This window comes from Arachis ipaensis, chromosome B5, assembly GCF_059453495.1.
Source record: "Arachis ipaensis isolate K30076 ecotype BB chromosome B5, ASM5945349v1, whole genome shotgun sequence".
NCBI lineage: Eukaryota > Viridiplantae > Streptophyta > Magnoliopsida > Fabales > Fabaceae > Arachis > Arachis ipaensis.
In genome coordinates, this window is record NC_142440.1 from 31,822,658 (window position 1) to 31,966,836 (window position 144,179).

The 144,179-nt window shown below is 32.2% G+C and overlaps 8 protein-coding genes, 1 non-coding gene and 2 pseudogenes across 10 annotated transcripts; 6 read left to right on the top strand and 5 right to left on the bottom strand.

Annotated features, from left to right (window-relative positions):
- The first annotated feature begins 9,500 nt into the window (after positions 1–9,500).
- On the top strand, positions 9,501–11,714 carry LOC107640467 (uncharacterized; annotated as a pseudogene).
- A 25,571-nt stretch (positions 11,715–37,285) lies between these two features.
- LOC148563765 (uncharacterized) lies at positions 37,286–40,196 on the top strand. Its single transcript, XM_088486935.1, has 6 exons — positions 37,286–37,446; positions 37,489–37,682; positions 37,776–37,949; positions 38,139–38,322; positions 38,398–38,651; positions 39,355–40,196. The coding sequence occupies exons 1-6, from the start codon at positions 37,286–37,288 to the stop codon at positions 40,194–40,196; spliced, it is 1,809 nt and encodes a 602-aa protein (XP_088343061.1).
- Positions 40,197–40,232: 36 nt separating this feature from the next.
- Positions 40,233–41,021, top strand: LOC107640466 (uncharacterized). Its single transcript, XM_016343986.2, has one exon. It carries the CDS (start codon positions 40,233–40,235, stop codon positions 41,019–41,021), a length of 789 nt encoding a protein of 262 aa, XP_016199472.2.
- A 2,547-nt stretch (positions 41,022–43,568) lies between these two features.
- On the top strand, positions 43,569–47,899 carry LOC107643450 (5-formyltetrahydrofolate cyclo-ligase, mitochondrial). 2 transcript variants are annotated; one of them, XM_016347102.3, is made up of 7 exons: positions 43,569–43,911; positions 44,429–44,569; positions 45,129–45,299; positions 46,147–46,188; positions 46,276–46,321; positions 47,126–47,196; positions 47,311–47,899. In XM_016347102.3, the coding sequence occupies exons 1-7, from the start codon at positions 43,650–43,652 to the stop codon at positions 47,445–47,447; spliced, it is 870 nt and encodes a 289-aa protein (XP_016202588.1). In that variant the 5' UTR covers positions 43,569–43,649; the 3' UTR covers positions 47,448–47,899. The 2 variants fall into 2 exon arrangements, with proteins under 2 accessions (XP_016202588.1, XP_088344820.1); XM_088488694.1 differs by having other exon boundaries at positions 45,102–45,299; positions 47,311–47,608.
- A 25,380-nt stretch (positions 47,900–73,279) lies between these two features.
- On the bottom strand, positions 73,280–74,391 carry LOC107640465 (uncharacterized). Its single transcript, XM_088486936.1, has 5 exons — positions 74,276–74,391; positions 74,056–74,176; positions 73,774–73,953; positions 73,580–73,660; positions 73,280–73,444 (listed from the first exon to the last, which is right to left on the bottom strand). The coding sequence occupies exons 1-5, from the start codon at positions 74,389–74,391 to the stop codon at positions 73,280–73,282; spliced, it is 663 nt and encodes a 220-aa protein (XP_088343062.1).
- Positions 74,392–75,876: 1,485 nt separating this feature from the next.
- On the bottom strand, positions 75,877–76,973 carry LOC107640464 (uncharacterized; annotated as a pseudogene).
- A 33-nt stretch (positions 76,974–77,006) lies between these two features.
- LOC148563766 (uncharacterized) lies at positions 77,007–77,531 on the bottom strand. Its single transcript, XM_088486937.1, has one exon. It carries the CDS (start codon positions 77,529–77,531, stop codon positions 77,007–77,009), a length of 525 nt encoding a protein of 174 aa, XP_088343063.1.
- An 11,028-nt stretch (positions 77,532–88,559) lies between these two features.
- LOC148563767 (uncharacterized) lies at positions 88,560–91,165 on the bottom strand. Its single transcript, XM_088486938.1, has 5 exons — positions 90,985–91,165; positions 89,315–89,382; positions 89,033–89,212; positions 88,858–88,930; positions 88,560–88,696 (listed from the first exon to the last, which is right to left on the bottom strand). Exons 1-5 carry the CDS (start codon positions 91,163–91,165, stop codon positions 88,560–88,562), a joined length of 639 nt encoding a protein of 212 aa, XP_088343064.1.
- A 177-nt stretch (positions 91,166–91,342) lies between these two features.
- LOC110262798 (putative ribose-5-phosphate isomerase 4, chloroplastic) lies at positions 91,343–94,172 on the top strand. Its single transcript, XM_088486939.1, has 6 exons — positions 91,343–91,402; positions 91,786–91,899; positions 92,123–92,191; positions 92,394–92,490; positions 93,260–93,312; positions 94,074–94,172. Exons 1-6 carry the CDS (start codon positions 91,343–91,345, stop codon positions 94,170–94,172), a joined length of 492 nt encoding a protein of 163 aa, XP_088343065.1.
- A 5,781-nt stretch (positions 94,173–99,953) lies between these two features.
- LOC148563768 (small nucleolar RNA R71) lies at positions 99,954–100,061 on the top strand. Its single transcript, XR_015884154.1, has one exon. It is a non-coding gene; the product is annotated as a small nucleolar RNA R71 (small nucleolar RNA).
- Positions 100,062–108,738: 8,677 nt separating this feature from the next.
- LOC107643449 (UPF0481 protein At3g47200-like) lies at positions 108,739–115,581 on the bottom strand. Its single transcript, XM_016347100.3, has 2 exons — positions 115,449–115,581; positions 108,739–110,276 (listed from the first exon to the last, which is right to left on the bottom strand). The coding sequence occupies exon 2, from the start codon at positions 110,220–110,222 to the stop codon at positions 108,876–108,878; it is 1,347 nt and encodes a 448-aa protein (XP_016202586.1). The 5' UTR covers positions 110,223–110,276; positions 115,449–115,581; the 3' UTR covers positions 108,739–108,875.
- Positions 115,582–144,179: the final 28,598 nt, after the last annotated feature.

Here is a 144,179-nt window from a genome sequence, read left to right on the forward strand (position 1 = left end):
CTTTTAAATTTCTATATTGTAAATTCTAATAATATTTTCACATATTTCAGGCATCTTAATTTCAATTAACAAAATTTTAATTAATTAGTTTATTTAATCTAATTTCTTTGGATTTTATAATAGATATATTATAAATAGGAATCATTGCTTATGTTATTTATATGCTATGTTTTGTTCGGTTTGAGTAAATGAAAATTAAAAAAATAGTAGTAAAATTTTTTATATGTTGTAATTTTTTATAAGTGTTATTTTTATAATATATAAGAGAATATTATAATTTTTTTATATATTTTAAAAGATTATAATTTTACGACTTAATTAGTTATATTATTATTTTTATTATTCTATAAATTCTTATTCAATTTATTTATTTTTCGTCCATAAATTTTAGTTACATTATCCTATGCTATTAACTCGGGTAGTTAACAACTTAACATATATCACTGCCATTATCGTGCAAAGATCATCAAACATATGCCCGATAATGTTCTGCAATTTAACCATGGTAAAGCTCTACTTTTGCAAGAGAATCTATCTAGAAGACATATTAACGGCAAATATAACAGTTGGCAAACACATTTAAGCAGTGGATTGGAAGGTAATGAAAGCCAAAAAGATCATCTCTATTTACTAGCTAGATTTTCCGTATCTTTAGATTGGCCACACAAAAAGTTAATATATTTACATGCATATAATCAAATGACTGATATGGTACTGTATGTGATTAACCCTTGCTTTCTCATTTGAAAGAAGGTTAGATTCGAAGTCTGGAACAAGGTATCCACCTATCTATCCAGCTGCGTGCTTTCATTTTGTTATGGAATCTTAATATTGGACATATGTATAGCACGCACGGACATGGACATGACCACATAAAATATGCTGACACATCAATTTAAAATTTTTATAAGACACCGCAGGAATATAACATATATATAAAATATAAAATATTTTTTAAATAAATTATAATAATTATAATAATATTTTAATAAATATTAAGAATAAGATTGGATACGTTAATATACATGTAATAGTATTTAAGTGTGTCTAAACATGTTTAAAAAATATTTTTTATTTTTTATTACGACTCAATTAAATATAAAAAGTACACATATCAAATAAATATCGTATTTAAAATGTGTCGGACACAATAAATTAAAAACGAGAAAATTTCACTTTCCTCCCATGTGAGATGTTAAAATGACACTCCACTCCCCTCTATTTATAAAATGTATATTCCCCTCTCTTATAACTTTTAAAGAACCTCCTCTTTAATCCATTTTAAATTTTTTGTATTAACTAATGTTAACTTTATCCATTTTTCAAGAAAAATAAATTATTTTTTATAAAAATATCCTTTAACAAAAATTTTATTTTTTTGTCATTAAATTTTGCTTATCAAAATATTTTTTAATAAATTATTTTTTATTGATTAAATTATATTTTTAACAAAATATTTTTAAAAAAATTAATAATTAAATTATTTTTTTAAGAGACCCTTCAATAATTTTTTTAACTATTAAATTATTATTTTACCAAAATTTTTGTTAACAATTTTTTTATATTTTACTATTAATTTTTCGATATCAATGTATATTATTTAAATATTAAATAAAAAAATCTTACCATTATTAATATGTATAACAATTAATATATATTGATATTGAAAAATAATTTTACTAAGATTTTTTTAATATTAAAATAATACATATTGATATCGAAAAATTAATAGTAAAATATAAAAAAATTGTTAACAAAAATTTTGGTAAAATCAGAATTTAATAATTAAAAGATTATTGAAGGGTATCTTAAAAAAAAATAATTTAATTATTAAATTTTTTTAAAAATATTTTGGTAAAAATATAATTTAATCAATAAAAAAATAATTTATTAAAAGATATTTTGGTAAACAAAATTTAATAAAAAAATAAAATTTTTGCTAAAAGATTTTTTTGTAAAATATTTATTTTTCTTGAAAAATGGATAAAATTAACATTAGTTAATACAAAAAATTTAAAATAAATTAAAGAAGAAATTTTTTAAAAGTTATAAGAGAGGAATGTACATTTTATAAATATATAGAAGGGAGAGAGTGGAATTTTCTTATTAAAAAAATGTTCGGTGCTTCATATATATATATATATATCATGCATATGGTGCTGTGCGTTGTTAACCATTGCTTTCACTCACACTTTAGTTTATTTACTACTAGCTAGCAGGATTTTATTGGACATAACTTATTAGCTTGCTGGTCGCGTCCAAACATATTTTAATATTTTTTAGAAGTACTTAAATATATATTTTTCATGTGATGTAAAAATACAAATTAATCGTTGTTTAGTGATTAAGGATTATATGTAAAATTCATAATACTACGTTCGATTCTTAATTTAGTTTGATTAAAGTTAACCTAATCATATATACATATATATACACGTAATAATTTTTAATTTTTATTATTTAATATTATAGTTCTAATAATCGAACCAAATCAATGTGATGCATGACAAAAACCGTTTACTATTGATTCGGTCAAAAATTAAAAAAAAAAAAAGTTGATATATTAATTAAGTTGGATTTGGAGGAATCGTAACAATGATGTTTTTAATCCAGTTAATTTATAGAGAATGGGTAAGGTTATAGTTCTTATTCATGCTTCTCAATTTGAACTTCATAAGTTTCTATTTATACATCATGTGTCTATTACTAGGGCTGTTCATGGATCGGATCCGATCCGCATATCCGCAGTGTTTATCCGAATCTGATCCAAAAATTGCGGATATGGATCCGATCCGCAAGACTTTTGGATCGGATCGGATCGGATCCGCACACTAATCGGATCGGATTGCGGATTTTGTGTTGGTATCCGCATATCTGATCCGCATATCCGCGTATCCGCAAAATTAAAGAAATAAATAAGTAAATATTCTTTTTATGTTTTATTTCAATTAATAATTATTATATATGTTATATTATTTTAATTTATTATTTAAGAAAAGTATGTTTACTATTATTTTAAGAGTAAACATATTTAAAAGAATAGAAAAAATAAATTTTATTGATATTTTTTTAATAAAAATAAGCTTTTAAAAATATTTTTGTGTTTTGCGGATATATCCGATATCCGATCCGATCCGATCCGCAAATGTGCGGATCGGATCAGATCGGATCGGATCCAACCTTAAAAGCTGCAGATATTGGATCCGATCCGATCCGATGATTTTAATGCGGATCGGATCGAATTTTTGGCCATATCCGATCCGATCCGATCCGCGGACACCCCTATCTATTACTTCTTATTTGCTGCTTTCTTGGTCTCCTCCTACCTAATTTTCGGTTAAAGTAAAATGTGATGCTAGCATATTTGGTGAATCTGTTAGTTTTGGGTGTGTATTGCGTGATTATAATGGCTCTTGGTTGCGTGGTTGTGCTGGTTCTTTACCACATGCTACTATTCTTCAAAGCGAGTTTTTTGCAATTTGGAGAGGGCTAATTCTAGTATGGGAAGCTGGGTTTAGAGAGGTCACTTGCGAGACAGATTGTTTGGATGCTTTTATCCTTGTTAATGATAGAAACAACCAAGTGCAAAGTTCTGATAATGATTTGGTGACTAAAATCAAAGAGGTCTTAAGCTGGAATTGGAGAGCAGAAGTCAATCTAATTTAAAGAGATGCCAACCAAATTGCTGATGCTTTGGCTAAATATGCAGCATCTAATTGCATACAGCAATTAGAATGGAATGAGCTTTGGAAAGATTTAACAATGTTGTCGCAACGGGACTACGTCCCTAGTATTTAGTGTATTTTCTTTGTTTCTTCTTATCCTTAGACACCGAAAAAAAAAGTTGGTCTAATTTTTCATAGTTAACCAATTTAAAAAATAAAATGCTAATATTTTTAAAAAATATATATTTTATACTTAAATACATTATTTTATTATATTTGATTTAATCTCAATTAAATTGACACCTTAGTTTTCAGAGTATACTCAATTTGCTAATAATGATTATTGTTGACTGACTAAAAAAAATTCGGTTGAAATGATCAAGATAACTAGTTGTGCACCCATGGATATGACAGCTTCATATTTGAGAAAAATGTAAGTTCTTAATCTGACTCAATCTCAACAATACTCTTCTTACGATAGAGTTTAGGTTTGATTGTTAGCTTAATCAAATATTTGCCACTGCTATCAGCATGAGCTAGATATTGTTGTTTACTGTACACAGGATTGTCCTAAGGCCAAAGAGATCTAGAATATGTTAGGCCTATACTTTGATTGCCTGAATTTGAGGCACTAGATCTACAATGGGCGTAGAATTGGAAATGTTTTTTTTTTCTTCTCTGTAATTTGGTGGATTTAGAAAAATAGAAATAATGATTTATTCAACCCGAATGATCCGTAAAGTGCTAGTAAAGTGGTGTGTATGATTTGGAGCTCTACAAAAAATTCCATACTATTTTCTCTATACATCGATCACTTACTTCTCAATCTATCCCTCTATTTGCATTGGATTCCTCCCCCTGTTGCTTTCATGAAGTTAAATTGTGATGTTATCTTTATTACTTCTGATGTTTGTTTCGGCTTTGGATGTATTCTTCGCGACTCATATGGCTGTTGGGTTAGAGGTTGCACTAGAAGAGTTGAGACAAATAGTGTGTTTGTTGCTAAACTATATGCCATTTGGAGGGTTTTATTTTTAGCATGAGATATTGGATTTCAAAAGGTGCTTTGCAAAACAGATTGTCCAAATGCACTTTATTTAGTAAATAAATAAAACCTAGATAATGATATACCAAAATGACATTTGGCTAAGCATATTCAGGAGGTGATGAATTAGAACTGAAAAATTACTGTGGTGTTAATTCAAAAAATATAAATAATACAGTAGACTGCATGGCTAAAGTAGTAATTTTTAGCGAATCACCATACACAAAGTAGTTAAATCCCGTAAAATAAACTTTAACATCATATGAGTCTTGATATTGTCTCAGACAATTGATTTGACTTATTTTTTCTCCTTTTATTCTAATTTTTTCTTTTTATGTCAATTACCAAAAAAAAGAAATAAATTTTTATTGAATCTTTAAACCCTTAAATATGTAAGTTCAAAAGTTTGGTATTGGTTTCGTTTTGTTTTGGGTTATGTATGATTTTAGTCTTTAAGGTAGACTGAAAATTTTTTTCGTCTCCAACCTTTTTTGCATACAAAATTGTCCCTAAAATTTAACTTAGTTTTAAAATCATCCTTACCTTAGAGAGTAAAACCGTACAAAAGTGGCAGCAAAAGCAAAGACAGAGGTGGATCGTGGACAGCTTCTTCTTCTTTCTCTTCCTTTTTTTTTCCTTCTCCCTTTGCAGAAGTAAAAACACTCTTTTTCTCTTATTTTTTATTTATTTTTTTATTATGAATAATTTTATCCAAAATTTTAATATTTAAATAAAAAACAATTTTAAAATTTGATTTTAAATTTTAAAAATAATTTTATATTAAAAAAATCTAAAAATAAAAAAAAATTAGCCTATACCTTAAAAGATTAAAATTACACTTGACCTATAAATCGAACCTTGATGCATATATCATATGTAGATGGATTGCGGCTAATATAATAGTTAGTCATATATACTTGTTTAAGTAAATAATTGCGATATAACCGAATATTTTTCTTTTATTTTTCTCATTATTTACAATAGGCACTACCAAAGACAAATAAAGACGACAGATCTTCCTCCAGCATAAGTCCCCTCTTCTTTGATGGATACGTACACTACAACAACTTTAATTTGGTAATTAAATATAATGCTGCCTATACTTAAGATTAAGATTTGATTAAGAATTTGGTTCTGGGACTGGCGATCATTTTAAGTGACACGTGTCCAACACAAGATGATCATGAGGAATTACAATTAATAAAATGATTCTATACATGTTACATGAACGAACCAATAGACTAGATTTTTGGCAGCAAAAGAATGCACTTGGGTCCATAATCTATAATTTATTTGCCCCCTACCGAAATATGCTTACAGTATTAAGCACTTAGAAACATCATTCTCTTGCAAGCTTCTTTGATAAATTTATATTTGCGAGAAGGTGACTCCTTTCAACTCCAATATTTGTAAGGGGATTCATATCTCATTTACATGGGGTCATGGACTAATATAATTTAGGAAGAGTTTCTAGTATGAAAAGTCCTTTAATTTATTGGAACTAGTAAATTGTTCCGTGCGATGCATAATTTAATGAAAATTATTTATTAAAAAAAGTTTTTATATTAATAACATATGTATGAGTGTTCTATAATAAATTGAATTATTCAGTGAGATTGACCACAATTTTAAGATTCTGATTTTTATTTTGTAATTTTGACTTTTGTTGATAGTTTTAATATCTTTTAGCAAGTTAAATGATGAAGTTATTGTTTAAAATAAAAAAAAAAAGACAATAAAAAAAATTTAATCAAGCTAATTTGATGATGGTATTAAAAAAATTGTTTTAGTGTAGTAAAACAAATTGAAGGAAGGCAATATTTATAATGTGAACAACCATAATGACTTTCACAAAAAAATCAATAATAACGAAGAAGAATGTAAAGATAATCATGGTGTACAATTAAGATGATTGGTTGAAAGAAAATCAAGATAGATAATTAGAATTATAAATAATGATATTGTATAAAAAAAATCAAGTAGAATATACGAATTAAGTGACACATGTAACCAAATATGAAAACAAAGAAATAATGATGTGAATAGTAAAGTAGATAAAGAATTGAGTACTATGTACTGTTATAGAATAGTGAAAAAAGAATAAAAATGTATGATTCAGAGAAAGGTTAAACTATCGAGTGGAGCACAAATTCATTAAAATAAATTAGTATAAAATAAGTGTTAAAACATTGATTGAACTGTTTTATGTGTAAAATGAATGAAAAGTCACTGAAACTAATCCAATACTTTGAAGTAACAACTAAATATATAATTGTGATTAATACTACAAAAATTATATACGACATGAAAGTATTAAATTGTGTTTAAGAATAAAAATTTGAGTTATCATAGCAAGTTCAATATTAATGGATATATGATTTGGGTGCATTGAGTTATAATAATTCGCTTTATATTTAGGTATACAAGATGATACATGTATACAAATAGTTATGTATTTATTGAAGAAATCTAGTAAAAACATATTATGAGGATTATATGATTTTTCAATAGTATATAAATTACCGTTACATATGATATAAGAGAAATTTTAAAGCTGGTGGTGATTAAGCTGACTTGATTACATGAGTATGATTTAATTCAAAATTTTATCGGTTAAAAAATTATTATATCACTGCATAGAGTCATCTAATAATTAGAATGCACCAATTTTGTAGTAGGAATTTGGATACCAGGTAAGAATACAATAAAAACTATGTATAAAGCATTTGAGAAAAAAAAATTAATAAAGAAGAAAATAATGAGCATGATAATTAGACTAATGTATTCAAATAAATATATTCATTACATATATAAATAGAAAAAATAATGAGAAATAAAAACAAATTAACTGCATAATGAATAACCAAAAAGGTCTATAGTGTTTGATCGAAGAGAAAATCCTAATAAATACTAAATACTTAAAACTTCTAAATTCATTGAACTTTTATTATTAATAGGGACGTCAAATTTGACCTTGCTCCTTTTGACTATGTCATGTTAAAGATAAAATCTGCGCCTTCTCTTGATAAGAAAAACTTCTGATGATGTAGAACCCTCCAACGAAGTTCCATTGTGAAAGAAGGTCCAACCTTTTGACATACATTGACATAAGAAATCTCATTTGATTTTGTATATTATAAGCCAATTGAATATAAGAGGGAAAGATATTAAGACCTTTTGGTGAATTGAAAATAGATTCCCGACAACAACAATAAGATTCTGTCTTTTTTGCATGAACAACTACATACCAAACAAAGACGCATATGCATAATAACAATAATATTTCAAATATTACCAAAATTAGAAGATATACATTAGATCAAATAATAAGAAACATACATAACTCGTCATCGCAAATCATTACGAATCTGTGATTGAAGCAGATCTCCTACAAAACTTTGTGCCGCCGCCTGATAGTGGGGTGTGTCTCAAAAAAGTGAACAGAGAAGACCAATAAGAACTAAAGAAGAAGAGAATAAGTGAACGGAAGACGGAAAAATAATGGAGAGAATCCTGTTTTAATTTTGAGGAGGAAGAGAAAAAATTGGAAACAGAGAATGGAGAGATCTCCTTTTTTAATTTTGAATTTGAATTCAAAATTAAAAAAGCTAAAATTTCAGGGAAGTATGTACATGTGAAGTAAGCTTAAAAATAGAAAAGAAAAATTTGACACGGTCATGAAATGTGAAGTGTAATGAAAATGATTTCATATAGAAGTGGTATGGTAATAAATGTTATGATGTGAAGTGTAATGAAAATAGTTTCATGTAGGAGTGGTATGGTAATAAAGGTCATAATGAGTGAAAAGTAAAAACATTGATATTTTGATAGAAACTCAGAATGAATATAAGGGATGACACATTGGAATTCCACTACAAGAATAACCTTCTTTTCAATGTATGTTATAGGATTTCAATCTTCTATGTACGGACTGGTGACAGATTTATGTTTTGTTTTTAGTGAGCAGTAAAATTACCAAAATGTATGTCTACTAGGATTTAGAAAGACAAAAAAGGCTGCCAATATCACACGTGTTGGTTGCTGGCAGGGGCGTAGGTACATATAAGTAAAGGGGGTAATGGCCCCCCAAAATTTTAGTTTTTATTAAAAAAAAATAGTCTAGTCCCCCCTTTCTTTATTTTTCAGCCCCCCTCTCTTTTTGTTCCATAACTTTTTCAGCCCCTCTTTTAATTCCTACAAAAAACCTAGCCCAATAGCCCATTTTCTATCCCCTTTTTTTATTTCCCAGCGTACAACCAGTCTCCCCCTCTCCCCCTTCCCACCTTCACTTTCTAAAATTTTAGGTAACAACTTTTCCTATTCTTCTTCTTCTTTATCTCTTTAATCTTCTTATCTTTTACGGTTTTACCTCTTTGACTCTTATTTTTTTTGTTTTTGTTGTAGATTAAAAAAAAGATAGTAATTCAACAAGTGATTCTTCACTCCTCTTTCTCAAAAAGGTTATATTTTTATTCTTTTTTATATATTTAGTTATTTACTTAATTAGTTAATTTATTATTATTTGTTAATTAAGTTTATGTTATTATATGTTAATTTGTATATTTAATTTTTTTATTAGTTAACTATTTAATTATAATTTTATATTATTTATACTAGGATGTTAGTATTATTGTTCTGAATTTTAATATTTTATTATAAATTGAAATATAATTTTTATATTTTATAAAGATTTAGACCGTAATTTATACTTTTTGCTAAATATATTTTTAATTATAGGAACTTATTTGGCCATTTGAATTATGAGTAAGTTCAGTCACCAAAAAAGAATTATGAGTAAGTTCAAAATCATTGATACATTTTTTAAAAGAAAAGATCAAGAGAATGAAGATGCTTCTACTATTACTACTCCAATACTTGAGGGGTCATCAAATTTCATTACTTCAAGTTCTCCATTGAATAGCTCAAAGCGTCCACGACTTCTTCCAAATCAACTGGATGTTTTTCGTTTGGAAAGAGATCCTAGAATGCGACCAATGATTTGGAAGTTTTCTCCAAATAAAAGAGATGAAATCCGTCGGGCTTATATTAAAGTTGGGCCAAATCAACAAATTCTTGATAATTATCCATTTTCTGGTGATAAAAGTCATTGTCTCTTTCAAGCTTCATGATTTAAATTGTTCCCATCTTGGTTAGAATATTCTATAGAAGATGATGCTATATATTGTTTTTCGTGTTTTCTTTTTGCTAAGGAACCTTCAATCAATACAGGTTCAAATGCTTTTATTGAGAATGGTTTCAGAAATTGGAAGAAAGTAAATAGTGGAAAAGAATGTGCTCTTTTGAATCACATTGGCAAAGGTCCCAACTCATTCCATCATAAGGCGCTGAAATCATGTGATGATTTAATAAAACAATCACAACATATTGACAGACTTCTTCATAAGCAAACATCATAAGAGATTGAAAAGAATCAAATTCGACTAGGAGCATCTATAGATTGCATTAGATGGTTGACATTTTAAGGTTGTGCATACAGAGGATATGATGAAAGCCAAAGTTCAAGCAACAGAGGTAACTTTTTGGAAATGTTGAAATTTTTTGGATCTTACAATGAAAGAGTGAAAAAGAATGTTTTGGAAAATGCTCCAAAAAATGCTAAGTATACTTCAAATGATGTTTAAAACGAAATTCTACATATTCTTGCTACTAAGGTGAGAAATTCAATTAGAGAAGAGATTGGAGATGCCAAATTTTGTATTATTGTTGATGAAGCTAGAGATGAATCTAAAAAGAAGCAAATGGCCATTGTTTTGAGGTTTGTTACTCTAGATGGTTTTGTTAAAGAGAGATTCTTTGATCTTGTGCATGTCACTGATACTTGTGCAACAACTTTAAAGAAAGAATTGATTTCTGTCCTTTCTCATTATAATCTCCAAGTTGAAAATATTAGGGGTCAAGGGTATGATGGTGCTAGCAACATGTGGGGTGAGTGGAATGGTTTGCAAGCTTTGTTTCTTAAAGATTCTCCACAAGCATACTATGTACATTGTTTTGCTCATAGGTTACAATTAGCATTGGTAGCAGCTTCAAGAGAGGTACTTCAAATTCATGAATTTTTTACTCAATTAAACTCTATTGTCACTATTGTTAGTACTCCTTCAAAAAGACATGATCAATTACAAGAAGCTCAAGCAATTCAAAATGCAAACTTGGTTGCTCAAAATGAATTAGAAACAGGCAAATGTGTCAATCAAATAAGCACTTTACAAAGAGCTGGGGATACTCGATGGAGCTCTCACTTTAATTCTATTTGCAGTTTGGTAAAAATATATACTGCTACCAACATTGTTCTCAATAATATCATTAAAGACGGGATAACTTATGCACAAAGAGGTGAGACTTATGGTGTTAGTAAAATATTATTGTCATTTGAATTTGTTTTCACTTTGCACTTGATGAAAGAGATTATGGGAATCACTAATGTTCTTTGCCAAGCACTGCAACAACAATCTCAAGATATTCTTAATGCAATGCATATTGTTTCTACATCAAAGTTACTTCTTCAACAATTAAGAGATGGTGGATGGTACCATTTTTTTGCAAATGTTAAATATTTTTGTGAAAAACATGAAATTGAAGTCCCTAATATGAGTGCACAATATGTTTTTGAAAGAGGTCGATCTCGTCAACCAAGTGTGACAGTTGAGCATCATTATCGAATAGATGTATTCTTGGCAATAATTGACTCTCAAATACCAGAGTTGAATAGTAGATTTAATGAGCAAACAATAGAGCTTTTGACTTTGAGTTGTGCTTTGGATCCTAAGGATAATTTCAAATCATTTAATATTGAAGAAATTAGCAAGTTAGCAAAGAGGTTTTATCCTCTTGACTTTCCTTCTAATGAGCTAAATATTTTGAAATCTCAGTTGCAACATTATCAACATGATATACCAAATCATTTGAAAGGCATTGGTACACTTTCTGAATTGTGCAACAAGTTGCAAGAAACGGAAAAAATCAAGAACTTATCACATGGTTGATAGATTAATATGTCTTGTTTTGACTCTACCAGTATCTACAGCAACAACAGAAAGAGCTTTTTCAACAATGAAAATTATTAAGACAAGACTCCGAAGTAAGATGGCTGATGAATTTCTTGCAGACAATTTGGTCATCTATATAGAAAAAGAATTAGCAGCTATTTTCGACACAAATTCAATTATAGATGATTTTGAAAATAGAAAAAAACGTCGAATAGCCTTTTCATGATACAAAACTGTAAGTGGTCATTTTTATATATTATTGTCTTACTTTGATTGAGATTATATATTTATTTTTTTAATTTTATCAATAGAAATAGTAATATAAAATATTTGTAGAAAATTATTAAACACCGCCCCCCTAAATAGCTAGCCTAGCTCCGCCCCTGGTTGCTGGCTTTAGTTGCAACATGAGTAGATTAAATTAGGGGTGTACATGGGCCGGGTCACACCGGATTTGGCTTAACCCAGACTCGGTCTGAAATATAGACCGGACCTAATTTTTAGACCCTAACCCGCTTCTAGACCCGATGAAACCTATGCACCTTCGGGTCGGGTAAAAATCGGGTGAAAATCGGATCTTTAGCATGTAAAAATTACCTAATCTCCAACCATTATTTCACAATTCACATAGTAAAATTCACTTAAAAAAATATAACAGGAACTAACTATTCTCTAAAATTAAAGTATAACCATAATCAATACTAATATTGTCTAATAATACCAAAATTTAAATCAATACAAATAACACAATATTATGCATTAGTCTAAAGTCTTATGCATTTTAAACATAAAACATTAACTTATAATCTTATAATGACTAATAACACAAAATATTAAGGTTTATAATATTTAAATTTCACATAAGAATAGCCATCATCCATCACTAATAACACAAAATATTAATTGTGTATGATGACCGGGCCACCGGACCGAGTTCGGGTGACCCGAACTATGGCCCGGACCCGACCCGAAATAATGACCGGATCTATTTTTGAGACCCTTACCTGACCCTAAACTTGATGAAATCATACTAAATTAGCCCCTAAAGTATTTAGGGTCGGACCAGATCTTCGGATCGAGCCGGACCATGTACACCCCTAGATTGAATCATAAAATGGTTTGAATGGCTTCATAGGTAGCCGTGGTAGGAATAGTGAATGGCCTTATAATTTTGACTTTTGACTTTATAATGTTTGGGAGTAGAAATGAGGTCATATTATAGGTTGATTTGTTTATTGCAAGAGTTTAATCATGATAAAATCCAATAACAAAAAAAAGCCCATGGTAAAAGCCAAAAAAAAAATAAAAAAAACAGAAATGATGATAATTAGTAAGAATTTATAACACAGACAAAATAATAAATTACTCCATAATTCATTTATTTTGTATTTAAGATGTTATTTAAACAATATAGATCATATATAATATCTGAGTACAAAAATTTTTTTTGATGGTATAAAGTTGTTATGTATATTCACAACTAAACTAAAATATATTTTTTAATTTTTAAAAATAGTTTATAAAAATTATTCTTTTTAAAATTATAATATTTATATTTGATAAATTAAATTAAAAATAATTTTTAATAAGTACAAATAATATTAATTATGTTTGGTAAAATAGTTGTTAAAATTTAAAAATATTATAATAGATATAAATTTAAAAGTTAAATTTTAAAATTAATTAATGTATAATTTTATATTAAATTTTTTAATTTTGATAAGTATAAATCAATTTTAAAAAATTTTACCATATATATTTTCAAAAGTATTCTTATTTTTTAAAAGTTGTAAGTATAAAAATATAATATTTTTTATTTATTAAATATAAAATTAAGAGCTTGTGATTTTGAAGAGTAAAAATACCTTTTTAAAAATATTTATCGAAACAAACCGAAGTCTCATGTAAATTGAAAAATCTTTTTACAATTCCTTGCACTAAAAAATTATTTTTTAAATAAAGGAATAAAGTTGTGTGACAGTTTTCTTTACTAGTATCATATAATATATATTTTATCTTTATTTTTTATGATTTTAAATTTTATTTTATTTTAAATTTAAAATTTAAAACAGTAAAATAACTAATTATTTTTAATAGTCGTTTAATATTTTAAATTATTATAAAATTATTATATAATTAGTTTTAGCAAAAATAATAATATTCTATTCGAATTAAGATAATTATTTATTTTATTAAATTAAAATACTAAGCGAGTAGTATATTATTAAATTTACTAATAAAATCTGGCGTCTAGTAATATTTTTCGAGATCTAACATCGATGACATGTCATCATGTCATGTTTTTCTATGCTTTTTTATATAAGAAATTGATAATTAGTGCTTAAATATTGCATTCTTTTATGCTTAAATGGTATATTTCCTTGATCTTTTAATTTTATAAATTTGGTAGGAAATAAGAAGAAAAAGAAGCACAAAATAAGCTAAAAAGGAGAAAAAAAAGAACTTTGGAGCACACTTTGAAGTTGGAACACACTTTGGAGCCTTAGGCCACGCTTTTAAAAGCGTGGCCCATGACCAAATCAAGGAAGTATGAACAATCAGCACACAAAGCTCAGTTCACTAAGTGAACTTAGCTTTGCCGTACAAGAAAAATGTGCTTGGAGGCAAGAAATTTCGCTAAGTTAAAATCTGGGCGTTTACAGCATGACCATGCCTTCTTCAAAGAGCAATAACCTGAGCTACAGACGTCCAATTGATGTGCTTTCAGTTGCGTTGGAAAGCTGACATTTACAGCTTTCCAACGATGTATCATAGTCCATATTTGGCACGAAATTGAGGCACAAGTGAACTGCATCTTTAAGGGCAAAAAATAAGCAAAAAAATCAGCCAATGCTTCCACCAAGGCTCGAAGGGGGAGACACAAGGAAAACAAGGAAAGCAAGAAAAGAGTGCTCAGATCACTTTTCCAACTTAGCTTTTTCGGGCTCCTCCCCAAAGAAAATCAAAGTGCAACATTTGAAAAAGGCCTCCACCAAAGTTCGAACCCAAGACCCCACACTCAAGCAAGGCGCTACACATTCCAACTGAGCACTACTTCCCCCATCTCCCCACATTTTGGCACGCCCAAAGGCACCAAGGAGCAAGCATGATGCGCAACAATTTGGCACACCAAGGGGCTGGGACGCACAAGTTGACACGGACAGCAACATTGGGGTGCTCAGTTTGGTTTTCCAACTGAGCCGTCCCTGGGAGGTGCAATATTGGGCCAAAATTCAACCAAAATTTCAATTAAATTCAATTCTTCACCAAATTGAATCAAGGCCAACAAACCTATTTCTCTTCAAATCTAAAGCAAGCAAAGCCCACATCATCACTCAAAGGCACAAGAACAAGCTAGAATTAGGATTTTCATTTAATTTGTTTTTCATTTCAATTTCATTTTATTTTGTAAAGCCTATATAAGGCATCATTTTCATCTTTGTAAAGGAGCTCAATGGTATGGAGGCTGGCTCCAATAGGGAGTTTGGCACTCTTTAGTTTTCATTTTGCTCTCTCTCTCTTTAGTTTTCCATTCTGTTTTGAATTTTGGATCAAGAATTGAAGGAATTCTGTTTCACTTGATCTGAAATCTCTTATTCCTCTTCTGCATAAAATCTGAGTTTCTTTGATTGCTTTCATCTTTCTTTTCTTCTGCAATTTACTTTTATATTTTCATTTTGCAATTGTTCTTGTTGGATCAAGGAAGGATTTGAGATCTAGACTTGTTTTCTAGTCTCTTCCACTCCTGAGATCTTGAACCACTTTTAAATTGCTGCAAATTAAGCACTGCTTTTCTGTTTTGAATTCTTCAAGCAATTTTCCTTTTCTGTTTAGATCTGTTGCATGATTTTGCACCTTTTACTTCTCTGTTTGATTGCTATTTACACTTTCCTGTTAAATTTTAATTTCCAGCACCCACTCCCCTTTATATTTCATGCAATTTACATTTCTTGTCATTTAAGATTCTTGCAATTTACATTTCTTGCTCTTTAAGTTTCTGTCCAATTTACTTTCTGCACTTTAATTCCTCTTGTCATTTACTTTCTGTTGTTTCAACTGTCACTCAAATCACTCAATGTTAGCTTGACTAAACTAATAACCCACTAAAGTTGCTTGATCCATCAATCCCTGTGGGATCGACCTCACTCTAAGTGAGTTTTACTACTTGATACGACCCGGTACACTTGCCGGTTAGTTTTTGTTGTTTTGGAAATTCATTTTTCCACAAAAATACCATCAAACATTGTGAAGTAATATCTTTTTACTAATTAGAATAAGAGAAGAATAAAGTATAATTCCTTCCATAATTTTTGACTCTTTGTTAATCTTTAGAGTATGGTTTAATTATCAAACTCTAATTTATTACCATAATCCTAATGAACTAATAAATGACTCCAATAACTCATTTCTTTATTCATTCAATTTGTTTGGATAAGATTTTATTTAATTCAATCATTATAATCATATAAGTATATAACTCAAAATTTATCAAAAATGGACGGATTTGTTATTGACTAATAATTAATTTTACAAGTATTTAAATCATATCCAATATGTATTCAATTAGTACCCTAAAGTATTATATGTCTGAAATCAAAGTATAATAAATACTTTGTTAATTGTCATGATAGTCTCAGATTAAAAAAAAATTTATATACTATGTTTATCATGAGAATATTCTATTGATAAATATGTGATAAACAAAAATTCTCAAAATGAATTAATTTAATATATATATATATATGTAACACCCTAACTACCAAAGCTCACACTTCCGGCTGCGCGACTCTGATAGTTCGGACATTACGACGACTTTATATTATTTAATACTAAAATATGAGCCTGTTTAAAACTTTAAATCGCAATACCGATCCAAAAATACTTTCATCCGATATCATACATCCATAAATACCATACAACTTACAAAACTCATAAAGAGTACATCCATATATATACATACATATATATAAGTAATATTACAACCATAATCCAATACAATTCCTATCCCTCTTACAGATTATATCAAGATAAAGGCGAGGGTACAATAAACCATAGCTAAAACAATACAGAGCATCACAACAATTAAATAAGCTCTTCGTAACTTCTGCGCCCATATCCTGAAAGGGGAAAAATGTAGGGGGGTGAGAACATCATCCTCGAAAGGGTTCTCAGTAGAGGGTTTTTGGGAATTACTGTAATAGGATACGTGAAGATAACCGCACCAGTGATTCATAACCGTCTTATGCCTCTTTTCAAAAACAACGGTTTACAATAGAAGTAAAGTCGGAAATATTTTCTGAAAGAGGAACCATTCAATTCTCAAAAACTCAAAAGCCTTTCAAAACGGTTTATTTATACTGAAACAAAATAGGCTTTCATATTTTATTCCAAATCAGAAACATAAAACCGAAATCAACCATCGGTTCATCTCATTCCAACCACGGCCCTAGGCCCAAACAATCCAACAATCAACCAATCACCACAGTCCAACAGAATCCCAGTAGCAAACACAAATAGGAAGTTCAAGCACAAACAAACAGTTATTACAAGTAGAACAGTTAGCAATTAATCACATAGGCAAACCAAGTATAATATGCACACCCAACCAATGTCACACAAATGCATATGATGCATGCCTGTCCCTAGTGGCTGATGATATCATCTGTCGGTTACCAAGCCAACCCGACGTGTCCGGTAGCTAACCCGGACACAGTCTCCCTGTTGCGCTTTATTATCATTAGAGGGTATCTGCGCCCTGTCGCCATTAGAGGGTATCTGCGCCCTGTCGCCATTAGAGGGTATCTGCGCCCTGTCGCCATTAGAGGGTATCGGTGCCCTGTCACCCTTACAACCAGAGAGAAAACACAAGCATACTCGCATACAACATTCATCTCAGCCATCCGACTTAAGTTCACAATTCATTCAATTGCATACATGCATTTATACTCAACCATGGATCACCATCCATCTCAGCCATCCGGTTCACGGTTCAATTCAGAACCAGCCAATTTATCAATAAATATAGCCCTTCGGCTTAAGTTCATAATTCATAATCAGTCATACGGCTCACAACTCATTCGGCAATCAGCCATAGTTCAATAGCATACACGGCCATTCCGGCTCACAACAAAACAACACTTCCACCATTCAACATCATCAAATTCATAAAACCGGCATTTAAGCCATAAATCACTTTTCTCAAGCCATTTCACTTTGAAATCAAATTTCAACTCTTTTTAGCCTTGGCCTTAAAGATCTCATTTCTCAAATCATCTCAGGCTCATAAGCCAAATTTACTCAAAGTGAGTTCCCTTTTTAAAACAAAGCCACTCTCGGCATTCTCTTTCCAAAACTTCCAAAACCATGGCAAGTTAAGGATTTATTTCCAAGTATTCAAAACCACCCATCCAATAATGGGATTTTATAACAAAATCTTCTCGGCAGAGTCCCAAGCCTTTAGGGAAGGTCAACCTATATCAATTCATTTAAATTCATTGAAACTCTTAAAATTATGGATTATCGGTTCAAGTAAATAAAACTGAATTTATTATGAAACCGACCATACAAAATCACAAGTTCCAACCTGGTCCAAAAATCAACTCATTTGAAAAGGAACCGGTTCATTTGAATCAAACCACTTTCAGGTTTCTTTTTGGAACCCATTTTTCTAACTCCCAAAATGCCTCAAACTTGATTACTCAATCAAAAGTCTAAATTCCTTTAAAATCACTAAAAGCTCCTTTTTATATTGAAATCAATATTAGAGCATCATTCTTTCCTTCAGTGATTCAAACTGTACAAATAGTTCGTTTCTAAATAAGCCGCACTCAACGCGTAAGGTTCATTAAATAAATTAAGCTTGAAAATATAAATATTCTCTTTATAAATCACATAATACAATTTCTCAAATCCAGCCCTTTTTAAATAACTTTTCAAACACGACTAGGATTTTGCAGAAATTTCGGCAACACCTCCCCTAAAACTTGGACTTTTGCCACCCGGTTCGGGTCCCAACTAAACCGTTTCTCATTCCTTTTCAACAGCTCAAAACCAGAAATCAATTCAAAAGCAAGCTAAATCCAATAGTCGCCTCAGTGGCATATCTCAAGAAAACCATTTCAAAATCAGATCAATATCAACCGATTTAACTCATTTCCAAAACTTTAAGGAAACAGTTCAGTAACAAATCATTTGTCCAAGATCAAGTCAATTAAAGTAAACCAGGCTGAATTCAAAAGTGCATTCGACTTTTCACATCATCAAATAATTGACTCAAATCAAATCAATCCTCAACGGATTAAACTCAGAATTCAAATCTTTAAAGAATCACTTCAAAATATTACATTTCACAAAGTCGCACGACAATTCAGCCAAACCAACATCCATAATCATTCGAGTCAATCAAATAATACATAAGGCAGATACAATCACCAAATACACATTTTCTCACATCAGTATCCATATGTAATAATTCCAATAATAAACTATAGTTTTCGGAAAGCGCCCCTACCTCAAAACGCAATTCCATAATCCAAACGTCTCATAGAGTCCTTTCCGCCTCATCCCGAACTGACGGCAACCAAAACCTCGGCTCCCAGTCACGTTCGCAATGACCATAGCAACACTAATCGCAACATACAATAATCAGGACTCGACCCCACGTTATCAAAACTCGTATTCATTAACCATACACAACAAAATACTAACGCGAGGCTCTTCGAAATATACTTACTTACTGAGACTAAGAAAGGACGGCTGAACCGAAACAGCGGCGGTCTCCGGGCCGGCTCGGCAGCAGCCCGGCAGCCACCTCAAGCGGCTGCGGCGACAAATTTCGATCACGACATCTGAAACCAACACGCAGCGACTATAGTATTCCCGGAATTCAAAAAGGACAGAAACCACAATTAAAACCCTTACCGGCAACCTTTTCCGGCAACGGCAGCAGTAGCCAGAAGCTTCGGCGGTGGTCCCTAACATCACAAAACCACTCCTGGCGGTTAGAATCACAGAGATGCAGCTCCCTTCTCCGGCAGCGACACCTGCGACGGCCTGAACCCCTTTTGCCGGCGGCGGTTTGGGATTACCATCATCAGCAGCAGCGAGCTCGGATGGTGGCAGCGGCGTCCGGGTCAGATTCCAGAACCTAGAAGTGCGAGCAGATTTGGCGGCGAAAGGAGGCACGAACGACGGCAGTGCTCAAGATCTCCGGCGAGGACGCGTTCTGCCTCATCGCTCCTCTTCCTCTCGCGTGCAGTGGAAGCATCTTCGGCCAGGGTTTGATGGTGGCGACACCCTCAGCTGCGGTGACACACGTCGTCAATGGCAGCTCGACAGCGGTGGGAAGGAGCGGTGAATCCCTCTCCACGCGACGCCGACTCCAAGCTTCCTCTCTCCCTCTCGGTCTCGCGCTACCCTCTGTTCGCGATGAGGATGAGCAGCAACTGACGGCGAGGCACGGCAGTTGGACAGCGGCGCGAAGCTTCAGTGACAGCGACGACGCGACGGCGGCGGTGGAGCCCAGCACGCCGGCGCGAATCTCCTTCCTCTCCTCCTCCCTTCTCCCGCGGCCCTTTTTTTTTTCTATTTCCCTATCTTTGATTTGGCGCTGCTATGGGTTTCAGTTGTGTCTGCGTTATGTTTGCTTGTGGGTGAGTGATGATGAGGGTAAAGGAGAAAGGCAGCAGCTGCGGCTGCATGGGTTGAGGGGCTAGGGTTTTCTTTTTTAAAAAATTAGGGTTAGGGGCATTTTAGTAATTTTACATAAAATTGGGAATAATATAGTAATTGAAACCCCAAATTAAATCCAACACTATTTGTACATAGAAAATACTATTTGCTGATCAATTTCACAAATTATTTTCAATAAAATGCCTAAATCTAAAAATTAGAAATAGTATACTTAATTTTTTCATTTTCCAAAATAGCAGTAATAATATTTAAAATATTATTTATCTAATCCAAATCATATAAAAATCCTTATTATTTCATAACTATCAACCTTATACTTTAAATATAGAAAATAATCCAATAATTATAAAATTGGATAATAATCATAACTTATCTCAAATCCAATAAATCAAAACTTGCCTTAATTATCTTTAATAAAATAATCTCTGAAATTAAGGCTATAAATAACTGTATGATTTGAGACTTGATCATAATAAGACTTTTCAAAAGTTCTGGGTCTTACATCCTACCCACCTTATAAAAATTTTCGCCCTCGAAAATTGATACAGAATGAAAGAAATTCCATAACAGTTTACCCTTGAACACATTTACAGAAGAAGCAAAAATATCTCAAAATATAATCATAAATACGATTTTCAAATACTTTGATTGTCATAAGCATAAGGATGTAAAGGTAGGAGTGATTGCAAAGCAAACGTTACAAGGTAGGCTCAATGCAAAAGATAACATGGGTCAATCATGTGATAGAAAGGCAAGGCATCAAAGGCTATCAAATAGGATGGAGTTAAAACGACATGCTCAACATCCGCACACTAATCTCACATCAACCTCAAAGCTTCAACTTTCCAACTCCATCAAGCACTTTACAATCTTCATACTCGATCACAAGCCTGGCAACCGCAAACCCATTCGCAAAGAACAAAACACCCACAACTCATACGTTGCACACCTACCGCTTCAACTTCTGTATACACATATCACGCCTTAAGGAACTAACGCATCGCGCTACTACGTCTACAAGTCGCACGTGATATCAAAATAATTCTCGAGTCTACTCAGAAGGATACAAGACTTTAGAAAGGAGAGTCAAATGTCAAGGATAATACTCAAAGATTTGGGAGAATGTATCTAGGTCCAGATAAACAAGGACTCTCAAGCAATGAAGTTTGCTAGACTAAACTCAATTGGCAACTTCAAAGATGACCCTTGGATCGAAGAAGTTCAATAGGATCAATAAGAAGAAAATCATTGCATCAGTTTGAACAAATTCAAGCTGAGTCGAAGAAGTATGAGGTTCACAAAAGAGAATATCTCAAACCCAAGGCAAAGCTCACAAAACTCAAGAGCATAATTAAAAGTACTTCTGAATACATTGTTCTTAAAAGAATCGAAAACTTGCAGGAAAATCACTTCGCAGTTTAAAAGAAAAGTTAAGCAACAAGCCTCCTTCAAGAGAAAAATAAAAGCATAAACGTGGTTTTGCTTTTAATACGTTTTCATGTTGAAGTAGATCATGTAGATTTTTAAGAACAAAATGCACACAGGTTTGGCTAAGAGCAAAAATATTTCCTCAACTATTTTAGAAAGATAGTTAGGTGCACAATCTTAACCAAAAGTAGTTCAAAAGACTCGGAAGAAAATCAAATGCTTGTTCAAAAATTCACAAAGTCCATATTCAAACAAGCGTGTATAACATTTATAGCAAGGACGAAAGGGGAAGTTAAACTCTTTTTAAAAAAGAAATTCCGAGGTAAAAATTTACTTACAATCTGGTAAGGAAATAAGTGGTGCGTTACAAACAAACCGGTTTCCACTAAACAAGGAAGCTTTCCAAAACCTCATTTAAAATAGCGTATGCCAACTTTAAATTAACTTCGTCAAAATTGAACAATGGTTTCAATCTCAATCAAACAACAGAAAATAAATTTCGTTAATATCCTTCCAAAGAGAATTCAAACTTCTTTAAAAGATTCAAAGCAAGACTCCAAAAGTGTTCTTAAAATCACCATCTCAGAAGAACATTCAAGAAGTTTAAGATGTACTAAAAAGGAGTCAAGCCATACTAGAAAGGATCTTAAATTAAAATAGTCCAAACAAGATCCACTAGACATGAAACATCAAACAAGTTTTAAATTGATCCAAAAGAATACAAAAGTCATAGAAAAAGACAACTCAATCATTAGTAATTTCTTAAGGATAATTCTTTGACTAAAAACTCTTGTAGAGATAATGAGAGAATAAGCGATGCACTAATTTGAAACGAATCAAACTGACCCACATAAGGATGAGATCCACAAGAGAGGACAAACCAAGATCAATGGTAATGTTCACAAGATGTAAAAGATTAGTTAAAAACAGGGTCACGTATGACATTCATAGAGGTGAAAAGCTTAAGAAGGAACGAGTCCGTTCATAAGAAAAAAGCTATGAGTCCAACATTTTCAAAAGAACAACAATGGCATAAACCATGTAGTATGCTAAATGAGGGTCAAATCAAAATAAATTAAGTAAGGTTTATCAAATGAAACTCAACTGGGATAAAAGCGAGAAATCCCCTTTCTTTCCAGAATTTTGAAAAATACCCCAAATACACAATCAAATGAAGATGTGCGTTGGCACTATAGTAAAATTACTAGAAAGTCAAATTGTATTTGAAGTAAATGCAGTTCCGCAAACCAGTAAAAGTACAGGTGATGTATTAGAAATAAATAGTTGTTAAACTGTATAAGAAATCTCCAAAGTTCCACCTATAGATAAGTGTATATCTAGTCAACAGCAATTTTTATAAAAATCTCAAAATTAGCTGTAATCACTGTCAAATAAGAGGAAAACTGAATCAACAAGTTCTCTAAGAATGAACTCGAAACCCAGAGTTAAAAGTCACAGCACATTAAGACAAGTTCAAGACTATATCAAAGAATACTTGAATCAAGAAGAACTCAAACAGAGGAAGATAGATGCAACAAGGATCTTAAACCAGCATATGCACTTAAGGTCAAACAAGAATGCATATGGATAGAGGAATAGAGTTGAAAAATCAAACTACTTTTCAAAAAGGACTAGCAAACAAGAACTTCAAGTTAGGATATAAAAGAATAGGTCGACTCGAACAAAATTCAGGACACACAACTGAATAGCCTCGAGAAATAGTTTCCAACTTTTCCAAAACCCGCGATTTGCTTTACTCAAAACTCGGATTTCATCTATGATAAGCCATCAGTGCTTTCATATACATAATTCACTAGTATTAAGCCGGCCAAACTTAATACCAAGAATTATGCAATGCAAGACTAACAGCGTTAATCAATAGACTGTCATGTGCATAAAGCTCTAATTCTCGTCATTCGACAAGACCTAATACATGACAAACACTCAGAGTATGCAACTAAAGCATAGTCGGTCCATTCCTCAGGCTCTACAGGAAGGACTGCTCTGATACCATAATGTAACACCCTAACTACCAAAGCTCACACTTCCGGCTGCGCGACTCTGATAGTTCGGACATTACGACGACTTTATATTATTTAATACTAAAATATGAGCCTGTTTAAAACTTTAAATCGCAATACCGATCCAAAAATACTTTCATCCGATATCATACATCCATAAATACCATACAACTTACAAAACTCATAAAGCGTACATCCATATATATACATACATATATATAAGTAATATTACAACCATAATCCAATACAATTCCTATCCCTCTTATAGATTATATCAAGATAAAGGCGAGGGTACAATAAACCATAGCTAAAACAATACAGAGCATCACAACAATTAAATAAGCTCTTCGTAACTTCTGCGCCCATATCCTGAAAGGGGAAAAATGTAGGGGGGTGAGAACATCATCCTCGAAAGGGTTCTCAGTAGAGGGTTTTTGGGAATTACTGTAATAGGATACGTGAAGATAACCGCACCAGTGATTCATAACCGCCTTATGCCTCTTTTCAAAAACAACGGTTTATAATAGAAGTAAAGTCGGAAATCTTTACTGAAGAGGAACCATTCAATTCTCAAAAACTCAAAAGCCTTTCAAAACGGTTTATTTATACTGAAACAAAATAGGCTTTCATATTTCATTCCAAATCAGAAACATAAAACCGAAATCAACCATCAGTTCATCTCATTCCAACCACGGCCCTAGGCCCAAACAATCCAACAATCAACCAATCACCACAGTCCAACAGAATCCCAGTAGCAAACACAAATAGGAAGTTCAAGCACAAACAAACAGTTATTACAAGTAGAACAGTTAGCAATTAATCACATAGACAAACCAAGTATAATATGCACACCCAACCAATGTCACACAAATGCATATGATGCATGCCTGTCCCTAGTGGCTGATGATATCATCTGTCGGTTACCAAGCCAACCCGACGTGTCCGGTAGCTAACCCGGACACAGTCTCCCTGTTGCGCTTTATTATCATTAGAGGGTATCTGCGCCCTGTCGCCATTAGAGGGTATCTGCGCCCTGTCGCCATTAGAGGGTATCGGTGCCCTGTCACCCTTACAACCAGAGAGAAAACACAAGCATACTCGCATACAACATTCATCTCAGCCATCCGGCTTAAGTTCACAATTCATTCAATTGCATACATGCATTTATACTCAACCATGGATCACCATCCATCTCAGCCATCCGGTTCACGGTTCAATTCAGAACCAGCCAATTTATCAATAAATACAGCCCTTCGGCTTAAGTTCATAATTCATAATCAGTCATACGGCTCACAACTCATTCGGCAATCAGCCATAGTTCAATAGCATACACGGCCATTCCGGCTCACAACAAAACAACACTTCCACTATTCAACATCATCAAATTCATAAAACCGGCATTTAAGCCATAAATCACTTTTCTCAAGCCATTTCACTTTGAAATCAAATTTCAACTCTTTTTAGCCTTGGCCTTAAAGATCTCATTTCTCAAATCATCTCAGGCTCATAAGCCAAATTTACTCAAAGTGAGTTCCCTTTTTAAAACAAAGCCACTCTCGGCATTCTCTTTCCAAAACTTCCAAAACCATGGCAAGTTAAGGATTTATTTCCAAGTATTCAAAACCACCCATCCAATAATGGGATTTTATAACAAAAGCTTCTCGGCAGAGTCCCAAGCCTTTAGGGAAGGTCAACCTATATCAATTCATTTAAATTCATTGAAACTTTTAAAATTATGGATTCTCGGTTCAAGTAAATAAAACTGAATTTATTATGAAACCGACCATACAAAATCACAAGTTCCAACCTGGTCCAAAAATCAACTCATTTGAAAAGGAACCGGTTCATTTGAATCAAACCACTTTCAGGTTTCGTTTTAGAACCCATTTTTCTAACTCCCAAAATGCCTCAAACTTGATTACTCAATCAAAAGTCTAAATTCCTTTAAAATCACTAAAAGCTCCTTTTTATATTGAAATCAATATTAGAGCATCATTCTTTCCTTCAGTGATTCAAACTGTACAAATAGTTCGTTTCTAAATAAGCCGCACTCAACGCGTAAGGTTCATTAAATAAATTAAGCTTGAAAACATAAATATTCTCTTTATAAATCACATAATACAATTTCTCAAATCCAGCCCTTTTTAAATAACTTTTCAAACACGACTAGGATTTTGCAGAAATTTCGGCAGCACCTCCCCTAAAACTTGGACTTTTGCCACCCGGTTCGGGTCCCAACTAAACCGTTTCTCATTCCTTTTCAACAGCTCAAAACCAGAAATCAATTCAAAAGCAAGCTAAATCCAATAGTCGCCTCAGTGGCATATCTCAAGAAAACCATTTCAAAATCAGATCAATATCAACCGATTTAACTCATTTCCAAAACTTTAAGGAAACAGTTCAGTAACAAATCATTTGTCCAAGATCAAGTCAATTAAAGTAAACCAGGCTGAATTCAAAAGTGCATTCGACTTTTCACATCATCAAATAATTGACTCAAATCAAATCAATCCTCAACGGATTAAACTCAGAATTCAAATCTTTAAAGAATCACTTCAAAATATTACATTTCACAAAGTCGCACGACAATTCAGCCAAACCAACATCCATAATCATTCGAGTCAATCAAATATTACATAAGGCAGATACAATCACCAAATACACATTTTCTCACATCAGTATCCATATGTAATAATTCCAATAATAAACTATAGTTTTCGGAAAGCGCCCCTACCTCAAAACGCAATTCCATAATCTAAACGTCTCATAGAGTCCTTTCCGCCTCATCCCGAACTGACGGCAACCAAAACCTCAGCTCCCAGTCACGTTCGCAATGACCATAGCAACACTAATCGCAACATACAATAATCAGGACTCGACCCCACGTTATCAAAACTCGTATTCATTAACCATACACAACAAAATACTAACGCGAGGCTCTTCGAAATATACTTACTTACTGAGACTAAGAAAGGACGGCTGAACCGAAACAGCGGCGGTCTCTGGGCCGGCTCGGCAGCAGCCCGGCAGCCACCTCAAGCGGCTGCGGCGACAAATTCCGATCACGACATCTGAAACCAACACGCAGCGACTATAGTATTTCCGGAATTCAAAAAGGACAGAAACCACAATTAAAACCCTTACCGGCAACCTTTTCCGGCAACGGCAGCAGTAGCCAGAAGCTCCGGCGGTGGTCCCTAACGTCACAAAAGCACTCCTGGCGGTCAGAATCACAGAGATGCAGCTCCCTTCTCCGGCAGCGACACCTGCGACGGCCTGAACCTCTTTTGCCGGCGGCGGTTTGGGATTACCATCATCAGCAGCAGCGAGCTCGGATGGTGGCAGCGGCGTCCGGGTCAGATTCCAGAACCTAGAAGTGGGAGCAGATTTGGCGGCGGCAGGAGGCACGAACGACGGCAGTGCTCAAGATCTCCGGCGAGGACGCGTTCTGCCTCATCGCTCCTCTTCCCCTCGCGTGCAGTGGAAGCATCTTCGGCCAGGGTTTGATGGTGGCGACACCCTCAGCCGCGGTGACACACGTCGTCAATGGCAGCTCGACGGCGGTGGGAAGGAGCGGTGAATCCCTCTCCGCGCGACGCCGACTCCAAGCTTCCTCTCTCCCTCTCGGTCTCGCGCTACCCTCTGTTCGCGATGAGGATGAGCAGCAACTGACGGCGAGGCACGGCGGTTGGACAGCGGCGCGAAGCTTCAGTGACAGCGACGACGCGACGGCGGCGGTGGAGCCCAGCACACCGGCGCGAATCTCCTTCCTCTCCTCCTCCCTTCTCCCGTGGCCCTTTTTTTTTTCCTATTTCCCTATCTTTGATTTGGCGCTGCTATGGGTTTCAGTTGTGTCTGCGTTATGTTTGCTTGTGGGTGAGTGATGATGAGGGTAAAGGAGAAAGGCAGCAGCTGCGGCTGCATGGGTTGAGGGGCTAGGGTTTTCTTTTTTAAAAAATTAGGGTTAGGGGCATTTTAGTAATTTTACATAAAATTGGGAATAATATAGTAATTGAAACCCCAAATTAAATCCAACACTATTTGTACATAGAAAATACTATTTGCTGATCAATTTCACAAATTATTTTCAATAAAATGCCCAAATCTAAAAATTAGAAATAGTATACTTAATTTCTTCATTTTTCAAAATAGCAGTAATAATATTTAAAATATTATTTATCTAATCCAAATCATATAAAAATCCTTATTATTTCATAACTATCAACCTTATACTTTAAATATAGAAAATAATCCAATAATTATAAAATTGGATAATAATCATAACTTATCTCAAATCCAATAAATCAAAACTTGCCTTAATTATCTTTAATAAAATAATCTCTGAAATTAAGGCTATAAATAACTATATGATTTGAGACTTGATCATAATAAGACTTTTCAAAAGTTCTGGTCTTACAATATATATATATATATATATATAAATTATTAATATCATTTTAATAATCATACAACGAAAAACAATTTAAAATAAATTATAAAAAATATATGTCTTAATGTTATAATTTTTATCACAATACCAAGTCTCTAGATTTAATTGAAAATCTTATTATATTAATTATTTAGTTTAATAATACATATAATAATTATATTAATTAAATAATACATATAATAATAACACATTATCTTATATATAATAGATTGAATTGTATTCATGCTATTTATTCTCAATAATACCGTCTTCTAAGATGTATACATATCACCACATCTTTATTTTCATCCTTCAAAAGTTTTTTCTCTTACACAATCTTATTCACTCACAAATTATACATAAGGAGAGACCTTATAAACTTTTATCTTTATAGGCTACTGCCATGTAAAAGTATTTACAACTTTTTTTTGTTAAAAATTTATAATTCAATTTTTTATCTACAATTTTTTTTTTCACCAACTTATCTACAATATGGAATCATTAATCAACATTACCCAATATCACTTCCTTTACTTTAATGTCTATAAGACCCCAAAAAAAAAAATGCTAATTTTCATATATTAGAACGGCTCCCCACATTAGTTGGCTAGCCTGATTGAGCTCCAGCTGCGACAAGCTACACATTGCCTGTAATTAATAAACCATTATGTTAGTTAAGGGTGTTCGTAGTGCGGTTTAGATCGGTTTGAGTCAAAAATTTATTCGATTCGAATACTAATTTTATTTGTGGTGTAGTTTGAATTAGATGCTTTTAAAAAAAATCTGATTCGATCCGATCCAATTTCAAACGGTTTGGATTGGATTGGATTTACGGTTTTATAAATTAAAAAAAATAAATACATATAACAAGTCTCAACATCAAATTTTAAATAATCAAAAATGACATAATAAGTCTCAATAATATATTAGAAAGCCAATGATAACATAACAATAGAAATAAAATTATAGGTTAGTTAGAATAAATAAATAAATAATATTTTGAACATAAAATATTTATTAAATAATACTAATACATGAATAATATAAAAATATATAAACAATTGAACATGTTATAAGTATAATTGTAAATATAATAATAAAATAATAATATTATAACACATTGTGCGGTTTGAACTGGATTGGATCGATTATGAAAAGTAGATCCGAAATCCGATCCAATTCAACGGTTTGTAAAAAATAGAATCCAATCAAATCTAAATTAGTGCAGTTTTAATCGATTTTTGATTTAAATTGAATTGGATAAACGGTTTAATTTGGATCGATTTAAATTTAAACACCATAATGTTAGTATAACGGCACTAAAGGGTAAGGCTTTTGCAAAACTACAAAATTGAAGACTCCAGCACAATTTCACTCAAAACAATCAGAGCCATTAACATTTTTTTATTTTATATCTTAATGGACATAACAATCGGAATTTCAATTTTTGGCATACCTGAAACTTTTCCTATATTATATAGATATTTGGTACTATTAATTTCAATCAGCTAATAATTAAACAATTCATAAAAATTAAAATTTAACATATTTTAAAAGCATATACATTAAATTTTTTAAAGTTTTTTTATATATCATTATCAATGACTAATCTATTATCTATTATTTATTATATTTTACTAATTTTATAACAAAAACATATCACATGTCATTCTCTAATTGCAATTAAAATAAAAATTTTTCCTTTAAAATTAAAAAACTTTCTTCTCTTCTATCTCTCATTCCTTCAACCACTTAATCTCTCTTATATATCATTATCAATGACTAATCTATTATCTATTACTAATTTTATAACAAAAATGTGCTACATGTCACTTTCTCATTACAATCAAAATCAAATCTTTTTTTACAAAATTAAAGAGTTCTATTCTCCTTTCTCTCTTTCTTTATCTATCTCTCTTATTTTTCTATCCATTCTATCTTTCTTATATATCATTATCAATGACTAATTACAAATTTGACAATCAAAATATGCAATATGACATCCTGTAATTATAATTAAAATTAAAATATAGCTATATCTATCTATTCTATTATATAAAAATCGGATGTTTGCACTTAATGATGAAGCTAACGTGGCATGCTTCGGAGAGTGTTTCCCGATTTAATTGTTTTAACTCATTCAATACAATTTATTGCACTGATTTAATTATATCAACTAATTGATTTAATTAGATATTTAAATATTAATATAATTAATATAATTTATTATAATTTATATTACTTAATTAATTATATTACATTAATTATAATTCGTTATATTAGTGAATTAGTCTTTTCATTTATAAAGTCTAAAATAAAATAAATAAATTGTTATTTATTCTAATTAAAGTTATTTATATACTATATATGAATTAACGTTAATTTATAAAACATAGAACTTGTGAATTGTGATAAAAACGCAAATCAGAAAAAAAATGCATACAATTATAGAAGAATTAAATCTATCCTCTTTATTTATTTTTAACCATTGTTTTAGACTTTAATTTTTTTAAAACTAGTGATAGTGGAATTTTATTGATGCTAGATAAAATTATAGAAGAATCAAATCATAATTTGCATTTATTGATACTAGATAAAATTATAAATTGTTGTTCTTTCAATCAAATCATACCACATACGAAAATAAATTAAATTAAATAAATCGAGTTTGCATTTCTATATAAATCGAATTGAATAAATTCGATTTAGGCAAATACGTAGTAAATTGAATTCATAAGGTTCGAATTATATGCAACTTCTGAATAATTATAATGTTATGGATATTTTATATAAAAATTAATACAAAAATAATTTAAATTCCGTGCAATATTATTTTGTATTTATGAGCTATTAAAAATGAACGAAAAAATATTGTATGAAATTTGAATTTTTTTGTATGGGTTGTTGTATAAAATACTAATATCATTATAATTATTTATTTTGAAACAGAGTACAACTAAGATTTTACTAACAATTTTAAATAAAATATTTTTATAAAATTTTAAAATTTTTTATTATGAGTACTTTTTGTAATTATTATAAATAATTTTATAAAATTTAAAAATGGCTTAACAGATGTTATGAGTAAACCGTCTGACAAAAAAACTGATTATAAAACCGGTCGTATATGTGATTAATCGGTGAACCGTTAGAACCTGTCGATTTTTTTAAAGGGTTTCCGGTTTGTTAATAACTCCTCCAAACGGTGCCGTTTTGACTTAAAAAAAAAACTGAATCCCCAACGGCTTAAGCCCGTAACCCATTCCCACTCCCACACTCCTCTCCTCTCCTCTATGAAATTGACGTGAAATTTTAAAATTGAAAGAAGAACCCTAGCTCCCCAAATTGCAAGCTCGTAGCCGCCGCAGCGTCAGACTGAGAGAGAGCGTGCTGAGATAGAAGAAGAAACTATTATAGTTAAAGCAATAGCAGAGGCTGAAGATCAAGCGCATGAAGCAATTGACTGAGGATCATAAAAGGAGAATGCTTATAGAATGGATGCATGGTGAAAGAGATAAATGGCTTGTTGTGATCAACACATCCTTTGGTCATATTGAAGGTATGCAACTGTTAACAAACCTTTTGGGAGTTATATCAGATTAAGAAATAAAAAATTAGTGCTATATATCAAATCTTATTTTCATACCCTTTTATTCTATACGTCTTGAAATGCCAGTATTTATGATACAGAATGATTTGCCAACATACAAAAATAAAATAATTTCATGCCTTTTCAAAACTTATTGTGATTTACAGTACCTAATTATTGCATGTAAATACGGTAATTTCCTCTTCAGCATATATTGCTTCTTATTTTGATTTTTCAAAATTAAACCTGATTTTACCATGTAAATGAAACACAATAAATGTTGGCCGTTAATTTCTATCCTAATTTTGATAATTATTTTATTTTATTGATATGATTCAGATTCTTTAATCCTGAATAGTCCAAAAATTTTTCGTCTTTTTTCTTAGTTGGATTTTGATAGAAATGTCAAGATTTTTGCAATCTTTACCAATACTGGGGCTGAATAGTGCTGTGACTCTCTATAAATATAGTATGGATGATCACCATACTTACTGTTTATCTGTACTGAAATTCATAATATTTGAGTAATTTTGTTGTGGCAGGTAGCAATGGCCGTTAATTTCTATCATAATTTTGATAATTATTTTATTTTATTGATATGATTCAGATTCTTTAATACTGAATAGTCCAAAAACTTTCCGTCTTTTTTCTTAGTTGGATTTTGATAGAAACGTCAAGATTTTTGCAATTCTTACCAATACTGGGGCTGAACAGTGTTGTAACTCTCTATAATATAGCATGGATGATCACCATACTTACTGTTTATCTGTACTAAAATTCATAATATTTGAGTAATTTTGTTGTGGCAGGTAGCAATGGCAGCTAGGTGAGTTCATGTGTCATGTGGTGAATTTCACAATATTTTTTTTTATCTTTCACTAAATATGAGGACTTTGATTTTTAGGTATGATCTTATCAAGTGTATCAATGCTGGTCCAGAGCATAAGGTGTGGAAGCTCAAAGTACGTGTCATTAGACTTTGGACCGTTTCTCACTTTGCAAATTCTGGGGTAAAAGCACCTATTGAAATGGTTGTCCTTGATGAAGAGGTAAAATCTTCTCTTTGCATTTGAGATTTATTTTCGTAATGACTGAGCAATAAACCTCATTTATCTATGACTCTATAAAACTGATGCATTCAGGGGGATACAATTCAATGCTCTATTAAAGGCATATTTGTTCCTATCTTCGAGGGCCTACTTGCTGAGGACAACGTGTACGTGGTCACTAATTTTGCAATTGCTTTGAATACCATCAAGTTCAAGCCTACTAGATACGAATTTAGAATCAACTTCAAGAGGGACACGATTGTGCGTCCGGTACAAGACTCTTCAGTTTCATTGAACGGATTCAATTTTGTTCCATTCAAAAAAATTCATGCAGAGTCTAAAGAAGATGGTTATTTAGTTGGTAAGTACTTTGTTAGAGTAATCCATCACGCATGTGTTATTTAATTCTTTGAGGTTTATATTTAACGCAAAATAATTTATCGTAATTTTTGTATTACATAATATGTCTATATTTAATGTACGTCATTTGAATTGGCTGATGCGTCATTTTTTGTTATAGGTATAGTACTAAAAAAATTGTATTATTTAGTAAAATTATTCTTCAATTTGTTATTAGCTTTGTTTTCTATTATTTTGCATTTTATTTTAACGCATCTAAACACAGATTTCATATATATAACAACTAAAGAATTAGTATCTTTAAAGGAATCGTTGGTAACAAGTACTAACCTATTTATTTTTTGTTTCTTCACGAACTTCGATTTCTAGGCTCTAACTATTTATTAATAGTCTTTTATATTTTTATTTTTAAGAAAATTAAAAAAATTCGATTTCAACATGATGAAACTTTGGAAAAGATATGTCATTTTTTGACAAAAATTTGAACAGATAGAGTTTTGTTAATGGAAAGATTTGTGCCTTTATTTTGTAGATGTGATAGGTCAGCTTGCCTCTAAGGGTAACTTGGTCGAGTTCACACGGGACGGGAAGCCGTCAAGTTATATCACGATAGAACTTGATGATCTTGAGTAATGCTTAATATCTTTTTGATAGTGGCTTTTGTTTTAAAATCTTATTTTGCAATTTTGTGCCTCTCTTTACTTTACAAGCATTGCTATTTCTTATAGGGGTGGACAGAAATTAAGGGTAATGTTGTGGCAGACTTTGGCTTTTAACTTGATCAAATATTAGGAGGAACACCCATGTCTTACCTATGTGGTTATTCTCCAAATGGGCAAGATAAAATTTTATAGTGGTTTGTTTATTTTACTGGTATTTGAATGCATATTTTGTGTCATCATATGCTTCTGGTATTTTCTTTAATTTGTTATGTCTTTTTGTAGGGATCATGAGTGTTTTCAACATAAACTACAATTCGAAACTGTTTATCAATGTTGAGTTTTCAGCTGCCAGGAATTTCTTTGCAAGGTACAGTGTATAGATCAGTAGTGTGGCCAGCAGAATATTTATACAAGGCTTTTGATTATTTAACTATTAGCAAATTTCATAAATTCTGATTTAAAAATGCAAGGGTGAACAAATTGAATCCTGTTGACGGACAAGGCATAATGCCGCTGGTCTGTGATCAACCTGTTTCAATTGAGGAAGATTTTTTGCGTCTGTCAGTCTACAAAATAATTGCCGAGATAAAGGAGCATAATCAGGTAAAATTCTTTCTTTATTAGTCTTCTTTTTTTTCAATTATTATGTCTAATGTTTGTTGGATCATAATCTCAATTGTTGTGTTGTACCCTTACATCCATTGATTTTAGGATGCTGTATTTGTTACTGTTGGGACAATTAAGGAAGTTGAGACCGAGTTTGGTTGGTGGTATAAAGGATGTAAGAAGTGTCGTCGTGGATTAAGGGAACTTGAGAAAAGATATTTCTGTCCCAATTGCGTTGAAGACTACGAGTTTTATGTGCCAAGGTATGACTCGCGATACTTCTTTAACATTGACACACTACATACTCTGTCTAAGAAAATAATGGTATAAACTAATTATTTGTATTATTTCTTGATAAATTTTGTTGTTGAATTCTATCATGCGTGATTCAGTTAGCCTAATAGGTTAAAGATAATTGATTTTAAATAAGGCTAACCATCTCTTTCAAAGCATAACATATAGCAAGAGTTAAACATAATTAACCAAATGAAAGGATTTCATTGACTTAACAGTGTCGAAGAACAATAATAATACAAATTTTGACGTACATAAAAATGTGCATCAGATTACTACAAGTCAAAGAATAGTGTGTCGAGAAACTGGTACCTCATCTAATATTCTCAGTTTACAATCCAGTGAAGATAAAGGTGACATTTTTCTCACTGTAATTGACTCATATTTATCTAAATTTAATTTATATTAGTTTAATGACGAAAATTTTCTATATATTTCTCATTACTCATTCATAAGGAAGCAACTATCTATGTATGGTGTACACTGTGCCTCGCATGGAATTGGACAGGAAAATACTCCTCCTAATTATGTAAGACCTTCTACATCAGAGATAAGATCTAAATCTTTAACTCTACGGACGGATCCCTCATTGACAAGAACTCCACTATCCGTGTTAAGAAATAGTACGTATAATTAATGATTGCCAAATGATTCATACACTAATATTTAACAAAAGGTATACTTCATCGGAAATCATTTATATAACATAGATTTATTACAATTCTAGCATACTCCAGTGTACAAGGACCCACCAATAATCTAACGAAAGTCGTTCCGCAAAATCAGCTTCCATCACACTTGCGGTTCCCACAGATCGTGCCTAACAGAAAGGTAATTTAGAAAAGATGATCATCATTATTATATTCTTTTCTTTCCTATAGTGTAACATTTAATTGAATAAAATTAAACTTTTTGTAAAGAAGTTATACTATAGTTGGGGTGCAAAAAAGACAATCTTCCTCTGTTGTTGCTTCGGTGGCTATTAATTTGGCACAACTTTATGAAGATGTAAATTTATCGACTGTTAAGACGCACCTACCAAGCAGTGACACACAAAGTGGCCAAAATATTGACCCTTTTGTTGATGATGAAGGTAATTTCTCATTATATCAAGAATTTAAGTTTGTAGTTTGCAAGAGATATGAATTATTAGTAATACATCAACATATATGTTTGTATTTTTTATAATTTTTATTTATTGTAGTTTTGAATGGTTATGATGATTCAATGTTGGATGTGGATATGGAAGATAATTTTATACCATCCTCAGAAACCTTAGACGGTATGTAAAAATTTTATATGTATGTTTATTTGCATCTTTGTGTACATCATGGACTGAATTACATCGGTATGACAACTGAGTATCTAAAGAGAGTTCATTCGGCAGATGTCTGGGATATAGAAAATCCTATTTATCAATGTCAACATTGTAAAGTATGGATGTGGTCTGGAGAAAGGCTTGCTAAATCTAAACAGTCGCCCCAACTAAAGTTTTCATTATGTTGTATGGAAGGAAAGATTGAGCTTCCTCTGCTTTCTGTGCCGGATGAGCTCATTCAGCTTCATACTGGAGAAGATCAAAGAAGTATTCATTTTCTAAAAAATATAAGGACATTTAATTCAATGTTTTGTTTTACATCAATGGCCGGAAAAATTGACCGAGGGGTGAACAATGGGACTGCTCCTCCAATTTTTAAGCTTGGGGGTCAAAACTACCATAGCATTGGTAGCTTACTTCCTCCTGATAGTTTGCGACCAACATTTGCCTAGCTATATATCTATGACACAGAAAATGAGATTGATAATTGAATAGGTACACTTCGGTAATTTTCATGCAACCAATCAAATTTTTTAGTTATTTCTTATCCGTGAGAGAAAATAACATAAATTTTATTGTTTTTTTTTCGTAGCTCCAATAAAGCTATAAATGAGTGGGATAGAGAAATTGTTGCAATATTAAGAAACATGCTAGACAAATATAATAGTTTGGCAAAGAGTTTTCGCTATGCAAGAGATAGGTACCAACAGGAAAATTGCACAAACATAAAGTTTAAGTTGATTAGTAAAAGGACTAAAGATGGCAGGACATACAACTTGCCATCTGCATCTGAAGTGGCTGCATTGATTGTTGGCGATGTCGAACAACTTAGCAAAGATAGAGATATTATAGAGAGTCAATCTAGAAAGCTCCAGCGGATTGATATTTTTCATCCATCTTATTTAGCCTTGCAATATCCATTGTTGTTTCCGTATGGGGAGGATGGATTTCGTTTGGATATTGCAACATCAGATTCTATCTCCGCTAGGCCTACAAAGAAAAATAAAACAATCACTTTGTGACAATTCTTTGCTTTTCGACTACAGAAAAGGACAGGTGAATCTCCGTTAATTCTGAGATCAAAGAGATTATTCCAACAGTTTCTGGTAGATACCTACACAATGGTGGAATCAGAGAGGTTAAAATTCTTTAGGTGTAAACAACCACAGTTGAGGGTTGATAAATACAAATGTCTGCATGAAAGTCTTATAAACGGGGATGTAGATGCTGCAAGGCTTGGCAAAAGAATCATTCTTCCCAGTACTTTTATCGGTGGACCTAGGTATATGATGAATAATTGTAAAGATGCATTTGCAATTTACAGATATGCAGGATATCCTAGCTATTTTATCACCATGACCTGTAACCCTGAATGGGATGAGATAAAAAGAGAAATGACTTCCATTGGATTGAAGGCAGAAGACCGTCCTGATATATTGTGTCGAGTTTTCAAGATCAAGCTTGATGGTTTGATTGATGACCTAAAAGAGGGAAAAATCTTTGGCAAAATTTTGGGATGTAAGTCTGTGTTTATGCAACGCTTTATTAAAATCTTATGTTGTAATGCTTTGCTCATTTGTCTTTTTTAATTTCCAGACGTTTTCACTGTAGGGTTTCAAAAGAGAGGGCTTCTGCATGCACATATCCTTTTATTCATGAGTAACGAGTTCAAGCCACAAACACCAGATGACATAGACAAACATATAACAGCTGATATTTCTGATGAAAATGAAAGGCCAAATCTACATGGAGCTGTTCAAAATTACATGGTACATGGTCCATGTGGTCCGTACAACAAGAATTCACCTTGCATGAAGAATGGATCCTGTTCAAAGTTCTATCCTAAAGAGTTTAGACAGCGAACACTCATTGATGAGGCCAGATTTCCCAAATAAAGGCGTACTGATAACGGTCGAACAGTGAAGAAAAGGAAATGTGTATTAGACAATAAGTTCATTGTTCCGTATAATCCAGAATTGTTGCTCAAGTTCGGGTGCCACATAAATGTGGAATACACGTGTCAAACAAGTTCTCTTAAGTATCTGTTTAAGTATGTACACAAGGGTAATGACCGCATAACAGCTACTCTATACAATGTTGGTGATCTGTCAGAAGCCATACAAGTTGTTGATGAAATTAGGAATTACTACAATTGTAGGTACATTTCGGCATGTGAGGCAGTCTGGCGTCTATTTGGATATGAAATCTAAGAGAAAGAACCATTTGTGATTAGACTTCCATTCCATTTGGAGGATGAGCAACCTTTGGTTTATGGTGAAACTTCTAATGTGAATGATATCGTCGAAAGAGTAATATCTCACAAGTCCATGTTTTTGGGATGGATGGCGGCGAACATGTCATATCCCTATGCTCGAAGTCTGACTTATCCTGAGTTTTCAACCAAGTTTGTTTGGAAGGACGATTCTTCAAAGTGGTTTCCTCGAAAGAAAGTATTCGCAATTGGAAGGTTGACTCATGTACCTGCAGGTAATGACGAGTTTATATTCAATTTTGATTTTACTTATTTAATGATTTAAATTTAAAATCTTAATAGCCTGTACCCCACGTCCATTTTATTTGATTTATCTACACTAGAAAATAAATATTCAAATAACTTTCAATCGTTATAATCTGTAGATTATACAATTTTTTATTTTTCTATATTTTTTAGAAAAATTATTCTTATGCGGATGTGTAGCTACATAATAATTAAAATAGTGTAGCTTAATCCATTTAACAACTTAAAAGTGGGATTTTAACCAAGTTTTTTGCAGCAAATACTGAAGAATATTACCAGCGACTTCTCTTGAATACTCAAAGAGGATGTATGAGTTTTTGAGATATAAGAACAGTAGGAGGAACAATTTATGCTATGTATAGAGATGCATGCTTCGTCCTTGAACTCTTGCAAGATGACAAAGAATTCATTGATGCAATTAAGGAAGCAAGCTCATGGGCCTTAGGATCATATGTTAGGAGGTTATTTGTCATTCTATTAACATCCAACAATATCTCAAGACCAGAGCATGTCTGGGATAGATGTTGGCATGAAATCTCAGATGATATTTTGTATCGACAGAGAGCCGTAATGAACATGAGGGGTGAGTTTTTACTAATTACAATGATAAAAGTTCTTCCTTATTGATCATTTTAGTTTGATTGAATTTTTACAGTATTGTATAATATGCAGAGTTAACAATGTCAGACGATGAGATTAAGCAGTTGTGCTTAATGGATATAGACAAGATCTTACATTCCTATGGTAAAACCTTGAAAGACTATCCTCCTATGCCTTTAGCAACTGAAGTTGATAGTTCTTTGTTAACCGAAAGGGTTATTAGGGAAGAGCTAAACTTTAACAAGAATGATTTAAAGAAAAATGCCTCAGACATGTTAGCCATCGCAACACCTGAGCAGAGATATGCATTCGATAAAATTGTTACAGCTGTGTATTGTGATGAAGGGGGTTTTTTCTTTGTGTATGGTCATGGGGATACTGGAAAAATATTTCTCTGGAACCTTATGTCTGCTGAGATTCGCTCAAGGGGTGATATAGTGTTATACGTTGCTTCGAGTGGTATTGCATCTTTACTTCTTCCCAATAGAAGAACAGCACACTCAAGGTTCAAAATACTGCTGAATATAACTGAGGATTCTGTATGTAACATCAAACCTGATTCCCTTCAAGCAATGTTGCCATTGAAAGCCAAACTTATAATTTGGGATGAGACTCCAATGGTTAGTAGGTACTGCTATGAAGCGCTTGATAAATGCTTAGGTGATATCATGAGGTGTTCTCCAACATATAGCAAAGATTTGCCCATTGGAGGAAAAGTGGTTGTACTAGGTGGAGACTTTAGACAAATTCTTTATGTTATTCCACGAGGATCGAGACAAGACATCGTTCATTCAACCCTGAATTCGTCTTACCTTTGGAAGTTTTGTCAGGTGCTCAAACTAACAAAAAACATGAGGCTTTCTGTAGGGACGACTGCTTCAGATCAAGATGAGACAGAGCAATTTGGTGAGTGATTATTGAAAGTTGGTGATGGTCTAATAGGTGACAATATGGATGGTGAATCTGAGATATGTCTTTTAGGAGATATTGTTATTCCTTCTTCGGACCAGGCATTTGATGAGTTGGTTCATTTTTCTTATCCAAATATTTTGGAAAACATGTCCTCAAAGAATTTTTTCAAAGCAAGAACTATACTGGCTCCCACACTAGACATCGTTGAAGAGGTCAACAACCATCTGATGGCTATCATTCCTGGAGGGAAAAAATTATATCTTAGTTCGGATTCCATTTGTATGGATGAAGAGAATATGGAGAGTCAACTAGATCTCTATAGTCCTGAATTACTGAATAGCATAAATTGCTCTGGTTTGCCTCCACATAAATTAATACTCAAGGTTGGTGTTCCGGTGATGTTACAGAGGAATATTAACAAATTCAGTGGTCTTTGTAATGGTACAAGGCTACAAGTTAGGAAGCTTAGAAATCATGTCATAGAATATGAAGTCTTAACGGGTAACAATGTTGGTCATATTGCTTTGATTCCAAGAATGAATATGGTACCAACAAATGAAACCGTCTCAGTTAGATTCCAACAAAGACAGTTTCCCATAATAGTATCGTTTGCCATGACAATTAATAAGTCTCAGGGACAAACTTTATCTCATGTTGGATTGTATTTGCTCAAACCAGTTTTTACACATGGCCAACTATATGTGGCACTTTCAAGAGTTAAGAGTAAGAGAGGTTTAAAAGTTTTACTTATGAATCACGTAGGAATGTATGCAAATTCAACCATCAATGTTGTTTATAGAGAAGTCTTTGAAAAAATAGTATTCTAATGTAAATATTTTAATTTTATTTTAAATTCTGTATCAGTGTATAATTATTTTACTTTAAAAAATATAAAATAATTATTACTCACTTTTGTTTAAGTTAAACTTTGATTTTGATAATAATTTTATAAATTTTTTAAAATAATAATTATTTTGTACTTTTGTTTTAAATATCGAAGCATATAATTTTTTTTTAATTTTATAAATTTTTTCGTGCTGAGCACGGGATCATACACTAGTTATATTCCTAATTTAACAACCAAAATATGTCACATGACACATTTCTCATTAAAATTGGAATAAAATATTTTTCTCTAAAATTAATAAACTCATTTCCTCTATCCTCTTATCTGGGTCTCTTCCCTTGTCTAATTTTCTCTACCTTTCCTATTATATATATATATATAACTTATAATTTATATTTTATTATTAATTTGACAAATCAAAATGCATCACGAGATATTCTTTTATTACAATTAAAATAGAATCTTTTCCTATAAAATTAATAAATTCTCTCTCTCCATCTTCTTCTTCTTCTTTATCTTTTTCTTTCTTTTCTCTCTCATTCTTTTTCTTTCTCTACCTTTCTATTCTATAAAACATAAAATTAATAAAATAATATAATTCAAATAAATTTATAAAATTATAAAAAATACATTAAATTTATAATTGAATATAATTAAAAATGATACTATAATATTATTCACATAAAAAAAGTATATTATTATTATATACATATTTTTTTAGTTTTTTTATTTAGTTTCTAATTTTCACTAGTTATCTTTTTAATATATATTTTTATTTACTTCAAATATTTATTACATATAAATATTTTGTAAGAGTTGTTTGGTTCTATAAATATTTTGTTTTATAATCTATAATATTAAAATGAATTATTCTCCACATACAAGCGTTTTTTCCATACCAGTCTTTACAAGTCATTTATATTCATGCGTTTTGTGCCGTTACTGCACGTTCTTCTTCTTCGTTATCGTCGTCATCAACACCACCTCTTCCTCCTCCTCCTCTTTCTCCTTCTTTTTTCATTGAAATTTCTTCTCCTCCTTTTATTGCTTTGAATCCAATCAAGTGGCTGAGGTGTGATTCAATTCAGAAGAAAAAAATGTAGCATTAGAGAAAATATTTTTTTGTATTTGCAGCAAATTTTGGTGTAACACGAAGATATTTGGGTGTAACACAAAGATATTTGGGTGTATTTTAAGAATTTTTGGTGTATTTTTATTCTGATAAGTTCTGCGTAATTCAAAACTCTTCCTCTTCCTCCTCCTCATCTTCTATTGCTTCTTTTTTTTTTTATCATCATCACTATCTTCTTCTTTTTTTCTTGTTCATCTTTTTCTTTTTGTTTTACCTTCTTAAGTTTCTTCTTATTTTACTCTCTTAACAAGAATAAAAATAAAAAAATCAAACAAAAAAGAAGAAGAAACACATAATGTTACAAAATTACTTGGAAGAGGATGAACTTACATTCATTTAACTAAAAAAAAGAAAGAAATAAGGAAAAAAAGAAGAAGAAAAAAATGCAGCATTAGAGAAAATATTTTTCTGTATTTGCAGCAAATTTGGGTGTAACACGAAGATATTTGAGTGCATTTTTATTTTGATAAGTTCTGCATAATTCAAAACTCTACCTGAGTTCCTCTTCCTCCTCCTCATCTTCTACTGCTTCTTTTTTTATCATCATCATTATTACCATCTTTTTTTTCTTTTGTTCTTATTCATCTTTTCCTTTTTATTTTACCTTCTCAAGTTTTTTCTTGTTTTACTCTCTTAACAAGAATAAAAACAAAAAAAATCAAACAAAGAAGAAGAAAAAATACATAATGGTGCAAAATTACTTGGAAGATGATGAACTTACATTCATTTAACTAAAAGAAAGAAAGAAATAAGGAAAAGAAGAAGAAAAAATACAGCATTAGAGAAAACATTTTTCTGTATTTGCAGCAAATTTGGGTGTAACACAAAAATATTTGGGTGTAACACGAAGATATTTGGGTGTATTTTTATTCTGATAAGTTTTGCATAATTCAAAACTCTTCCTTTTCCTCATCTTATTTCGTTTTCTTATAATTCTTTTTGGGAGAAAAAAATATATAATATTGCAAAATTAATATAAAGAGGAGGAGGAAAAAATGCAGCAACAATAACAACAATAAAAAGAACCACGATAAGGATGAAAACACTAAGAAGAAGAAGAATGAGGAATGCGAAGAAAAATGAGGAGGAATGCAAAGAAGAATGAGAAGAAGAAGAAGGAAAAAGAGCAGGAAGAAGAACGTGGAATACAAACCTTGAAAAAGAAACATTTCTCATTTCGCACTATTCAAAGTTGAGGAAGCGCGTGTTACATGCTCTTTAAAGTGAGAGTTGTTTTTGTTGAGTTTAAATTGATTTATATAGACTTGTATGCTAAAAGGCAAAAAAACTTGTATATATAACAAGTCTCACTTAAAGCCAATATAACTTTAAAATATTTATATTAAAAATATTAGTTAATAATATATAATAGAAAAGAGATATAATAGATTTTTTAAAAGTGGCAGTTAGAATTGTGACTTGTGAGGGAGCGCAGAGGGGAAGAAAGAAAAGAAGAGGAGAGAGCCAGAGACACATATGCTCCGATTCCGAACAAGTGGCAACGTAGATATCATGGTGCACGCCGCCAAGCTTGTTTTCATCAACCACCTGCGCACCGTAGCATCACCTTCCTCTTGCTCTGCTAATCTGCGCCCTCCCTCTACCTCTACCTCTACCCGCTCCATGAACACCAGCTTCGATCCTCAGCTCCATCACCTTTTCCAGCAGAAGCATTCTCTTCGATCCAAAGTACGCACAAGCCTCAAAAACATGGATCCCATTCTCAAGTCCCAACAAGGTCCATTTTCCTTTTTCGTTTTTTATATTTATTTTTCAATATGCTTGGGAAATTAAATGGTTCAAGTCTTGAAGGATGTCCTCTGCCAATTCTGTATATAATTATGAGCTCATAATGTTTATTAGGGTAATTGAGAGACCTACTTGTCCTATTACTCTATATATAAATTGTGTTATAAATAGGGTAATGTACTTAACCTTAGGGAGGTAACCATAATTTAGACAGTATTATTAATCCATGAATGGGCAGACATGACAATCACATGCTTTTTAATTATTTCATTCTGATTTTGCATCTTGAATAAAAGAAACAAATGTTCTCTATATGGTAAAGAATTTAGTTGCTTTACAATGGCTGTATCTATTGGGTAATTGTATAGGGTAGAGAGTATTGTAAACATGACAATCTTGATGATTATCTTTGAAGCACATTGGTTTCTGACAACTCTATTCTTTGTGAATACATGTTGCTTCTGGTATGAATGCATGGCTGTAAATTGTCTTTCTTTTTTCCTCAGATGATGCCATTCAGAGGGTTGTTTTAGAAGCTCCATGGTTCAAGAATAGTAGCAATATATGTGCTTATATAAGTTGTGATGCTTTACGAGAAGTGGATACGTCAAGAATTGTGTCAAATATCTTATCTAACTATAAAACAGGTGTGCTTTGTGTTATATTTTTCTGTTTGTGATTCTGATGTTATGTATTTTATATAATCTATTTCCTCAACCTTATATTTATGCTTCTGAAAGAGGTTTTTCTTCATTTTATGGCCAATCAGGTGGATTGGGTTATTAACTAGTTGCAGAGGTACAACCGTAAAAGTACAGTACTAACCTATATATGAGAGTGAGATACAAAATTTTTGTAAATCGTACTTTGAATAATATGAAATCATTATCTCTTAGCCTTTCCTTTTTTCTCTTGTTCTTTTGCTATTGTGGTTTAGCATCTTTTTTTATCAGATATGTAAATTTCGATCAGATAGTGAATAAAACTAAATGATTAATAGACCTTTAACATCAATAAGTATTGTGTAAAAACTTGCTTACTCGTGAAATATATGCGTGCAAATAATTTACATAACAGATGTTTACATAAAATTCCAACTGACATCCTGCTGCTGCTCAAGCTTTTTCTGTTCTCATTCTTGGCTGCCACTTGCCATGTATGCACTGTAAAATATTGTAGATTCTTACATCTCATTTTCAACTGAAGAGGATCAGGGTCATGTACAGATGAAGAAAAGGCTTTATTTACCACGTGTAGAGGACAAAAATAGCAACATGAAGATGCTTAAGGTATCAAGTTATGATGATCTGGTTCTGAGCTCAATGAACATTTTGGAGCCAACTTTGGTCGATTCCAGTGGGAATCCACGTGAAGATGGTATGGCCTTTTAATATTTTCTTTTTTGTTTCCTTTAATGTATTTTTCTATCTTTATCAAATCTCTATTAGTTTGAAAGGACATAGTCTTGTTGTAATCTAATCAGAAGATGTTGACCTTGGCAATATCATTTTTTTAATGAAGTGTTTATATTGATAAAGTCCCTTGACCAATATCTACATCCTCAGTCCTCACAAGGAGGATATAGGTCACTTGATATAGGACACTGATAAGATTGTACCCATGTCTTTCTTTTTTTTTCACTGTAATAATGCCTCTCTCTCTCTCTCTCTCTCCCCCCCCCCCCCCTCCCCCCTTATTTTTTTAATGAAATTTCACCTTGAATAATACTGTCAAATTTTATTTTAGGATGTTGGTAAGACAAATTTTTTAATAGTGTTTCTAGTAATTTTTTTGGGCTTCAATAAGGGTGACAATGCATTACGTGAGTATTGATATTCTTTCCTGGCAAGCAATTTAGCTTATTTTTGCCTGAGAATCAGAGACACAAACATGAATATTGCTTTTGTGGTGGCCATTTCAATTGTTTATGGCAAAAGCAAACTAAGATATGTTGGGAAAACCAGAACTCGTGAATGTAGTAACCTTAGTTATGTTGGACAATAGCTTTTTATTTTTGAAGTCATCTCTTTCTATTTTTCCTCTTCCTCTATTTGACTATAACTTTGTATATTGATCTTTCGTACATGTAAATACATGCTTTCATCAGCTTTTCCCCGTGTCTTATAATTTTCAGTTTCCTTCATGTTTTTCTTTCTAATTTGCTTCTCTTAATTCTCTTTAGTAGAAAGTAACGTGTTATCTCCATGAATATTACTTGTGGCAGTTATGCAAGCAACTGATCCAGTTGATTTGTTCATCGTACCAGGTATTTCTCTGGACACTTTCTGATACCAGCTAATTACCTGCGGTATGATCCAGATTTAGCATTGCACTATATTTCTCATCTTGGCAGGCCTTGCATTTGACAAATTTGGAGGACGTCTGGGCCGCAGTGGTGGGTAAGTTCTGAGATTGCTATCAATTGTTTCTTGTGTTTACATGTTTTGTTAAATGATGTTCCATTTCAGAATGAACAGCTTGGGACTGTGTATCTTCTGGATTTCTTCCATACATAATGAGAGACCATACTAGAAAACAAACTTGACAAGATTAAAATGATCAAGGAAATGAACATAATCAAGATGATGGGGGAGAGAATGAAGCAAACTTTGAAGAAGACATCCTTATTCTTTTCATCAGATTACTATCTTGCAGCGTTAACAGTGCATAATATTCCAAATGAGACCTACTTTCACCATTCCTTGCACCTATACAAAGGCATTCCTAAATGAGTAAAAGACAAAAATGTTTGTTCTTCCTATTTCAGAGATTTTCATCATCTTTGTATCCATAGCAGCATGTTCCCCCCTCATACAACTACGTTTGGACAATGCTATTTGCTCATACAAGTAGTCGGGGTTAGGGATGGCAATAGGACAGGACGGGACGGGTATTTAAGTAGCCATATCTGTCCTGAATACCCAGGCATTGCTCCATTTCCTTCCCCATTAGTTTTGCCCCATACCCAAACCCGTGGGTATATATACCTGCCCTGCACACTTCCCGCCCCACCTCGGAACTTAATTGATTTATAGTTTTTCTCTTTTAAAAAAAAATCTATACCATGAAGATAAACAAATTGAACTGAACTGAGCGCTCCTTATATATCGGGAAATTGTATACAATATGCTTCTGTAGTTCTCACCGTTGGTTTGTGTCTATTTTTACTAATGGCTTTCAGGATTGTTTAATTTTTTTTGCAGTTACTATGATATGTTCCTCAAAAATTACCAAGAGCTCATTAAGAAGAAGAATTGGAAGCAGCCTCTACTTGGTAAAAGTTACTTTGAAAGCCTTCCTGTCTAAAGGAAATGTACCAACTTCAGAACCTTGTCGTATTATTTTCGCTTGATTTACCTCATTTTCATTGTTTTTCAATCTATTGCAGTTGCGCTGTCATACTCTCTACAAATAATAGAGAATGAGCGAATACCTACCACTCCCTACGATGTTCCTGTTGATGCTCTTGTAACAGCTTCTGGCTTCATACCCATCAGCTCAGTAGCATTCAAATATTGTCACTGATGAGCAGTTTCTTTTTTTTAATTCTTTTTTTATCTTGTGAATCAGTTGGCTAGCAGTTAAAATGATTTAATAGGCAGGAGAATACATTCTTACTCGTTTGCCTGGAATCCTGATTGTGGTCCAAAATGAACATGCTATCAGAAGCTTCATTGAATCTTTACAGTCTCGGGCTATTTTGAAGCAATAATTACTGCCAATGGGAACACATCTTGCATCTTCTTTAGACGTTTTGAAGATTTGACAAAGTTTTATAATGCAATATAGTTTGATTTGGATGGCAAATTCGATTCTGTAAACCAGATAACTTGAATGCATTTTATCCACACTTGAGCTGCTTCTTTTCTAATGCTGGAGCCTCAAGCTTAGCCTTGACTAAGCCTTAAACTATATTAGATTTGTGAAGGCATCGAAATTGCAATTAAGTGATTTATTTTAAAATGAATTATAATGCAGCATATTAAAAGTTTAGACCATGACAAATTGACAATAGATATATTGTCATATTGGTGTCAAAGAAAGTGCTGCGTTTTTAACAGACAGCAGTTTTAATCAAGGGAAACTTTCAGAGCTTCAAAACTCAGTTGTGCAGCGGGGGATCTTCAAGTCTCTATCTTTAGTGAAGGATTACTTCTTGGTTTAATAGTCAAATTAGTCTCTGAAAGATAAGACATTCTTCAATTTCAGAACAATTTCGTTTCTGAAAGATTTTTTCAATCAAATTGGTCATTCAAAGATTACGAATTAATCATATTTGTTCTTCAGTTACTTCAATTACAATTTTTGTCAACGATTGGTGATGTGAAATGTTAACTAATAGCATACATGACACATAATACGTTGAATTGGACATTGATTAAATATGTTTATGAAAATTTATCAATTTAGTCACTAGGTCATATTAGGAATAGGATTTTTGCAATTGGGAAAATGACTAAATTAATAAATTTTCATAAATATATTTGGTCAATATCCAATTAGACATATCGGATATTATATATGTTATCAATTAAAGTTTTACATCATCAATCTTTGAAGAAAATTGTTAATGGAGTGACTAGAGAATAAATATGATTAATTCGTAATTTTTGAAGCACCAATTTGATTGAAAAAATTTTTTAGAAATGAATTTAAAGAATGTCTTATCTTTGAGGGACTAATTTGACTATTAACCCATTATTTCTTGGTAGATCTTACACGGTCAAATCAAAGTTTACCGCAAATCCTTTTCTCATAATATGTGGAGGAATAAAATACATTTTCTACAAAGAACTTCTTATCCTTCAACCTTCACGTACCACATTGAAGAAGTTTATGCAGCAGTGATAAAGAAGAAAGTGAAGGAGAGAAGAATGGAAGAAGAGTAAATTGAATCTTGAGTATTGTCACTTAATGATTGGAATGGGAAACAGAATTCTGTTTCTAAAATTACAAAGCTTAGTTATCACAATATGCTAACAGCTATATATAGACACAAAACAACACCTAACTTAACTAACACACTAAACATGGAAAGTGAAAACTATTAGCTAACTGAGTCTGTTATTGGAATAGAATCTCAATTTTCTTTAACTTTATCATCCTCCCTCAAACTCAATGACACTTTTGGTGTTGCTTTGAGCATGCTTTTAAATTTATCAAAGGCTGCTAGAGATAAAGGTTTAGTATAGATGTCAGCAATCTGATCCATTCCTAGAATGTGAATTATGTGAAGCTTGTTCTGAAAGGCTAAGTCTCTCACAAAGTGAATGTTGAGCCCAAAATGCTTCTGTCCTGCTATGATGAATTGGATTTGCTGACAATTGCAGAATACTTGCATTGTCACAATAATTGTTGGAGTTCTAGAATGCTTGAGACCTAGCTCAAAAGATTCTGCAGCCAAATGAGATTAGAAGTAGCCGCCGTCAGACTTCAAAATTCTAATTCTGCACTAGACCTACTTATAACATGTTGTGTTTTGCTTGACCATGCAACCAGATTGCTTCCAAGGAAGACATAGTAGCCTGATGATGATCTTCTATCATCAATGTCAGATACCCAATTTGCATTACAAAAATGAGTGGAAGGATGAAACAATAAGTCCTTCTTAGTGGAACCAACAAGATACCTTATTAATATTATTTTGACTGATTTCCAATGAGAGAGCAATAAACTTTGCATAAACTGACTTACCTTATTAACAGAAAAAGATAGTCCTGGCATTGTTAAAGTACAATATAGTAAGGCACCAACAATTGATCTATATTATGTTAGATCCGGATAGCTCTCAGAGCCATCTTTAGAGAGTTTTTTTTTTGGATGAAAGCATGGGGGATGGGGGCAGGTTTGGCATCACTCATGTCTGCCCTAAATAACAATTCTTTGATGTATTTAATTTGAGATTGGTGATAGGGCTGAACATGATTTAGTTAATCTAAAAATTAAATCTATTTTTTGGTTAATAAAAAATTTAATCTTGGCTAATTAATCAAATTGGTTTTATATGATAAAATTGGTTATTAACTGGTTATAAAATTTAAAAACTAATTAAAAAAAATTGGTTTTGAAAAAATAACTGGTTTTTAATAGAAAAATTGGTTTATAGAAAATTAAAACCGGTTTTTGGATATAAAAAAAGATTTTTGGATCAAAAAACCGGTTTTCTAAAAAAATCATTTTTTTAAATTGAATTTTTAATCTAAAAAATTAAATTAAAATATTTTAAAATTTAATTTTAGTTTTGGTTAACTGGTTAAAAATTGATATTTTTGAATTTGGTTAACTAATTTTAAAATATATAGATATAATTTTAAAATTATTTTGTTAAATTAGTTAACTAAAATATGATTATGATTTTTTAATCAATTAACCACATTTTGATTTTTTAATGTACACCCCTAGTAGGTGATATGCACTAGAAGCCATTTTCGTGGCCTCAATTCCTAAGTAGTTAAAGGTTCCAAGACTCTTTAATGAAAACATATTATGCAAATTGGACATTAAAGTATTTATAGCATCTGAATTATTACCTGTAACTAGAATATCATCAACATAAACCAGAATAAAATTTACATAAGAAGTTTTCTTTTGAAACAAGGAAGGATCTTACCGGTGCTTCAGAAGCCGAATTCAGCTAATGATGCAGAAAAAGTGATATATTAGGCTCTAAGAGCCTTCTTAAGACCATATATGGCCTTTTGTAACTTGCAAACTTGAGTTGAATCACCATTTTCAAACTCAGGAGGCTGCCTCACATACACAATTTTGTTGAGTTTTTCATTGAAAAATGCATTATTAAAATGGTATCGTTGGATTTGCCATTTAAAAGATAGAGCAATTGTAAGGATAACTCGAATAGTTGCTGGCTATATGACATGACTAAAACCTTTAGTGTAATCTAAACCTTCAATTTGATGATTTTCCATAGCAACCAAACGTGCCTTATAACGCATAACTGACCCATTTGGGTTTCTCTTAATAGCAAAAACCCATTTGGATTCTATAACAATTGAATTTGGTGCACTACAATATTTTGAGTCTATGGCCACGGTTTTTTTGGTTATGGTGAAAAACCGTGACCATAGAGAGGATCTATGGTCACAGTTTTTCAGCGTGACCAAAAAAAAAAAGCTATGGTCACGGTTTTTTAAAAAAGGGTGGCCTAAAAGGGTCTATGATCACGGTTTTTCAAAAAAGGGTAACCTAAAAGGGTCTATGGTCACGGTTTTGGAGGGTGACCTAAAGGGTCTAATGGTCACGGTTTTGGGAGGTGGCCTAAAAGATCTATGGTCACAGTTTTGGGGGTGACCTAAAAGGGCCTATGGTCACTGTTTTTTACAGTGACAAAAAAGGGGTCTATGGTCACGATTTTTCAAAAAAGGGTGACCTAAAAGGGTCTATGGTCACGGTATTAGGAGGTGACCTAAAAGGATCTTTTAGGATTAGTGTTTGTTAATTGATTATTTTGTTTTCCTACTCTTGAATGTTCTTTACCTTCTCTTGAAATTTGTTTTGGCTTTGTTTTGTGTACACGATAATTTTTTCGTACTGGTAAAGACAACAGGAGTTGACTAGTTGCTGCGACACCATTTATAACAACTTTGAATGTTCTTTATTTTTTGATAAGAAACTTTATTCGATATTACATGTAATGGATAAATTACACCTTATTTTGATTAGTGTTGTAATGGATATCTAGTTTTTAATGAAACTTTTATGATTTAGATTTATTGAATTTCTCATTCTTAGATTTATTTTGTGATTATCATCATTTTGGGATGTGATTATACTTTTAAAAAAATTAAATTTGATAAAACAAAATAGGCTATGGTCACCATTTAAAAATAGGGTGATCATAGATAAGCTATGGCCATGGTGAAAACGGTGACCATAGATAAGGCTATGGTCACGGTTTTAAGATGGGGTGACCATAGAGGCTATGATCACGGCGAAAAACCATGACCATAGATAAGGCTATGGTCACGGTTTAAGGAGGGGTGACCATAGAGGCAATGATCACGGTTTTAGGTGGGGTGACCATAGAGGCTATGGTCACGGCTAAAATCATGACCATAGATAAGACTATGGTCACGGTTTTAGAGAGGGGTGACTATAGAGGCTATGGTCACGGTTTTAGGGAGGGGTGACCATAGAGGCTATGGTCACGGTTTTTACACGTGACCATAGATTAATCTATAGTCACGGTAAAAAAATGTTGTCTAAAGTGTCAAATTTTGAAAATTGAAACTGTAACCATAGAAACCGTGACTATAGATAAAAAAACCGTGACCATAAACCTATGGCCACGAGAGAATAGGCCACGATAAAAAACCGTGACCATAGGTCCAAAACCGTGACCATAAATCTATGGTTACCCTTTTTACTAGCTATCATAGGCCTTTTTTATTTGTAGTGGTGGAAGAGTGACCAATTCCATGTTTGCTTTTTGGCCAAAGCATCAAGGTCATAGATCATAGCATTCTTCCAATAAGGAAGAGCCACAGCTTGTTTAGCACTTACAGGAGGATACTGTAAGAATTAAGGGTCAAGAAGGGTATTAGATAAAATTGTAGATAAGGCTTTGGGTTTTGACGTGCTATATTTGAATCTAGTTATCATAAGATGAACATTCTTAGTAGTAGAGTGTGTTGGGCTGCTAGTAATTGAATTTCAATCCCTGAAATTGGAATTGGTGTAGCAACATTTGGTGGTGAGTCAATATCATTAGCAACTGAGGATGTTGGACCGCTGGAGTGTCACCTGGAATAGGTGTGGAGGGAGTGGTTGAAGATGGAATGATTGGTAAGAGGTGAAGGATCTAAGGGAGATGATGAAGCGGTAGAAGTTGATAACAGCGGTATGGTAAGAGATGTTTTTGGAAATTGATTGTGAGTTGAAGGGGCAGAACTAGTTCAAAATAGAACAACATAAGGAAAAAATGTCTCATAAAAAATTACATGTCTACTAATGATGATATTACTAGTTTTGGTTAAGCACTTATAACATTTTATGGTTACATGCGTAACCGAGAAAAATTGAGTAGTTTTATATGTAAACTTATTATTATTATTATTATTATTATTATTATTATTATTATTATTATTATTATTATTATTATTATTGACACGTCATCTTAAGCGATTTTTTAGTTCTTTTCTATTTCATTTTCTTAGGTTTTAATTTAATCTTTTAATATTTTTTTAATAGAATTTAATAAATAATCAAATATTTGGAGTTAGGATAGTGTTTTTGTGTTTTGTGGGAGTTTTCGGCTAAAAACTAGCAAGAATCAAAAGCTTTTTCATAAGAAAAACATAAAGACAGAAAAAGTGTGGGATAAAAAAGAGAAAATGTGCCATAAGGAACAAGGAAATGGAGCACGCTTGGCAGACCAACTCCCATGCCTAGCGGACAACATGCACGCCTGGCAGATGGGCTCCACGTTCCGCGGATGATCCCCATGCCCGGCAGCCTTCTCCCACGCCCAGCGGACTCCCATGCAGCTTCATCTATGTCCGGCGGTCTATGCTCCACGCTCGGTGTATGTGTGCGTCCTTGAAGATGTTTTTGGGTTTTTTGCTCAATTGTCTCTAATACAAGCCCAACTTAAAGCTAATTACAACTCTGAGGAAGTAACAATTAAGGCTCAAGCTTAATTATCCACATCATTAGAAGTTTTAATCACATCCAAAATATTGAAGACTCCAGAAGATTATTTCTTAATTCTTTCTAGAAATATAAGAGATTTAGTTCTTAGGATTTGATTTGAATTATTATTTTGAATTTGAAATTGAAGTTAGTAAGTAGTTATCTTATCTTTCTCTCCGAGAGATAAGATTAGGATAGTTTGAATTTGAATTTTAGAATTTGGGATATAAATAAGTGAACTTAGTTTACAGAGTGGGACATTCCACTCAGCATAGTTTTCTTGTTTTTCTTTCACTTTTCTATGGGTAACTAATTCTCTGTCAAAGGGTTAGTGTAAAATCCACAAAATTAGTAAATAATTGGATAATAAATTAATTATTAATTATAAAAATTAAAAAAAATAAAATTTTATAATTTAAAGAGATAGAGCTAATTAAAATAAGAATTTTGACACTAATTTTAAAGAATTTGGCATAAAATTGAGTCGAACGGGTCAAACCGTACGAACCGGATCCGTATTACCATTGATTAAGTGAAAGGCAACAACCCTTCTTCCATTCCCTCATTATGTTTCACACCGGAAACTTGAGGAGAGGAAGAACACCATTAACAAACCCTTGTTCTTCATTCAATTTGACATATCTCCCAATCTGGAACTTCGATTGACGAACCGTCAACGACTACGCGTTTATCTTGGAATTCTTTACAAAACCCAGTAAGTAATTTGGTAAGGAGGTTACCTTTTCAGATTCGAATTTTCTCTCCCCAATTTCGAAAATTCCATATGTGGGTGTTGAGATTTTTTATTCTTTGATATTATAGGCTTGAATTAAGTTGAGAAAATTATTGGGCTTTGCTCCATTGATGCTTGAGAAAGGTAAGAATCCCCAAATCCTTGTGAAATCTGTGATTAAGAAGAATCTATATTGATTTAGTGATGATTATTTGTATTAGATTAAGTTGTAGGTTGTTTTGGGGCATGTTAGTGGTCATTGGTGGTGTTGGAGACTTGACGTTGGACTTTGGGGAGCTGGAGATCCATTTGGTGTGACTTTGAAAGCTTGGGTCTTAGCAGAATGGTGCTAATCATAGTGTTTCGGGTTTAGCGAAGAATCGGACAAGGTATAGTTTTGGTTTCTCGTAACTGAAATGTAATGTCTTGTGAAAACATAGACTAGGTAACCATAAAATAGGTTGAAGCATGTATGTATGATTAGTGGTTAGTGACCTTAAAGTAAATGTTGAGTTATCTTGAACTTGGGTGAGGAATGATGGTATTCATGATTTGTATTGCATGATTTTTATTGTTGGGATTGGAAGATGTGAATGATGAGAACTAGCCTTGACTGTGTGTTGAACAATGATAATTATGATGTTTTGATAATAATAATGATGGTGATGTATGTTGGACTTGGATATGATAATGGTGATGTATTTTGTAATATATTGTGTTGAATTGAATGTGGATTGGCTAAGTGGTTGTCATTTGTTATGAGAAAGTTGATGGTGTTGATGATGTATGCGTGCGTGCGTGCGTGCGTGCGAGTTGTTGGTATGGATTATATTATTGTTGAGAAGGAATTATTGTGTGGAAGTGACCATACTTGTAAAATTGGTGCAATTGGTATATTGAGTAATGTTGGGGCTTGGGTTGATGTGGTTTGGTAAGTTTTAAAAGGAATGGAATTGAAGTGTTGTGAAAATTGAGGTTTAGAAATCTTGTGAAAATTTTGTGAAAAGTTAATTTTTGACCGAATTTCGGTAAGCCATAACTCAGCTTCCGAACCCCCAAATTGTTTTAAACTTATTTCATATGAAAATTGGGTTCGTGAAGTTTACACCGTTTGAAGAACGGATGAAAAATATTTTAAAATGAAAAAGTTATGTGCGTCGGAAGTTCGGCATGTAAAATTAAAATTTTGCAGACTTAGCCATTTTTGACTAATCTGATGTGCATGCGTATGCAAACCCCTCCATACGCGGATGGGAGTTTCTGTTCGGCATGCATGCGTACGCGGATGAGGCAATGCGTACGCGTGATGGGCAAATTTCACTCCCACGCATACGCGTGACCTTTTAAAATATAATTTTGAACCTCTAAACCTCTATTTTCACTCTTTTAGCCTCTAAACCTCAATTTTATGGTGAATGGTGAGTAGAAGGTAAAGATGAGTAGTAACTTGGAGATGAAAAAAGTTGGAAAAGTGGAGAAGTATGAATGAGAAGTGTGTAAATGTGATATGTATATGAAGAATCTGGCCTTAGTGAATGACTTTGAATGATTATGAATGGATATGAATGAATAATGTATAATGTATAATGATTTGAAAACAAAATTATTTGTGATTGACCTGGTAAAGTTCGTGGTGGTTTACCGCTTGTCCAGTGTCGAGAAGTATGTGGGGTTCATGGTGGTGTACCGCCCACATGTTTTTAAAAGAGACTGGTGTGGGATTTGTGGTGGGGTACCACCCACATGTTTTCAAAAATGAATGTTTTGTAGGGTTCGTGGTGGTTTACTGCCCACATGTGTGTATTGTTTTTCTAATTGAAAATCTTGCGAGCTTCGTGGTGGTGTACTGCTTGCAATGGTGGGGTTCGTGGGGTGTACTGCTCACCGATTTTCAAGAGGACGATATCCAGGTTAGCTACGGGATGTGTCAGGTTTTGGCCAAGTAACCGACACGTGAGCTCACAGCCAGTAGGAAAGGCATGCATCATATGTATTTATGTGACTTGTTTGGTTTTGCATTATGGTTTGCTTACTTGAATATCTATGCTTATTTGCTATATTTGAATATCTACTTGTGCTTGCTTTGTCTGCTTTGTTTGTCTGTGCATCAGTATTTTGGAGGATTAGAGAAAGGGATGATGAGCTTAGGGGTTAAGTTAGGATTTGAGATGGAACCAAGAAGCCTTAGATACCTCACCCTGTTTATGGTTTAAAATTGAATCTATTGTCGGAAGTTCTAGGATCGCCTTCGGCTTTCCCGGGATCTTATATGTTAGTTATGTGGGCACCGTTACCATGCTGAGAACCTCCGGTTCTCATTCCATACATATTTTGTGGTTTTTAGATGCAGGATGTGAGGCTCCTCGCTGAGGCATGCTGGAAGCTTCTGATAGCAGAGATCCTTGTCTTTGGGGCTTTATTTTGGATATATGTATATATGTAGATACTTTTATCTCTACTGCTTATGTATTTAATGTATTAACTTCCTCTTAGAGGTTACTTTGGAGAAATAGGTTCTGTAACTCTGTATTTGGGTTTATTTTGGGTTCTCGTATATATATGTTATATACTTATGTGCTCAAGCCGGTTTATCTTCGCGACCTGAGTCCTGAGCTTTGATATTTGTACCTTGGAACTCCCTTTCGGTTATATCTATGTTAGCTCCTCTTATCTTTTTCCATTTATTGTTTACGTGTCGTGAGTGTTGCGCTTTTCGTTTTACCGTTTTCGATTTTAACTTTTCTTCAAAGGATCCTAGAATAAATCTTCTTCAATTATATTTTATATATAAGTTTTTATTTTTAGAAGTCGTAGCGCCTCGTTACCTCTATTTTACATCCTAGGTGTAAAGTTTTGTGTGGTAGGGTGTTACAAAAAGGAGCTCTGTTTATGTTTTCTATGAGTTATTAATCTATATTTATTTTATTTTGAAGTCTTACATTAAAGTCTCACCATCATTATCTTCTTTAAAATTAGAATTCAAGTTCTCTGTCCGTAAGCATTCAAGCATTCAAGTTCTAAAGTCCTCAATCTTGCCTTCTTCAAATAAGGTTTTTTTAATCTAATTAGGTATTTAATCTGATATTTTCTTACTCAATCCTTTAGTCCTTGTCGGAACGATATCCACTCATCGTGGTATTACTTGAGCGATCCGGTGCACTTGCCGGTGTCCGTGAGCTTCAATTTTTGCTCTTCAAATTTTTGGCACCGTTGCCAGGGATTAATTGAGAATGACAACATAAACGTCTGTTTAAATTTTTACTTTGATCTTTATTTACTGTGTTTCTTTTGTTTCACGTTCTTTTTCTTCTATACTTTCATTTTCTTTTTATTTTTTTTTCTTTTATTTTACGTTCCTTTTTCTTTGCTTTTTTTTTCTTTTCCTTTCTTTTAGGTTCTTTTTACGTTCTTTTAGTTTTTTTATTTTATTTAAATTTTTTTTGCATCTTTATTCTTCTTTATACCGCAAGGTAAGTTTGATTTTGTTTTCATTGCACATGCAAGGAGAGGAAGAAAAAAAAAAGGATGGCTGATAATAAAAATATAATCTGATTAAGGAAGAACCTCGCTTCTTTTTCTGAAAAGGAGAGTGAATCATTCTTTGAAGCATGAGAGAGGTATAAAAAACTGTTCAAAGGATGCTCACATCATGCCCTATCCGATTGGATGATAATCTACTTCTTTTATGATAGGGTATCTCAAACCTCAAGAACGATAATTGATTCATTAGTAAGAGGTTCATTAATAAAAAGGACATCTGAAGAGGTATTAGTAGCAATAGCAATTACAACAAACAATTTGAGGAAGGAAAGCCACAAAGAGCTGACTAAGACACACAACACTGGGGGGTGCTATGAAACAATTTGAACCAATCTAGAAGATCAACGTCAAGCTAGTGATGATAAAGAAAGGAGGCAACCCAACTATAGTTAGTTTTTCTTTTTCGTTCTTTTTTCGCTCTTTTTGTTTAGGATGTCTTAGTCATCACCATCATCTTCTTCTTCTTCCTCTTCCTCCTCTGTTGCATATATATTTACCCTCTTTTGATTTACGTCAAAATTTTTTTTTTTGGGTTATATGCCAAACGGCCATGCTCACATGAATTAGGAAAGCTCCTAGGGGAACATGCATGCAAAGACACCCGACGTCCTCAACTGATGCCGGGCATTTTCAAATCAAATACCCCTCATATAAAATCACAATGATTATGGTTTTATCTTATTCTTTTTCTTTTCATGCACATATGCTTTTATCCATGATTTACACTCATTATTCTGTCAATTTTTAAGTTTAATATAAATATCTAAGTTTGGTATAAACCTTTAAGTTTGATGTTAGTAACACCATGGATCATAAAGAACTGGCACAAGAAGTAGTAGTGCTGATAATTGAATAAACTTGGGTAAGATCAAGAATAAGATGAATCCTCTCTAATGGTGGTCAGTTATTTCTTTCCTTTTGTTTTTGTTTTTTTTCCTTCTGCTTTTAAGTTTTCTTTATATTTGTTTTGTTTTCTCTTCTGTTTATTTTTTTCTTGGCATGCATTGCATAATCTATCTTTTTTTGCTTATTCTATTTATCTCTTCTCTAAAAACTTAAAATTTGAATGCTTGTTCCTTCAATAACTACTTTTATGGAGGATATCTTAATGAAAGGATTGAATTGAATAATTCAAAAGCAAACAATAGAGGTGTTTAAATATATATGGTCACATTTGAAGAAATCTGAAATGCTTGAATCTTGAGAAAATGGAAAAAGAATATTCAAGAATGGAGATTTAAAGAAGTATTATGAGAATTCAATCATCATCAATTACTTGAAGCAATTTCAAAAAAAAGTGTGGAAAGATCAAAGAAATAAAAAGTTCCAAGGCTCTGAGCACCAATGATTAGGGTCCAGTTATGTGCCTGTGATGTTTCTGTTTTAAGGATAGACTTGGGCTAGTAAATTCGAGAGGCACCTTATCACGCGATAACTTGGGCCAACTGAAACGGGATTATCGATTGAAAGTTTGCTTAAAGAGTTGCTTTAAGACAAAAGATTAATAAGTCCAAAGAGGCTCTGGGCATCAACGTTTGGATCAAAACCCTAATTATGTGCTTGTGGTGTGACTGTGTCAAGGAGAGGCTTAGATAATTGGATCCAAGGGGTGCTTCATCATTTAGTAACTTAGGCCAACTGGCCCGAAATTATTGATTGAAAGTCTGTTAAGAACTGTCTTGTGACAAAATACTAATAGTTAAAAGCTCGCAAAGATCTTTCTCCCAACCCAAATAAGTAAATTGCCTTCAATTCATACAAATTCAAAGGATTCTCATAATATAATTTGAATTTTAGTTTTGAAAATTCCTAAATTCTAAGTATGCAAGATTTATGAAGGATAAGAGAAGCTGAATGTAACCACAAGAATTATCCTAAATTCCGCTTTTGTTTTCAATCTTAAAAGCTTTTCAAATCTTTTTCATTAAGCTAAACTCCGCTTATCTTTCTTTTTTGCTTGAGGACAAGTAAAGTTTTAAGTTTGGTGTTGTGATGATGACACGCCATCTTAAGAGATTTTTTAGTTCTTTTTTTTATTTCATTTTCTTAGGTTTTAATCAAATTTCTTAATGTTTTCTAATATAATTTAATAAATAATCAAATATTTGGAGTTGGGATTGTGTTTTTGTATTTTTAGGAGTTTTTGGCTAAAAACTAGCAAGAAGCAAAGCTTTTCCATACGGAAAACATAAAGATAGAAAAATCGTGGCGTAAGGAAGAGAAAGCGTTCCTTAAGGAACAAGTAAATGGAGCACGCTTGGTGGACCAACTCCCATGCCTAATGGACAACATGTACGCTTGGCGGATGGGCTCCATGCCCGGCGGATGATCCCAACTCCCGCGAATGATCCCCACACCCAGCGGTTTTATCCCACGCCTGGCGGAATACCATGTAGCTGCATCCATGCTCCGCAGTTTATGCTCTATGCCCGATGTACGTGTGCATCTTGGAAGGTATTTTTGTGCTTTTTGCCCTATGTCTAATACAAGCCCAACTTGAAGCTAATTACAACTCTCAGAAAGCAACAATTAAGACCTAAGCTTAATTATCCACATCATTAGAAGCCTTAATCACATCTAAAATATTGAAGACTTTAGAAGATTAGTTATTAATTCTTTTTAGAAACATAAGAGATTTGGTTGTTAGGATTTTATTTGAATTATTGTTTTGAATTTGAAATTGAAGTCAGTAAGTAGTTATCTTATCTTTCTCTCTGAGAGATAAGATTATGATAGTTTGAATTTAAATTCTAGAATTTAGGATATAAATAAGTAAACTTAGTTCACAGAATGAGACATTCCGTTCCTCAGCATAGTTTTTTTCTTTTTTTTTTCTTTCACTTTTCCATTGCTAACTAATCCTCTACAAAAGGGTTAAGAGATCTGTTTATATTTTCTATAGATTATTAATCTACATTTATTTTATTTTGAAGTCTTGCATTGATCTATTTCCTGATTGAATTATTCGTTCTTAATTCATTCAGATTAGTGGTATTGGAAGGCATGCTAATCCCTTTTGAATTCTTTTATTATAATTGGAAATTTTGATATTTGAATTAAAACTTGAAAACTCTTTCACAATACGCTTTGAATTCAGCTTGGAATAGTAGTTCAATTATTGTACGACACATACATGATTTTCAATCACTCTAATTTTAAATAAGTGACATATAATTTGGATTAGAATGAAAATTGTATTTTTCTTCTAAAGAATTAACTTGATAGGACTAGCTTGAATATGTGATATATAATTTCGATCTAAGAACTACTTTTAAATCTTATTAGAAAACTAAATCAGTTTTTGTACTTATCCTCTTGATTAATTAATTGACAACTAATTAATGCTTGAGAACTGAGGAACTAAATAATTGGAAAGCAGTTACTAAAGATTTTTCGTAAAGGATCTTTGCAAACTTCATTCAAGATAAGTAAACAAGGTTTGATTTCTCTAAAAGCATAAACATCTCCAAAGCCTTTGACTCTCACCATCATTGTCTTCTTTAAAATCAACATTCAAGGTTTTTGTTCGTAAATATTCAAGCATTCAAGTTCTAAAGCTCTTAATCTTACCCTCTTCAAATCTGGTTCTTTTAATCTAATTAGGTATTTAATATGATATTTGTTTGCTCAATCCTTTAATCCTCGTAGAAATAATATCCACTTACCGAGGTATTAATTGAATAATCTGATACACTTGCCTGTATCCATGAGCTTCAATTTTTATTCATCAAATAACATGCATAACCAAATGTTTTCAAGAAAGAGTATCAGAAGGATGCTAATGCAAAAATTCAAAAAGATATCTACAATCAGTGTTTGATGATGGGAGACAATTAATGATATATTGAAGACAAGAAAGCTTCATCCCGATGGAGAAAAGGGATATATGATCGTGCTAACATGGCTAGTGCTACTTCTACTATGTGCTTATGCTTCCTCTCCACTTTACCATTTTGTTGGTGAATATGGGAAAATGAAAATCTATGAGAGATGTCTTGTAATACAAGAAAAGTAAAAAAATACATTGATAAATATTCTTTTCTATAATCAGATTGGAGGGACTTTATTTTATAGCCAGTATAGTTTTCAATTTGATTTTTATATTGCATGTATTCCTAGTAAAAGTTTCTAACAATGAAACATAATACCTAAATCCATGGTAAGACAGATTTGGGATAGGACCTCATACATCTATATAAATTATTTCAAGTGGTGCATTGAATTGAAAACTATTAAGATTAAAGGGTAAAGCATGCATCTTGTCCATACAAAAAAAATTCACACACTTTGTTATTGATAGAAGAATTTGAAATAGGAATATTACATGAAGAGAAAACCTTCTTGACAAGATAGAAGTGGGATGTCCTAACCTATTATGCTAAAGAGAAAAAGAAGAGTATCTGGTAGTAAAAGGTTGTTGGTATAGCATAATTAAGTTTGTTATTAAAAAAAGAATAAACATTATAAGGCTCAGATTCAGATGAATTAGATGAAGCAATAGCCACCCTTTCAAACTTATAGATTCCATTTTTAAGTGCTCTTCGAAGGAGAATTATTTGAGTTGCATGAGAAATAAAAAAAATATTTATTAGCATGGAATTAAAAATAACAATTATTGACCTCATCGAATTTTTGCACACTTATCGAATTCCGAGACATATAAGGTGCATGGATAACATTACGTATTAAAAATTTCTTGTTAATATCAAGAGAAATTAAATATTTTTGGCCAACATGAGTAGTATGTGTCTAAGAGAACATGATAATGCTTGAGAATTCAGAACCTGTAAGAAGATTGGATTGATCTGGAATGATGTGGTGTGAAGCGCCTATGTCAAGGAACTAAGAACTATCTGTCATATTGGTTGTAGATGTGAGATAAGTTTGTGGATTGTGATACATTGATGGTGGTGGGACTGATAAATTCTGAGCTAGTGTAGAAGGTACTGAAACAAAGGATTGTTGCTAAATTTGTTGATTGAACCGATGAAAGCATGTGAGGACAGAATGTTCAAAATTGACAAACTTGGAATTGGATTTTTGATAATGATGAATTTTTAAATCTTTCACCTTTACTATAGCCACGTCCGGCTTTACGTCCTCTTATACCAAAGAAACGTCATCCTAAATTTCATCCATTATTATAAGAAGCTTGAGTAAAGTTTGACTTAATCAAATATTGTTCAGTTTTCTTGAAGCGCTCTATCATGTGTTCATATATAGGAAGAAGTGACTCAACCTCAGCCAAAGTGATGCTCTCAGCTTTTCCCATCATAGATGAGAGAAACAATGCATATTCCTCTCAATCCTTGTGAAATTGCTTTAATGTGATCGTCATTAGAGAGAATATAACTAATTAAGGATAATGCATCTACAATCTTTTGAATATTGGTAAGATATTTGAGTAGTGGAGCCACTTTTTTTTTTATAGATCAGATGAGTTGTGCCTTGAGTTGAGTAATCTAAATTTTGAAAACTTCTCCCAAACTTCCTAAGCGACCTTACAATCTAGCATCTTGTTCTTGAAAGACGAAACCATGGAAGTGAGTAACCATGTCATTAAGTAATGATCATGCAATTTTTCACTCCTTGTATTTAGCTGTTTCAATGCTTGCATCTCCCTCAGCATCAATACCGTATTGTGGAAGAATCTTGCTCTTGTAAGGATATGATCTTCTAGACCATTAGTTCCAATGATGTGAAGGGCCAATTGCTCCTGAAAGAGAAAAGTATTCTTGTTAGTTTTATCAAGGATAAGAAAAGAAAGAAAATTATTGGTGTTGCCTGTAATGGACTAGTTAAAGCAGGCACATCGCCACATCACTAGTTACTAACTAGCGATGATTTCATTTTCGAGTCACTACGGTTAGGAATTTGGAGTTTTGATTTTCGTGGTTCACTCATTTTGACGAGCTGGATTTGAATCCTGAGAGAACAAAAATAATAATATAATATTATTATATTATTATTTTACCCGCTATAGTTGAATTAGAGATAATCACGTTATTAGTGTCATTTATACTAGTAGCTCATTTATTTATTCTAGGAATATAATTACTGTGATCTAATATATATAGTTTTAGTAATCATCTCCTTAAAGATATTTTAATAATTAGCATAGGTGAATAATCACCTAGGCATTCAGCCCCTCCCTCTAACATTGTCACCTCTTGTTTGCATCCGTTATTTGTGATTAGCCTTCAAGAGTAACTTTCACTTTCTTTCTTTTTACGCATGTAATAATACGGAGAGGGAATATGAAAGAGAGAAAAGTAAAACCTCCATATTCAGCAAACTTTTGAGGCTTGGTCATTTAAATAAAAACTTCAATGAAGATTTTAAAACCGATTAAAGTGTTCTTTTCTTTCTTCTCTTTTCAACCGTACTAGTTTTGGCAAGGTGAGAATTTTTCTCTTGAACTTATGATTCGCTTATTCGCATACGAACGCAACCTCGCACGAGCGCAGGATAGCCAACCTGAACTGAATGCCCGCGCCGCATGGGAGACTCATGTACGCGAGTTATGCAAAGTTGGCAAAAATCTTGAATGCTGCAAAATTTCAGCTTTATACATCAAACTTTCGACGCGCATAACTTTGTCGTTTTAAAACATTTTTCACCAGTTCTTCGAATGACATATACTTCACAAACCAAATTTTCATTTAAAATAAATTTTAGAAAAATCGAGGGTTCGGAAGCCGAGTTATGGCTTACCGAAACTCGGTCAAAATTTAACTTTTCCCAAAAAAATTCACAAAGATTTCTAAACCTCAATCTTTACAACAATTCAATTTCAACCCTTTTTAAAACTTACCAAACCATATCAAACCAAGTCCAAACACTCCTCAACACACCAATTTTACATATATAATCACTCCCACACAATAATTTATTTCTAACAACAACATAATTCATATCAACAACTCATACATATATATAACTCCCTCATGCCAAATAACAACCAACTCAACCATTCCCATTCAATTCAACATAATATACTTCATCATCATTTTTCAACCTCATATACAAGATTTAACACATCATTCATAATAGCATCAATCCCCACATCAAAATTGCTAACTAACATACATATTAACTAATCTCAATCATTCACATGATCAATAATTTAAATCTTATCTTACGGTCAATTAACCTACGTTTTCACAATACAGTATATTTTAGTTACGAGAAACCGAAGCATACCCTGGCTGATTCTTCCCTAATGCTCGGAACACCACAAATTATCGTTGTTTCGCAAATACCCAAAGCTCCAATCCTCTTTCAAATAGAAATTCATCAACAATTGTCCGATCTCAAGCTGTTAACACCGCCAATTGACCACCAATTCCATTAATTTGCCTCCATAACATATATATTAATCTAATATAACATATACATTACTAAATCAACACCCCATTTTCTATATGAATAATTTCACAAGGGTTAGAGGTTTTTCACCTTACCAACGGAAGCTAGGGATAGAACCCAGCAAATCCACAAAGCTAATTTTCTCATAAATACCAAAATTTAACAAATTCTCAACACCAAAGCTCAATAAATTTTGAAAATGAGATGAGAAGATCTGAGTGAGAAAAATCAAGTGTCTTACCAAATTATTTAGTGGGTTTTATAGAGGATTTTGATATGAATGCGTGGCTACTGACGACCCGTCAATCAGAGCTCCGGATAAAAAGTTATGAGGAATTGAAATTGGAGCCAAAGGTTTGTGATTTGAAGTTCAGTGTGTTTCTTTGGCTTGGAGAGGAAGAAGAGTTGTAGCTCTTATTAATTGTGGGCTTGGGTTGGGCTCTGGGCCCATTTTGACTCGGTTCAACTGATTTGGCCCGTTCGGCTCAATTTTGGGCTAAATTCTTTAAAATTAGTGTCAAAATTCTTATTTTAATTAGCTCTACCTCATTAAACTATAAAATTTTATTTTCTAATTTTTTTGAATTAATAATTAATTTATTCACTAATTATTTACTAATTTCTCAAGTTTTACAGCTTATAGAAACCGGTGAATGTTGTTTCAGCCTTTGGATTGAATATAAGGATGGGGACGCCATGGATTGGAGTTGATTTTCTAGACATACTCAGCCTGACAAGCTGTTCTTGTAAGGTGTGATCGCTTACAGAGGTATGACGTGAATACTCAGCCAGAAAGTTGTTCCTGTAAGAGAGTTGCTTACAGAGTTATTGCCAACGTGCCTAATTTGGTTTTGCTCTCGAAAAATCTTACCCGAACCAGCTGCTGAATTACGCTGGGAGCGGGTAGAAACTGACACATGAACTCATGACCTACATTACGACTAGACATGCATCATACTTGTTTGTCGCATATTTGCCTGTTATACTTTTTGTATTTGTGTGTGTTTACTTGTTTTTACTTCCTGTATTTCCTATTTGTTTACTATTACTCTGTGTTTTATGTTATCTGTTGTTCTTGTATCTTATGATCAAGCACTATCGACTAGTAATTATACAGAAATAATGAATTTAAATAACAACTTCGACCTTACTAAGAACCCCAAGTTCTTACCCCTTTTCACCCCCTTCAGATGGAGACAAGAGTAATGTTCTATGAGATTGACTCTTTCTTTATCTACGAGGATCCGACATTTGGGAGTTACTATTTTTTAGGCGCGAAGCCTCGTGACATTTGTAGGTGGCGCACTTATAGGCATTTGTAGCTACGTTTAAGAAGGACCCAAAAGTGAAAAAGTTGTTTTTGTTTCTCTTGTTTCTTCTGGTGGAGAAGAAAAAGTAAGAATTGCAAGATAAAGAGGAAGAATAAGAAGTAATGACGTTGTTTTAGTGAAGGGGCTATTTGTTTTAGGTTAATGTTTGATGATGGTATTATTGGTTCGAATTCAATGGTCGAATGACATATTTTCAGCTAACATGCCACGTAGGATTCTACTATTAAGAGATTAGAAATGTCTAATTACCCTATGAAGTTGATCATTAGAAACCAGATTGTTATTTTTAATTGTGATGAAGTAGGTAATCCTTTCATAAAATAGACAGAGATTGTGGGTGCGATTTTACTCTTCATTTTAAGAAAAAATGTAGTGGTTGTTCTTATTAGTTTAATATCTTTATTTAAATTGTACAATAAATATATAGAGAAGGAAATTATTTTATTATTAGATACTTGACAAGTGTTATTCCCTTTTATATGAGAAAGAAAGAATATAACCAGAGTTAAATTAAAATAATAGAACTCACATATGATGTAAATTATAAAATTAATGATCAATAAATTCTTACTTTTTTATTTTACTAATTTTTTTATTTTAGAAAATTCTTTATTCATGACACCTAATTCTAGAATTTTTTTATTTAAATAAATAAAATAAAAGTAATAATTACCGAAATAAATAATTTAAAAATATTTACCGATTTGCGTTTCCTTTTCATATCTCGTTTACAGTATAAATGAAATACATGGAGTAGAATCCCACAAGCTATAAAAGGATGTGTAACCCTTTGTATTCTTCACAAATTTTTTCTATTCTTTCTGTGTCTCATATTTCTCACAAATACAAGGCATTAATGGCCAGTAATAGTCCATACATAGTTGTGTTTGTTTATCCCAACTGTCGTATGAGAAACGGCGACAACGGGGTGACATTTGAGTGTGAGGATCCGACATTGTTTCGCACTCAGCGTGTGGAGACGTTGTCCAATTTGAGGAGTTTGATATTGAGCAAGTTCGGTGGTACAGAAGCGAGGGAAATCGGAAGGGTGGTGTATAGGTTACTGGCACCCATGGGTAACGGAGTCTTCCGGTTTTGACAATTCCGACTTCTAGGGGACGAGCATGTCCGACTGATGTTCGACATCCATGGGAGGATTATGGTGGAGCAAGTAATGGAGCTTTCTGCGATGGGACACAGTGGTGGTGGTCCTTCCGTACACTCGACCTACTTGTAAGACGACCGACCCCTCGCACCACCGCCTATTCATGTCGCCGTTCCAGTGGATGAGGTAGAAGAGGAAGAGGAGGAGTCGGACGAGGATTACGTGGCGGACAGTGGTGACAGCGATTTGACCAATAGTGGGCATGAGGATGAGTGTGTTTCGGAGACACCTATTCAGACTGTGGCCCGCCAAGTCCTGCCTCCGCCTCTTCCAATACCGGTGCTTTCGGCAGTTCCGTCTCACTATCACAGTCTGGATCTGGACGCCATGCATGAGAGGACTCTATTTCTTGACACGGGTGAAGAGGATTACAACTTAGACGGCGGTGTAGAGTTTCGGGTTGGCCACAAGTTTGGAAGCCGAGGGGCAGTGCTTCAGGGTGTGAAGAACTACAGTATTCGGAGGAGTGCGGAGTACCGGGTGATCGAATCGGACCGGTTAAAGTACCATGTGCGGTGCCGTCAAGCTGAGAATGGGTGTCAATGGAGCCTCCGTGTGGCCCTTCGGCAGAACCTCGGATACTAGTAAGCTTAAGTTTACTTGTGCTTTTCATTACTTCTATACGATATACTGAGTAGGTGTACGACATGGTTGAAGCAATCCTGTATTGTTGTGTTCAGGGAGGTTCGGAGGGTGGGTGGAGTGCACAATTGTCTAGCACCCATCATGTCTCAAGACCATTGTCAGTTAGACAGCAGTCTGATCTGCAGGATCATCTTGTCGTTGATTTAGTCCAACCCCTCTGTAAGCATTCCGATTTTGCAAGGTGCGGTCCAAGTAAGCTATCACTTCAAACCATCCTACAGAAACGTGTGGATGGCCAAGCAGAAGGCAATTGCACAAATCTATGGGGATTGAAAAGAGTCGTACAATAAGGTTCCGAAGTTGCTTTAGGCACTGCAGATCTATTTTCTTGGTACCATTTGTGACCTACGCGTCAAACTGTTATATGATGGACACCTCCTGGTACATGACTGCAGTATGTTCGACAAGGTATTTTGGTCTTTTCCGTCATGTGTCGAGACTTTCAAGCATTGCAAGCCATTTGTCTCTGTGGATGGTACGCATCTATATGACAGGTACGGTAGTGTGTTGCTTATTGCGGTGGCGCAAGATGGGAATAGCAACATCCTGCCTATTACTTTTGCCATTGTGGAGTCTGAGAGCACCGAGTCATGGTCGTTCTTTCTAACTAATCTGAGATGCCACATCACCCCACAAGACGGCCTGCTGGTTATCTCCGACAGATCTCAGGCTATCAAGGCCGTGCTTAACTCCATGCAAACTGAATAAAAAAATGTGTCCCACGTCAGTTACCATACGCTATGTGACTAACAATCGAAGAAATACCGTATTACAACACAGCAAGTATTTAAAATAATAAAATATTTAATTTCATGACTAACCTCATCGAACCGTAACCGATCGATTGATACCCTCCAGTACAGGACCCTGGCCTGATGCTGATCCCTACTCTGCTGCTGCAATCCAACCAACCTGATAGTAATAGAGATATATACGATTCATTAAGTAACAAACCATACGAATTAACAACTATGTTTAACGCAAAATGAAAAAGTAATATTTGGTTACCTCGTAGCTAGCGGATACTGGTAGACTCCTCTATCTGGTGGACACCACTGAGGAAACCTTTGATAAATCCAACTCATCAAAAGCGGAGTGCAACCGGTGATGTTCGTGACGCCCCACTGTGCTGCCAGACAGAGTGACTGGTAAGTCCAGGCCAGCACAGCAGAGCCCCAAGTTAACGCCCTACACTCTGCAAAGTCCCAGAGGAGCGGTAGCCACCGTACGTGAACCAGGTTGTTAGACTTGTCTGTCAACAGATACCTTTCGATCAGTAACATAATATAGCATCGGGCATACTGTCGGAGGGTCTCAGGATCGTCGGTCGGGGGCATCTAGCGGACACGATCACGCAACCAAACTAGCTTCAGCGTGAACGACTCCTTCCTCTATGCAGCCTACTGTGCTGCCAACGGAGGCCTGGCACCAAGCAGCTGCTCCACCATGGCCCACGTCTCCGTGCCGTACCACCTACCAAAGTCACGAAGGCACCCCCAACGGGGTTCTCGTGTGTGCGTATGCCTAGGTGGTATGCCACATCCTGTAGGGTGATAGTGACCTCACCCCACGGGAGATGAAACGTGTGCGTCTCCGGACGCCTTCGCTCAACGAGTGTCGAAATCAGGGAATTGTCAAATGTGAAGTCCGTGAGGGGCACCGTGTCACTGAATCCGGCCTCAGCCAGATACGGAACGATGGCGTCCGGTGGAGGAAGGGTATGGCTGACTCGTCGGGGCAGTAGAAGGCGAGGCGTATGAGGAATTTAAAAAAAATTTAACTTATAAAGAGATAATAATAAATTTTTGTACTCTACTTAAAAACAAAGTAATACTACTACTTAAGATCATACTATCATGTCTCTACTCTACAGATGTCTCTAAATTACTTATGTCGGTAAGCAAATCCTAATTAAGTCATACCAATCTTACACAAGCAAATATTGTTCTAAATTCATCATACAGTCCAAACCCTAATTAGCATTTTACTCAGTACTTGTCACTACGAGACTACCCTAATAATGTCCACATACTTAGATTAACCGAACAGAACGCAACTAACCTCGAAGTCGGCCGCCCCGGCGTAATGCGACGTCTCGTTTAGTCTGTTGATGTCCCCGTCGTTCCCCGCCTAGCGTGCATTCACCGTATCGGTCTCAAATATGGTTGAAAATGGTAAAAAGAGGGGAGAAATAGTTTGACTAAGTCAAAATGGGGTCCAGGAACAGGCTGTAAACGACTTATACTTATAGGCGTCATTCGGCCTTATCTCGTTTACTCTGTAAATGAGGTAGCCACGTTTGAGCTGACGTGTCATATCTCATTTACAGTGTAAACGAGATACATGCAATTTCATCTCGTTTACAGTGTAAACGAGATATGAAAGAGAAATACAAATCGGTAAATATTTTTTAAATTATTTATTCTAGTAATTATTATATTTATTTTATTTATTTAAAAAAAATCTCCTAATTCTAGGGGTGCCAAATTAAAGAAGCAAGGTCATCCTGTCTTGTGCCACCAAAAACTCAGCTGCCCCGCCAAAATAGAAAGTTTAAAAGTTCTAATCCGCCAAGATATGTTAAAGTACTAGTGTTAAACTCGTGCGATGCATGGGCTTATATTTAAATTTGACATGTTAAATTAAAAATAATATTTTATAATCATAAATTTTTCAAGTTTAGTATAACACTATCATCGTCATTATATAATAAACGTATTAAATATGCTGTTTTATCTTTTTTCAAAGTAAAATGTAAATGGAAAAGTCTGAAGTCTATAATATTCTTGAACCATAAGGAGGGAGACATAAAAAATAAGAACATATATAACTGTAATAATAACATGTCAATTTTATACTAAATTTTATATCAGAAGGCTAATAAAAATTTATCGACAACCTAGTATCTTACTAACTTCATTAGAAAAGTAATTGGCATATGATGTTGTGCTCCCTGTTACACATTTCATCTCAAATATGAAAACAGAGTTATAGATAAATTAGTTATATCTACAGTAAATATTTGTACAAAAGTGTAAATCATAACATGCTATTAAAATGAAAATAATATTATTCTTACCTAAATATTATTAAAAACTTCTTTGAACACGACATTTGTTGTTGATGACTTCGGATTGCCATCTTCATCCAGAATTAAAACCCTGTGGACACTGCGACTCTTAACTCTTGATAAAGCAACATAAAGTTTTCCATGGGTAAACACTGATTTTGGCAAGTAAAGTCCTACATGTGATAATGATTGATCCTAACTCTTGTTAATGGTCATTGCAAAGCATACTGTTAATGAAAATTGTCTCCGTTAGAACTTAAATGGCAATCCTGAATCTAAAGGGATCAAGTTCATTATTGGAATGTACACTTTATCTCCAATATTTCTACCGGTCACTACCGTCGCTCCAATTATGTTGTTGCCAAGTTCGTTAACTATTAATCGTGTCCCGTTGCATAAACCCGAAGTCTGGTCTATGTTTCGCAGTAGCATTACAGTGACTCCTGGCTTCAAAGTCAACTTGTGATTGGGTATTCCCAAACATTTAATGTCATTTAGGAACTTTGGTGTGAACCATTCTTATTGTACATCTTCATCCTCATCAGAACTCAAATACTCCTATACCTTCCCAAAATACTCAAGACGAAATCGTTTACCTTCTCGACACTCTCAAGCGTGGGTGCAAGAATTGCGCTACTCTCAAAATAACAGTAATCTGGCATATTTTGTAACAAATTTGGATATGCAAAGTCTACCAAAATTCATATTCGTATGCTGTTTCAGAACCTTACAAAACAACTACAGATGGGACGAGTTAATAGCTGATGACAATATATCATGTCTACTCCCTTTTGGAATCATCGAAAATATCTGTCTGAAATCACCTCCTATACAACAACCTTACCACCAAATGGTTGATGTGTCTTATGTTGATTGGTAAATGTGACAAGTAAAAAAATTTAAATTTAACAATCGAAACGGTTAAGAAATCACTTAATTAGGAATTAGTATTAGAATTTTAAATTTCAAATTTTTAAATAGAGTTTCCTAATTAGCTAGTACAAATTTTAAAAATTTAAATAAAATTTCCTAATTAAACGCTCGTTGTCCATTAGGAATATAGGAATTTGTTAATTTAAAAATGATTTTTTTAGTTTCATCATAAATAGTATCAATCTTATTATTTGTTGATAAAAATAAATAAAATTAAATACAATCTGAAAATTAATAACCTTATAAATTATGTAAATTTAGAAAAAATATTTAAATTTTTTCAAAATACTAAATTAATTCAATTTTGTCGAAACAATATTAGAAATAGAATTAAGTATAGAGAAATGTCAAATTAAAATTTTCTTTTAAATAGTATAAATAACCTCACATTTTAATAAGATTGGTAATTCTATTTACTTTAATATAATTTTTTGTAATTAGCATATTTGCTTATAAATTATATAAATTTTTTAAAAATATTCTCAAACCCAATTGCTTACTTAAAAATTCAAAAAAAAAAGATATATTTGAATTTAAATTTAAAATTTTAAACATAATACTTTAATTAAAAATTAGAATTAGATTTTTTTTAAATAAATACACATTAAAAATTAATAACTAACTTAATTATATCAACAATAATTCATATGAGAAATTTATAATTTTATGACATTATATACTAAATCAGAAATTAACAAAATATCAACGGTATGAATCGAACTGAAAATAAAACCACAAATAATAACCAAATAACCTCAATTTATATCTAAAAAAATTCTAAATTCTAAACTTAAAAATCGAAAAGAACCAAAAGAAAAATAACAATTCAAGAAAGACAATGTTTCTACCAAAACAAACATATATTTGGTATTATTCTATTAGATAGACTCTAAAAGGGATTCCAAAACATGTGCATCCAAATTCTCAATTTTCATTCTCAATCTTGATCTTCTTGCAAGTTGAGGTATCTCCTTCCACCTCCGAATCTTCCAACTTCGAGGATAGTTGCTTGGCTGGTGTAATAGCATTTTCCAACACTTCAGATTCATCATCGTCCGCAACTTCATTGGAGAATACAAGCAACAAAATCTGCGAAAAATACTACGTTAAATTAAAGACTTCCTTCTCACCTTTGATTTTATCTCAATAATATTTTTTTGAATAAAATTAAGATCTAACATTGAAAAAATAAATAAACAAAAAATTCATTTTTTAAACAAATACATTAGGACCTTCTACTTCCTCCCCTTCAATAATTGAGGATGCCTTTGAAATTGGAAGCAAACCACCGATGTAGTCAACATCCTAAAATTATAATAAATTATTAATTATTATTTATAAATTAGATACTACTAATTACCAAGGAAGCAAAAAATAAATTAATTTTTAATAGAAAGTACATTTATAACTGTACTCACAATTTGAATAGGGTGAGTTTTTTTTAATTTATTTATGAGATCCACATTATCAGTTATCTTCTTAACTTTATAAGAAGGTGAAAAATGTGGATTATCAGATATTTGAACTTCAACGATGAAGAGGTAGATCTTATCAATTAGGTTGAGCAAAAGTGTAGGTGTATCCGATAGATCTCCTTTCTGCAGGGTATCATATAATATATTAATATTAAATAATATAAAAATTACCATTAAAAATATCTTCACTAATGTTTTTAGAAATAAATATTGGTTAGAACTTACCAACAGGAGTGGATCAAGTATCTCTACACAGCTCTTTCCTAAAACTTGTTTTGCCTCCTTGTCAAAGACTACAAAACTTACATAATCAGAGTCATCAATGACACCAAGCTTTATTCGGTACCTGCTTCATAAAAAATAGCATAAAAAAGTATAATATAAACTTATTTAATATCTAATCCAATTGTGATTAGACTTTAAATTAAAAAAATAAATAAATAACCTTAGAGTTATGGATAAAATGAGATAGCCACAACTTGAATATTTGAAAATTTTTGTAAAAGCATAAGTGGATCTGATGTATTCACATTGGTCGTACCACCAGTCTGGAGTATCCATAATATGACTTATGGTACTTAAGACAACACAAACATCATTCTAAAAAAAAAACTTAATGATTTAAATCCCCTGAATTTGGTGAGTTTTTAAATCTAAAAGATATACCTAAATAAATAAGATGAATAAACAAAAATCATCTATGTACAACGAATTTAAATTATTTTTTCTCAATTTTTTTAGAAAAAAAATTACCGTATCTAATTCTTTTAACTACTCAATAATTTTGTCTTGATAAATTTTTAAGAATGCAGCCTCATTTGGAATTCCACTGATGTTACCCCAAGGTTCTTCAAATCTTACAAAGCTAGATGAATAGCAGCCATAACCGTATCACTCATATACGTACAAACAAATTGTCAATTGTAAGATTAATTTCTGCAATTTTGTGAATAGCAGCCATTGAAATAAATAGAAAAATTTTAGATTTTTGATACATGTAAAGAAAGGGATTGATGTACTTTAAATTGTGGTGCTATACATATCTCATAACTTATATTTTTATAGTTGACTCATAACTAAAATTTTTTAAATTTAATTGACTTTAATTTAAATTTGAATTAAACTTGCAGATAAAGTAAATAAATATATTAACAATTTTTTAAATTCTAAATTAACGTAAATATATATAAAAGGACGTATGTAGCTACAATTTTCTAAAAGAATCAACAATATTTTAAAAAATAGTGCTAAAAAATCAACAAATTTTTAAAAAATAGTGTTAAATTTAAAAAATAACAACCTAAGTAAAACAATCTAAAATTTAAAAAACAACAACCTAAATAAAAAAATTTAAAATTTAAAAAATAACAACCTAAGTAAAACAACCTAAACAAATAATTTAAATTTTGAAAATAACAACCTAAGCAAATAATAATTTATAATTTATAAATATAATTCTAAAAATTTCTAGTGACGACACTGAAGCAAATAAACTCTCAGACTCAACGTATGAGTGCTACATCAGCACATGAGCTTCCCATTTGTATTACTACTAGCATTAAACCCGTGTGATGCACGAACTTATATTTAAATTTGACATGTTAAATTAAAAATAATATTTTATAATTATAAATTTTTTTTAGTTTAGTATAACACGATCATCGTCATTATATAATAAACGTACTGAATATGCTGTTTTATCTTTATTCAAAGTAAAAAGCAAATAGAAGAGTTTAAAGTCTATAATATTCTTGAACCATAAGGAGGGAGACATGAAAAAAATAAGAACATATATAACTGTAATAATAGCATGTCAATTTTACACTAAATTTTATATCAAAAGGCTAATAAAAATTTATCGACAACCTAGTATCTTACTAACTTCATTAGAAAAGCAATTGGCATATGATGTTGTGCTCCTTGTTACACATTTCATCTCAAATCTGAAAATAGAGTTATAGATAAATTTGTTATATTTATAGTAAATATTTGTACAAAAGTGTAAATCATAACATGCTATTAAAATAAAAATAATATTATTCTTACCTAAATATTATTAAAAACTTTTTTGAACACGACATTTGTTGTTGATGACTTTGGATTGCCTTCTTCGTCTAGAATTATAACCCTGAGGCCACTGCGACTCTTAACTCTTGACAAAGTAACATAAAGTTGTCCATGGGTGAACACTGACCTTGGCAAGTAAAGTCCTACATGTGATAATGATTGACCCTGACTTTTGTTAATGGTCATTGCAAAGCATACTGTTAATGGAAATTGTCTCTGTTGAAACTTAAATGGCAACCTTGAATTTGAAGGGATCAAGTTCATTCTTGAAATGTACACTTTATCTCCAATATTTCTACCGGTCACTACCGTCGCTCCAATTACGTTGCTGCCAAGTTCGTTAACTATTAATCTTGTCCCGTTGCATAAACCTGAAGTCTGGTCTATGTTTCGCAGTAGCATTACAGCGACTCCTGCCTTCAAAGTCAACTTGTGATTGGGTAGTCCCGAACATTTGATGTCATTTAGGAACTCTGGTGTGAACCACTCTTGCTGTACATCTTCATTCTCATCAGCTTGACATGTTGTGTCAGAACTCAAATACTCCTTTTCCATCCCTGGAAAGATTGTCAAGACAAAATCGTTTACCTTCTCGACACTCTCAAGTGTGGGGGCAAGAATTGCCTTACTCTGAAAATACTTGTAATCTGACATGTTTTGCAACAAATTTGGATATGCAAAGTCTACCAAATGAAAGAGAGGGTCATCAGTAGTTGTAATCAATAGATCATCTGGAATTTCAATTTCTGATTCGTCACCAATAACAGAACCAATATTTCCATTTCCAACATCAAGTATCCAATTAGCAAATCTCTTCATTTCACCTTCATCTTAATCTGAAGAAGACATTAGAAGCCTCATGTTCGTATGCAGTTTCAGAACCTTACAAAACGACCACAGATGGGATGAGTTAATAGCTGATGTCAATGTATCATGTCTACTATCCCTTTCAGAATCATCGAAAGTATCTGTCTGAAATAACCTCCTAGAACAACAACCTTACCACCAAATGGTTGATGTGTCTTATGTTGATTGGTAACTGACATAAGATCTCTGAGCGTCCGATCAAGTGTTTCAAAGCACATTTTATTGAGTATTGGAGCTTCATCTCAAATTATTAAGCTACTTTTGATGAGCAACTCCACCTTTAAACTGCCATGCTTGATATTGCAAGTAGATTTATCAGTAATTGTAATGGGTATTGAAAGTCTAGAATGAGCCGTTCTGCCACCAGGTAGGAGTAAAGACACAATTCTACTGGATGCGATATTTAAAACAATCTTTCCTCTAGAACAAATAGTAGAAGAAATTCCATTGCAAATAAATGTCTTACCACACCCACCGTGCCCATAAAGGAAGTAAAAACCACCAAAGTCTGTAATAACAGCATTGAGTATCTCATCGAATACTAATCTTTGCTCATGAGTCATCTTTTGTTCCGTATATAAGTTTGTATGAGTCAACTCATTTGTGTCATATGCTAACTCCTCCTCTATTAGTTTATTCTGAAAAAGGCGAACATCAGACATCTCAGGACATGGCATTGATTGATAGTCTCTTAAAGATCTCACATTGCTGTTGAGTATCTTCTCAATCTCAATAAGGCAGAGGTTTTTCAATTCGTCATCAGTCATGTTAGTCCTAGCAAAAGCACATGGTGGTTTTATGAAATATTTAATAAGTAATTCCAATATAAAACTATTAATATCTCCTCTCATATAGTATTCCATCAGCTAATAATGTCCAAGTTGCATTCCAAACACGCTCTGGGTTGCTAATGCTATTAGATATCAGTAGCATCGCAAATAATTTTCTCAATTGATGACCAGATGCAAGTTCAGCTACCTCATTAATAGCTGTAATGAATTCCCTATCATCGCACAATAGTCCCATGGAATAGCAAGCATCTTAGAAGCTAGAATATGTAATTCTATTAACTGTCCTAATAGACTCATATGTTGTGCAATCTCTCTGAACAGCTAACAAAATTCTCATATAATAAATATCACATGTACCCGATGGAACATAGTTTAACCTCCCGATATAATACCCTCTTTTGCGTGGATGTCGTTCCCTTGCTTCTCTATCATAAACAAATTGATTTGGAAACTCAGTATATGTCAAAATTTGACCTGATTCAAATTTTTTATTGGCCTCCATCCATGCTAAGAACATCGTACATTTTTCTTCTTCTACTTCCACGATTTTCTCAAGATCATCATCGTCTTTAACGATGATATTTTGCTCTCCAGGCAAATGAAAGGTTAATCTCATCACTAAAGGCCAATCTAATTCGATTTGTGTGCTCTAATGAATCTATAATAACTATATAGCATATACCAAAGATTGTTTTTAATAGACCAATTAAAAAATTAAATGTTTAGTCTTTAAGTAATAAAAGTATATTAACATACGCTGGCTTTGTAACTGGTCGATATTGTTTGATGTTTGTTGAAGTTGTTGTTGACTTGTCTGATGACATGGGCTATCATATGCTCCACGTGTGATACCCGAATTACTAATACTATTAATATTGGCACATTGTTCTTTTTTATCTACAGAGTGTGGATTAGTAGTTGGAGACCTTGATCGATATGGTGTTGGGTTATTACCTAATAAGATAATTCGAGACATTAGTTTTGAACAAATTTTCTGTTAAAGTTTATAATTGAATAAATGGTAGGAAAATAAAAATACATAAAGGGTGTGTGTGGTTCAAGTATTACTTTGTTACAAAGATTCCATTCCCATGGGAATCAAATATACTCAAGGGGAAGGTGGGAATTGAAATGATGGGATTTTGATTCCCTGGAATCAAACTTGTTTAAAAATAGCTTTTCAAACTTTGAACCAAACATAGGCATATGATATTCCCATCTTAAAATTCCTAGGAATTATTTATAATTCTCCCAACCACGCACACACACCAAAATTGAATGCATATTCACATAAGCAAGTTTTAAAAAAATTCATCCAAAAATCAACCTGTATTGATGCTGCTATTTGTAATGTCCGACAACACCGATTCAAAATGCACACTATTGGAACTATCACTCGGATTTTTTGTAATTTTTTTATAAACAAATTTAGTAAAATATTATGAAGACAATATAAACTAATAATTTATTACTTGTCAATAGCTAAATAATGTATAGAAAATATTGTATTTTATGAAATTTTATTTGGCTAAAATATCCATGACCCACCACGCACATTTGCTCCTTCTTCTCTGTTCCTATTCCATCAAAAATTCTAAATCAATCATTATGTTTTGTTATATATTTATATCCATGTAGTTCTCATTTTCTCTCTATTTTTTTTTCAACCATTTCACCAACTATACTATTTGAATTCAACCTCCTCACTCCTCTGCATCTCTACTCAATAAATAAATAACTAAATGGTCAGTTTAACTTCAATGGCGGCTTTAATTTTCTTTTCATTCTCATTTATTTAGATACGTAAATATACTTTACAAAAAATAATATATATTTTTTCACAAAAGTTTTTTTTTTTCAAATAAATATAAGTTTAATCTCACAGTCAATAAATTCAACTAATAGTTAAATTTTTTTTATTTCTTTAAATAAATAAATTGAAAATGAATAGCTTATAATTAAAAAGAGAGAAAAAGATGAAAGTACATCTAGAGACAATCTAAAAAATAATAATGTAAATGGAGTAAAGAGAAAGTTTATAAATGTGACAAATAAAAAAAATAAATTTAAAAATCGAAACGGTTAAGAAGTCACTTAATTAGGAATTAGTATTAGAATTTCAAATTTCAAATTTTTAAATAGAGTTTACTAATTAGCTAGTGTAAATTTTAAATTTTTAAATAAAATTTTCTAATTAAACGTTAGTTGTTCATCAGGAATATAGGAATTTGTTAATTTAAAAATGATTTTATTAGTTTTGTCATAAATAGTGTCAATCCTATTATTTGTCGATAAAAATAAATAAAATTAAATACAATCTAAAAATTAATAACCTTATAAATTACATAAATTTAGAAAAAATATTTAAAAAGAGAAAAAAAATAAAAGTACTTCTATTGTGCAGAAACAATGTAAAAGATAACAATGTAAATTGAGTAAAGAGAAAATTTATAAATGTGGCAAGTAAAAAAATTTAAATTTAAAAATTGAAACGGTTAAGAAGTCATTTAATTAGGAATTAGTATTAGAATTTCAAATTTTAAATTTTTAAATAGAATTTTCTAATTAGTTAGTACAAATTTTAAATTTTTAAATAAAATTTTTTAATTAATTTAATTTTGTCAGAACAACATTAGAAACAGAATTAAATATAGAAAAATGAAAAATTAAAATTTTCTTTTGAATAGTATAAATAACCTCACATTTTAATAAGACTAGTAATTCTATTTAATTTAATATAGTCTTTTATAATTAGCATAGTAGCTTATAAATTATATAAAATTTTAAAAAATATTCTCAAACTCAATTGCTTACTTAAAAATTCAAAATAAAAGTTTATTTGAATTTAAATTTAAAATTTTAAACATAATACTTTAATTAAAAATTATAATTATATTTTTTTAAAAATAAGTACACATTAATAATCAATAACTAACTTAATTGTATTAATAATAATTCATATGAGAAATTTATAACTTTATAGCATTAAATACTAAATTAGAAATTAACAGAATATCAACAGTGTGAATCGAATTAAAAATAAAACCATAAGTAATAACCAAATAACTTCCATTTATATTTAAAAAAATTCTAAATTCCAAACATAAAAATCCAAAAGAACCAAAAGAAAAATAACAACTCAAGAAAAGACAATCTTTCCACTAAAACAAACATATGTTTGGCATTATTTTATTAGATATACTCTAAAAGAGATTCTAAAATATGTGCATCCAAATTCTGATGTTTCATTCTCAATCTTGATCTTCTTGCAAGTTGAGGTATCTCCTTGCACATTCGAATCTTCCGATTCTGAGGATAGTCGCTTGGTTGGTGTAATAGCATTTTTCAACACTTCAGATTCATCATTGTCCGCAACTTCATTGGAGAATTCAAGCAACAAATTCTATACAAAATACTACGTTAATTAAAGACTTTCTTCTCACCTTTGATTTTATCTCAATAATATTTTTTTAATAAAATAAACATCTAACTTTGAGAAAACAAACAAATAAAAAATTTATTTTTTGAACAAATACCTTAGCACCTTCTACTTTCTCCCCTTCAATGATTGATGAAGCCTTTGAAGTTGGAAGCAAACCACTGGTGTAGTCAATATCCTAAAATTATAATTAGTTATTAATTATTATTTATTTATAAATTAGATACTACTAATGACCAAGAAAGAGAAAAATAAACTGTTTTTTAATAGAAAGTACACTTATAACTGTACTCACAATTTGAATAGGGTGAGCTTTTTTTAATTTATTTATGAGGTCCACATTATCAGTCATCTTCATAACTTTATAAAAAGGTGAAAAATGTGGATTATCAGATATTTAAACTTCAACGGTGAAAAGGAAAGTCTTATCAATTAGGTTGAGCAAAATTGTAAGTGTATCCGATAGATCTCCTTTCTGTAGGGTATTACATAATATATTAATAATAAATAATATAAAAATTAACATTAAAAATGTCTTCACTAATGTTTTTAGAAATAAATATTGGTTAGAACTTACCAATAAGAGTGGATCAAGTATCTATACACAATTCTTTCCCAAAACTTGTTTTGCTTCCTTGTCACGAATCGAGACACAAGAACCCTCTTAACCGAAGCGTGTATTTTTCCTCCCTAGAATTGATAAACAAAAATCAAAGAACAATTAGATGGGGATAAACAAATAAATTTAAAATATAAATAATATAAATTTAAAATAAAATAAAAAAAATATTAGTAGAAAACTCACGTCTTCATCGAGCCAAACCATCTCAATTGAGTATGGCAATGAAGAATTACCGTAACTTGGTAGTGTCTATAACCGTATCACTCGTATACATAGACACAAATTGTCGATTGTAACTTTGATTTCTGCGATTTTGTGAATACCATCCATTGGAATAAGTAGAGAAATTTTAGATTTTGCATGTATGTAAAGAAAAGATTTGATGTACTTTGAATTGTGGTGCTACACATATCTCATAACTTATACTTTTATAGTTGATTCATAGCTAAAATTTTTTAAATTTGATTGACTTTAATTTAAATTTGAATTAAATTTGTAGATAAAGTAAATAAATATATTAACAATTTTTAAAATTCTAAATTAACGTAAATATATTTAAATTTACGTATCTAGCTGCAATTTTTGAAAAAAATCTATAAAACTTTAAAAAATAGTGCTAAAAAAATCAACAAATTTTTAAAAAATAGTATTAAAATTTAAAAAATAATAACATAAGTAAAACAATTTAAAATTTAAAAAATAACAATCTAAGTACGACAATCTAAGATTTAAAAAATAGCAACCTAATTAAAAAAATTTAAAATTTAAAAAATAACAACAAAAATATAACAACCCAAATAAATAATTTAAAATTTAAAAATAACAACCTAAGCAAATAATAATTTATAATTTATAAATATAAATTTAAAAATTTCTAGTGACGACACCTAAACAAATGAACTCCCAGACTTAACGTATAAGCGACACGTCAACATATGAACTCCCCATTTGTATTATTATAAAGATTATAAAGATAAAGATTAACTCCATATATCTTAGATAGAATTTTAATAATTAACAAAGATAAGTATAAGTGAAATCACCAATATATACACATATTACAGTTTGTTTAATTGTTTTAAATTACTAGAGACTTTTTTCTAAGTAATAACTGTTAGCTATAGTAATTTAAAATCTGAAAAGCACTCTACGGCAAAGTTATAATATCAGAACGAGCTCTTGATATATACCAGTCAACTTTGGCATTGAGACCGGTCACAATTCAAAAACCTCAGAAATCGATAACGTGTAAAATAAACCTCAAAATTGGTGTTACATGCAAAACAAATGTTTAACTCCAAATATTTATGAGCATGTTCAATAAGCTAACCGTTTGAAATAGTTTCTCTGGCCACTATGCGGAATAGTAAGAAAGCATGTTTCGTGTGGAAAAAAATATTGTAGCTCCAAGAAATAATTTTCCAGTTTACTAGTTTAAGGAATCAAGTGATAGTAAAAGAAGAATGAATTTTCAATGAACAAATGGCGTCATCATACTATATGTGCAAGTCAAAACCCTAAACAAGCGTAACTAAAAAAAATGCTACAAAAATTCTAAGTATTTAAAATCTTTCAAGTTCTTCATTCATTCTTCTTAATTAAGAGAAAACTCTTCTCATTTAAAAAAAGTACTAGTGTTAAACCCGTGTGATGCACGGACTTATATTTAAATTTGATAAGTTAAATTAAAAATAATATTTTATAACCATATATTTTTTAAATTTAGTATAACACTATCATCGTCGTTATATAATAAACGTGTTAAATATGTTGTTTTATCTTTATTCAAAGTAAAATATAAATAAAAGAGTTTGAAGTTTATAATATTCTTGAACCATAAGGAGGGAGACATAAAAAAATAAGAACATATATAACTGTAATAATAGCATATTAATTTTACCCTAAATTTTATATCAAAAAATTAATAAAAATTTATCGACAACCTAGTATCTTACTAACTTCATTAGAAAAGCAATTGGCATAGGATGTTGTGCTCCTTGTTACACATTTCATTTCAAATTTGAAAAAAGAGTTGTAGATAAATTAGTTATATCTATAGTAAATATTTGTACAAAAGTGTAAATCATAACATGTTATTAAAATGAAAATAATATTATTCTTACCTAAATATTATTAAAAACCTCTTTGAACACGACATTTCTTGTTGATGACTTTGGATTGCCGTCTTCGTCTAGAATTAAAACCCTGAGGCCACTGTGACTCTTAACTCTTGACAAAGTAACATAAAGTTGTCCATGGGTGAACACTGATTTTGGCAAATAAAGCCGTACATGTGATAATGATTGACCCTGACTCATGTTAATGGTCATTGCAAAGCATACTGTTAATGAAAATTGTCTCCGTTGGAACTTAAATGGTAATCCTGAATCTGAAGGGATCAAGTTCATTCTTGGAATGTACACTTTATCTCCAATATTTCTACTGGTCACTACCGTCGCTCCAATTACGTTGCTGCCAAGTTCGTTAACTATTAATCTTGTCCCGTTGCATAAACCTGAAGTCTGGTCTATGTTTCGCAGTAGCATTACAGCGACTCCTGCCTTCAAAGTCAACTTGTGATTGAGTAGTCCCGAATATTTGATGTCATTTAGGAACTCAGGTGTGAACCACTCTTGTTGTACATCTTCATTCTCATCAGCTTGACATGTTGTGTCAGAACTCAAATACTCCTTTTCCATCTCTAGAAAGATTGTCAAGACAAAATTGTTTACCTTCTCGACACTCTCAAGCGTGGGTGCAAGAATTGCCCTACTCTGAAAATACCTATAATCTGACATATTTTGCAACAAATTTGGATATGAAAAGTCTACCAAATGAGAGAGAGGGTCATCAGTAGTTGTAATCAATAGATCATCTGAAATTTCAACTTCTGATTCATCACCAACAACAGAGCCAATATTTCCATTTCCAACATCAAGTATCCAATTAGCAAATCTCTTCATTTCACCTTCATCTTGATCCAAAGAAGACATTAGAAGCCTCATATTCGTATGCAGTTTCAGAACCTTACAAAATGACCACAGATGGGATGAGTTAATAGCGGATGCCAATATATCGTGTCTACTTCCTTTCGGAATCACCGGAAGTATCTGTCTGAAATCACCTCCTAGAACAACAACCTTACCACCAAATGGTTGATGTGTCTTATGTTGATCGGTAACTGACATAAGATCCCTGAGCGTCCGATCAAGTGCTTCAAAATGGCAGTTGTACCTTCCCTCGCATACAACATATTGAGAACTCAAAATTGGATCCTGTTTTGGACTTCTCTGATCTCTTCTCATACCACATCATGGCGTCGCAATGCCGAAAAAAATTCTGGGTCACCAATATCTATCACATCTAATAATTATCAAGATAATAAATTATTTCAGTTATATCTGCAACAAATACTTTATATAAAATATACCTTTCTTTCACGATGTTAAGTATAAAAATAATATTTATAAAAGATTACCGAAGATACAATTTATGGATTAAAAAGATGAGATCATATAATACAATTTCATTATGCCAACCTCAAGATTTAAGTTTTACATGCACGTTAATCAAACAATAAGAATTATAATAAATCAATGTTCAAATACAAAAATTATAATATATAACCATATTTTAGTTTGAATTTTAAAACTTGAACACTAAACGATAATTTTTTGTTTATAAAAAGCATAACAATAGTAAATAATAGAGTGCTGATATTGCTACTTCTTAAATTACCTGTATTCTCAGCAACATCGAATATGGCTAGGTATTCAATTTGCACAGAATCATCTAATATAGTCGTGTTTTCAGTAATATCCTCAACTTCTTCAAAAAATTTTAAAAGATTTATAGTCAATTCCTTCAAAAATATTTTTCTTTGTATCAGGTGTCTTTCTTTTTCAGCTATGCACACTTCTTCTAATTCTTTAGTATCTAAATTTGAATTAGATGTACTTGCTCCTGTAATCATTAGAGATAATACATCAAGTACTTTATATTATAAAAAAAGAAAAATGAATATATGTTAAATGTTTGAATAAGCTGAATTATGAATATATATTATGAAGGTAGTATTAAAGATAAAAGAAGTAAAATTTTAGCTTTGTGATAATTACAATCTATCATGCTTATCTTACCATGTCTCTTTTGAAGTAGTATAGTCTTCCCATTCAATCTTGCATCACTTTGCAATCTAATTCGATTTGTGTACTCCAATGAATCTATAATAATTATTTAGCATATACCAAAGATTGTTTTTAATAGACCAATTGAAAAGTCAAATATTTGGTCTTTAAGTAATAAAAACATATTAACATACGCTGGCTTTGTAACTGGTCGATATTGTTTGATGTTTGTTGAAGATGTTGCTGACTTGTTCTAATGACATGGGCTATCATATGCTTCACGTGTGATACCCGAATTACTAATATCACTAATATTGGAATATCGTTCTTTTTCATCTAGAGAGTGTAGATTAGTAGTTGGAGACCTTGATCGATATAGTGTTGGGTTATTACCTAATAAGATAACTCGAGATATTAGTTTTGAACATATTTTCTGTTAAAGTTTATAATTGAATAAATAGTAGAAAAATCAAAATACATAAAGTGCATGTACATTCACATAAGTAAGTTCCAAAAAAAATTCATCCAAAAATAAATCTGTATTAATGCTATTTGTAATGTTCGACAACACCAATTGAAAATGCACACCATTGGAACTATCACTCGAATTTTTTATAATTTTTTCATAAACAAATTTAGTAACATATTACAAAGACAATGTAAATTAATAATTTATTACTTGTCAATAGCTAAATAATATATAAAAAACATTGTATTTTATGGGCTTTCATACGGCCAAAATATATTATTCTAACCTAAAAACAAAAATGATAAAATAATTAATTTATTTTTTTATATGAAATCTACCTTGAATTGTGCTTCGCTTTGTATTTTCTTTGTCTTTTAATATCAATTTTCTCTTCAATATAATCTTGCTTCTCTTTGGACTTCTTGCATCTTTTAATATATACCTAAAAATATTAAATAAATAAATTTTTTAACCAATTAAAAATATATATACATTATACATAATACATTTTTATTATCAAATTTTTTATATTATTAAAAAAATAAAGTAGTACACATATGACAGCGTTTGTTTTTGGTATACATGTCCATCAAAATATAGACACAGGAGTACATGTATAGTGTTTGTTTACTGAGACAAAAATGATGAAAGACCTAGTCATACACAAACACCCATTAAAAACATGTATTTTGTGTCTCTCTAAAATGCTGAAACACTAATTTTTAACTTGAGACACTAATTTTTTTACAATTTTTTCTCATGTCTAACTTACCAAATAGAATATGAAATTAGTGTCTTCTTGTGTCTATGTAAAATCGCACATGTTTTATTTTCAATGGCTGCTTTAATTTCTTTTTTATTCTCATTTATTTAGTTACCTAAACATATTTTACGAAAAATAATATATATTTTTTTACAAACGTATCTTTTTTCAAATAAATATAAGTTTAATCTCACGATCAAAAAATTCAACTTATAGTTAATTTTTTTTTCATTTTCTTAAATAAAGAGATTGAAAATGAATAACTTATAAGTAAAAAGAGAGAAAAAGATGAAAGTACCTCTATTGTTGTGTTGAGATAATCTAAAAAATAACAATGTAAACGAAGTAAATAGAAAAAAATTATAAATGTGACAAATAAAAAATTTAAATTTAAAAATCAAAACGGTTAAGAAGCCACTTAATTAGGAATTAGTATTAGAATTTTAAATTTTAAAATTTTAAATAGAGTTCCTAATTAGCTAGTGCAAATTTAAAATTTTTAAATAAACTTTTTTAATTAAACATTTGTTATTCATTAAGAATATAGGAATTTGTTAATTTAAAAATAATTTTTATTAGTTTCGTCATAAATAGTATCAATCCTATTATTTATCGATAAAAATAAATAAAATTAAATACAATCTAAAAATTAATAACCTTATAAATTACGTAAATTTAGAAAAAAATACTTAAAAAGAGAGAAAAAGATGAAAGTACTTCTACAATCTAAAAGATAATAATAAAAATTTATAAATGTGGCAAGTAAAAAAATTTAAATTTAAAAATCGAAATGGTTAAAAACTTAATTAGAAATTAGTATTAGAAATTCAAATTTAAAATTTTTAAATAGAATTTTCTAATTAGCTAGTATAAATTTTAAATTTTTAAATAAAATTTTCTAATCAAACGTCCGTTGTCTATTAGGAATATAGAAATTTGTTAATTTAAAAAAATTTTTTTAGTTTCATCATAAACAGTATTAACTTTATTATACTTTTTCTAAAATTTAAACAATATTATATTTTTTTTAAATAGTATAAATAACTTCACATCTTAATAAGATTGATAATTCTATTTACTTTATTATAATCCTTTGTAATTAGCATAGTAGCTTATAAATTATACAAAATTTTTAAAAAATATTCTCAAATCCAATTGCTTACATAAAAATTCAAAAAAAAAGTATATTTGAATTTAAATTTAAAATTCTAAAATAATACTTTAATTAAAAATTATAATTAGATTTTTTTTAAATAAGTATACATTAAAATTAATAACTAACTTAATTGTATCAACAATAATTTAAAGAAGAAATTTATAACTTTATGACATTAAATATCAAATTAAAAATTATCAGAACATCAACGGTGAGAATCAAATTAAAAATAAAACCACAAGTAATAACCAAATAACTTCAATTTATATTTAAAAAAATTCTAAATTCCAAACATAAAAATCGAAAAGAACCAAAAGAAAAATAACAACTCAAGAAAAGATAATGTTTCCACCAAAACAAACATATGCTTGGCATTATTCTATTAGATAGACTCTAAAAGGGATTCCAAAACATGTGCATCCAAATTTTCAAGTTTCTTTCTCAATCTTGATTTTCTTGCAAGTTGAGGTATCTCCTTCCACCTTCGAATCTTCCGACTCCGAGGATAGTTGCTTAGTTGGTGTAATAGCATTTTTCAACAATTCGGATTCATCATTGGTTGCAACTTCATTGGAATTCAAGCAATAAATTCTGTACAAAAAACCACGTTAAATTAAAGACTTCTTTCTAACCTTTGATTTTATCTCACTAATATTTTTTGAATAAAATTAAGATCTAACTTTGAGAGAACAAAAAAAAATATTTTTTGAACAAATACCTTAGCACCTTCTACTTTCTCCCCTTCAATGATTGAGGATGTCTTTGAAATTGGAAGTAAACCACCGGTGTAGTCAACATCCTAAAATTATAATTAATTATTATTTATAAATTAGATAATACTAATGACCAAGGAAGTAAAAAATAAATTGATTTTTAATAAAAAGTACACTTATATACTCACAATTTGAATAGGGTGAGCCTCTTTGAATTTATTTATGAGATCCACATTATCAGTCATCTTCTTAACTTTATAAGAAGGTGAAAAATGTGGATCATCAGATATTTGAACTTCAACGATGAAGAGAAATATCTTATCAATTAGGTTAAACAAAAGTGTAGGTGTATCCGATAGATCTCCTTTCTGCAGGGTATTACATAATATATTAATAATAAATAATATAAAAAGTACCAATAAAAATATTTTCACTAATGCTTTTAGAAATAAATATTGGTTAGATCTTACCAATAGGAGTGGATCAAGTATCTCTACACAGCTATTTCCCAAAACTTGTTTTGCCTCCTTGTCAAAGACTACATAACATGCACAGTCAGAATCATCAATGACACCAAACTTTATTCGATACCTACTTAAAAAAGAAAATAACATAAAAAAAAGTTAAATATAAACTTATTCAATATTTAATCCAATGTACATGGACTTTAATTTAAAAAAATAAATAAATAACCTTGGAGTCATGGATAAAAGGATATTAGTAGAAAATTCGCGTCTTCATCGAGCCAAACCATCTCAATTGAGTATGGCAATGGATAATTTTCGTAACTTGATAGTGTCCATAACCGTATCACCCGTATACGTACACACAAATTATTGATTGTAGGATTGATATCAGCAATTTTGTGAATACCAGCCATTGGAATAAGTAGGGAGATTTTGGATATATGTAAAGAAAGGAATTGATGTACTTTAAATTGTGGTGCTTTACATCTTTCATAACTTATCCTTTTATAGTTGTATCATAACTAAATTTTTTTAAATTTGGTTGACTTTAATTTAAAATTTAAAAAATAAAACAACCCAAACTTAAAATTTGAAAATAATAACCTAAACAAATAATAATTTAAAAATTATAAACTAACATAAATATTTATTTATAGTAATATTAGTATGTAACAACCGAAGAATAATTAACGTAAATTTTTTTAAAACTCTAAATTTCTTTAAAAGAATTTATGTAGCTGCAATTTAAAAAAAAAATCAACAAAATTTTAAAAAATAATGCTAAAAAAATTAACAGATTTTTTAAAAATAGTGTTAAAATATAAAAAAGAACAACCTAAGTAAAATCTAAATAAAATTTAAAAAATAACAACTTAAATAAAATAATTTGAAATTTAAAAAATAACAACCTAAGTAAAACAACCCAAACAAATAAAACAATTTAAAATTTAAAAAATAACAACGTAACTAAAACAACCCAAATTTAAAATTTGAAAATAACAACCTAAGCAAATAATAATTAATAATTTATAAATATAAATCTAAAAATTTCTATTGACGACACGTAAGCAAATAAACTCCCAGACTCAACGTATGAGCGCCACATCAGCAAATGAGCTCCCCATTTGTATTACTATAAAGATATATAGATTAGTTTTTGTAATCTAGATCTTGAAATTATATATCACAACATAACTAGATAATGTTTTGGAACAAATATCCGATTTCGTATGTGTCTCATACACAAAATTTTTTATTTATTGTATCCTAATTCAATAGTAATCAAAAGTTTAGTTTAATAAGATTATTTGTGACAAGAATATCTAAAATTTTTTAATCTATTTTGATCCGAGTCATTGCTTTAATTACTTGAAATAGAAGGCTAATGAAAAATATACCAAATGTACTTAGATTTTGTGTTGTCTCTAAATGAGAACTTAATTAACTTGAGAAAATTTGAATAAATAATCTCTTTTAATAGGTAAATTTTACTCTACCTTTTCTATAATAATATATATATTACCCTCTATGACATGTCATCTTTTAATTGGTTGCTATGTTAACTATAGTTAAACTATTGGTAATTAAATTATAGCCCAAAGTGGGTAATTATATAATTTATTAAAATGTTAAAAATTCAGTCTTTTATTCTTTTCCAAATCAGCCTCCCACACAATGAACCTTAATCTTCTGTATTTCCTCCCCCGTTCCGACACCGTCGCCGCCACCCGAGGATAACCGTCTCATTGGGTGCCCCATTCTCTCCATCTGTCGTGCCATCTCCGTGCTCGAAAGCATCGCCGCCGCCGTCGTCACAAGCAACGCCGCCTTCCTCACGGTATCCTTCCCTCTCATGAAATTACGTTGCAGAATCCCTTATCCATTCTGCAATAACCACCAAGTGTGATGAACATTAATCAAATGGCTTTTTTAACTTGTTCATCGTCTTCATCCTTCTCAACAAAGCTTCCTCTTCATTTCTCAACACCTCTAAAAAGAACAAGAAGAAGAAGCAACCACGATTTTTTAAGAATGGTGACTCGTTCCTGTCTCGATGATAGTTCAGCACTTCTCCGAGCAGCTCAATACACTGTATGCCTATGAAACTTGAATTCCCAGTTCTGCAGCTTTCAAAGTTTGCAACTTTGCAATTTACTATGTGTGATCAATGTATGGTTTTTCATGCATGCCAATTCAGAATTCACTAGCTTTGTTATCATAATCCCTAGTTTCATGTTTTACTTAGCAATGTTTGTCAAAAATCCTTTCTCTTTTTGTTGGGTTGCTTTCTGTGAATTAGTTGATACAGTATTGCATTCTTGTTGTTGATGCCTAGTGTTGTAATGTATGCAGCTTTTTGTTGTCCAGATTTTAGGGTTACTAGGCTTATGTTGGGATTAAAACTCCTTTTTTATGCATAGTGATTTTCCACATTGTTGGAAGATGAATGATTTTGTAGATATGCTGTTTGATAGGTAGACACATATGTGAAAAGTGGAATGGCTGTAAGATTGGGGTTTGGTCACGCTTCTTGTATGGCAATTCAGCATTTGGGTCGCCAGCTTCGTACCGGTAATTTGAAGGACATAGTAGGGATTCCTATGTGAGTTCTTTCTCTTTGGCACTTTATATTTCTTCTTCCCTTCCTTTTTTATATTATCAGTCATTACTATGTTGTTTCAATGATGTTAGTTATTTGAATTAGCCATATTCTGAATTTTGGTCACTTTCCACAATGAAAATATCTTTATACAATGGGAATTTCAATCAAACCAATGAACTGTTGAACCTTAATGCATTGGTTGTTCCAAGTCTGTTGCAAGTGCAAGTGAGGCAGCAAAGTCTGGGATACCATTGGATACCTACCAAGACAGTACTCAAGTGTGCATAAAAATAATTAGCTTCTACATTTTTCTTTAATGTTGAGTGTTTCTTGTTTTAGAGGATCTTGGTTGCCTGAAACTTGAATTTAAGTAAAAGGTGGAAATGTGTAAAGTAAAGTGGATTTTTTTTCTTCTTTTCATTCTATTCCTCTAATACTTGAAATCTTAGTTCATAATCACTAGCAATTGCTCCATTGTAGATTGATTTTACCTTTGATGATGCTGATGCTATAGAAGAAGGGACACTTGTTACTATCATTGGGCGCCGTCGTCACAAGCAGTGCCGCCTTCCTCACGGTATCCTTCCCTCTCACCCAATATTATTATTATGAAGATCGATACATGGATGGATAGATGATAAGCATAATTTCTTTGTATTTTGGGGGTACATGGATCAGATATTTTTCCATCTACGCATTCAACTTATCATTCGCAGGTCTGCAAACTCTCTAAATTGCTGTTGTAATGAATAAGCCTCGTTCTTTCTGCAGTTTGCTTGACTTTAATATTCATTCTGAAGCAAGATTTCAGACATCCTAACCACTTCTGGATTTGTTCTAGGCAAGTGGACCTCTTGGGATTGGATTAAGGCCATTAAATTCTCCAAATACAGTCTCTAGTATGGGTCAGTATGACCAGATCCTCCAGCAGTATCAATAGCACCAGAAGTTGTCGTAGTTCCGCCTTCAAATGTCAACCGTAAATTAGTTGTTTGGGGATCAGGGCATGAAAGCTATGCAAACTGCACAATCCACACCAGATCCATTTGGTTTGCTTGGCTTGTTAAGTGTGATCAGGATGAGTGATCCAGACTTGACATCTCTTGCACTTGGATTGATCTTACTACACTTGGATTAAATTTGAATTCATCTGAAAATCTACACAAGACGTTTGGGTCTCCATGGTCCGATGAACCTGCAAAGGGTGATCCAGAGTTTAATGTGCCACAATGTTATTACGCAAAGCAGCCCCCTGCTTTACATGTGAGGTTTTTTAATTATGCCATAGAATCGATTTCTTTATTTGCAAATCCTTCATTAGGCTTACTGCTTGTTGCATGATGCAGCAAGGTTACCTTTCAAAGTTTTCAGTGGAAACATTGTTTTACATATTCTACAGGTTTGCAATTACATCTTACTTGATTTCTAATTGGCTTGCTTAGTATTATAATTAACCAGTTTTTTCCTTGGTTGCAGCATGCCCAAAGACGAAGCACAATTATATGCTGCAAATTAAATGAGTTGTATGCACATGCCCTCCAATTCTTCTTTTTTTTTTTGTTATTTATATTTTATTTTTCTGTGGTTAGGGCTTATTTCCAAATTATGTTGGGATGGTTACAATTTGGGAGCAATTAATGGTTAAATCAGTCAATACTTGGTAACCTTTCTTTGTTTATCAGTCACTGATTTTAAGTATTCCTACAACAAAACTTATATTGGCAGGAACTCCTAAATTAAAATCTAAATTGTTTTCCTCTGATTAATAATTTATAACAAGGTAGGTGGTTGTTGCTTTCAGGCACAATAAAGGATGGTATTATCACAAAGAGAATCATTTCTGGTTTATAAGAGTTCCCAACATGGAGCTGCTTGTTAAAATAAATACATACCAGAGAGGATCTTATCACTATTTCTATCCAAACACATTTGAAACTGTTTGCAAGGTTAGCTTTATACATAATAGTATATTTGTTTTTAAAATGCATATCATTAGATCAAACCCTTTACCATTAGCCAAAAGCTATATGCATAGCCTGATTATTACGATGAACGACTCTTCTCTGATTCATGAACAACATAACACTGCTCTAGGTCAATATTCCAAACCACACTATCTTTTCTGTCAAGTCTTATTTTCTGTCCTCTTTAAACTTTCAGGTCCTAGAACAGTTGAATGTTTTTGCTCATGAAGATATTGATGCTGCTGTAGAGGCAATGAATGATGTGAGTAACCCATTTCATGTTGCATTTGCTTAGTTGACTAGTTGTAGGGTCTGTTGAAGCTTCGTTTTATTTGTATATGTTGGTTATTCAATGGGAAACCAGTGGTTGCAAAGAACTGATTCTAACTGGGTCTCTTGTGCGTTAAATTTTGATTTTCAGATGCCTATTAGGAAGCTCTACATGTTGATTGAGATGGCAGCTGGTGCACGAAATTGTGATCTCCAGGCTCGAACAAATCCTGGTAATGGCTCCAAAGCTTGGTGCTCTGATCTTAATTCATGGTTGTCACAACTTCGATACAACTAACCAGCAAGTGCACTGGGTCGTCCAAGTAATACCTTACGTGAGTAAGGGTCGAATCCCACGGAGATTGTTGGTATGAAGCAAGCTATGGTCACCTTGTAAATCTCAGTCAGGCAGATATAAAGTGATAATGGAATTTTCGAATATGATATAATAAAATAGGGATAGAGATACTTATGTAATTCATTGGTAGGAATTTCAGATAAGCGAATGGAGATGCTTTTTGTTCCTCTGAACCTCTGCTTTCCTGCTATCTTCATCCAATCTGTCTTACTCCTTTCCATGGCTGGCTGTATGCAAGGGCATCACCGTTGTCAGTGGCTACATTCCCTCCTCTCAGTGAATAATATGCTCACGCACCCTGTCACGGCACGGCTATTCATCTGTCGGTTCTCGATCATGCTGGAATAGGATTCACCCTCCTTTTGCGTCTGTCACTAACGCCCAACAATCGCGAGTTTGAAGCTCGTCACAGTTATTCAATCATTGAATCCTACTCAGAATACCACAGACAAGGTTTAGATCTTCCGGATTCTCTTGAATGCCGCCATCATTCTAGCTTACGCCACGAAGATTCTGGTTAGGAGATCTAAGAGATACTCATTCTAGCTTAATTCATGTAGAACAGAAGTGTTTGTCAGGCACGCGTTCATAAGAGAGAAGGATGATGAGCGTCACACATAATCATCACCTTCATCACGTTCTTGGGTGCGAATGGATATCTTAGAAGCGAAATAAGATGAATTGAATAGAAAACAGTAGTACTTTTCATTAATCTTTGAGGAACAGTAGAGCTCCACACCTTAATCTATGGAGTGTAGAAACTCTACCGTTGAAAATACATAAGTGAAAGGTCCAGGCATGGCCGAGATGGCCAGCCCCCTAAACGAGATCATAGGATCAAAATACAATCCGGGATGGTAAAAAAGACTAGTAAAAGGTCCTATTTATAATAAACTAGTCACTAGGGTTTACATGAGTAAGTAATTGATGAATAAATCCACTTCCGGGGCCCACTTGGTGTGTGTTTGGGCTGAGCCTAAGTGTTGCACGTTCAGAGGCCATTTGTGGAGTTGAACGCCAGTTTTTGTGCCAGTTTGGGCGTTCAACTCTGGTTTTGGATCCTTTTCTGGCGCTGGACGCCAGATTTGGGCAGAAGGCTGGCGTTGAACGCCAGTTTAAGTCGTCAATTCTTGGCCAAAGTATGGACTATTATATATTGCTGGAAAGCCCTAGATGTCTACTTTCCAACGCAATTGGAAGCGCGCCATTTCGAGTTCTGTAGCTCCAGAAAATCCACTTTGAGTGCAGGGAGGTCAGAATCCAACAGCATCAGCAGTCCTTTTTCAACCTCTGAATCTGATTTCTGCTCAAGTCCCTCAATTTCAGCCAGAAAATACCTGAAATCACAGAAAAACACACAAACTCATAGTAAAGTCCAGAAATGTGAATTTAACACAAAATCTATTAAAAACATCCCTAAAAGTAACTAGATCCTACTAAAAACATACTAAAAACAATGTCAAAAAGTGTATAAATTATCCGCTCATCACAACACCAAACTTAAATTGTTGCTTGTCCCCAAGTAACTGAAAATCAAAATAGGATAAAAAGAATAGAACATACTATAAATTCCAAACTATCAATGAAACATAGCTTCAATCATATGAGCGGGACTTATAGCTTTTTGCCTCTTGAATAGTTTTGGCATCTCACTTTATCCATTGAGGTTCAGAATGATTGGCATCTATAGGAACTCAGAGTTCAGATGGTGTTATTGATTCTCCTAGTTCAGTATGATGATTCTTGAACACAGCTATTTTATGAGTCTTGGCCGTGGCCCTAAGCACTTTGTTTTCCAGTATTACCACCGGATACATAAATGCCACAGACACATAATCGGGTGAACCTTTTCAGATTGTGACTCAGCTTTGCTAAAGTCCCCAATTAGAGGTGTCCAGGGTTCTTAGGCACACTCTTTTTTTTGCTTTGGACCTTGACTTTAACCGCTCAGTCTCAAGTTTTCACTTGACACCTACACGCCACAAGCACATGGTTAGGGACAGCTTGGTTTAGCCGCTTAGACCAGGATTTTATTCCTTTAGGCCCTCCTATCCACTGATGCTCAAAGCCTTGGGATCCTTTTTATTTTCCCTTGCATTTTGGTTTTAAGGGTTATTGGCTTTTTCTGCTTGCTTTTTCTTTTTCTTTCTATTTTTTTTTCCGCCTATTTTTTTTTTCTGCAAGCTTTGTTCTTTGCTGCTTTTTCTTGCTTCAAGAATCATTTTTATGATTTTTCAGATTATCAAATAACATGTCTCTTAGTCATCATTCTTTCAAGATCCAACATATTTAACATTCTTAAACAACAACTTCAAAAGACATATGCACTGTTCAAGCATACATTCATAAAACAAGAAGCATTGTCACTACATCAATATAATTAGACTAAGTTCAAGGATAAATTCGAAACTCATGTACTTCTTGTTCTTTTGAATTAAAACATTTTTCATTTAAGAGAGGTGATGGATTCATAGGACATTTATAACTTTAAGACATAGTTACTAACTACTAATGATCATGTAATGAAGACACAAACACAGATAAGCACATAACATAGAAAACGAAAAACAGAAGAAATAAGAACAAGGAATGAATCCACCTTAGTGATGGTGGCGTTTCCTTCTTGAGGAACCAATGATGTCCTTGAGCTCTTCTATGTCTCTTCCTTGTCTTTGTTGCTCCTTCTTCATTGCTTTTAGATCTTCTCTGATTTCATGAAGGATGATGGAATGCTCTTGATGTTCCACCCTTAGTTGCTTCCAATAATTGTGTGGAAGAAAATGTATCCCTTGAGGTATCTCAGGGATCTCTTGATTTGCAGTCAAATGTTCTACCACTGAGCTATAGACCCTTGATGGAAGCTTTTGTCTTCCCTTTCCTCTTTCTAGAGATTTCTCTGGCCTTAGGTGCCATCAATGGTTATGGAAAAAAACAAAAAAGCTATGCTTTTACCACACCAAACTTAGAATGTTGCTCGTCCTCGAGCAAAAGAAGAAAGAATAGAAGAATAAGAAGAAGATATGGAGGAGATGGATGGGAGTGTGTATTCGGCCATATGGGTGGGATTGGGTGGGGAAGAGATGTTGAATTTTTGAAGGTAAGTGGGTGTTTGGATGTGAGTGGTAAAGAGTTAATAGGGAAGAGTGTTTATTGGGAATAGAGGATGATTGAGAAGAGAGAAGAGAGTGAGTGGAGGTAGGTGGGGATCCTGTGGGGTCCACAGATCCTGAGGTGATCCTGTGAGGTCCACAGATCTTGAGGTGTCAAGGCATTTACATCCCTGCACCAATTTAGGCATGCAAAATGCCCTTGCACACAACTCTGGGCGTTCATCGCCAGGTTGGTGCCCATTTTGGGCGTTCAACGCCCATTTGCTGCCATTTCTGGCGTTGAACGCCAGAACCATGCTTGTTCTGGGCATTCAGCGCCAGGATGCTCCCATTCTGGGCGTTCAGCGCCAGAACTATGCTCTGTTCTGGCGTTTGAACGCCACACAGATGCTCCTCCAGGGTGTGATTTTTCTTCTGCTGTTTTTGATTCCGTTTTTGAATTTTTTGTTTATTTTGTGACTCCACATGATCATGAACCTAAGAAAACATGAAAAACAATAAAAATAAGAATTAGATAAACATTGGGTTGCCTCCCAACAAGCGCTTCTTTAATGTCAATAGCTTGATAGTGGGCTCTCATGGAGCCTCACAGATGTGCAGAGCTTTGTTGAGACTCTCCAACACCAAACTTAGAGTTTGGATATGGGAGTTCAACACCAAACTTAGAGTTTGGTTGTGGCCTCCCAACACCAAACTCTAAGTTTGGTGTTGAACTCCCATATCCAAACTCTAAGTTTGGTTGTGGCCTCCCAACACCAAACTTAGAGTTTGACTGTGGGGGCTCTGGTTGACTCTGCTTTGAGAGAAGCTTTTCATGCTTCCTCTTCATGGTTGCAGAGGGAGATCCTTGAGTTTTGAATACAAGGGAGTTCTCATTCCATTGAAGGACTATTTCACCTCTGTCAACATCAATCACAGCTTTTGCTATGGCCAGGAAAGGTCTTCCTAGGATGATGGATTCATCCTCTTCCTTTCCAGTATCCAGGACTATGAAATCAGTAGGTATGTAAAGGCCCTCAACCTTTACTAATACATCTTCTACTTGTCCATAAGCATGTTTTCTTGAGCTGTCTGCCATCTCTAGTGAGATTTTAGCAGCTTGCACCCCATAGATTCCCAGTTTCTCTATTACAGAGAGGGGCATGAGGTTTATTCCTGAACCAAGGTCACACAGAGCCTTAAAGATCATGGTGCCTATGGTACAAGGTATTATGAACTTTCCAGGATCCTGTCTCTTCTGAGGCAATGTCAGTTGATCCAGATCACTTAGTTCATTGATGAACAAGGGAGGTTCAACTTCCCAAGCATCAATGCCAAATAATTTGGCATTCAGCTTCATGATTGCACCAAGAAACTTGGCAGTTTGCTCTTCAGTAACATCCTCATTCTCTTCAGAAGAGGAATACTCATCAGAGCTCATGAAGGGCATAAGGAGGTTCAATGGAATCTCTATGGTCTCTAGATGAGCCTCAGAGTCCTTTGGTTCCTCAGAGGGAAGCTCCTTATTGATCACTGGACGTCCCAGGAGGTCTTCCTCCTTGGGATTCTCGTCCTCTCCTCTCCTCACAGGTTCGGCCATGGCGCTTATGTCAATGGCCTTGCACTCTCCTTTTGGATTCTCTTCTGTATTGCTTGGGAGAGTACTAGGAGGGATTTCAGTGATCCTTTTACTCAGCTGGCCCACTTGTGCTTCCAGATTTCTAATGGAAGACCTTGTTTCATTCATGAAACTTACAGTGGCCTTAGATAGATCAGAGACTAGATTTGCTAAATTAGAAACATTTTGTTCAGAGTTCTCTGTCTGTTGCTGAGTTGATGATGGAAAAGGCTTGCTATTGCTAAACCTGTTTCTTCCACCATTATTAAAGCCTTGTTGGGGCTTTTGATCCTTCCATGAGAAATTTGGATGATTTCTCCATGTTGAGTTATAGGTGTTTCCATAAGGTTCACCTAAGTAATTTACCTCTGCTATTGCAGGGTTCTCAGGATCATAGGCTTCTTCTTCAGAAGATGCCTCTTGAGTACTGTTGGATGCAGCTTGCATTCCATGCAGACTCTAAGAAATCATATTGACTTGCTGAGTCAATATTTTATTCTGAGCCAATATGGCATTCAGAGTATCAACCTCAAGAACTCCCTTCTTCATAGGCGTCCCATTACTCACAGGATTCCTTTCAGAAGTGTACATGAACTGGTTATTAGCAACCATGTCAATGAGTTCTTGAGCTTCTGCAGGCGTTTTCTTTAGGTGAATGGATCCACCTGTAGAGGTGTCCAGTGACATCTTTGATAGCTCAGATAAACCATCATAGAATATATCCAGGATGGTCCATTCTGAAAGCATGTCAGAAGGACACTTTTTGGTCAACTGTTTGTATCTTTCCCAAGCTTCATAGAGGGATTCACCTTCTTTCTGTCTGAAGGTTTGAACATCAGCTCTAAGCTTGCTCAGCTTTTGAGGAGGAAAGTAATTGGCTAAGAAAGCCGTGACCAGCTTATCCCAAGAGTTCAGGCTGTCTTTGGGTTGAGAATCCAACCATAATCTAGCTCTGTCTCTTACAGCAAAAGGGAAAAGCATGAGCCTGTAGACTTCAGGATCTACTCCATTAGTCTTAACAGTATCACATATCTGCAAGAATTAAGTTAAGAACTGAAAAGGATCTTCAGATGGAAGTCCATGAAACTTGCAGTTCTGCTGCATCAGAGAAACTAATTGAGGTTTCAGCTCAAAGTTGTTTGCTCCAATGGCAGGAATGGAGATGCTTCTTCCATGTAAATTGGAATTAGGTGCAGTGAAGTCACCAAGCATCTTCCTTATATTATTATTATTTTTGGCTGCCATCTCCTTTTCCTGTTCGAAAATTTCTGAAAGGTTATCTCTGGATTGTTGTATTTTAGCTTCTCTTAATTTTTTTCTTCAGAGTCCTTTCAGGTTCTGGATCTGCTTTAACAAGAATGTTCTTGTCCTTGCTCCTGCTCATATGACAAAGAAGATGGCACAGAAAAAATAGTAATAATAATATGGATCCTTTATACCACAGTATAGGGATCCTTGTGTTAGTAGAAGAAAAGAAGGGAAGAAAATCTGAACTCAGAGAGAGAGGGGGTTCGGATTTTTGGAGAGTTGAAGGAAAGATGTTAGTATATCAATAAACAAATAGAAGAAGATGAGAGGGGGAAGTGAATTTTCGAAAACAATTTTTGAAAAAGAGTTAGTGATTTTTGAAAATAGTTTTTGAAAAAGGTTAGTATTTTTTTTCGAAATTTTTTTTTTTAAATAAAAAATAAAAATAATTAGTTAATGAAAAAGAAATTTTTGAAAAAGAGGGAAGATATTTTCGAAAATTAGAGAGAGAGAGTTAGTTAGGTAGTTTTGAAAAAGTTAAGAAACAAACAAAAAGTTAGTTAGTTAGTTGAAACAAATTTGAAAAGATAAGAAGTTGGGAAGTTAGAGAATCAAATTTTGAAAAAGATAAGATAAGAAGATATTTTTTTGAAAAGATATGATAGAAATTAGTTTTTGAAAAAGATTTGATTTTTAAAATCACAATTAATGACTTGATTCATAAGAAATCACAAGATATGATTCTAGAACTTAAAGTTTGAATCTTTCTTAACAAGCAAGTAACAAACTTCAAATATTTGAATCAAAACATTAATTGATTATATTATTTTCGAAAATTTGATATAAAAATAAGAAAAAGATTTTTGAAAAATATTTTTTTAATTTTTGAAAATAACTAAGAATTTTGAAAAAGATTTGATTTTTGAAAAAGATTTTGAAAAAGATAAGATTTTCAAATTGAAAATTTGATTTGACTCATTGGCAACAACTTGATTTTTTAAAAATTTTTGAAAAAGTCAACTCAAGTTTTCGAATTTGATGAGAGAGAAAAAGGGAAAGATATATTTTTTTTTTGAATTTTTATGATGAGAGAGAAAAACATGAAAATTATGCAATGCATGAAATTTTTAGATCAAAACAGTGAATGCATGCAAGAATGCTATGAATGTCAAGATGAACACCAAGAACACTATGAATGTCATGATGAACATCAAGAACATATTTTTGAAAATTTTTTTTTTTAATGCAAAGAAAACATGCAAGACACCAAACTTAGAATTCTTTAATGCTTAGACACTAAGAATTCAAGAATGCATATGATAAACATGAAAAGAAACAAAACAAAAAATCATCAAGATCAAACAAGAAGACTTACCAAGAACAACTTGAAGATCATGAAGAACACTATGAATGCATGATATTTTCGAAAAAATGCAAGATGCATATGCAAGTGACACCAAACTTATGATATGACTCAAGACTCAAACAAGAAACACAAAAATATTTTTGATTTTTATGATTTTCTAATTCTTTTGTATTTTCTTTTAATTTTTTTTTTCGAAAATTATTGTGAAAATTAAAAAATAAGGATTCCAAAATTTTTAATATGAATTCCAGGAATCTTGCCATGTTAGTGTTAAAGCTCCAATCAAAGGGTCAGGCATGGCTTAATAGCCAGCCAAGCTTCAACATATAATTACATGGACTGGAGTGATTAGTTGAATACCAATCCCAAAGCAGTTTGGGTATGGCTTTACAGCCAGATAGGATTCAACATGTTTCATGAAACACTAGAATTCATTCTTAAAAATCCTGAAGAAAAATATATTTTTGAAAACATTTTTTTTTTCGAAAACAAAGAAGAAAATTTTGAAAGGTTTTTGAAAACTTTTTTGAAAACTAAAACAAAAAGAAAATTACCTAATCTGAGCAACAAGATGAACCGTCAGTTGTCCAAACTCAAACAATCCCCGGCAACGGCGCCAAAAACTTGGTGCACGAAATTGTGATCTCCAGGCTCGAACAAATCCTGGTAATGGCTCCAAAGCTTGGTGCTCTGATCTTAATTCATGATTGTCACAACTTCGATACAACTAACCAGCAAGTGCACTGGGTCGTCCAAGTAATACCTTACGTGAGTAAGGGTCGAATCCCACGGAGATTGTTGGTATGAAGCAAGCTATGGTCACCTTGTAAATCTCAGTCAGGCAGATATAAAGTGATAATGGAGTTTTCGAATATGATATAATAAAATAGGGATAGAGATACTTATGTAATTCATTGGTAGGAATTTCAGATAAGCGAATGGAGATGCTTTTTGTTCCTCTGAACCTCTGCTTTCCTGCTATCTTCATCCAATCTGTCTTACTCCTTTCCATGGCTGGCTGTATGCAAGGGCATCACCGTTGTCAGTGGCTACATTCCCTCCTCTCAGTGAATAATATGCTCACGCACCCTGTCACGGCACGGCTATTCATCTGTCGGTTCTCGATCATGGTGGAATAGGATTCACCCTCCTTTTGCGTCTGTCACTAACGCCCAACAATCGCGAGTTTGAAGCTCGTCACAGTCATTCAATCATTGAATCCTACTCAGAATACCACAGACAAGGTTTAGACCTTCCGGATTCTCTTGAATGCCGCCATCATTCTAGCTTACGCCACGAAGATTCTGGTTAGGAGATCTAAGAGATACTCATTCTAGCTTAATTCATGTAGAACAGAAGTGTTTGTCAGGCACGCGTTCATAAGGGAGAAGGATGATGAGCGTCACACATAATCATCACTTTCATCACGTTCTTGGGTGCGAATGGATATCTTAGAAGCGAAATAAGATGAATTGAATAGAAAACAGTAGTACTTTGCATTAATCTTTGAGGAACAGCAGAGCTCCACACCTTAATCTATGGAGTGTAGAAACTCTACCGTTGAAAATACATAAGTGAAAGGTCCAGGCATGGCCGAGATGGCCAGCCCCCTAAACGAGATCACAGGATCAAAATAAAATCCGGGATGGTCAAAAAGACTAGTAAAAGGTCCTATTTATAATAAACTAGTCACTAGGGTTTACATGAGTAAGTAATTGATGAATAAATCCACTTCCGGGACCCACTTGGTGTGTGTTTGGGCTGAGCCTAAGTGTTGCACGTGCAGAGGCCATTTGTGGAGTTGAACGCCAGTTTTTGTGCCAGTTTGAGCGTTCAACTCTGGTTTTGGATCCTTTACTGGCGCTGGACGCCAGATTTGGGCAGAAGGCTGGCGTTGAACGCCAGTTTACATCGTCAATTCTTGGCCAAAGTATGGACTATTATATATTTTTGGAAAGCCCTGGATGTCTACTTTCCAACGCAATTGGAAGCGCGCCATTTCGAGTTCTGTAGCTCTAGAAAATCCACTTTGAGTGCAGGGAGGTCAGAATCCAACAGCATCAGCAGTCCTTTTTCAACCTTTGAATCTGATTTCTGCTCAAGTCCCTCAATTTCAGCCAGAAAATACCTGAAATCACATAAAAACATACAAACTCATAGTAAAGTCCAGAAATGTGAATTTAACACAAAATCTATTAAAAACATCCCTAAAAGTAACTAGATCCTACTAAAAACATACTAAAAACAATGTCAAAAAGCGTATAAATTATCCGCTCATCAGCAGCACAAGGGGCTCAAGGTGGATCTGCAGAAGCTATCTATTCTGGCAAAGAAAATATCAATATCTCTCATTTCTATGATTGCCTCCAAGATGTTGCAGAATATAATTTCTTGTCACCTTTAGATGACATACTTATGATCCACTTTGTATTGTAATATCATTTTCTTTTCTTTTTTCCATTTTTCTTTGTATATTTTCATTGGTGCTTTGCTTGCTTTGTTAGTTCTCTCTGGTTTTGATTAGGCATTCTCACTCATTGTTGCTTTTTTGTGCTGAGTATCTTTGAGAGGAAAGAGTTTCTAGTCATTGTTTTATGGTATGTGCATGTGTGGCTTTGGAAGTGGAGATCAGCATAGCCAGAAAAAAGTAACATTCTTGTAGCTCTTATCTGGTGTCTATTATTATGAACTTACTTTGAAGCTAAAAAGAATAATCACGTAGCCTGCTATAAGAGTTGTTCCAGAAATAGGTGGCTCAACATCTTGTGAGATTGGTGTTGCCTAAGCCATCCAATAGTTGTTTCCAATTTGGAGAACTTGGAAGAGAGTATGAGCCAACAGAATGAAAGGAACAAGAGCACCTCCATATTCTATAGTGATATATTGCCAATACACTGAAAATCCAACTCTACCACTCTCTCTTTCTTCTGCTTGAACAAGTTGGCCTTTTGCCTCATCACCTTTGTTACCAGTTTTATCATTTTGCTCATCTTTCTTTTCCTCTTCTTTTTCTCCACCATGAGAAATAGGAAAATTTGAATCTCGTTCCAAGGTACTGATTTCATTGGATATTATTCCTTCATCTATTTAATCAAGTGTAGACAAAGCTTTTTTATGTGCACCAACAAGTTCCATAAAATCAATTCCATTGTTAAGCAGATCAGCATACTTTTCACATTGAGTAATCTTCCCATCTTTCATTACCTATACCAACAAGGCATAACAACATCATAGTAATAAAAATCAATTTTTCAATTAATGGCAATTAACTATGATAAATACTCACCAATAAAAGTGTTCACTTATACACTGAACTCACTGGAATTAAACTATAAATCAAAGAAACAATAATGAAAGAAATCAAAGGGATAAAATTAATTGAGAAGAAAAATGACCAATTTATTTAGAGAGATTGAACCATATCGCTAGAAACGAATACAAAAGGCATATAAAACCGTATTGGATTCAATATCGCAGTAAAGGAAAATATATTACAAGTTTACAACAGATAATCACAAAAGGAATTTGGAAATTGAATTATAGAAGGTTGTGGTACTTTCAATCTATTATTGCTAATAAAGCCACTCAAATTCAAGATACCCCAAAAAGAATTTGAAAAATAATAGCTAACCTCTGTAGACCAAAAAAATTTCCAAAAGTAAGTTTCAAGTATAGTACTTTAGAAGTCTCATCTTAGATCAGTAATGGCAAGTAAATGTAAATAGATCTTAGTACCTTTGGACATTACGGCCCTTCATTGACATTACTTGATAAAGGTCTTCTAATATAGTCCACATACTTTTTTACTACCTAATAAAGGTTGCTAGAATCACATAAAAGAAATTTATCAAAAATGCAATCCACAGCAACACAGGCAAATGCCTTATTGTTAACAGACAACGATCTCAAATCCGTCAATTGACCAGACTTTAGCTTGGGATAAGCTGAGTACATGTATGAAGTAATAAAAAAATCTAGCACAGCATCTCCAGGAAACTCCAGTCGCTGCAAAAAAGAAAAGTCAGGTTACAACAGATAAATAATCAATGTCTTATCGGAGTTCTCAGATTTATAGAGTACAGAAATAGTTCCTATCATAACTGAGACATTGGGATCAACAGTAAAGGAGCCTTGCCTGGTAGCAACTTCCTCCATGCTTATTGTTAGAAGGATGCACAAATGGCTGAAGAAGCAGATCCTTATGAATGAAGTGATATCCCAACTTATCTTCGAGGGAAAGAATGTTTATACATCAGCAGAGAGAGGACTATAGCCAACACTTCCTCGGCAAACATTAATCAATTGTGAGACTTCAAAACCAACTTGTATGCCAAGCCACATAAGAAATACAATTGCAGCTTTAAAGCCACTATCAACTATAAATGCTCCGACCAAAGCTTCAACTGCATCAGAAATTGTTTTTCTATATAGCCAGTGGTGATTTTTATTGCACTTGATTTCATTTGAGCTTCTTTGCTCCTTAACAGAATTTAAACATGAGTAAAAGTGGAAGAAAATTAAGAGTTTGTATTTACTTATAAGTGGAAGAAAATTTGGGCATCATATCAAAGTGGAACTGAATTTATTTAATTAAGAGTTTGTATTTACTTATAACTCCAAAACATATATCAAAAAGGGTAGAAGCCTCTTGTTCTACCTCTAGATTACCGTTTTTATTGCATTCAAATTGCTATAATTGAAGAAAATTATGAGTAAATGCAGTTGAACATTCAAGTAATGCCATGATATAGACTTCAGCAAAATTTTACAGAGTGATCTGAAAATTGTATAGTCAAAGAAAGTTTGAAATGAAAATTTCTCAAATCCAAGGGACACATTGCCATATAAATGAAAAAGGAAATGTTCATTAAATACCAAGAAGGATCACTCTTTCAAAATGGAGAAAAGGAGAAGACCTACCTGAAGCACGAACAGAGCGAATAGAAATGTCAGCGGCGAGGAAAGGTTCCGGCTAACGGATGAAGACAGAACGAGCAGAGATGTCAGGCGGCGAGGGAAGCACGAAGAAGTTCTTGACAGTGACGGTTACAGTGACGGTGACAGAGGCACGGTGAACACAGAGAGAGTGCTCTCAAACAGAGGAGAGGACTTCAAGCTCCTGCGACGGCGCCAATCTTCCACACGTGATGCCTGTACATGCGACGGAGCTGCGGGGTTGAGATGGCTGCGGTGGTTGGCGTGGCTGCTGGCTGCGGGCTGCGGGGCTGGATCGATGGGTGGGTACAGGTTGAGTTATTTTTTCTTTCAATTTCAGAGAGGAATGTGGCAAAGGGGCATTGAGCTTCTAAGAAATATAACTTTACTTTTTAATGTTTACAGAAATTATATTTTTACCCCTCTTATAAAAATATTTAATTATAAAGTTGTCCTACTTTAATTAAGATATTAACTCTTATCGAGTTAAATTAACTCAAACTAAAACTAAACATCCAATTAAAATGTGCCACGTCACGAGAGGTAATTTACATGTTGATTTAGAGGAAGTTGGATAGAACTCATCACCCTTATAATATTGTTTTATATTAAAAATCTCAGCTACGACAACTTGATGTAGGCAAATGCTGGCCAAATCAATATATTGTTGTGTAATATCTTCTACATAAACCTTAATGATCTCTTGTACATTGTCCTATTCAAGTTGCTTAAACACCTAAAATATATAAATTTTAGAAACAAACAATTTTAGGATCAACATATTTTATCAATTTTGGCTAGTAATTAGCCTGTATAAATGCCATATTATTTTAAATATTGATTCATGTGTAAAAATTTTAATAAATATAGATGTATATTGTGTTAATTTATATATATAAAATTTTGTAAATATAGATATAAATTATATGTATTACATATGCAAATCTCTATAAATATAAGTATAAATGATTATTAACCAAATATTTGTCCAAAATAATAATATTTACTTGCCTAAGCACTGGTCCTTTAGAAATCTAACTTAAGCTAGCTTTCTTAAAAGTAGAATTCGTATTTTTCATTGCTCACAATCTCAAAATCTCGATAAACTTTCTTAGTTAGTTGTAGGTTTAGAAAATGTTTCTAAACATGATTTAATCTCCTTTCTCGTGTATTTTAGCCATCTCAAGAGGATGACTGATGCATGTAATCATGGCTTGCCGTGCTTCTTCTGTGAGGAAGCTTTAGAAAAAGTCTAGGAGGCAGCATTTTTTATTAAAAATTTGGTCCGCACTTAACTATCAAAAGGAAATTGAGTAATCCCACACTATTAGATGTAATCTCACACCATTAAAAATATTAATGATAACTAATTGATAGCTACAAATCACAAAATCTGCTAGCTCCTAACACTTCGAAATTTTATTGTTTCCAAATTTATTGGACTGTATAACTCCAACTCTTGTAACTTGTCCATCTACGTACATTTCGTTTTAGTTTTAGCAACCATATCAAACACAAATCCGTCAAAGTACTATCCTTTTGAAACCCAAACACTTACAAACAAATGTGATCTTTCTCTGCAAATAAATGTGGTGAACTTGGCGGACAAACCTATGATGACTTGGGAGCTAGACTAAAGATTTTGACACCAAAGTCGCGCCAATTGTGGCAATAGTTTTCTTGGCAACAGTTATAATGCCTTTTTGTTATTTAGATGGAATATCCCTTCTCTTGCATGTTTTGATCTTTACGACCGGTCATTTATCTCTTTTTCATCTAATAAAAACAATCCTTCATATATATATATATATATATATATATATATATATATATATATATATATATATCAAAAAGGCCACACACACAATTCATGCCTTTAGATGACTATTTGCATATATATAAAGCAGCGCAAGCAGCAAAGGTAACAAGAATAGTTTGATCAATCTTACGTGCATGCAATGCAAAGAAGAGATCATATCACAATACAATGGCTAGAGTAGTCCACGACTTATTAAATGCAAGGTAATATATATAAAAATAATTCTTAACATTCTTGTATCAAACTGCAAAGCTCGCTTAATTACTGAGAATTACCTAGATATGGTTCAAATGTATTACGACTTTGGATGTATAGCATACCAGGTTTGAATAGAAGTGAGAGCCAATGCTAAGACGGCAGCCAAAAATGCGATGAGAGACCAGGGGGTATTGAAGTAAGTGTTGCGTGCTTGAGCCAACCAAGTCTTCCACTTATTTCCGTAATGCTTGTTGATTTGATGCTTCACTTTAATATATTCTTTGCTGTATGCCACCAAATCAGTTCTCACCATGTAATTGAACATTTTAGCCGGCAATTCGTGCCCTAATTCGTTGAAGAGTTTGGCCACTTCTTCATCACTTCCGAGCAAGTTTCGGAGCACCCCGGCCAACCTGAGCTCCTTCACATCCTCAGCATCATCAATCAAAGAATCCATCATGGAGAAGTACGAGCAGAATTCGAAATTGTTAGGGAAATCCGGCGACATCTCATACGCAATCAAGTTGTGAAAGAAATAAGGCGTGGCATCATTTACGACCATCACTGGAAGCCTCAATTCTCCGCTAAACCAGTAGGAGGTGAAAGAGATTTTATTCCATTCCCATTTATTTGTCTCATTTGGCTTCACTTTAATCCCTGCTTTTATAAGATCCCTGATATTCTTGTATCTCTCCCAGGACTCTCCTTCTTTTGGAAAGGGAGTAATGTCGTCATCATCATCGTTGCAGATAGTAGACGTATGAAATGAGCGAATATAATCAAGAAGATGGATTGCCTTCGCTCTATTCACCCTTATTGTAAATGGATCTCGCTTTGCTAGTCCCATGAATATGAAATTGTACAGTATGTTCTCCAAGTGAGCCACGTCATCTCTAAGGACTAGAAGCTCCAACAACCTTAGTGGAAGTTGGTTTTCCAACAACAAAATATCTCTCCAAGTGTACATCAACTGGTCAAGCTTTAGCCTCAATACATTTGGATTCTGATCGTCAACGTTGTTTATGTAATAGAGTAAAGCACATCCGTCCACTAGCAACATCCAAGTTAGTTCCTCGTCATCGTAGCTTCTAGTCACATCTTCGCTAAACAGATTCCTCAGTAAACCAATGTCATTTTCTACCTTTTCATGCAGCTTCTTGAACGTATGTTCCTTGCTAAACCCTTGTTTCTTTTCTAAATTTTGAATATAGAAAGACGCCCATAGAATTTTGAATTCTTGTCCCAATTTCAAATTTTTCCTTCGGTAATGGATGGGTCCAAATGAAATCATCTTGGGTAAGCAGTACTGAAAAAAGTTTGTGTTTTGCCGCAAGAAAGGGGGAATCTTTTGGATCTTGACGTTGGGAGATGAAGATGGACCATTCTCTTGAAATGTTTGCTCCCAAAGTTGGGCCATCCGAGCATTCAATTTCTCATCAGCCATTGTCCAACGGTCAGCGTTTCTCGGCCTTCGAATTGCAACAAAAACTTCACGAATCTAGAACGGTAAACAGTAAGATTCTTTAAGAACCCAGGTTTTCAAGATTCAAATGAGCTTGCAACCCATTCCAAAAACAAAAAAAGAAATGAGCTTGCAACTAAAATAGGTCTTTGCTTATTAACTACAGTCTCTTTTTTCTACCAACTCTTAAGAAGTTGCCTTTATTACTAGAGTATATATATTATTCAATAGACTATACCTACTGCCATTTTGCAATTTCTATCACCTTTGAAAGCGTTTGGCATGAAACTAGATTATAAAATTTTAAAAGTTTTTGGATGTGCTTGCTTTTTCTTTTCTAGACCATACACCAAACATAAACTTGATTACAAATATGAAAATTGTCTTTTTCTTGAACATGATATAGAATATCATGTCTTTAAATATATGTCTAAAATAGGAAAAATTTATTTGTCAACACATGTATTTGATGAGGGTGTTTTTTCATATAACAATGAGTTATTTGGTTTTAATTCTAATCTTGCAAATTCAATTTCTGGTGGATCAGTTTATTCAATTAATAAAGGCATGATACCTCTTTTATCAAAGAGTTCCTTTTATATCCCTTCCACACAACCTCAATCTCCAAATCTGATAATTGTGACACAACTCCTTCATTTATTATAGAAATTAAAAAACATCCTCAGCTATTTCAGATTCTACCTCTAATGAGCTACCTAATTCTGCACCTCATCGATAGTTACCTTCTCATCAAACATCTATCAATTGCCATTGAAATGTGCCTACCACCTCTACCTCAACCCTCTCTTACAACTCCATCTTCCTCTATGTCCCATTCTATGGTCACTAGCCCAAAGTCAATGTTTCATAAACCAAGAAATTGCACTGCCACTCACACTCCTGATTTAGTTACTGAAATATCTAGAACTATTTCTCGAGCCCTCCAATGTCCACATTGGAAGACATTTATGGATACTGAATTCAGATCCCTTAAACAGTGCAAAAAAATTTAAGGAGATTGGCATTATGCACCAATTTTTTTTTAATATTCTAATTGCTCAAATTACATTTCTAAAATTGATAAGTGTATCACGTTAATTCTTAACTCATTTTTTGTTAATGGACTAATGATATAGACCGCTAGTGACACGTATCATATTGACATGAATAGTTGTACCACGTGTTACATGTTATAATACTATTTGACCACGTGTTAGTTTGTGTCATATATCATAATATAATTCATCTATATATCATCAATTATGTCTTCATTATGGATAGACCAAATTGATCTTTTATTTTGTACTAAGTAACTCATTTTAATCTCTAAAATTAAATACTGTGCACCAAATTAGTCTTTTCACTAATTTTTTATAAATTTAAAATCTTCAATAACTTTAAATGCATTAATTTTAATTTTAATTTTTCACATATTTAAATACAAGTATTTTTGATAAATATTTTTAAGATTTTAATTTTAATCGTACAATTTTTTTATCATAATAATTTAATATTAATAACTACTCAATGTGGACTAACTTCCTGTATAATAAGAAAAGAAATCACACACTCACTTTAGCTCAACTCATATAACTAAGTCATCATTTTTTTGTAAATATTCCTATAAACTTAGATATTTTTCAATCCAATTCTCACATGAACCAGTTTAAATTCTTGTTAATTTCGTCATTGAAGTTCACTACAGATATCCCTAACCACCATATCCAACCTCTTTCGTTGAACCCATTTACAAACAATTAGTTATAGGTATGTCTTCCAACATTATTATGTTATTTAAAAATGTGTATTTTATAGTAACCGAAAAAATAAAAAACGTGAATCTTGATTTTTAATTTCTTATTAAAACCATGAATATTTTTGGATTAAAAAAAAGTGTCTAATTAATCATATAATTTTTTTATAATAACATATTTATATATGACAAAATTTATCAATATTAAATTATTATAAAAATATTTTATAAAAATTCTTGTACTTAAACCGTGAAAAAATAGATTTAAAATTAGTACATCTAAAAATATTAAAAATTTTGAATTTATAAAAAAAATAGAAAAAAACTAGTGAAATGATTAGTTTGGTACCTAACATTTAATTTCAAAAACTAAAATGAGTCACTTAATATAAAATGAAGAGCTAATTTAGTGCATTTATAATGATGACATAGCAAATGACATGTGGACAAATAATGTTGTGATACGTGATACAAGTCAGTACGTGGTTAAATAGCATTATAACACATGATACAATCATTCACATCAACATGCCACATGTCACTAACAATCTATGTCATCAACCAATTAACGAAAAATGAATAAAGAACTAATAAGACATACTTTTGTTAATATTAGAAACATAATTAAAGTAATTAAAATCTCAAAAATAATTTTGATATACGCCAATTTCAAAATTCACTTTGGAGGCTTAACACGGCTTTTACTACTCCTCCATCAAATGCAACTATCATAGGTTGCAAATGGGTCTGTGCTATCAAGAAAAACAAAAGAAAACATTATAAAATATAAAGTCAGATTAGTCGGTAGGGATTTTCATCAATGGAAAGGTGTGGATTATGACCAAATCATTAGTCCTGTGATAAGACCATCCCTTGTCCATATTGTTTTAACGATTGCCCACACCCAAGGTTTCGGTGATGAGACAATTTAACTTCAAGAATGCCGTTCTAAATGAAAAACTTGAAGGACAGGTATATATGTAACAACCTCTCATGAGCATTCAGATCCTAATCTTGTATGCAAGCTTAATTAAGCTCTTTATAGACTTAGAGTGTGTTTGGTAAACACGTTGCAAAGAAGAGAAGTCCGTTTGAACTTCTTAAAAGTTTCACTTTGATGTTTGGCAATCTTTATCTTTCTGAACGCAGAATTGATTCTGCCTCTGAATGCACGTTTAGGAGAAGTTAAAATTTGTAGCTTCTGCGTTTCACATTTATGATTGGTGATTACTCTTACAAAATTAGGTAAAAAATTCATTTCATTTTTACCAATCCTATCTTTCATTTTCTTCTATAAGAATGATACCAGTAACTATTACCTTCACAGTTCTTTGTAGTTCTTCCTATACTTTTTCATAGTTGTTTAGTTTCAATTTTTTTTTCTATCAAAATCGTTTAGATTTGTTTTAATCAATAATAAATTAAATATTTTAATTTTTTTACTATTTTTAGTACTCATTTTCATATTTTAATTTTTATGTTTTTTTATTGTATTTTTTATTTATATTTTTTATTTATTTTTTTATTATATTTTTTATTTATATGATAAATATTTTTATATTATTTATATAGTGTTTTGATTTCTCATATTATGTTTTTATATGAATTTTTTTATCATTTATTATATTATTTTTTATATGTATATTTTTTATGAAATCCTTTTTTTTAATTTTTGGTTGGCTTTGTTTATATAATTTTTTATTTATTTTATTGTATTTCTTTTATTTATATGACAAATATTGTTGACTTCTTTTATTTTTTATAATGCTCTGATTTTTCAGGTATTTTATTAATTTTTATGATATTTTTATTACTTTTTTATATGAATTTTTTTTATCCTTAATGCATTTATGTTGTGTATGAAATTCTTTTATTTTTTATTGATTTTATTCATATGAATTTTATATAATTTTTTATTATTTTTATGGTATTTTTTTTGTTCATATGATATATGTTGTTGGTTTTATGTTTTTTATTTTTTTTATTTGATTTTATTCATATGAATTTTTTTATTTTTATTATTTTTATGGTATTCTTTTTGTTCATATGATATATGTTGTTGGTTTTATGAAATTTTTATTATTTCTTGTATGTATGATTTTTTTTTTTATTCTTTGATGTACTCTATTTTTATAGTACTCTCTTTTATATTTTTATTTTTTATTGTATTTGTTTTATTTATATGATAAATATTGTTTATATTATTTTTGATAGGTTCTGATTTTGCATGTATATAAAAAAATTATTTAAATTGATGTCTCTTTTAGTAATTTTACATCTAAAAGTAATTTTGAATAGTATAATCCAAACAACATTTATTTTACTATAATCAATTTTAATATAAAGATTGCCAAACATAAATCACGTTAATCCAAACTTACTTATCATCAAAATCAATTTTACAAAATCAATTTTATGCAAACCAGCTACAATCCAAACACAATTAAACAGACACCAAAGACCTGGTTTCTTACTTTGAAAGCAACTTTGATGCAATTTAGCTTTTTAAGTACTAAGACTGATAACTCTCTTTTTGTTAGATATAATTCGAAATTTGTAACTTACCCATTGGTGTATGTCGATGACATTGTTGTTACCGGTAATAATGTTTAATGTTTCTGAAACTGAGGATCTGATTTTATAACAGAACACCATTTTTTCTCTAAAAGATCTTAGAAAGTGTAACTACTTCCTTGGACTTGAAGTTTCTTGTTTGGCTAATGGAAGTGTTCTGCTCTCTCAAGAGTAGTGCTAACTTGGAATCCCATGGCAACACCAATGATATCCCCTTTGAAGCTTCATTCTAATGATTCTGAGCCTTGTGCAGATCATAAATGGTATAGGTCCTTAGTTGGTGTTGTCCAATACTTGACAACCACCAAACTATACCTCTCCGATGTAGTCAACCAAGTCTCAAAATTCATGCAAAACCCAATATTAGAACATTTGAAAGTTGTTAAGAGTACAGTGTATTCTGGTTTAAGATTTACAAAGTGTTCTAACTATAGGGTATATATTAGCTTTCGCAGATGCTGACTAGGGAGGAGATTTGGATGACCAAAAATCCATTACTGGCTACTCTACTCTGATCGAGAAGCACTACTATAGGAGTATTGGAAGTATTAGTTAGTTGCTATTGCTATGGGTGTTAGAGCTATTATAGGATTGTTCACAGTTAGGACTATATATATATACTCCACTTCAATACTGCTAACATTTTTATCTAGTAGTTTAAATTTTTAGAAATAAATAATTGACATAATAGACCAACTCTAATCAAGATAAACTACATGAACATCAATGAACATGGGAGGAAGTAAATTAAAGTACTAGCATAGAGGGATTTGCCATATGACCGGGTTCCTGACTTACCATACTGTCCTTCAAGATTAAGGAATTGAATGAAATGAAAGCAGAGCAGATAGCAGTAGTTCAAGTCATGGTGAGTAACGCACCTGGTAAAATGTTATACGAGGCGAGTTGAGTAGTTTAATTTTGTCTTCGATTCTCAAAGAGTGTGTTAACTTGAAGGCGAATGCACTTGGCCGTTGCAACTTTTCGCAAATCTGAACTACCCAGTTGGTCTCACTATTATTATTCTATGTAGCTTCTATGTAATAGTAATCCCACAAGGAAAATTTGAGTGCAGTATATGGATAAAATAATATACAGTGTGGGGGTAAGTGCCATTTTAATTGCAGATTTGAACGGTTTTATTATTTTTTATTGAAAATGATAGTGATTAAATAATTATTATAATTGATGTATTTTAAATTCTTTGAAGCATATTTTTGTCCCTTTTTATATTCCTTCGTATATATTTTGTCATTTTATTCGGTAGAATTTTAAAACTTCATATGTTTAAGAAAAATTGTTCTTTAAAAAAAATTAACTATTTTTTAGTACAACAACCGATATTTTTATTTTTATTTTATTAAAAAAATAGGAAATTAACTTTTTATGCTAACAATTCGCTAACAAATGAGAGAGAGAAAAGGAAAATGTTCGAGGGTTGACTTGAACGAGTGAGCGGGTGAACGAGATTGTCAGCTCCAACGTTGATCACAAGGTGATGGACGACAGGATGTGACACTTTTAATGACACTTGGACGCTTAAATTAGAGAAGATTTACACACTGTTTGGATCAATAGAAAATGCAAGGAAAAAAAACAGATCAAAAATTTTATTTTCTATTGATTGGATGACAATAGAAATTAAAAGGAAAGGAAAAACAGTAGCGTGAGTTTCACTCCCAAATTTTTCTCTCAAACTTGCCATGAAAATAAATGATAATTCTAAAATGAAAGTTAAATTATTAATTTATTCATGATGTTAAAAAATAAAAAAAAATAAAAGATATTAATGTAATTTTATTTGGTTATAATTTTTTTTTATTTTTTTAAATTTATTTTCTCTTCATCTAAATAATATAAAAAAATCAATTTTTCTTATTTTTTTTTTCATTTTCTTTTCTTTTATTTTTTTTCCTTCCATTTTCTTAGAAAAATTTAGGATTTTCTATTTATGAATTATGATGATTTGGGAAATCGTTTTGGAAATCCCTGATTTCGTGAATTGGAATAATTTTCCCTACCCCAATTAAAAAGTTGTTAATTTTGGAAATTTGAGAGAATTCTGGACCGTTGTTTACCTTGGATCTAGCGGTTATTTTGTGTTAGGCCTTCGAAAATATTCGAACCCTATTGGCCCGTGCTGAAGATCGGATCCAGAACAAAAAAAATATTTTGAAATATTGGTGTAGAAGAAAAAGAAAAGTAAAAAAAAAGGTTAATTGTTGAAAGAAAAAATTAGTTTCTTGTTTACAATAACAACATTAACCAGTGTTATGGTCTATATCAACCAAAGACTAATAGATATTGTTGGTAATAGATCTGTATATCCTTAACCCTCCTCCTCTCTTTTTAGTTGTGAGAACCCAAAGTGACAAACGAAAAAGTTAAAGCAATTATCTGTTTTAATTTTTTAGTTATATGTATTTAGCAATTTTAACTACTGAACCCGTCATCTTTTCAGCAAAGACAAATGTTCAATTTTGAAGAAATAAAGCTGCAATTTATAGTTTTAGTAGCGATTAAAAAGACTAAATTGAGTAAAATCAAACTTTGCCAACTTATATTATATAGCCGTTATCTTTTCACCTGACAATTTAAAAGCAACCTGAATTCAAATTTTATGGTAGTTTAACGTGATAACTTAGCTTTTAGTTAATAGAGATCACTCAAAGAACAGACGTAAATCATAACGGAATTATTTAGATAAAGACGTTTAAAACGTTTTTTTTTTAAATATTGTTTAATAATTAAAAGTTAATGTATATAATCGATTAAATTGTATTATTTTTATCAAAATTAGATAAAAAATTGATTTAACCGAAAAATCAGTAAATTGAATCTTAAATCAATTTAAATTAATATTTTTTTATAAAAAATAGTTATAATTCTCTTATTATAAAAAATTACTAAAATATTTTTATTACATATATATTAATTTTAAAAATCTTAAATACTAACCTTATGACAATATAGAGAAAAAAAATGATTAAGATTTAGAGTTCTCAATGTGTATATATATATATATATATATAATAAAAGTATTTTAGTTATTTTTTATAATAGAGGTATTGTAATTATTTTTTATAAAAAAAATATTAATTTAAACTAATTTAAAATTTAGTTTATCAATTTTTTAATTAAACTAATTTATCCAGTCTAATTTTAATAAAAATACTACATTTTAATTAATTATATTTGTTAAATTTTAATAACTAAAAAATATTTTTAAAAAAATTTTAATATCTTTGTATGAGTGCCTCCTAAATTATAATTGCATTTTTTGAGGGTTCGATTGGGTAAATTAAAATTTAAAGGTTGAAATTAAAACCAACTCTAATTTTAGGATGTCAAATGGATTTTAATTCAAGTTATTAGATATCTATCAATTAATTTTTTTTATTTGTTTTAGAATCCTTTTATTAACAATGATTAGAATATTAGACTCACAAGTCACCAAAAAAAAAAAAGACTCACAAATGTTTTAAGAATAAGAAATATCGGCTATTAAATTAATTATTACGTATTTATATATTTTTGAAGAAAATATCAGGTAGTGAAATAATAAAACTTTTATAATAAAATAACCAAATATTTTTATAGTAATATAATTAAATATTTTTAAAAATATTTAAATTTTTTTATGTTTATATATTAATTTTAATTTCTTTTAGACACAAGACCATAAATACCAGATACACAATAATATTTAAATATATTATGTATGTCTGAAAATATTTTTTTATTTTTTAAATATAATTAAATTCAAAAGACAAATATATCACATGAATATCAAATAAATATTATGTTTAAAATAAAATAAATACAATAACTGATGACAGCCCACTCGAGACAGCCCGACAGGCAGCACGATGCACGAAACCATAGAAAAAAGGGTTTAACTAATATATAATTTAAGAGTATATGATAAATTTATTATTAATAAAAAATTTAAATATTTTTATTTAATAAAATTAAAATAAATATATTAAAAATTTAAATTTTTTATATTTTTAATAAATATTTTTTTTAATTTATAAATTTAACATGTGCTTTACATAATAGACAAATCCAAGACAAATTCATGGAATCTAAGTATGGTACCTAACAATGAATAATCTATTGGTATCGAGTAAATCTTGGAACGCAATTACACAGTAAACAAATCCTCCATTTTGACCTTGGCTCTACGCAGTACACATTGTCGTTCACTCGGGAGCATGGTGCACCGCTCTGCACATATTTCAATGCTACTGCGTTGGTAGTTAGATTATTATTATTATTATTATTATTATTATTTTGGTTTGGATTGGAATTCTCATAGGTTACACACTCACTCAGATCATACACATACAAGATATCTTTTTTTTTTTTGTCAAGTTTGTATTAGATAAAGTTTGAAGATAAGACCTCTTAGTAAAAAAGGAGAACATATGTCATTTGAGATTCATTTAGATTAAGTTTAAATAAACAGCTTAATTAATTTATTTTTAAAAAAATAATTTAAATAATAAATAATTATATTAAAAGTAGTTTATAAATAAGTTATTTTATGTTTGAGTTTTTAGTTTTAAAAATACTCTTTTTTATAGAAATATAATAAAAAAAATAGTAGTATTATGAGAAAAGTCATTTTTTTAAATTTCTCTATAAATTCTTAAATAGCTTTTTAAAAAGCTGTAATTTGATTTTAAAAATTACACCAAATATTAATACTATTACTTTTCATAAGTCAAAAATTCAAAAAAATTATTTTTAAAACTTCTCAAACAGACTATTAATATTTTGAGTTAAAAATATACCAGTTTAATTCTTTTAAAATAAAATAAAAATGTAAGAGAACATAAAAAATAAAATTAAAAAATAACACTTTACAACACAGATATTCATTATCAATTATTCACATAACTAAATTTTTTAACTATTATTTTTAATTATTTATTTTAAATTATGATATCTTGTCTATATATCTTTTAATACTTATAGATTCTTCTAAAAAACTACTATATAATTATGTATATGTTCACATTTTTTTTAAACATTCTATAACCTTTTAATAAAATCTACTAAATTTTTCAAAGATTTTCAAAGATTTTTTTGAAACATCTTAACATTATCAAGAGTATTTTTAAATTAATAAAATTCTACATTCAAGCAAAATATTTAACCAAATCTAACCAAATTGTTATAACAACTTTTTAAATCACAGGCTTCTTTCTCCTTCTCCTTCTTCTGCTGTCATCATTAAATAATTTCAGTTCATTTCTTAATTTATTTCGGTTCAATTGTGTGTTAATTGAGATTCACTTGATGCTGCCGATAAGTATTGACAAAATTTTTTATTTTTTAAGTAATTTCGGTTTATTTCTTAATTTAATTGAGGTTCATTTAGATTCATAAATAAATTCGATGTGTTTTTGTTAATGATGGAGTCTTTTTTACTATTTGTTCAAATCTAAACTAATTTCGGTTTATTTGTGTGCTAATTGAGGTTCACTTGATACTACTGATAAGTATTGATCAAATTTTTTATTCTTTAAGTAATGTCGGTTCATTTCTTAGTTTAATTGAGATTCACTTGGATCCAAAAATGAATTTGATGTGTTTTTGTTGATGATTGAGTTTTTTTTTATTACTTGTTCAAATATGAACTAATTGAATGGAATAGAGTGAAATCTAATGCAATTGAATAAAGTGATAATAAATAAATTTATTTTTCTTTGCTAAAAAATTTGGTCAATACTTATCGATAGCATCAACTGAACCTCAATTAACAAACAAATGAACTGAAATAAACTAAAAAATGAACCGAAATTATTTAATGATGGAACCAGAAAAAATCAGAACCAATCAAAATGTTAGAAAAATGTTGGTGTTGTTGGTGATGACGATAACAAAAGAGGAGGAGGAGGAGGAGGAGGAGGAGGAGGAGGAGGAGGAGAACCTACGTGCACAAATTTGAACGTGCGCAAATTTAAAAGAAGGAGAAGGAAGAGGAGAAAGATGAAGAGAAGGATGAGGAGAAAATAGAAAAGGAGAAGGAGATCGAAGATGAATATGAAGAAGTTGCGTTATTGAAACGCGCATATGGCACCCCTGGTGTGATGAAAGTGGTTTTTATTAAGTTTGAACTAATTTGGTTAAACTTAGTTGCCAAAAATATTTAAATGTGTAGCTAGACTTATATAAGAATGTACATTATACCTGCATAGAAAATAAAATAAAAAAATAAATGAACATAAAAGCTACAAAAGACATGAGGAGTAGTTATAAATTTAAGAAAAATTCGGAAAGAATAGATGCATAAATTAAAAAATAAAAAAATAATAACCAATAAAATATTAAAAAAAGAAATAAAAATAAAAAAGAAACAAAACCATTAAAAGGAAAAATGATAATTTTTTATAGGAAGAAGATATATAGTGCCTTAGCCCTTATTAACTGTAAGTTATAATGAAATTTTATAAAAAGAAATATGCACATAGAATAAGGTAGTGTTTGTTTTGAGATATTGAGACGAAAATTGGGGGACTGAAATTTGATATCATGTTTGTTAGCCTAGAGATTGATACTAAAATTTCAGTTTTTATTTCTAAAATTTCAGTATTTCAGTACTACTAAAAAATGGAGATATAATAAATTAAATTTTTTTGGGACAAGGACCAAAATCTAAATAATATTTTTTGATCAAAATATTTTTGTTTTAATTAATTAATTTTAAGTTTATTTTTTGTGCAAATTAAATTAGGACTACTTTTTTACAATTTCTCATTTATTCATCTTCTCATCGCTAGGAGTCTAGGACCACTGCTACGTCATCGTCGTCGTAGCTCTAGCAAGCAAATTTGAACTTGAGTAGGTTTTCAAAAATTAGCATACAAAGTTATCAATCTAATTATAACTAGGGATTATGTAATAGCATCCAACTTAATAGCATACACATTTATTGAGAAAATATATTTCTACCAACTTAATAGTATTTAAACAAATACAAAAAAAAAAAAAAGAAGAAAGAAAATGTGCTAAAAGGAAAATGTAATAGCTCTTGTACTCGAGAAAGTGTAATAAAATAGTTTAATATTATTAATTATTAATTATTAATTATTTAGTATTATAAGTTATTGTTGGTATTATATATTACTTGAAGATATTTTTGTTGTCTATTTTGGTCGCAAATTTATTATTTTAATGTCTAATAAATTAATCAAATAAATTAATTGATACAAATAATTAGTATATTTGATTTGATTTAATTAATTAAAAAAATAAATTAAAAAATGCCGTTAGTGTAATAATTAAATAATATCTATATATATTGCCTGTTTCATTTGCAGATTTATTATATAATTTATAAATTAATCAATAAATTAATTGATATAATGAATTACAATTAATTGGTTGATATAAATTATAATAAATTATGTTATACTTAAATATCTAACTAAATTAATAAATTAATTAATTTATTATAATAAATTAGATTTAATGAATTAAAAGAAATAAATTAAAAAATACTTTTAAAAACATATTATGTCAACTCTATTATTAACTATAGAAAAAAAAAGCTTATAAAAAGTTATTAAAAAGATAATTTTTATTTATAATATATTAATTATATAAATAATTTAAAATATTATTATACTTTAATAATTAAATTTCTTTATATTTTTTTTGGTCCAATCCTAAACATTAAAGTTAAGATTCAAGGTTTGACTCTATTTTATATAGAAAAGTAGACCATCAATATAGAAAAAAAAAATAATAAATTACTATTTTAATTTTTAACGTTTGGACTAAATTTTAATTTGATTTAAAATAGTATTAAGGAGGGTCTTAAAACGTTCGTTAGGGTATATTTGTGAATGGTATGAATAAAAAGAAATTAAAGCCAAGAAGATTCTTAGTTAGTTGTATACGAATTTAAATAGATAAAAAGAAGAATAGCGAAAGATTTTATATAATGTTTTCTTATTTTATTCTTTATTTAAATAATTTATATTAATATATTTGTAACATTATTCAAATAATTTTTTAGGAAAACATATAAACTAAACAAGTTTAATCACCCGTGCCATGCACGTGATAAGATTGAAATTATAATTTTAAATTGTTATGTTAAATTTCATTTTAATTATAATAATTTAATTAATAAAAGAATAACTTGTATGCGTTGTTTTTCTTTTCTTAATATAGTGTTAATTGTATTAACTATAAAATAGTTATTTAATCTATTTTTTTCAATAAATCAGGCATATATACTCAATATGACCATAAATAATCTAGTAATACTTAAATCTACCAACAAAGTTTTATATGTTGGTTTACTGTGAAGTAAGAAAATATCAAAATCAGCTCAAAATGAAGAATAATTAACCCGTACCATGCCATGCACGTGATAAGATTAAAGTTGTTATTTAAACTTGTATTAACCCGTGCCATGCACGTGATAAGATTAAAATTATAATTTTAAATTATTTTGTTAAGATTAATTTAAATTATAATAATTTGATTAATAAAAATATAATGTTATGATTTATTTGTTTTTTATTAATCTATTGTTAAATATATTAATCCTAAAATAGTTATTAATTGGTTTTAGTAATCTATTTTCATCAATAAATCAAACATATATACTCAATGTGACCATAAATAACTTAATAATACTTAGACCCACCAACAAATTTTTATATGTTGTTTTACTGTCAAGTAAGAACATATCAAAATTAACTCAAAATAAATAATAAATTATTAGAGAATTCTAATGCACAAAATTCTCTAATAAACAATAAATAATTTAAATCTACTAAAAAATAACTCAACACTTTTCTTTGATGCCTGCAAAATATATACTTAAAATAATATTATATCAATATTAGCATACAGTTTTACAATCATCGACCGTATTTACTATACATGACTCCTTCTTAAAAGTTATTCTACACACGTGTGCAGTCGGAAGATAAATTACTGGACTTTATTTTTCTAAATTATTATAATTATGTATTATTCATTAAATGCTAATTATAATATTGTAATAAAATTATAATAAAGATATTTTTCTAAAATAATTTAGAAGAGAGAATAGTGCTTTCATTTTGGAGGAAAAATGAATTCATGAGGAATTGTACCTCACTTTTATTAGTGGATAATGTATTAAATATTGATTTTATATAATTATAATAAAAATATTTCTCTAAATTAGTATAATCATGCATTATTCGTTAAATGTTAATTGTAATATAATTATAATAAATATATTTTTCTAAAATAAATTTAGAAAAGAAAATAATGATTTCATTTTAGAGAAAAAAATGAATTCATGAGAAATTAACACCTCACTTTTATTAGTTGGAGAAAAAATCTAATTTTAGTATATTTTGTCATTATTATACATTTTTCTCTAATCATATATCCATCGTTTTCTTTTCTTTGTTTCAACATTTTGAACCTAGGTTTAACTTCTCGTAATTCTCACTTCTTAGTTATTCTATTAGATGTAGTTGATAACTATTAAAATTCTTCGATTAATATAGGAGAAAAATATATTATTATATGATAGAATTAATATGAGTATATTTTATTATTAAATAAACAAAGTTAATATAAAATAAAATTATACATAAAAAAGCAAAAAAAAAATTAAAATAGCAAAAGTGATAAAAATATTATTTTTATAATTTTGTTTTGTCATTTTTATGTATAGAAGATTAGAAAATAGTAAATTTTTAACTAAATTAATTTATATTTGTTGTATTCAATTTAAATAAGTAATAAATTATCTTATTTTAATTTATTTCTTAAATTTATATATCATAAAAATTAAATCAAATAATTAATATACCTAATTTTAAATTGTGTGATACTTAAATATCTATTCAAATCAATTAGTTGATATAATTAATTCATCATAATGAATTGTCTTTAATGAGTTAAACAAAATAAAGTAGAAGCATGCTATGTTGATTCTATCATTAAAGGTAAAAATTCGATTTTTATATAATAAAATAGATAGAATAGATAATATAATAGACGGCGAGAAAGAGAAAGATAAACATTTTAGATTCTAAGTTGTTTTATTTAGATGTTGCAATGTGGGTATCACATTATTTTACTTATTCTACCCTATGGACCCTTTTGAAACTTTATTTCAGTATCAATGAAATTTCACTACCTTTGTGTACTAAATTAAAATTCAAAATGAAACTGAAAAAAAAATAAAGAGTATAAAATTATTGATTGAAAAACACTCTAAATAATAAAAAGTCAAATTAATTTTAATATTAAATTCATTAATACCGTTTTAATTTTATATAATAGTTAGATAATAAATTAGTAAAAGCAAATAGAAGAATGACTTTAACATAAAATTATAATATAATTTATTTATGAAAAAATAATCAATAATTAATATTAATAAATATAAAAATTATCCAAATACTTTGATCAAAAGTATAAGTGGTTAATTATTATTCATTATTAATAATATTTTGTTCATAACAAAAACTGAAAATATAATTATTCAGATTTAGATTTTAAAAAAATAAACGTATAAGTAACTAAATGATCTATTTTATCATTTATATTATAAATTAATTAATTAAACTAACTGATATAATGAATTATAATTAATTAATTGGTATAAATTATAATAAATTATATGATATTAAAAAAATAAAATGAATAAAAAAAATAAAAAAGAAATAGAAGAACAGAAGACTACAATAAAATAAATTGAATGTGAGTTTTTTTTTCTTTTTACAAATTTTATATCACATCCGCTTCAATAATAATAAATAAAAATACATCAACTTAATATCTAAGAGAAAATGATGAGATAAAATCATAACACAATTCTAAAATAAAAGCTTAAATTAAACCATAATATCATTGCACAACACAAATTAAAAGTAATTTCACACTACAATATACTACACAAATAGGTAAATAACTTAAGCTTAATTACGGATTTTTTACGGATTTTTTTTTATTTACGTATGCATGATAACACCATAGTCTATAAATGCTTAATGGATAACATATCATATATTGCTCTGAATGATGAGCACATGAGTTGAAGAGTGTGTGCTGATTTGTGTCCATGATAGTTGCCTTGTGACGACGCCTCATAGGAAGAAAAAGAATTGTTGTAAAAGCTACCCAACGAAAGAGTAATTGGTAAATGAATAATATTTTCTTCTAGTATTTTTATAGTGGTAAAATAAAAATAGAAAGAATAAAATTTTGTATTTTTATATTAGAAATAGAATTTGATATTTATCCTAATAAAATTAAATAACTAATTAGCTATATTTAAATAAATAAAATAAATTAAATAAAAATATCTTTAAGAATTAACCAAATCAATTAGTCGATACAAATAATTAGTATAATTAATTTTATTTAATTTATTGAATTCAAAAAAATAAATTAAAAAATAATTGATTGAATTAATTAGTTGATATAATTAATTTATTATAATTGATTGGATTTAATGAATTAAAAAAAATAAATAGAAAACATAGGAGAAAATAATTTTTTTAACTAAATTAATATGTATTTATTGTATTTAATCAGTATAAGTAACAAATTATTTATGTTATTATGTACCTTATAAATTAATGAATTAAAATAATTGATATAATAAATTACAATTATTTGATTGATATAAATTATAATAAATCGTGTGATATTTAAATACCTAATCAAATCAATTAGTTGATATAATTAATTTACTGTAAAAAATTATATTTCTGATTGATAATTAGGTTAATAATGCATTAATTATTAATTTTATATAATTATAGTAGAGATATTTTTCTAAATTAGTATAATTATGAATTATTCATTAAATACTAAGTATAATATTGTTATATAATTATAATTAAGATAATTTTCTGAAATAAATTTAAAAGAGATTAGTATAATTATAATAAAGAGATTATCTTAAATTAGTATAATTATGTATCATTGATTAAATATTAATTATAATACAATTATATCAATTAAAGATAATTTTTAAAAATAAATTTGAAAGAGAGAAATAGTGCAATCATTTTGGAGGAAAAATAGATTCAGGAGAAAATGACACCTCACCATCATAAGTTGGGAAAAAATTCAGTTTTAGTATATTAAGTAGATAGATTGGTATAAATTATAATAAATTATATAACATTTAAAAAGAAAATAAAATGAATAAGAAGAAAATAAAAATAAATAGAATAGATAGAAGACTACAATAAAATAAATTGAATGTGAGAGTTTTTTTTTTGGTACATTTCATATCACATCCGTTTCAATAATAATAATAAATAAAAATACGTCAATTTGATATCTAAGAAAAAATGATGAGATAAAATCATAATACAGTTCTAAAGTAAAAGTTTAAATTAGAACATAATAATATCGTTACACAACACATATTGAAAGTAATTTCACACTACAATATACTACAAACAGGTAAATGACTTAAATTTAAATACGAAACATTTTTTATTTATGCATACATGATAACACCATGGTCTATAAATACTTCATAGATAACATATCTTATATAGCTCCGAATGATGAGCACGAAAGTTGGAGAGTGTGGTAGTTTGTGTCCACGATAGTTGCCTTCTTGCAACGACGCCTAATAGAAAGAAAAAGAATTGTTGTAAAAGCTATCAAATGAAAGATTTATTGGTAAACGAATGATATTTTCTTCTAGTATACATGGTCTTTTATAGTGGTAAAATGAAGATGGAAGGAATTAAATTTTATATTTTTATATTAGGAATAAAATTTGATATTTATTCTAATAAAGTTATTATTATTATCAATATAAATGGGTTAACAACTTGCCACGAATAAAATATATGTTCTCAAATTTAGATTCATGTATCACAGGAAAACACTATATATAGACTTTAGTAAAACAAAAATAAATATGTAAATTACCTATTATTAAGGCAATTTTTTAATAATGCATTAAATTTTGATTTGATACAATTATAATGAAGATATGTTTCTAAATTAGTATAATTATATATTATTTATTAAATATTAATTACAATATAATTATATTAAAGATATTTTTTATAAAATAATTTAGAAAAATTATTTGATATACGTGAATCGGGTAACAAAAATTTATTATTATTATTATTACTATTATTGATATTATTATTATCATTAAAATTATTAAAAGTATTTTTAATTGATAATTGATAAGTAATTTAATAGTGTATTTAGTATTAATTATAATGAAGATATGTTGCTAAATTAGTATAATTATATATTATTCATTTAGTATTAATTATAATATAATTACAATAAAATAATTTAGAATAGAAAAAAAAATTTATTCATTTTGGAGGGAAAACGGAGGCATGAGAGATCGACACGTCACCTTTAATAGCCGGGGGAAAACCCAATTTTAGTATATTAAGTAGATTAAAATCTAATGAAAACCACTTATATAATTTAGAAGATATAGTTACAACGAGATTGGAGGGTTTGAAACTTAACAAACCCTTACCCTCAAAATAATAAAACTTGTGAACCACTACAAAATAATGTTAAAACCGGAAAAAATAAAAATAGATGTTTCAACATTCGTATGATCAAAGTGGCGAAAACTAGATTAGTCAATAAACTAGTAAGATAATTGGATCATTAATTTAATAGTTTTATCGGAATGAATTTAATTGATTTAATTAAATATTAAATAAATTTATAAAAAATTTAATATATAATTTTAATTATTTAAATTTAATAATTTTTAATATAATAAAATTTAAAATTTTACATAATAAATTATCTATAATTTATCAATAAAAGTTTATAAATAATTTCTAACATCAAAGTTTATAATTAAATAGATCAAAACACATGTAAATAACAAACACATCAAACACATTCCTCATCTAGCGCTACATGATGAGTTCGTCCACGTTCTGTTAGTGTAACACCCTAACTACCAAAGCTCACACTTCCGGCTGCGCGACTCTGATAGCTCGGACATTACGACGACACTTATGCTATTTAATACTAAAATATGAGCCTGTTTAAAACTTTAAACCGCAATACCGCTCCCAAAGATACTTTCGCTCGATAACGTACATCCATAAATACCATACAACTTACAAAACTCATAAAGAGTACATCCATATATACATATATATATATTTACAAGCATTAACCAACACAATCCCTATCCCTCTCACAGAATATATCAAGATAAAGGCGAGGGTACAATAAATAATCTATATCAATACAGAACATATCAATAACTAAATAAACTCTTCGTAACTTCTGCGCCCATATCCTGAAAGGGGAAAAATGTAGGGGGGTGAGAACATCATCCTCGAAAGGGTTCTCAGTAGAGGGTTTTTGGGAATTACTGTAATAGGATACATGAAGATAAACCGTACCAGTGATTAATAACCGTCTTATGCCTCTTTTCAAAAACAACGGTTTACAATAAAAGAGGAATCGGAAATCTTTTCTGAAAGAGGAACAGTTCAATTCTCAAAAACTCAAAAGCCTTTCAAAACGGTTTATCTATGCTGAACCAAAATAGCCTTTCATATTTTATTCCAAACCAGAAACACAAAACCAAAATCAACCATCGGTTCATCTCATTCCAACCACGGCCCTAGGCCCAAACAATCCAACCATCAACCAATCACCACAGTCCAACAGAGTCCCAGTAGCAAACACAAATAGGAAGATGCAAACACAAACAAACAGTTATTACAAGTAGAACAATTAGCAATTAATCACATAGGCAAACCAAGTATAATATGCACACCCAAACAATGTCACATAAATGCATATGATGCATGCCTGTCCCTAGTGGCTGATGATATCATCTGTCGGTTATAGAGCCAACCCGACAAGTCCTGGTAGCTAACCATTGGACTGTCCCTCTGTCGCGCATCCCCAACTCGAGTTATACTCATCATAAACTTGATCATAATCATGATCCATATCCATCACCCTCACTGGTGAATATTTACGGGGGCGAGCTCATCCGGGGCTTTCACAGTGCCCGGCCACACTTACGACATAGGGTCAACAGAGTATCAAGTCTCAACCTGGAGCACGTGGTGGCTAGCCACTGCTACTACCCAGGGAACTCGTATCTCAGATAGTGGAAGTGCAACATTCACATTTATCAATGATTCAGCATAAACATGCAATCAATCTCATCCATGGATCAACATCCATCTCAGCCATCCGGCTCACGGTTCATTCTAGAACCAGCCAATATTCATATCATACACAGCCATTCCGGCTCACGGTTCAATCCAGAACCAATCAATATGTATAAACATACACAGCCATTCCGGCTCTCAATAAAACAGCACTTCCACATTCAAAATCATCAAATTCATGAAATCGGCATTTAAGCCATAAATCATTTTCTCAACTCATTTCACTTTGAAATCAAGTTTCAACTCTTTTCAGCCTTGGCTTTAAAGATCTCATTTCTCAAATCATCTCAGGCTCATAAGCCACTTTTACTCAAGGTAAATTCTCCTTTCAAAACAATGCCACTCTCGGCATCCTCTTTCCAAAACTTCCATAATCATGGCAAGTTAAAAGCCTCTTTGAGATATTCAAAATCACCCATCCAACAATGGGATTTTATAACAAAAGTTTCTCGGCAGAGTCCCGAGTCTTTAGGGGAGAATAACATATCTCATTTCACCAAATTCATTTAAAATCATTAAAACATTGGCTTTCTGATTTGAGTAAGAAAATAGGATCTAAGCCAAACCGAGTCACGTAATCTTTACTTCTTTCAAAACCATTTCCTTTACTTAAACAAAACCGGCTTCAATTCCATAATTAAATCTGAAGCGTTTCAAACTGATAAGAGAATCCTTTTTGTTGTATTAAACTAGAGTTCAAAAGATACTTTGAATCTTATTTAAAACGTCAAAATAATGAGGCTCATCACTCGAAATCCAATTCCTTTTAAAATCACGAAAACTCTCCCAAGGGACAATCTTTGTGTTTAATAGAGAAAAACATAAACCCGTTTTACCTTTTAAAACAGCCTCAAAGCAAAATTCTCTTTCGAATGACTTGTACCCAAAGACATACTGTTCTTCTTGGAAAATAAGGAGAAATCATGATTCTCTTTTCAATAATTCTTTCAACGCATAACTTCATTGCTTTCTTAATTGTTCTAAGTAAAGGTAATAAAAGAAGCCATAATTTCACAATCCGCAAAATAGATAGGAAAGGCATTAAACTTAAAATTCCCCAATTAACATTTCAAATAAGGACTCGGATTCTATAGAAATTTCGGCAGCACCTCCCCTAAAACTTGGACTTTTGCCACCCGGTTCGGGTCCCAACTAAACCGTTTCTCATTCCTTTTCAACAGCTCAAAACCAGAAATCAATTCAAAAGCAAGCTAAATCCAACAGTCACCTCAGTGGCATATCTCAAGGAAGCCATTTCAAAAATCAACTCAATATCAACTGATTTAACTCATTTATAAAGCTTTAAAGAATCGGTTCAGCAATAAATCATTTATCAAAGCCAGAGCAATTAAAGCAACCCAGGCTGAATTTCAAGAGCATTCTATCTTTCACATCATCAAAATAATTGACTCAATTCAAACCAATCCTCAACGGATTAAACTCATTTCAAATATTTAAAGAATCAACTTCAAACATTACATTTCACAAGCCACACAACAATTCAGCCAAACCAACATCCATAGTCATTCGAGTCAATCAATTGATACATAAGGCAGATACAATCACCAAGTACACAATATCTCACATCAGTACCCATATGTAATAATTCCAATAATAAACTATAGTTTTTGGAAAGCGCCCCTACCTCAGCAAGAAAAACTTAACCCAAGCGTGTCAACTGAACTCTTTTCGCTCTGCCCGAAATCACCGACAATCAGAACCCGACTCGGCTTGCTCTCTCGAAAGCAGAAACCGCTACAAGCGGCATAAGCAAACCGGATTCTAACTCCTAAAACCATTAACATCGCAAATACTTTATTACACGGAACAGAGCACTAACGCAGGGCTTTCGAAAATCAAAATACTCACTGAAATCACAAAACGAAGCAGTCGCAGCTCGCTATCAACCCGGCAGTGGCTCCGTCAGTAACCCCAAGTGACAATCGCGAGCAAAAACACCGGTGACGGTAACTGTAACAACCACGCGGCGTTAACAACCTTTCCGAAATTCCAACAGAACAGAAACCAAACTCAAAGAACTTACCGGCAGTGGAACACGGTGGCAGCAGGGTCTCAAGTGGTAGAAACTCAGCCCGGAGCTCCGGCGGCCATGGCAGCAGATTTTGACGGCACGGCAGCAAGGGCGGGGAACCACCCACCATCATCGCGTCTCATCCTCTCCCGCTACTGACAAGGACAGCAACCACCATAGCAACCCGGCCTCAGCAGCGGCTTCCAACGGCAACAGCGGCGCGCTCAACCCAGAATCCGAATGGAGCACAGTAGGAGTGACGGCCATGAGTGACAGTGACGCGAGCTTCGATGGTGGCAGGAAGTGATGGCGGCTGAGCGCGGTGGCTACCCTCCTCACGGCGCGTCTCTCTCTCGCGCGACTGGCGACGGCGCGGCTAGGAGTGACGGTGTGACGAACAGAGGCGGCGGCACGGCGTGGACCCTCCTCGCAAGGCCTTTCCGTCAGTCTCTTCCCCTCTCGCCTCAGCCCCGATTTGTGACAGAGTCGGCCCGCGAACAACGGTGGCGACCTCAACTGGGCAGGACGCGGTGGCAGGACGCTTCCCCGCGTGTAGCAGCTCGGCGTCTCACTCGGAGGCATCGGCGGTGGTGGCGAGACTTAGTGGCGCCGGCAAACATCTCTCTTCTTCCACTTCCCTCTGCCATTCCTTCTGTTTCGTTCAAGAAGAAAGGAAAGCAACGCATGCTACTGCTGCTGATGAGGGCACATTGTGGGTGCTATGGCTGGGTCTTGGGAGAAAATGGGTTACCGGGTCATGGGTTAGGGTTTTAGGGTTAGGGCTTCATTTTCAAAAATTAGGGTTAAGGGTATGGGCATTTTAGTAATTTCACTTAAAATTGGGAATAATATAGTAATTGAAACCCAGATTAAATCCAACATTATTTGTACATAGAAAATACTATTTGCTTATCAATTTCACAAATTATTTTCAATAAGATGCCCAAATCTAAAATTAGAAATAATATGCTTAATTTCTTCATTTTCCAAAATAGCAGTAATAATATTTAAAATATTACTTATCTAATCCAATTCATATAAAATCCTTATTATTTCATAACTATCAACCTTATACTTTAAATATAGAAAATAATCCAATAATTATAAAATTGGATAATAACCATAACTTATCTCAAATCCAATAAATCAAAACTTGCCTTAATTATCTTTAATAAAATAATTTCTGAAATTAAGGCTATAAATAACCATATGATTTTGAGACTTGATCATAATAAGACTTTTTCAAAAGCTCCGGGTCTTACATCCTACCCACCTTATAAAAATTTTCGCCCTCGAAAATTGATACAAAACGAAAGAAGTTCCATAACAGTTCACCCTTGAACACATTTAAGGAAGAAGCAAAAATATCTCAAAATATAATCATATATACGATTTTCAAATACTTTGATTGTCATAAGCATAAGGATGCAAAGGTAGGAGTGTGATTGCAAAGCAAAAGTTACAAGATCGGCTCAATGCAAAAGCTAACATGGGTCAATCATGTGATAGTGGGGCAAGGCATCAAAGGCTATCAAACAGGATGGAGTTAAAACGATGTGCTCAATATCCACACACTAATCTTATATCAACCTCAAGGTTTCAACTTTCCAATTCCATCAAGCACCTTACAAACCCCAAATTTGATCACAAGCCTGACAATCACAAACCCGTTCGCAAGGAACAAAATGCCCACAACTCATACGTTGCACACCTACCGCTTCAACTTCCGTATACACATCACATCTCAAAGAACTAACGTATCGCGTTACTACGTCTACAAGTCACACGTGATATCAAAACCATTCTCGAGTCTACTCAGAAGAATATGAGATCTTAGAAAGGAGAGACGGATGTCAAAGACAATAGTCATAGATTTGAAAGAATATATCCAATCCCAGATAAACAAGGATGTTCAAGCAATAAAGTTTGCTAGACATAATTCAATTGACAACTTCAAAGATAACCCTTAGATCAAAGAAGTTCAATAGGATCAATAAGAAGAAAACCAACGCATCAGTTTGAAACAAACTCAAGCTGAGTCGAGGAAGCATGAGGTTTACAGAAAAGAATATTTCAAACCCAAGACAAAGCTCACAAAACTCAAGAGCACGATTAAAAGTACTTCCAAATACATTGTTCATAAAGGAACCGAAACTTGCATAAAAACCACTTCGCAATCTAAAAGAAAGGTTAATTAACAACATCCTTCAAGAGAGTAATAAAAGCATAATCGTGGCTTTGCTTTAATGCAAGTTCATGTTGAAATAGATTTTGTCGAGTTCTAAAAACAAGGTGTACACGGGTTTGGCTAAAGGCTAAAATATTTCTTCAAATATTTTAGAAAGATAATTAGATGCGCAACTTAACCAAAAGCAGTTTATAAAACTCGGGAGAGAAATCAAAGGCTTGTTCAAAAATTCTCAAAGTTCATATTCAAACAAGCGTGTATAACATTTGTAGCAAGGATGAAAGAGAAAATTAAACTCCTTTTAGAAAAGAAACTCCAAGGTAAAAATTTGCACACAATCTGGTAAGGAAATAAATGGTGTGTTTCAAACAAACCGATTTTCACTAAACAAGGAAGCTTTCCAAAACCCTATTTAAAATAGCGCATGCCAACTTTAAATTAACTTCGTCAAGATTGAACAATGGTTTCAATCTCAATCAAGCAACAGAAAATAAATTCCGTTTAAAACTTCTTAAAAGAGAATTCAAAACTTCTTTAAAAGGTTCAAAACAAGACTCCAAGAGTGTTCTTGAAATCACTATCTCAGAAGAACATTCAAGAAGTTTAAGATGTACTAAAAAGGAGTCAAGCCTTGCAAGAAAGGATCTTAAATCAAAGTAGTTCAAACAAGAGTCACTAGACATAAAACATCAAACAAGTTTTAAATTGATCCAAAAGAATACAAAAGTCATAGAAAAAGACAACTCAATCATTTGTAATTTCTCAATGATAAATTTTTGATTAAACTCTTATAGAGATAATGAGAGAATAAACAATGCACAAATTTTTGAAACGAATCAAACTGACTCACATAAGGATGAGATTCACAAGAGAGGACGAACCAAGATCAGTGGTAATGTTCACAAGACGTAAAAGATTAGTTAATAATAGAATCACGTATGACATTCATAGAGGTGAAAAGCTTATGAAGGAAAGAGTCCGTTCATAAGAAGAAAGTTATGAGTCCAACATTTCCAAAAGAACCACAATGGCATAAACCATGTAGTATGCTAGATCAGGCTCAAATCAAAATAAATTAAGTAAAGTTTATCAAATGAAACTCAACCGAGACAAAAGTGATAAATCCTTTCTTTTCAAAATTTTGAAAAATATCCAAATACATAATCAAATAAAGATGTGCATTGGAACCGTAGTAAAATTACTAGAAAGTCAATTTGTATTTAAAGTAAATGCCGTTCCGCAAACCAGTAAAAATACAGGCGAGATATTAAAAATAGATAGTTGCTAAGCGGTATGAGAAATCTTCAAAATTTCATGTATAGATAAGTATATATCTATTCAACAGCAATCTTCATAAAATCTCAAAATTAGCTGTGCTCACTGTCAAATAAGAGAAAAACTAAATCAACAATTTCTCAAAGAATGGACTCAAAATCAGGAGATAAAATGCACAGTGCATTAGGACCAATTCAAAGCCATGTCAAAGAATACAGGGATCAGGAAGAACTCAAACAGATGAAGACAGATGCAACAAGGATCTTAAACCAGCATATGCACTTAAGGTCAAACAAGAATGCATATGGATAGAGGAATAGAATTGAAGAATCAAACTACTTTTTAAAAGGATTAGCAAACAAGAACTTCAAATTAGGATATGAAAGAACAGGTCAACTCGAACAGAATTCAAGACACACAACTGAATAGCCTCGAGAAATAGTTTCTAACGTTTCCAAAATCCGCGATTCGCTTTACTCAAAACTCGTATTTCATCTATGATAACCCATCAGTGCTTTCATATACATAATTCACTAGTATTAAGCCGGCCAAACTTAATACCAGGAATTATGCAATGCAAGACTAATAGTGTTAATCAATAGACCGTCATGTGCATAAAGCTCTAATCCTCGTCATTCGACAAGACCTAATACATGACAAACACTCAGAGTATGCAATTGAAGCATAGTCAGTCCATTCCTCAGGCTCTACAGGAAGAACTGCTCTGATACCATAATGTAACACCCTAACTACCAAAGCTCACACTTCCGGCTACGCGACTCTGATAGCTCGGACATTACGACGACACTTATGCTATTTAATACTAAAATATGAGCCTGTTTAAAACTTTAAACCGCAATACCGCTCCCAAAGATACTTTCGCTCGATAACGTACATCCATAAATACCATACAACTTACAAAACTCATAAAGAGTACATCCATATATACATATATATATATATTTACAAGCATTAACCAACACAATCCCTATCCCTCTCACAGAATATATCAAGATAAAGGCGAGGGTACAATAAATAATCTATATCAATACAGAACATATCAATAACTAAATAAACTCTTCGTAACTTCTGCGCCCATATCCTGAAAGGGGAAAAATGTAGGGGGGTGAGAACATCATCCTCGAAAGGGTTCTCAGTAGAGGGTTTTTGGGAATTACTGTAATAGGATACATGAAGATAAACCGTACCAGTGATTAATAACCGTCTTATGCCTCTTTTCAAAAACAACGGTTTACAATAAAAGAGGAATCGGAAATCTTTTCTGAAAGAGGAACAGTTCAATTCTCAAAAACTCAAAAGCCTTTCAAAACGGTTTATCTATGCTGAACCAAAATAGCCTTTCATATTTTATTCCAAACCAGAAACACAAAACCAAAATCAACCATCAGTTCATCTCATTCCAACCACGGCCCTAGGCCCAAACAATCCAACCATCAACCAATCACCACAGTCCAACAGAGTCCCAGTAGCAAACACAAATAGGAAGATGCAAACACAAACAAACAGTTATTACAAGTAGAACAATTAGCAATTAATCACATAGGCAAACCAAGTATAATATGCACACCCAAACAATGTCACATAAATGCATATGATGCATGCCTGTCCCTAGTGGCTGATGATATCATCTGTCGGTTATAGAGCCAACCCGACAAGTCCTGGTAGCTAACCATTGGACTGTCCCTCTGTCACGCATCCCCAACTCGAGTTATACTCATCATAAACTTGATCATAATCATGATCCATATCCATCACCCTCACTGGTGAATATTTACGGGGGCGAGCTCATCCGGGGCTTTCACAGTGCCCGGCCACACTTACGACATAGGGTCAACAGAGTATCAAGTCTCAACCTGGAGCACGTGGTGGCTAGCCACTGCTACTACCCAGGGAACTCGTATCTCAGATAGTGGAAGTGCAACATTCACATTTATCAATGATTCAGCATAAACATGCAATCAATCTCATCCATGGATCAACATCCATCTCAGCCATCCGGCTCACGGTTCATTCTAGAACCAGCCAATATTCATATCATACACAGCCATTCCGGCTCACGGTTCAATCCAGAACCAATCAATATGTATAAACATACACAGCCATTCCGGCTCTCAATAAAACAGCACTTCCACATTCAAAATCATCAAATTCATGAAATCGGCATTTAAGCCATAAATCATTTTCTCAACTCATTTCACTTTGAAATCAAGTTTCAACTCTTTTCAGCCTTGGCTTTAAAGATCTCATTTCTCAAATCATCTCAGGCTCATAAGCCACTTTTACTCAAGGTAAATTCTCCTTTCAAAACAATGCCACTCTCGGCATCCTCTTTCCAAAACTTCCATAATCATGGCAAGTTAAAAGCCTCTTTGAGATATTCAAAATCACCCATCCAACAATGGGATTTTATAACAAAAGTTTCTCGGCAGAGTCCCGAGTCTTTAGGGGAGAATAACATATCTTATTTCACCAAATTCATTTAAAATCATTAAAACATTGGCTTTCTGATTTGAGTAAGAAAATAGGATCTAAGCCAAACCGAGTCACGTAATCTTTACTTCTTTCAAAACCATTTCCTTTACTTAAACAAAACCGGCTTCAATTCCATAATTAAATCTGAAGCGTTTCAAACTGATAAGAGAATCCTTTTTGTTGTATTAAACTAGAGTTCAAAAGATACTTTGAATCTTATTTAAAACGTCAAAATAATGAGGCTCATCACTCGAAATCCAATTCCTTTTAAAATCACGAAAACTCTCCCAAGGGACAATCTTTGTGTTTAATAGAGAAAAACATAAACCCGTTTTACCTTTTAAAACAGCCTCAAAGCAAAATTCTCTTTCGAATGACTTGTACCCAAAGACATACTGTTCTTCTTGGAAAATAAGGAGAAATCATGATTCTCTTTTCAATAATTCTTTCAACGCATAACTTCATTGCTTTCTTAATTGTTCTAAGTAAAGGTAATAAAAGAAGCCATAATTTCACAATCCGCAAAATAGATAGGAAAGGCATTAAACTTAAAATTCCCCAATTAACATTTCAAATAAGGACTCGGATTCTATAGAAATTTCGGCAGCACCTCCCCTAAAACTTGGACTTTTGCCACCCGGTTCGGGTCCCAACTAAACCGTTTCTCATTCCTTTTCAACAGCTTAAAACCAGAAATCAATTCAAAAGCAAGCTAAATCCAACAGTCGCCTCAGTGGCATATCTCAAGGAAGCCATTTCAAAAATCAACTCAATATCAACTGATTTAACTCATTTATAAAGCTTTAAAGAATCGGTTCAGCAATAAATCATTTATCAAAGCCAGAGCAATTAAAGCAACCCAGGCTGAATTTCAAGAGCATTCTATCTTTCACATCATCAAAATAATTGACTCAATTCAAACCAATCCTCAACGGATTAAACTCATTTCAAATATTTAAAGAATCAACTTCAAACATTACATTTCACAAGCCACACAACAATTCAGCCAAACCAACATCCATAGTCATTCGAGTCAATCAATTGATACATAAGGCAGATACAATCACCAAGTACACAATATCTCACATCAGTACCCATATGTAATAATTCCAATAATAAACTATAGTTTTTGGAAAGCGCCCCTACCTCAGCAAGAAAAACTTAACCCAAGCGTGTCAACTGAACTCTTTTCGCTCTGCCCGAAATCACCGACAATCAGAACCCGACTCGGCTTGCTCTCTCGAAAGCAGAAACCGCTACAAGCGGCATAAGCAAACCGGATTCTAACTCCTAAAACCATTAACATCGCAAATACTTTATTACACGGAACAGAGCACTAACGCAGGGCTTTCGAAAATCAAAATACTCACTGAAATCACAAAACGAAGCAGTCGCAGCTCCCTATCAACCCGGCAGTGGCTCCGTCAGTAACCCCAAGTGACAATCGCGAGCAAAAACACCGGTGACGGTAACTGTAACAACCACGCGGCGTTAACAACCTTTCCGAAATTCCAACAGAACAGAAACCAAACTCAAAGAACTTACCGGCAGTGGAACACGGTGGCAGCAGGGTCTCAAGTGGTAGAAACTCAGCCCGGAGCTCCGGCGGCCATGGCAGCAGATTTTGACGGCACGGCAGCAAGGGCGGGGAACCACCCACCATCATCGCGTCTCATCCTCTCCCGCTACTGACAAGGACAGCAACCACCATAGCAACCCGGCCTCAGCAGCGGCTTCCAACGGCAACAGCGGCGCGCTCAACCCAGAATCCGAATGGAGCACAGTAGGAGTGACGGCCATGAGTGACAGTGACGCGAGCTTCGATGGTGGCAGGAAGTGATGGCGGCTGAGCGCGGTGGCTACCCTCCTCACGGCGCGTCTCTCTCTCGCGCGACTGGCGACGGCGCGGCTAGGAGTGACGGTGTGACGAACAGAGGCGGCGGCACGGCGTGGACCCTCCTCGCAAGGCCTTTCCGTCAGTCTCTTCCCCTCTCGCCTCAGCCCCGATTTGTGACAGAGTCGGCCCGCGAACAACGGTGGCGACCTCAACTGGGCAGGACGCGGTGGCAGGACGCTTCCCCGCGTGTAGCAGCTCGGCGTCTCACTCGGAGGCATCGGCGGTGGTGGCGAGACTTAGTGGCGCCGGCAAACATCTCTCTTCTTCCACTTCCCTCTGCCATTCCTTCTGTTTCGTTCAAGAAGAAAGGAAAGCAACGCATGCTACTGCTGCTGATGAGGGCACATTGTGGGTGCTATGGCTGGGTCTTGGGAGAAAATGGGTTACCGGGTCATGGGTTAGGGTTTTAGGGTTAGGGCTTCATTTTCAAAAATTAGGGTTAAGGGTATGGGCATTTTAGTAATTTCACTTAAAATTGGGAATAATATAGTAATTGAAACCCAGATTAAATCCAACATTATTTGTACATAGAAAATACTATTTGCTTATCAATTTCACAAATTATTTTCAATAAGATGCCCAAATCTAAAATTAGAAATAATATGCTTAATTTCTTCATTTTCCAAAATAGCAGTAATAATATTTAAAATATTACTTATCTAATCCAATTCATATAAAATCCTTATTATTTCATAACTATCAACCTTATACTTTAAATATAGAAAATAATCCAATAATTATAAAATTGGATAATAACCATAACTTATCTCAAATCCAATAAATCAAAACTTGCCTTAATTATCTTTAATAAAATAATTTCTGAAATTAAGGCTATAAATAACCATATGATTTTGAGACTTGATCATAATAAGACTTTTTCAAAAGCTCCGGGTCTTACAGTTAGGATTTTACTGCGTTGCTTCCATGGTTACACTTTTCTTTGTCTTTTCTTTGTCAAAGTCTTTTCCATCTTCTTCTATTTTCTTTTCTTAATTTCTTTTCTGTTTCTAATTCACCCCACGTGGTTCTCTAATTTTCGTTTCCTCTCCCAATTCATTCCTACGCTAAATTTCTCTTTTAATTCACTCCGTTTTCTAATTCACTCATTCTATTTATCTTATTTCTCTCCAGAATCATCAAATACCAATTCTGATTTTCTCTATACCATGAGCAACAAATCAGAGACTCAAAACTCCATATAATTGACTGTGATCAGGAGGTTGATTTGATCATTTTAGCTTATGAAAATGTTTCTGAAGGGATTTAATCCTGTACACGGAGACTGTCTGAAAGGATTTTCTCAGATTGGATCTTTTTCATAGGTACCATGGAAGGAGCTCTCTATGCTCGTCAAGGGCAGGACCAGCGGACGCAGTGGCTCCGACCGGACATAAAGAAGGCTCGGTTTGTTCATTTGGAGATTGATGCTGGGTTCTGGCATTGGCATCTCACCAACAGAACTAACAAGACCTCGACCAGGTCGTCCAAGTATACTAGCACTCTGGCAGCTTAGCCACCTTCATGAAGACGAAGGTCAGGCTGGTATGTAAAGTGGCTTTAATTTTGTTAATAACTTAGTTATATTCTTCTGCATATCAATACTAGGCATCCTAATCATATTGTTTCAATGCAACATGTGTAGTCGAAGTCATTGAATCGCGAGGCGATATTGGCGGAGACATTCAAGTACACCTACACGCTGAAAGAAAACAAAGAGACATTTGCTGATCAGCGGTCTCAGGACCATTATGTGAGTAAACATACATCTGATTATTTTCTGCTATAAAATTAACAGAGATTAACTGTATATCTTTCAGCGTACTAATCACAATAAATTGTGTTAATTACACAAGAGTCCTATACACAGAGACTAGAGGCCGCAGCTCAACAGTCTCAGCAAGGTGGGGAGGACGCCGCCAATGGCTCTACAGCTGCAGTCATCGATTCTGATGCAGTTTGGTGCGAGACTACCTCAGCGTCGTATAAGAACCATATATACGGGATGGGGTCATTCTTCGCCAATAGCCTCTGCACATCCACGTTGAGGCTATTGTTAGGCTTCGCCACCAGTTGAACTGTCGAGCCTGAGGAAGGCGTGGATTTGAGGCTACAGGTACAGGAGCTCCAACGCAGCCTTCAGCAGCAGGCTCAGGAGCTTAGCGATTATGGGAGAGGTATCAGAAGATCCTCAACTGCGTCACGTCTACAAATGAGCTCAAGATGGAGTGGAAGGAGTCGCTGGAGAAGATGTAGTGTATGGAGGCTCAGATTGAGGTGTACCAGGTCCAGATGCGCATCGCTGGCATCGACCTTGATGGTGGCAGCACTGCTGCTGGTGGCATATAGATATCACCACCTTCTGCGCCACCGACTCAGGGCCACGGGACCGACGACAACAACAACGACTATCTAGATCTGTAGTTATTAGTTTTTCGTTTAATTGTTTCATTGTATTTATTTGATATACTTGACTTTTAATTTATTTGAACATTGTATTATTTATTTTAAATAAAAGCTTTTCATTATTTATGAATGGAACTCTAATTGTTTGAAAAAATTTAAATTTAAAATTAAATTTGATAATTTATTTCAAAGTTAAAAAATAAAAAATTGACATTACCATCGAAATTGTCGTAGGAATAATCCGACGGTAATAGTACGCGAAACAACATTTTTTGGCGCCAACAATACCGTCGGAAGAATCCGTTGCAACATCCAATGATAATTACCATCGGACGAAAAAATTCCGACGAGAAATATTTACCGGCGAAGTTTATATCGTCTGATTGTTTCTGAGACAAATCCAACGGTACTCAGTATTTTTCTTGTAGTGTAACAATCAGCTCTAACGATCTTCTAGTTAAGGACTTCCCCCAATGTGGTGCCCACAACATCCCTCGTGCAACTCTTTCAAGATGTACTCCGTCTGCTCGGGCCATAAACACTTCAGCAAAGGTTGATTGATCCCTCTATTGTATAGTTGGCCCTACACCACTCTATATTTGGCGGTCTCTCTTCTAACGAGCATAGCTTCTTTCGTGTCCTCTGGTAGGTCTCCCTCTTTGAGGAACCATTAGAACGGGTCCATCCAAGAAGGCGGTTTCTAATGGAACTGGTTCACACAAAGGGCTACCGACGACTCTTTCGCCCAATCCTGTATAAGAGATTGGTTTCCCGTTTCGGGTTTAGTGCTAGCCAACTTCGACAACAGGTCTGCCCTAGCGTTCCTCTTCTTGGGAACATGCTGAATAATAACCACCTCTTCAAATTCTCTATACAACTGTTTGGTTTTCTCTGGGTACATTCCAATTGTTACCACTTGGGAGTCACTATTGATTTTGAGTCTTGCTACTCCAACCTCTTTTGCTAGTATTAGGTGATGCATGCACATCTTTAGTAGTTTTTAGTTGTTATTTCTTTAAATAGTGATAGTGATTTATTATTTTTATTAGGAATTTTATGTTTTTAATATATGTCCTTAGCATTTCTTTTCTTAAATTCAAGATAGAGATTTTTTTTATTTAATTGAGATTTTTGGTGCTTTGATCAATGTTCTTTGGAGTTGTTTTGTGCATTGATAAGTATAGGAAATGAAACAAGAATCAAAAGAACAAAGGAGAAAGCTAAGGACACGTTTAAAGGCTTAGAATACACTTTTTCAAACTCAACATTTAAGCCTGGAAGCTTTACCGTCGAACGTGGTGATCATGGCATCCAATGGCACTCGTGCGTACGCATGCCCCCCATGCGTACGCACAATTGTTAAAATAAGTGAAATCATGCATATGCATGACCCCATTTTCACGTCCCACACCAGTTTTGTGACGTCCCACGCTAAAGCAAAACAGAAGCATAACTTGGGCTATGAATTGAAGCAATGTTGCAGGCGTCCCACGTTAGCCACTTGGCGTGCCACAGCAAGTAAAACAGAAGCCAATTTGGGCCAGTCTTTGAGAAGCAAAGTGTGCCATTCAACCTCAACCTCAACCTCCAGGCTTCAATTTCCTCATTCATTCCTCAATTCTCCAAGTTTCCGAATAGATCAAACCCAAGAAGCCAAATTCAATTCAATCTTGAATTTTATGTAATTTGAATTTCATTTGAATTTGTGATCTAGATAGGTTATAAATAGAGGAGCAATCTAGAGCTACGGGACCTTTCTCCTTCCACTTTTCTTCATTCTATTTTTACACATTTTGTAAGCCATGAGTGGTTGAGTCTCTTCTCATTGGGAAAAGAGCTCTATTGAATTTAATGGATCAATTGTGATTTCCTCATCATCTTCAATTCATCTTTCATTTGCTTCTTTAGAAAAAATCTTCGTTTTTCCTTCCAAGGATTCAAATGTATTGAAAGATAGTTTAAATTTCACTTGAATTATAGTTTAAATTTCACTTGAATTCTATGAGAACGTGAAAAAGGGATCATAGAATTGAGCTTGAAGATCTTTCTCCCAATTCTTGTGAATTTGGATTGGGATTGATATGTGATATATAATCAACACATAACTTGATTCATGAAATTGTGTGGCTC

Bases quoted from the DNA above. Each gene is read 5' to 3' on its own strand.
- LOC148563765 (XM_088486935.1), top strand. From the start codon at position 37,286: ATGGTGGAATCAGAGAGGTTAAAATTCTTTAGGTGTAAACAACCACAG. The intron at 37,447-37,488 runs GTATATGATGAA...TGCAATTTACAG, and splicing joins ACTTTTATCGGTGGACCTAG to ATATGCAGGATATCCTAGCT. The intron at 37,683-37,775 runs GTAAGTCTGTGT...TTTTCACTGTAG, and splicing joins CTTTGGCAAAATTTTGGGAT to GGTTTCAAAAGAGAGGGCTT.
- LOC107640466 (XM_016343986.2), top strand. From the start codon at position 40,233: ATGGATGGTGAATCTGAGATATGTCTTTTAGGAGATATTGTTATTCCT.
- LOC107643450 (XM_088488694.1), top strand. From the start codon at position 43,650: ATGCTCCGATTCCGAACAAGTGGCAACGTAGATATCATGGTGCACGCC. The intron at 45,300-46,146 runs GTATGGCCTTTT...TACTTGTGGCAG, and splicing joins TGGGAATCCACGTGAAGATG to TTATGCAAGCAACTGATCCA. The intron at 46,322-47,125 runs GTAAGTTCTGAG...TTTTTTTTGCAG, and splicing joins CGTCTGGGCCGCAGTGGTGG to TTACTATGATATGTTCCTCA.
- LOC107640465 (XM_088486936.1), bottom strand. From the start codon at position 74,391: ATGGATACTCCAGACTGGTGGTACGACCAATGTGAATACATCAGATCC. The intron at 74,177-74,275 runs GTTATTTATTTA...TTTATGAAGCAG, and splicing joins ATTTTATCCATAACTCTAAG to GTACCGAATAAAGCTTGGTG. The intron at 73,661-73,773 runs GTGAGTACAGTT...TTATAATTTTAG, and splicing joins AAACTCACCCTATTCAAATT to GATGTTGACTACATCGGTGG.
- LOC148563766 (XM_088486937.1), bottom strand. From the start codon at position 77,531: ATGACTGATGACGAATTGAAAAACCTCTGCCTTATTGAGATTGAGAAG.
- LOC148563767 (XM_088486938.1), bottom strand. From the start codon at position 91,165: ATGAGAGGGAAGGATACCGTGAGGAAGGCGGCGTTGCTTGTGACGACG. The intron at 88,931-89,032 runs GTGAGTATATAA...TTATAATTTTAG, and splicing joins AGGCTCACCCTATTCAAATT to GATGTTGACTACACCGGTGG. The intron at 88,697-88,857 runs GTGCTAAGGTAT...ATTCCAATGAAG, and splicing joins TGAAGGGGAGAAAGTAGAAG to TTGCAACCAATGATGAATCC.
- LOC110262798 (XM_088486939.1), top strand. From the start codon at position 91,343: ATGGTGACTCGTTCCTGTCTCGATGATAGTTCAGCACTTCTCCGAGCA. The intron at 91,403-91,785 runs GTATGCCTATGA...GCTGTTTGATAG, and splicing joins TCCGAGCAGCTCAATACACT to GTAGACACATATGTGAAAAG. The intron at 93,313-94,073 runs GTTTGCAATTAC...TTAAACTTTCAG, and splicing joins TTGTTTTACATATTCTACAG to GTCCTAGAACAGTTGAATGT.
- LOC107643449 (XM_016347100.3), bottom strand. From the start codon at position 110,222: ATGGCTGATGAGAAATTGAATGCTCGGATGGCCCAACTTTGGGAGCAA.